The sequence below is a fragment of the Paramormyrops kingsleyae genome, chromosome 21, assembly GCF_048594095.1.
Source record: "Paramormyrops kingsleyae isolate MSU_618 chromosome 21, PKINGS_0.4, whole genome shotgun sequence".
Classification (NCBI taxonomy): domain Eukaryota; kingdom Metazoa; phylum Chordata; class Actinopteri; order Osteoglossiformes; family Mormyridae; genus Paramormyrops; species Paramormyrops kingsleyae.
Genome location: NC_132817.1, coordinates 4,387,500 through 4,509,395, shown reverse-complemented (window position 1 = coordinate 4,509,395; position 121,896 = coordinate 4,387,500). Strand labels below are relative to the sequence as shown.

The following is a 121,896-nucleotide window of genomic DNA, read 5'->3' as shown; positions in this document are numbered from 1 at the left end:
TAAGTGTTTAGGTTTGAGTCGGATCCTCACCCAGGTCTTGGTATCTAGGGCAACAGCTCTTGTTGTAATTAGTCAGATAAGACCCCACCTTCCAGGGGGAGATGACCACTGTTACATTTGGATTGCTAAATTGTTATTTGTATCCGTGTGTGTGTTTGTCAGTGTTTTTGTGTGAGTCTGTATATGTGTGTGTCAGTGTTAGTGTGTGTGTGTGTGTGTGTGCCTGTGTCTGTGTGGGGGGGGGGCATCTCTCTGGTTCTGGTACTCTAAGCTCTGATTCGGTGGCGGCTTCTTAAATGAATTAGCTGATGGGATAAACAAACAAACAAACAAACAAATAAACAATGCAAAAACAACCAAATAATAATCCTAGGATATGCCGGTCGTTTGGCCAGTGGAAGCGTATTCTGAGAATGACACCCACGCCGGTCTTCAAAGTTTACAAACGAATATATTAATATATTAACCTTTATGTAACATTTTTAAGTGACCCTTCTTTTACTTTTTCGGCGGAAGGATTGATTGGTTTTATCGAATCAGTTCCCTGAAACTCAGATGAACGGCTTTCTGTTGTGTGAGTAACACAGATGTTAACTCTCAATAACCAAACGGGGCGCCAGTGTTTCAGGCCTGAATGAAATATGAATCTATATCATCTAGCTGAGACCCAGGACCATCATGTATATAAAACCATAATCATGTGGGAATGGGAATGAATGGGGGGATAGAAGCAGAGATGGGATTAATCAAAATGTGGACAGGAATGAAAAAACACAAGGAAACATTTTAATTTATTTTAACAGATCCAAGGTTGGCGTCGCTCTGCCAATCTTGCCACTCGAATTGGTGCTGAGCCAGACCCCAAAACAACTGCTAGCAGTGGGATTCGAACCCATGCCCCCAAAGAGACTAAAACCTTAATCCAGCACCTTAGACCACTCAGCCACACTACCTCACAAAACAAAGATGCCAATTAGTCAGTTAGGGGTAGGGGGGGGGTGAGAGTAGGTGTGAGCTTCCTGAGAGCGAGATCAAAAGAAATCACTAATGTAAGGAAGGAGGTCATCAGCTGACTTTGCCATATTCTGAAACAACCAAATGCCCCCCCCCTCCCCCCATTAATATGAACGTGGGTCACTCTCTCATAGGTCCCCAACCTTTGCAGCTCAGGATCCCGGAAATAAAAATGTCAGAGACTTGCAACCCACATTTGTGACTCGGGGGTGGGGGGGGGGGGGCTCTCTATTGACAGATTAATTGCTATGACCGGTTGCTGTTACGATTAAAATGTAATGTTACTACCAAATGCAGCGGCCATGTTTACCACCAGCCAAACCAAGCATCTGCATGAGGCCCTCTGTTTGGCCACAAACAGTCACTACACTGGCTCTGTTGGCGGTTACCCCAAGGTGAGTTTTTGACGTGGGCCCCCAGAGACACGCCCATCCCTGATCACATGACTTTGCTGTTCCCGTCATATGAGGACTGTGAAAACCTACCGAAGAAGAACCTGCTCTTTAAAGAGTTAGTCATACTTCACGACAACTTGGGAAACTTTTAAAAGTCCGCCTTTTGTAAGTGCACATAATCTCGCTTTGTGAGAGACACATTTCCCAGGCTGCTCGTCCTAAATTGCACATTTATATTCTCAAAGATCAAAATCACACGCTGCCTCCTTGCAGACTTCCAAAAGGTCTGCTGCACTCACTCTCAGAGATAATCTATGTGATTTCTGCGGCCTCATAACTAGTTCTAGATTAACGTAGTGCTGTCACATATGAACTTTTCACTGCTACTATTAATGTTAAAACTCTGAGAACCACTTTGAAGTAAGTATTCCTGCGCTCAATCAATGGAGGAGCCCCCCTCCTCACCTTCCGGCGCATTCCGAGGTGCTTTAATGGGACAGGCAGAATTGTGTGTTGCCAGCCGTGTTCGGCGTAAGCCAACCGCGTTCCCTTAACGGGTGGGTGGGGGGGGGGGGCGTCGGGACTAGCTGCCATTGTGTCCCCTTAAAAGTAGAAGAGGAGGCAATCTGACCCCAGAATTAACAGTCCTGCCTGTCAGCTGTCATGCTAATAGAGAGCTTTCCGGGTCTGAGAATTGCTGCCATTGCACTCCCCCTCCCTTTCATTGGGTGCTAATGGCTCCGATATTGGAGGCTCACTCAGTGTCCCCCCCCGCCCCCAGTCTGAGTGTTATTTTCCTCAGTATTTTTTTTTTTTTTTTTTGGGGGGGGGGGGGGGGGGCACCTTAAGTTACGCATCGCAGCCCCTCCTTCCCCGGGCCAGTAGCCCCGCCCACTTCCTCAGGGTCAGTCAGCTGCAGATACACTATTGGCCAGGGGAGGGTGACGAGCGAAGTATGGGGGGTCTCAGCCCCCCTGTACGCCCTTGCGTATGATTGGCATGGCAGCTTCATGCAGACAGGGACGCCATCTTGTGTCTGGAAGGGGGGGGGGGGGTCGATGTTTAGCACAGGCGGCCTTGCACTGTTGCCATGCCGACAGGGAAGCATCGTTGCGTTCCAAAACTCCCCTGCCAAGCCATCTCAGCATCAGAGCATAATTACTACCCATCCGGCTCAGTCCCCGCGGCCCAGCAGAGACGGGATCGTCAGGACTGCGGGTCCAGCTGCAAATTTATCTCCACCAGCGTCTGCAGCCATAACAACAACATCAATGGATTATCATAAGACAGTCCTATAATCAGCCCATAGTCACATAATAGTTTAACAAGCAAGCGCAGGCAATCTCGTCTCTAAATACATCATTTACTTTGTCGACCGTCGTTTTATTTAGCCTGGCTTTTGATCTGCTGTTCCGGGATCAGATCCTTGAGTCGGCTTTTGTGTCTGCTTAAGCTTTCGGGTTAAGAATGGAGGGAGGGGCAGAGAGCGGAGTGACCAATGGGAGGTGCATTCACTGACAGGGGGGCGGGGTCACTTCTTACCATGTGACATCAGCTGTCTGGGGGGCAGAGCCCAAAGGGAAAGAATTAACCTGGTAGCCGCACATCTACAAGCAGGAATGTGGGAAGGAGACATGCTGGGGCTGGGGGGGGGGGGGCGGGGGGCAGCGGCGATTACAAGAAATGGGGAAACTGGCCATCTGGGAGTCAGATTGCGTTCTCCTCTTCTGCTTTTTAGGGGACACAAACAGCGCCCAGCTGGATGACCCACCTACAGACACGGAAGGGTCCGGAACAGTGTGCCAGAGACATACAAACTGCACTGACGATGCCATCCTGGCTGGGCTCCCTGAAGTCCCCCCACCTTTCTGGGGGCCCCTGACATCCCCTTACTGGGAAAAACAGCAGTCCACCTCAGGGCAGTGCCTAAGCAGGCTTAGATGATGAGGGGGGGGGGAGGTGGCTCCTGACAGGCATCTGCTAATGACCAGGAGCCTGTGAACCTGAGAGGGGACAGTGCCATGTGCCCAGATGAGCAGCAGGGGGCGCTAAAGGGCATTCTGCCTGAGGGTTTGGGCTCGCCGTCCGCCCTTCAGGCACCCTTGTCCACATTAACCCCCCCACCAATAACCTGCAGGCACAGCGGGGCTCCGGTTGCTAGTCAGCCGTGCCCCCCCCACCCCGAAACGCGACGGCCGGGTCAGGACGCCCTGTTATTAGTCACCTGACACCAGACACAAGGCTTTCTAATCATTACCTTTGGTGAACTACTCTGCCCTCAGGCTGCTTTCACAGAAATCAGAGCTACGTAACCTCCTCCCCCCCCCCCCCGAAAAGCATGAGCTGGCTAACGATGTCGAGATATAGACCTGCAAACCCTCACGCAAATATCTGGCAATGGGGGGGGGGGGTCTAGTGCAGGGGTGCTGTTCAGGTCCGCCTTCCATTTTGGCGACGACAGAACGCGGCACCGTCATGGCCGCCAGACAGTGGCGACTTGGCCCATGTTCATTATGCTAATGGTACTTAGTATTACGAAGGAGACCTTTCTGCCAGTGGAATTAATTAACCAGCTTTTTTTGGGGAGGGGGGGGGTTGCCATGTGAGTCACTCTGATTTGTAGATGCGTGAGTCTCCATGCTACTGATGCTTCCCCATTTGGAAACAACGGCATCATCTTATAAACAGCATCTAATGCAGGTGGGTGTGGCATCTTAAAGCCCCCTCAAAAAGGGGGGGGGGGGAACAAGAGCCCAGGGCCAATGTTACGGCCTCAGACCCATGGGACCCCCCAGCCGGACCATAAATGCCCATTGACACACTCGGGACACAGAGCAAACGCCCCTAAGGACACTAGTCTGCTTTTGTCTGTAGGGGGGGGGGCGGAGCATCTGTACACTCTATCAGATTCAAGTGCAGGTTCCTACCCTCAAGTACATGAATACATGCAAATTACACCCACAAGATACAAACATTCATGATGGGGGGGGGGGTGACCAAGAATCCAGGCTAGACTCTTCTTCTGGCAGTAAGTCAATGCTAATTAATGAGGCCTCTGGACATGCCAGCACCCCCCCCCAGGGACGGGTCGACGTGGGTCCCAGAGGCTGAAATAGGCTCCCCATGTGTGGTAAACCTGAGGCGGGGGTGGGGGGTCCGAGTACATCCTGAAAACGCCTCTAAGAAGTCAGAAGGACGGCGTCTGCACACGTTTTCACGTGGTCGCCTAAAGGGGGCGCAGCTCAGCAGTGGAAGCTTCCAGAAGGCAGGGGCCTCGCCCTCTGTGTGCCGCGTGACGCTGACAGCCCTTGACGTGAGCCCTGTTAATGACTCTAATGCCGTGGCCTGGCATTAACTCATTATTTGCATGTCCTGGGGCCCGGACGGCCTGTCTCGTTAGCGGCCCGAGGGCCCCGTGCGGCAGCCAGCTAATGAAGCCCCGTGGCCAGTCAGGATGGAGCTCGGGAGCTGACCACCCCCGGCATGCTGGTGTCACTGTACTCACAGGGCACTGGGGAGGGGGTAGCCGGGAATTAGGGGTCGCTCCCATCTTCCAGGCAGCCATCTCCTCTCCCCCCCCCCCACCCCCAGCGCAAAAAGGCTCGGGTGACACTGAAACCCCCCCCCCCCAGACCTGTCAGCTTTGCCAACCTCCACAGAACTCAGTACACCATACACTTCGCCCCCCTCAAAAGACAGGGGTCCCAGGTGCAGGTGATTATTGTCCGTAATGGTGAATTATATGCACTGTACATGACTTCCACTAACCACCAGGGGGTGCCAGGCGCCCCATCTCGTTGACGGCTGCCTGACAGAAGGCCGATTATGGATTTTCCTCTCCTGAGAAGGGACCTCTGCCACTCACCATAAAGGCAGGCAGCCATCGTCACACGCCACACGCTACACGCCACACGCTACACGCCACACGCTACACGGAGGCCACCACGTGTCTCCGGTGATCCGTGACCGGCAGGAGCAGCACCAAACAAGGCTGGAAAAAAATGTCTGTTGATTTCTTTAATCATTCTGAAGGAAAAGGCGGTTACCATCCCTCTCAATCCTCCCGCCCTGCAGATTTCACACGCTTTTAAACCCTGAAATGCATGTTTAATTAGGAGCTGGTAGAAAAGGATTAACACTATCTCAGATGCCTGACAATATTCAAATTGCCGGTTTACAGGCTTCGCAGGAGACGGCTGGCAGCCCTAATGAACGGGGACAAGCCCCGGAACCTGCACAGGATCCGGCACCTTCCACACAGAAGCTCATTCAGGTTCTTGGGTCGGGGGGGAACTTGCCGGAATTCAGGCCGATCCAGCTGGGCCTTGTCATCCGGTTGCCGCAGACGGTCTTCGAAAATAATAAATAAATTCCTGCCATTAAAGAAAGAGGGATTAATTTATCATTAAGGCTCTGCTTAATTGAAGTCAATTCCAAACAAACTCGAATTCAATTTCGGCTCATTAAACCGAGCGCGCCCACCTCGCCTTGTCTCGCCTCCCAGAGCCCTCCGCCTGAGAACGGGGGGGGGGGGGCTTACTGGAGAATTATTAAACCGGGGGAGACCACGTGGCCTCTGAATGCCAGCGGTGCTGATCGAGGTGCCTTCTTGGCACGGTCAGCAGGGAGGAACACATGGAGAAGGCTCCCGAAACGGACACTAAGCCGCAGAACACGGAAACGAAGGCAAGCTCAGTAATGCTTAACGATTAAACCCACAAACAATGGCGACGAATGCGGCCATTGGCAGGGGGGGATAGTGGGCTTGCCGGCATGCTCATTTGCATAATTGATGTTGCCCCCCCCCAGCAAATGACTGATGAGGACAACAAAAGGTGTTGCTGTACCGGGGTGCAATAACGACAGAACTTCATCAAGCACCCTCTCGCTGATTAATCGCCCCCCTTTTGCTCACAGCCAAGGAAAGAGAGAGGTGTGGGGGAGGGGGGGGGGATAGAGGGAGGAGGCAGATAACAGTACAAGGGACCCTGGAAGCCCAAATTGACCTGCAGTATTTGTTTGACTCCAACGTGACATCTGCGTGTAGATGACGCACATGGGGATGAAGCGGTGACTGATGGGTAGCAGGCGGCATGTCCGGTCACCTCTGATGAAGGTGTCGGTTTCCCCCGGAGACATGCTGCCCCCGCCGTGCCACCGCCACCCTGCTCAAGACATGCGTGATGACTCCATGATGGACACCTGACCCTGTTTCTTTTCATCCGTCGTGTGTCGATAAGCCCGTTCCTCGTTAACGGGAGTAATGTCCTCATAAGGCGTCGCGAGTCATGCTCCATGCGCAGCGAAGGAGCATCTACGTCCCGAGTCGTCCTGGTCCACACTGACCAGGAAGGACTCTTGTAAGCGATACCGTCGCCTCCCTTTAGGGTGGTGAAATGGAGCCAGAGGCAGGGCACAGAGGGTTACTGTACCCAACGACAGACGTGTCCTGGCGGTAAGGTTATCTGGGATATGGCGACCCTTCTCGACCCACTCTCTCACGTGCAGAGACACCACGCCGGGGAACTGACCACTCATCACAGCTTTGCTTTCTCACATAGAAGGAGAGCGTCTCCATCGGCTGAAGGCCAGGTCTGCTGACCTTCCAGACACAGCCGGAATTACTTTAGACATAACGCTTGACATTTCATGTTTATCTTTCAAGCAATAATGCAAACGGTAGATGCTTGTACCTAATACATACTCCAGTGAATTTCAGCAGAAGGCTCCAGTTTGTTCTGGAACTCACGGAAGATCACCATGGCCATACAGGAAAATGGATAGATGGATGGATGGATGGCCCTGGATAGAGGTTTATTAGAATATATATTCGCTATTACTTAGACGTGTGTGTGTGTGTGTGTGTGTGTGTGTGTGTGTGTATGTGGCCAGCCATGGCTGTAGATGTTGGGGTGGAGCTCCAAAGAGCCCCGCGGAGGAGAGAGTTCCAGGCAATCCTGCTTTATGAAACAGGGCCCTAGTCTGGTGTGGCGTGGATGCAAGTCTGACCGAGAGAGTCTGGAAGGCAAGGCGGGGGGTCCAAACCCAAGTAGGACCAGATCTTCCATTAGCTCCAGACCAATCAAAGACAGTCTATTAAGGAGAATACCTCAAAAGTGTTCAAAAAGAGTTAATACACATTGCCTCTCACTCCTGCTGACTATAATCCTGACTCCCTCTGACTAAATCCTCATCACAGTGCTGGGAGTGCATCTGCATTCATGCAATTTTTATTTGAAGCAAATATGCTCAACGCTTTGGTCACACTTGAGCTGTTCGGTTAGCTAAAAACTGGTCCCATTATGACAGTTTCTGCTACAACATCTGTGTTAAGCCCAATACTTATTTGTAATTTGACCCAATTCGGATTAGCGGGAACAATCGATCACTGACTAGTTTAACCCAACGAGAACCAACAAACCAACCAACAGAAGTTGGGTTAAACCAGTCGGTAGAGTTTAGTCCTGACCACATGAAGACCCCCCTCCAATAGGTGGAGAGGGCTTCCAGGTTTGGGATTACTCAGCAATTGATCTGGCAGGACCCTGTCTAGTCGGACAGAAAGTTTGTTAAACCAGAACTGCATAAATCAGCCTTTTTGGAGGCACCTTTTTGGAGTCATCAGTTGAAGATATAGTATGGTTGATTTTGAGGCTTTGGTTGGGCCTGCCTCACTCCCCCTGCCTGGGGCTGCCTCACTCCCCCGCCTGGGGCTGCCTCACTCCCCCGCCCGGGGCTGCCTCACTCCCCCTGCCTGGGGCCGCCTCACTCCCCCTGCCTGGGGCCGCCTCACTCCCCCTGCCCGGGGCTGCCTCACTCCCCCTGCCCGGGGCTGCCTCACTCCCCCGCCCGGGGCTGCCTCACTCTCCCGCCCGGGGCTGCCTCATTCCCCCTGCCTGGGGCTGCCTCATTCCCCCTGCCTGGGGCTGCCTTGGAGACCCCTATAGTCCACTTTTTGCTGCCGCCCAGCTCCTTAGGAGGAAGCACAAACATAGACCGTCGGGGGTCCCCACAGACCACAATAAGAACACTGTTTTAAAGGATGCCGTGTAATTAGGCATCCCAACATCTCCTCCAACACTCATTTGAATTTCTTCTTCTCATAACAAATATGAAAACGCAGAATGGGAAATAACTGGGAGACTATTGAGCTGATTGAATAGGCATCCGCGAGGCAGCAGTAGCGGCCAGGAACCAAGATGCCATCGTGAGGCTACTGGAGGAACCGTCTCACGTTAGCGAAAACTTGTGTCATCTTCCCGCTCATCCTCACCTGCCTCTGAACCAGACCAGGATGCTCCTCGAGGTCCTTCAAGTGCAGCACCATGCTTGAGGCTGAGGAGACATATCCACTTCCAGGGAACTGAGAACATGGATCTGAAATGGCATCCTGTCCAGGGTGCCTTCAACCTCACACCCTCTGCCGCCTGGGATAGGCAGCTGGCCACACCCCCTACCCTCAGCAGAAGGGTAGATGGTTGGATGGATTTGAAACACCATCCACTTCCACTCCTAGTACGCATCCCATCCGTCTGGCTGAATGATGCTGATACCATCCCGTCATTAAAAAGGTAATCTGGAGGACAGGTGAAGTGCTGCTTCCGTAATGAATGGAAAAGCAGGATACTGGGAACAGAGCCACACCAGCCAAGAAAAAGGCCCACATTTCAGGCCTCAGATCGCTCATTTTCTCTTATTCCCCCGTCGGCTGTCTTGTATAAAACAGCTGCTGTTTCATGCAGCCCCAATCCCTGACACCCAAAGCCTTTTAGGTGAGAAATACTTAGCTTACCTCAGGTTTCGAGATATTAAACTTAATGCTCTGATCTATTGTACAAAACGAACGCGGAACTTGGATGATTCAAAATGTTGCAGTTGCAGCTTACTGTTAAAAGCAGAATAAATGAGTGAAGCGACGTGTAAATCTGCACAATGCCAAGCAGGGTAAACAGCACTTTCGTAAGACCCGGCTCACTTTGCATGAAATATCCCCACTTAGTGGCTGTTTGCGGTAACGCAAGAACTTCCCATTAAAAGAATTTAGCTTAGCCCTTGAGTAACATACACACCTGCGTATTAGTGGGTAATCTGTAAGTCCAGGTGCCTCATATGATCAGAGTTATATCCAGATTTTGTGCCCCAAAGCAGGAAAACTCAGGAGAAAGTGATAAATAAAAGGGGCTGTTTACGCTGTTCTGTGTTATATAACACTCACATGACAGATTATAAAGCGATATGCGGGAAAGTCTTTCAAGCGTTTCTGCAACACTACTACAGAAATGAGATGTGTAGTCAACCCTCCTGGTGAGGCAGGCCGACTGGACAGCTCAACATCCTGCATCCCCCCCCCCCCCCCCCGCACTCCTAGGGTGGGGCAGGAGACCCTGTTAAACCTTCTTCTTCCTGATAAATAAGCTGACTTGTCTTGACTGAACCAGTGTTTGTCGATGCAGCTTCTTGTTCAAATCCGTTTAAACCTGGAGGATGGCGAGGGGGGGGGGGAGGGTGGGGGCTGTCAATTATGACAGTGGTTTGATGCTCGCTTTGTTCTTGGTGTTCCCGTGGCGGTAGACATGGCAGCTACCATCTGCTCCGGGTACAAGCAGAGACGGCCCTCGCTCACGCGGGCCGGGACCGTGGGTAAGATGATCCGGGTCCGGATCGGGCCAGACTGGCCGTGGCAGCTTTTGCATGTTTTCATGGGGACTGAAACCAGAGGCCTGAGTCAGCGAGGAGGCGACTGCCTTGAGCACACTGCCGGCTCGGGCCCCCCATACATATGCATGTCAGGGGGCCACGTCGCCACTCTCGGACCCCCCCCCCCCCCCTTTCCATCATGACTATGCTTCATCACCTGATACTTGTCGTGACCTTCACGGGGTGCATTTGGTTTCAGAGGATATCACATCCATGTTAACAGATATGGCCGTCTGTTAGTGTAACCTCCCGCACAAAGACAATTATGCCTGTTAGATAATCATTATTTTCCGCCGCCTGGCAGCGCCAAGCGCGAGAGTCAGGTCGGGACAAACTAACGATCGTCGTCTTCACATGAAGCGCATTTTTTCTGATTACATTTTTGCACATTTACAGCAGGAATCACCTCTACTCAGACTCCCCATCCAGAACGCTCACCCACTCCAAGCCGCCTAAATTGCACATTAATTTAGCAGACATGTCTATTCAAAGCGAGACATTTTTTTGAGAGAGCAGGGTCGGGCAGACCGGGGAGTAAGGGCCTTGCTCAAGGGGCCAACAGAGAGGCGACTGTCACTCCCAGGACCTGTACTATGGACCTTCTGGTTACAGGCACAGCAGCCTAACCAGCTGAGCCGCTCCCAGTCTCACACTGGGTACTGGGGGGCTGCAGTAAAGCCCCCACCCTGCAATGTCACTTTAATTAGTTGAATTACTTTGACAGCATGACACCTTCCATTCCCCATCCCGCCCTTTCTTGCTGTTGTGTCTTTTTTTAACGACATTTTCTGATTAACTTTTCTTTCATTTCCTCTCACCTGACTTTTCCCCATTAAATCTCCCTCAATTCACTCTTAACTCGTTTTTTTTTTTGCACGTAGCCATCTCGCCATAAACAAGTCCCATTCTTTGACATGCCACCAGTGTCCCCACAGTGTATTTTTTAATGGTAGAAGCCACAGAGGTTCACACTGCTTTTACAGAGCGGAGTGTTTCCTCAGCTGAAAGGTTACTTTAAAACCTGCAAAATCCCTGCCTATCCCTGGTGTTTAATTCTCCCTTCCTCGGTTAGAACAACACAGGCCCTTCTTAATTTCCTTTTGGCCCAAAAACAATGCATATGCCATCACAGTTGATTATTCAGATGTTTAATGAGAGACTCTGGGAATATTGATTACTATGGGGAGCGAGTTCATTAACTTGTGATGTTTTGTCTCCCCCTATTGGCTAAATTATAACAAAGCCTCCGTACCCGCCGAGAATTGAGCCTAACAACCAGAACGTGCCAGATAAATTAAATTGCAGAACTTATAAAGACTGAGCTGCAAAAGACTCTGACACGAACAAAAAACACACAGAAGATTCTCCAAGACAATGAGCCTGACACCACATTGACACCCTGGAATTCTATTCACAGTTTTCACTCTTTTTAAGTATGCAAATGAACCTTCCCCCCCCCACACCGCGCACGAACTTCGCCCGTCCCGTGAATACGTGCGGTCACCGCCATGGAAAACCTTTCAGGGAGTAGCTGCTGGCAGCAGACCACCGCTTCTGCTTCGGTCGGCCCAATTCGCCCTGGCCCGACGCCTGGGTAATCTCATTCGGACGACTAGTGCGCTTACTTCTCGCTCCAATGCAAACAGCAGACCCCAGTATCTCAAGTTGGTTCTTTCCATTTATTAGTCAGGTTTCCTGCAGGTAGCTGAGCTGTGTCAGACGTGCCGTCGCAAGCGGCCGGAGCACGATCAAGGCGCGAGCCGGGTCTCCGGAAGGCAATCAGGTGCAGGTACCGCCACCTCGCGCCTCTGTTTTCTAGCTTCTCCCATGTCTTAATAAACCAGGAGGCTGTGACGACTTTAAGACTTAGGGCTAAACGGGTACAATTCATCACCTTTCCCGCCGCGGAGACGGAATCCCGATGTTCACACGGTGGCTGGCGGTTTCGCACGCGCGCGTTTGGCGAAATACTCTCAGCGGACCAGCGCCGGCCTCGGAGGCATCCAATAAAACGGCTTTGATTTCTCCATTTCCTGAAGCCACCCGCCCCTTCCGTCTTCCTGCCAGTGGTCCGGAGGCCTGGCCGTGCTCCTCATGTAACACCTTCTCACACTCATTCCACCTGGACCGGCCAGATTCATTCATCCACCTCGACCAGCCAAACTCATCTCTGTCTGATATGTAAGCAGAGCCTGGGAATGTTTCATATGACCCTGAAGGGCCACTGTGACACAAGTAGGCTTCTGGGTAGATGGTTTCTACATCATCACAACTGGACACTCCCTACCCATGCCTGAGTCTAGCGGCTTTTCCATGTATCTACCCATCTGTCTGCAGCACACACACACACATATAAAGTCACACATTAAACAGGAACCTGGAGCTTGCAGACTGAAAGGAATGCACATGTACTCTTATGCTGAGAGCCACTGCGTTCAACCTGATTATCCAGCCCACATAAGGCCAGTCTGCTGAGAACATCGCCCCCTGGAGGGCTCAGTCTGGTAAACTGTGGCAGCTGAGCCATGGTGGGTTGCTGTACAGGATTCGCACAGAGAAGTGTGCACAACCCAGTGAGCTGTCTGCTAAACCCCACACCTGGTGTACGGAAGGGTGGAGACGTCCACCCCCCCCCCCCCAAACAGGCCCATGTCGCTAGAATTGCACAGAGTATGCGACTCTGCCAGCTGCCTGCCCGAACATCCTCCAACCTCATCAGCGCCTCAAGGAAGGTGCGCTAATTAGCGAACAAGATATATCGCCTGCAGACACTGATGCATAATAGAAGAGCACGGACCAATTATTTCCAGGCACGGGCAATGTCCAAAGATATAGGGTCATCCCTGGAGGACAAGAGCTGGATCAAGCACCGCTCTTGGTCAAGCTTCTGGCCATCGATCTGAAGGGTCATGTAGCTCATTAGCTGTCAGTCTTCCAAGTGAAAAATCAAGATGATTGCAGGTGTAAAAAAAATATATAAATTGTGTGTTTATTCACATATGTAGCTAGACAGATCGGCTCTCTTGTGTGCAGCCTATTTCAGCCAAGCTGACTTTGGCTCTTAGACAGTGGAACTTGGGAATATTAAAATAACATAATAAAATACAGATATTTCTTGCACTGTGTCGCTTTTGTTTGAGTTGCAATTTTATAAAAGCCCGAGAGAGAGGAAGGTGTTCTCTGACCTTGTACTCCACCTACCAATAAATTTATTATGCTGGAATTTACTTTTTGATTTATTAAATTCCACAACAGTTCTGTTCACTTGCTATATTTAGCAGTTGCTAGGGAGAGAAGGCGTATAATTCGCCAGTCAGGGCCAATGACTGCTATGGATGTTGCAGCAAAACTTATTACAAGTTAAACTTAAGCAAAACATCTCACTATTTCATGCCGTTGGCGATAATTACTATGCTTGCATCCACAAAGGCCTGGAAAACCCACTAATTACTTTATTTGTGCTGTTTTACTTTTATGGTTTAAACTTACAATATGTATTGTTTTAGGAGCGCGTATTCTTCGTAGTAATTAGGTTTCAGTGTTTTGTTGCTCTCTAGCGCCCTCTCGTGCGACAGGGTGGCACTGCCGTCTGAAAAACAGCTGCTTGTTTCCACCGACATCCTTTGTCTCGCCGTGGACGGGGGAGGAGCAACGGCACGGTATTTATAACGTTGGCAGTAGAGCTGAGATCTATCTCCCTATGGGGCAACATTGTCCGTGAATGCAAAACCCATAATGGTCAAACAAATAGATGAGTTCAAATCCCAAAAGGAGAGTTGGTGTTGTACCCTTAAGAGTGTAAAATCATCCTATATAACTGAGTAGAGGGTGGGCCCAAAAGCTGACTAATGTTTCCGTTAATCAAAACAATGCTTCTTATTCCAGTGATTAGCGTGCCTATGCGGCGATGTCTCTGCATTATGTGACGGTCCCCGCCTGTCATTCAGGCAGTGACGGGTGAGAGACCAAGCAACAACCGTAACGTCAGCAGGAACGGGGCCGTCCAGATCCAGCCCAGAAAAACAGGCGGACATAATTAATGCCATCACCACTACATTATTACAAACATCCTGCCTTACCACACAATGAGCCATACAAAGAAAAACGGGTTCTGCTTTAATTTGTTTGTCATTTAGTTTTGCTCGTTATCCCTTTTGGTTTTAAGATGCATAACTACAGAACCATCGCTGTAGTGCTAATGCAGTAAATGCACCGAAACAACGCCCACAGTTTTAAAATGAATAGTAAAAATGCTGTAGATTATATGCATATAAGGAAGGCACTGGTAAGTCTGATCCACACACGCTTATCAGAAGTGATACGACCTGGGCAATATTCTGCAATGCTTATGAACTTCGCCCGGTTCCAACATTCGGCCACTGGGGGGAGCAGCTGCACGCGGTTGCTCCTAAAACAGCAAAGCAGATACTGTATACATTGCATATACATATTTAAGAGAGTGTTTTTAAGTGTGAATTATCCAGGAGATTCAATGTATTCAGGAAATTAAAAGTTACCCTCAACGAAGTCATAAAGACACGGGATCAGCGGCGGGAAACTGATGGATGGAAACTATCTGACATTGACGTCAAATTCAGCTAAAGTGTATCGAGACAAATTTCAAAATAATCCACGCTGCTTGAGTAAATGGGAGATAAAATTTCATATAATTTAAAATGCGATTTCTTGGGAGCCGGAATTTCATAATTTCATGTTGTACTTTCTCAAAACAGTTATGGATAAAACCGGACATAATAATTAAAGCATCTCAGATTTAATTCGGAACAAAATACGTAAGACAGTAAAACGTCGTAGCATTGCGTGCTTGTGACCATGAGGACTGACCGAACGTCTCGTGCGTTTGATGGGGGCGTTAAGAATGACCATATGTAATAAATAAGCTACAATGAGGGCTCCACCGTCTGCGTCGTGGGCAAGTGTCACTCCAGCCGGAGCAGGTGATGCCCGTGCGGCCAGACCCCAGGTCCACCCGTTTGGTGACATTTCTCCCATCAAACAGGCACCACTTCCTTATAATGAAGCTGAACTCAGAAGATCCAGTCATTTGAACACCTTTCATGATTATTTTGGTGCTTCTGACCGGCTTACGGCAGAGGAAAAGCCCGTCTCTCAGGCGAGGGGGGACGCGGGGGAGGCGTGCTGTTTCTCCTGGGGAGTGACTTTGGCTGCCTCTACATTTTGGCGAAAGCTCGTTAGATATGAAAAGGAGGGGGGCGATTATCACCTTTGATAGTGCAACACATGGTGGGGCGCAGGAAGCGCGATTCTTACTGCAGGAAACGTCTGGCTTTTTTCTTAGAAGAAGCGGCAGCATCGCTGGTTAGATACTGCAGACATGGATGACCTGAGCGCGTCTCCCACCACGGGGCAGCGGCAGTGTCAGTGCTCACATCTCATCCAGCACCGGCTGTAATTCATCCTTAGCTCATCGACATAAAACATGCTCGATTGCACGCGAAAAAAGACTAATTCAAAAGCTCAGCAAATCACTGAAATTATTATTTATAATATTAGTAGGCTACCAGTACCACGCTTCTAACATTAAAACAGCATTATTACTGGGAATGGCTTTCACGAACTTCTTAAGTTCGCGGTCTCATTAACAAAGAATGAATAATTAATCTTTTGATCACAGTTGCTTTGTTATCGATATGAGATGCTAAGCTTTTAATTACGAATTCGTATAAAGCATCCCCGAGTCGCTTAGTATACTAAACTAACATCTAGCCATTGGATATTGTCGAGGATTAGAGGTGTGCCTGATTACTTTGTTATTGGTCTGACTCATATTTATTTTGTTCCAGATGACAGAGGACGTAAGGCGCTGCACTCCAGCGTGTGACGGGACACCGATACACACGTATGTCATCCAGCGTAATACACACACACACAGCATGTGCCGATCACATTGTCGAATCATAGAATCACTAGTTCACCTGAACCTGACGTCATGGGGGGGCATCTCCAACACACCCAGAACCACAATTCATTGTCTTTGTCAGTTGCTGACATACTTGTTTTTCCAAAAGCATCTAGCATTACTCTAATATACCCCCCATTCCCTCACAAACCTGCTTATTAAACCTGGCTAGCAAACACATATTACTTATTTCTAATCATTTTACAGCAGGAAGCATATTAAAATTAATGAACTGAAATGATTTATATACAACCCTGTTTCCATAAATGTTGAGATGCTGTGTAAGATGTGAATAAAAACAGAATGCAAAATGATTTGCAAATCACAAAAAGCCATGTTTAATTTCAAATATGACAAAGAAAACATATTGGATGCTGAAGCAGACATTTTATTGTTTTATGACAAATATATGTTCAATTTGAATTTGATGCCAGCAAAAACAGTTCAAAAAAAGTTGGAACAGGGGCAACAAAAGACTGGAGAAGCTGCGTAATGCTAAAAGAAAACACCTGGTTGAATATCTCACATCCAATTAGATTAATTGGCAACAAGTCAGTAAGATGACTGGGTATAAAAAGAGCCTCCCAGAGAGGCAGAGTCTCTGTGCAGTGAAGATGGGAGAGGTTCACCTCTCCGTGCAGTGATGATGGGGAGAGGTTCACCTCTCCGTGCAGTGAAGATGGGGAGAGGTTCACCTCTCCGTGCAGTGAAGATGGGGAGAGGTTCACCTCTCCGTGCAGTGAAGATGGGGAGAGGTTCACCTCTCCGTGCAGTGATGATGGGGAGAGGTTCACCTCTCCGTGCAGTGAAGATGGGGAGAGGTTCACCTCTCCGTGCAGTGAAGATGGGGAGAGGTTCACCTCTCCGTGCAGTGAAGATGGGGGGAGGTTCACCTCTCTGTGCAGTGAAGATGGGGAGAGGTTCACTGCTCGGTGAAAGACTGTGTGGGCAAATAATGCAACAATGTAAGAAGAATGTTCCTCAGCATATTATTGCAAAGAAATTGGGAATTTCATCATCTATGGTACGTAATATTATTAAAAGAATCCGGAGAAATCTCTGTGTGCAAGGGAAAAGTCCAAAAACCAATATTAGATAGCCGTGATCTTCAGGTCCTCAGGCAGCACTGCATTAAAAACAGACATGATTCTATAGTGGAAAACACTGCATGGGCTCAGCTCACTTCCCAAAACCACTGTCTGTGAACACGGCTCGTCACTGCATCCACAAATGCAGGATGAACCTCTACCACGCAAAGAAAAAACCATATCTAAACATGATCTAGAAAGGCTGCCGACTTCACTGGGCCTGAGCTCATTTATGATGGACTGAGGCAAAATGGAAAACTGTCCTGTGGTCTGACAAAGCAGAATTTCAGATTCTTTTTGGAAATCATGGACGCCATGTCCTCCGGGCTATAGAGCAGAGGGACCATCTAGCTTGTTATCAGTGGACAGGTCAAAAGCCAGCATCCATGATGGAATGGGGGTGCATTAGTGCCCATGGCTTGGGCAGCCTGTGCTTCTGGGATGGCACCAGTAATACTGAACGATATATACAGGAGCAACACATGCTGCCATCCAGACATCTTTTTCAGAGAAGGCCTCGTATATTTCAGCAAGACGATGTCAAACTGCATTCTGTATTACAACAGCATGGCCCTGTAGTAGAAGAGTCTGGGTGTTAGACTGGCCTGCCTGCGGTCCAGACCTGTCACCCAATGAAAACATTTGGTGCATCATGAAACAAAAAATCCGAGAGACCCCCCCTAACTGTTGAGCATTTGAAATCCTATATCAGGCAAGAATGGGACAATGTTTCACTTCTAAAACTGCAGCCACTGGTCTCCTCAGTTCTCAAACGATTAAAAGAGGAGGTGATGCAGCGCAGTGGTAAACATGCCCCTGTCCCAACTTAATGAGACATGTTGCTGGCATCAGATTCTCAGGTTTAACATACTACATGTTGTCTTTCTTCTATTTTCAATTAAATATGGGTTTATAAATATGATTTGTAACTCATGGGGTTTAACATCTAACCGCAATGTCCAATCTGGGACGTAAACTGCAATTGTTGATTATTAAGACTTGGGGTTTAATTAAACCAAGATATGACCATTCTACATATATAGGTCATAAGTAATATTGATTAGTCCCAATAGTCCTTTGATAATTATTTAACAGACCAATGTAAAGCAAATTCAAACGTAATTACCACTACATTTTGAAGAAGATATTAATGTGATTTTTCCAGTCAGGTTACAACCAATAAAATCAGATCTCACACAGCTAATCAAATGTAGTATTGATAAGGGGGCGCATGCCCTTTTGCACACTAATCTTCTTCATGTCCCAAAATCATAGAGCACCATTCAAAAGTTTGGACACGTCAAGCTGCCTAAAATGGAAAGTGATAGACTATCCTATCACATGACCTGGCGACCTGACCCAGACCCATCAGAGATGGGTTTGGAGGAGTTTGAAGGCAAAGCAGCCAATCAGTGCTCAGCATATGTGGGACCTCCTTCAGGACAGCTGGGAAAGCATCCCAGGAGGCACCGCATGGAACTGGTGCAGACCATTCACACACACACCATACACACCATTCACACACTCACACACACACCATTCACTCACACACATGCACACCTATGGGCAATGTGGGGGCAAACCGGAGTACCTGGAGGGAACCCCTCGACAGCACGCTGAGAACATGCAAACTCCACACACGTGGAACCCTGGCAGTGATGCATAATTCAATATTTGCTATTTTATAGTTTTGATGTTCTATGGTTATTGTAAAACATAGAGAACAGTACTAATAAACCTTTCCATGGGTAGATGTGTCCAAACTTTTGACTGATACTGTATATAGGTTTACAGATCTATATGGGAAAGATAGCGTGTCTCATGATTCAGATTAAACCGTGTTACTTTTTCTGGTCAAATGGCTGTTTTTGAGTGCTGCCCTGACACCAAATACAAGGAAACAGCTTTTATTCTCTATTTTGGCAAGGTCAGGTTGATGGCCGTGGCTGTAAGGAGCCTCTTACCTCTCTGGGAAAAGGTCAAGGCTCCGGTCCGCTACCTGCCAGGGATATCCCGCCAGTGTACATATATACACACCGTCCACGGGAATATCACGGGCAAAACTAGGCGAAAACAATTAAAAGGGAAAACTTTTTTTTAAAAAAAAAAGGAATAATAATTGTGTCAATGTAACGGTATACAGTTACACCCTGAGTTACAGATGTCTGAGCCAATACCAATATAAACAAAGAAATCCAACAGTTGTATTAGTTGCAAAAATCAAACATAAGGAGACATATATATAGCCTATATGTTTTGGGAACATTTTATTTTATTTATGGCTTCGTCTAAGGAATTACCAGCTGAGTTCCATTAAACAGGGGCTGCACTGGCATAATAGAGGAAAGGGCAGGGAGCCGGTGGGGCCCCGCACGGACTCCATGGTCACCTGACGAGAAGTGAATGAATCGGAGGCGGTGGGAGCGAGCGAGCGGCTGCGGCGCGGAGCGGGGAGCGGAGCACAGCGGGGCGGGCACACGCACGGGCGCCGGCGCCGCCTTTCCCACCCTCCAGCACCACACCACTCCAGCACACCAGCCTTTCTTCTAGCGTCTCCCCCTTTGTAGCCATTCCGAATGTGGCTTTTTAAAAGTTTCGGTGTTCTTTTTGTATTTAGGATCATTTTACGAAGACACTGAAAGTGTTCGCCATGGGAAGTCTGGCATTTCCAGGCTGATCCATGGACCGATCGCCGTGAAGCGGATGGTTTTTTACTTTACTTTGCACAAATAAGGGGAGCATAAATTGAACTGGAGGGACGCGTACTGGGGCAACTTTTTGTTGCTGTTGCTGGCTTTTTTTTGCGACTCACCTCCTCTCAGCCGAGTTTGATTCAAAGTTAAGAGCCAAGATGGCGGCCGATTCCGTGCAGGTAAGAAAACTTAATAACTCGGCGGATACTTCAATGGAAATGCGTCCACGTCGCTGGAAACTGTGTCCGGCCGCGCTACAAACATCGATAAATTACGGGACCGGCCATCGGTGGGGGATAAAGGTTATTTCCCCGGCTGACAGATTCCAGGAGGGATTTTCCTGCCCCCTCCCCCCAGGGAAGCAGGGATTGGGGCCTGGAAAATAATTAAACAATATTCCAACTGTTGCTCCATTGCCGACCTGCAGAGAAACGTTTACATTATATATGTTTTTAAGTTACCCCCCGGTGCACACGGGACGCGGCGGATCCCGTCTGTGTGGCTTGTCCCATTGCATCGTTTCTTTTCTTTCTTTTGAAAACAAAACGGGTTAAATATGTACCGAAAGGACACCCGGTTCGTATTTTCTATGTTCTTTCCAGTTATTTAAACAATGCGTGTGGTTCCCCGCTAATTGTCCTTTATGGTAGGCTATATGAAGGTCTTTTACACATTAAATGTTTATTTTGAGCACCGTTACGGGGCCATGTCCCCCCCCCCTCTCGGAGCTTGCAGGGCGCAGTAACGTTTATTTTTGGCAATGCGCGTTACATGGGGCTGCCCGCAGTCAGCAGTAATGATATCATTTCGCTTAAGGTCGCTTAGCTGAGATCCGAAAGCCGAGAGACGCTCACAAACCAAACTTTAAAGTGGTGTTCTCTGTCGTTTTAAGTAATGCATAATTGCCTAGTTATTTTATTCTATATTTTGTAGTGTTTGACAGGCAGCCTGCAAAGCGTGGCCCGGCCGTGTGGCCCCGTAAACAGCTGCTTGTTCCTCCTTTCTGTCCGAAGACGACGCCTCGGCATAAATAAGCCGCGCGGGTAGTGAACCGGCACCTTATCGCGCGCTCCAGCCCCTCTGCTGTTTACAGTAACAGTGACAGTGACATTCATATTATCACATTATAATCATGACCTTATGCAAATCAGCCTTCAGACCATGTGTGCTTATAGATTTCTTGATGATAACATTTTTTACATAAACCATCGCCCCCAAAATGCAAAGGGATCATATATTGCGTATTCTTATTTAAAAAAAAAAAAAAAACCCGTGAATACATTTTAGTTTCGTCTCGATCCACATATGTAGTGTAGGGATCCACATTACCTGTGATGGGGGTTCATTTCAGTGTGTCCGATTTTCCCCAGCTGTTATGGTAATGAATGCATATTTTACCTTACAAACTCTAATTATGGTGACTTACTAAGGCACGGCGTACCGTAACTTGCGGAGATCGCGTCGGATTTCCTCCGTTTTGCCGCGTGACTGAAGGCCGCGGACCGTAATGGCAGCACTGAGCCACGGTAACTGAATGGGGCTGCATTTCGTCTTTCTCCTGGGATCTGATGCAATGCCTTGCGGGAGGATAGGGGGTAAATGGAGTTCTGGGCCTGTTTTAAAAGTGTGTTTTCAAAATGCAACTTTTTTTCCCTTTTAAAAAAAAATACGGGGCATTTATATAAAAGGGGAGGTTTTCCCATGGGCCGGCGACAGGATAGCCTCAAACAGAGGCAGACATGCATCCGGTGCAAGACAATAGCGCACAATTAAGCGTCCGGCCGGCAGGCAAATCGGCTCAGGGTTTAAAAAAAAAAAAAAAAAAAGCTTTGATTCGTAAAGACATTTTTAAAAACAAATCATTAAGATATACATTTAAATTTTGCTACGTTCTTGTTACATGCAGATGTCCTCCTTTGATCTCGACATGTGCCCTGATTTTGTGAATACAAAACATAAAAACATTCTACAAAATATTTACATTTTCACCGCACAGATTTATTTCCTCCAATCATCTCGTATTGCGCAAGCGCACTGGGTCGCGAGCTGTCCCGGGACTGAAACTGCGACAGGAAAGCGATACTTCCAGGTTGCGTCCAGGAGCACTTGATCGTCTGGTTGCTGTAGACCGAGCTGGTCCGTCAGGTATACTTCATAATGACTGGCTTTATCTGGAGCCAGATCTCTGCTGTCAGGGCTCAGCCCAATTAATCACGCTGCCTGCGAGTGAGAGGCGCTTCCGCGGCTTGGGAAGTGGGTTTGTTAGCAGAGCAGTGATTGGGTCCTGCGCCCATGCATGTATACATGTATTGTATTTTTTTTTCTTTTCTAAAATGTGTCATCTCTGTGATTCAGAGACCTTTGTAGAATGTCGCCCTCTCTGCTGAGTAAAGTTGATTTTGTGACTCAGTGGATTGTTTACTTGCACTGACACATGCAAACAGGTCTGTTCTCTTTGCTTTCCTAGGAAGACACCGGCTTGTACTTTCGCTTGTAATCAGTTAATTGAGGTGCTTCAGCCTGAGGTGATTAATAAGATGATGAGTCCTCTTTGCTGGGGGTTCTGTTCCGTGGCCCCGTTCAGATTGGTGCCATAATGTATGTGCCCCCCCCAACGCTGACATCATTGTCCTCATCCCCAGTCAGTCTGGGCCGCCTGCCCCCCTCAGCTGGGGGGGGTGAAGTGAGTTTAAAAAGTTTTAATTTGCAGCGTGAAGTTGATCTAGCCAATGTAATTGGCTCACTGTGCTTTTATTGAAAGAGATCTGTGGATTATGGTGTTACTGAAGAGGTCGGTGCTGGGGGGGGGGGTGTCACATGGCCAGTTAAGAGAAATTAGGATTATAGTGTGGGCCTGTGCCAGATTTAATCTTTTTTTTTTATGTAATCCCCTCATTCCTCTGCCCCCAAGTGAATTTTTTTGATCGACGTCCTTGTATATTGTGTCCCCTGGAAGTTCAGATGTCATTCGTGTGGTAAATGCCAGCAGAGGCGGATTTGGCTGCACAGTCTCGCTTGTCTTTATTATGTGTAATGTATAAAAGCAGGGTCAGACGGTTCCTGGGGTTAAGGGCCTTGCTCATGAGTCCAGTGCTGATCTTGGGATTTGAACCAACAACCCACAGGCACTTTGGTTTCCTGATGCAAACCTGTTTTTTTGGCCCAGGCAGAGACACGAGAGTCATTTTCCTGAGAATTTCTTTTCCTGCTTCCCCGTAGGAGGGACGTTTGAATAGCTTTGCCTCTGACCGTAACGTCCAGGTCTTTCTCGCTAAATTGCACTTGGCGGTCTGCAGCTCCTGGGTAGTTAGACTTTGAACTTGCTTTAATAGACGTCTTTATTGATGCACCCTCATCGTTTGGGGGGGCTCGCTGTCTGGTCCACTCACACTGCCCAGGGGTGCCTTTCGTCTTCTGCAGGCCCTTGTTGTTTCCGCGCCACTGGGTGGTGTTACTGGGTGGAGCTGACCGGTCGCATGGTGGGAGTAAAGCTGGGCTGTGGTCCACAGGCGGTGGTTACTGGTTTGACTGAGTCATTTTCCCAGCATGCTTAGCTTGGGGGGTGTTGTCCAGAGGCAAAGCCCCTGTCAGTTAAGCAAAGATGTTTGCACTGTGATTTCCCCCCCACCCCCGCCCCCATCATTCGGGCTGGTCGGTGACCTCCTCGTTACCTGTGAGTCACTGGTTACTGGAGCCCCCTCCCCCCCGACCCACACTGCCTGCGTCTTGGTGTCCACAGGCCCGGGCCCCCCCCCACCCCGGATCCGCTCTCTGCACTCTTACTGCCCTGACCTTGACACACCAACTGCAGGTGCTCTGGCATGTTGGGTGGCCGAGCTGCGCCCTCACTGTCCCCCCCGCGCCCTCACTGTCCCCCCCGCGCCCTCACTGTCCCCCCCGCGCCCTCACTGTCCCCCCTTCGCACTCCCAGAGTTACCCCCTTCTTATGGTCCTCGGACGTGTCTGTCACTCTTGAGAACGCCACTTTGTACAGTTTGTGCGACGTTGTGTGTGTCTGTCCACTGTCACACCGCAGTTTAGCACAAACGGCTAATCTGCTACATGTTCATTTTACTTGTTGCACCATATCCTTTTAACTGGGTTATTATTTTTTAAAGTGTCTAATCATTTTGTAAATGTACAAGTTTGAGAGATCGAAACTGTTGTAGTAACAGCACAATGAACATGTCCTTGGTAAATGTCATTAATCATGTCATGAGCACTTTTAGTTGGTGCGTGTCGTTAGCACGCGTCGTTGGTGCGTGTCGTTTGTGCCGGTCGCTCGCTCCTGTCGTGTTGGAGACCTCAGCAGTCGAGGTTTCTTCTCTTTCACACCTCCCTCATTCCTAAAAAATGTTCTTCTTTTTGCTTCCCGCTACTCGCGGCAGCCTGAGGCCTGAACGATATACTCCCACACATCCTTTCCAGTTGAGTCCTTGGTTGTGTCTTACGAAGCCTAAAATAACCCAGCACCCAGTGAGACGCCTCTGACGCGGGTGCGAGCCGTTCTGTGATTAGCCGTGCGTGGGAGTCACATCTGTTTGTAGGGAGTGCCCTGGGATGAGTGACCATTACACGCACATGGTGAAACTTCTGTGGGGGGGGGTCCATTTGTGTCACGCACTTGTCGTTTCTCCCACCCCCTCTGCTCCATATAGGCCCGCTGGGTCTGAGTCGGCATTCAGCCTGGCACTGAAAGCGAAGTGGCCACGCCCCCGAGTGTAAATCCCACCAATGGCCACCGTTTGTGACCTTGTAGCCCCGCCCAGGCACACCTCAGCTGAGGGGGACAGCTTTTTCCGGATTGGGCCTTTGCGTGTGTGTTCTGAAGGGTGTGAACCCCACCCCCACCCAGCAGACTTATGAACATAGTACAGCCGTGTGGCGGTGGTCTGCCCCCTGCAGCCTTATTTTAAGACCTTACTTCTCCAGGATTAGCTCTGGCCTGCTCGCTTTTCTTGTCCACTGGTGTCTCATCCGCCACTAGCTTAAGTGGGATTTTGCCTCCAGAAAAGTGTCTGTATGTCTCTGGGGGTGGGGGGTAACCTGTAATCCCCTCTTCCTCCTGGCCGCACGGTGATCGTTCATCTGCCGCCAGCACTGTCGAAGGAACATTGCATTTGAGGGGGAGAAAGAACAGCATGCTGGGACACGTTTGCACATTGCGGGGGTTTGTGGGCGTCCTGAAGGAGGCAGAGCTTAAGGTAACGGGCAGGGCAGGGTGGCCGTTCTCAATGGCTGTCCGCTGGCTCGGCCCTGGGCTGGAGTGTGCGCGTGTGTGCGCGTGCGCGTCTCTGCGTGCGTGTGTGCGTGCGCGCGTGTGTGCGTGTGGCCTCTTTATGAATGGCCGACCGAGACCTAATGTTACGTCTCCGTCTGTTTCCAAAGCAGTAGTAGGATTTTTTATTTTATTTTTATTTTTGGCCTTGCTCCATGTCTAACTGTCCCCACATGTGCTGGGGGGTGATTTATATTTATCAGAGCCGGCTGAGTGGACCTCCCCAGTTCGCCGTGCGATAACTGCAGGAGGGGGGGGGTTTGTGTGGTGGGACCCCCCCCCAGGGGCCGCTTTGGGGAGTGTGCTTTCTTTCCGGCTCGGGGTCACCTTATTACCAATGGTGGTCAAACCCAGCAGTTTATCTAGTTGAGGTTAATCATGGTAGATCATTTTAGTCTGTCCTGACTTTTCATTGGTGTGAGTTGTGCAGATATTATCTGCCTTTGAGTTGGGGGGGCACTTTAGAGCCGCTTAATCTGGTTAGGAAGGAAACCCCTGTATTCCGCTTTGTCCTCCGGGCCGCCTGGAAGTCGAAGCTGTCGCGGTCGATGGCACCGTGATGGGCTCCCGTCCTGAGGTCATGGGCGCCATACTGTTCAATGGTGTTTGCTGAATAGTACGTCGTGACCCATATCATCTCAAAATTCATACGCATTTAAAAAAAAATAAAAATTATTCCTCATCTTGTCTGTACTTTTGAGTGTTGTCATCAGAGGGTGCAGGCCTGTTTTTCTGGCCGTGTCTGGGTCAACAGTTCAAATCCCGCATGCTTACTCAAGAAGGCACTGCTCTTAGGCTGTAATTGCGCCGTTAGCTGATTGAACCACTTTTGTCATCTCGTGTTGAAAAGGACGCCTTCGTTGAGGTCTAGCTGTCATTTTTGGCTCCTCTCCAGGCATTGTTGTGTAGAACCACTAATTAAAGGCTTGGCTAATTATGTTCAGTCTGCGTTTTATTAAATTTTTCCAGGATGGTCATATAAAGTGACCTCCGCCTGCTTTTCTGGCCCTGTCACGTTCCCTGACCTCCTCGCCTTTCCACTGTATTCCAGGGTGACACTCGGAGTCGCATGGTCTCGGATCGCCTCCCCCTGAGCCACCTCCGCGACCTCTCCGACACCACGGTGCAGCAGAAGCTGGACGAGATCAAGCGGGAGATCCGCAAGGAGCTGAAGATCAAGGAGGGTACAGAGAACCTGCGCAAGGTCACCACCGACAAGAAGAGCCTGGCCTACGTGGACAACATGCTGAAGAAGTCCAGCAAGAAGGTGGAGGAACTGCACCAGGAACTGCAGGAGCTAAATGCCCACATCGTGGTGAAGGACGCCGAGGACCTCATAGGTATGCTGCCTGGTCCTAATGGCCTTCCCGTCTCCCTGAGTTCTTTAGCTGGGCTTTCACTAGCTAGATTATGTCATTACATTTGCCTTCTCTGATTGGTTGGAAGGGGCTTTGATGACCTACTTGACGTGGCCAATCGGGAGCGATGCTGAGAGATGCAGAGCCTGTGATTGGCTGGTAACAGGGTTTACATTCTGTATAAAGGTGTACTTCACCATCTTGAGCCAGCCTGTGATTTTCCTGCCTCTGTTTCCTCTGGCCGCCTTACCATCCTTTGGCTTGTTTGTCGTCTTCTGTGGGCCGTCTGTTTTCCCTCTCAGGAACAGTCAGCAGCGACTATTAAGTCAGACCAGGGTGCGTCAGTGAGGGTCTTTGTGGGTCTTTAGTGATTCACGGACTTCAGATCGTGTGAAAGTCGCCGCTCATGGGTCACACGGCCAGCATCTCAAAGCTAGATCTGCTCGGGTCGCCTTTAAGCTTCTAAACATGAATTTGCGTATGACCGTCGGGGGTAGGTGTGGTTTGGTATGCTCCACCTTAGTGCTGTGCTGGCGGGAGGGGCTACCACTTGGGTGGGGGTGGGGGGCAGCTATTTTCAGCTTATCAGCGTGGCCTCCAGCTATGCCGCGGCTTCTGGGAAGGAAGCTCTTCCCTGATAAAAACTCCCAGGTCTCTGACCTCCATATCCGAGACGGGACTCGCCGGTGACCTGGTGAGGCAGCAGTGCATTCTGGGTACAAGAGGCTACCTTTTGCTTCCTTAAGGCCGTGTTAATTTTTAAAAAGGCCATTGGTACGTTTGACGTCTACAGCCGAGGAGACAGACGCTTGGCTGTTGAATGGGAAGCCCTTGCTGGGGTCAGTCTGGGCGTCTGAGCCGCAGTGAAGGACAGCGGCTGGTTTATTTACACGTACAAAGTCCCTGCGGTCTTTTATTTTTAATGGCTGGGCCTCAGTTCATCACGATGCTGTCGCAAGTTTCTCAGAGTCCCGTTCTCCTCGTTCTTTCGCCTCCCAAAGGGGGGGGGGGGAGAGACTCGTAAATCCGGTCCCTGCGACACCAGGTGTCACTTCAGAGGTCTGGCTGCCCACGGCAGGAGTGTGTGTGTGTGTGTGCGTCCGTCCGTCCGTCCCTCCCTCCCAGCGGGCCGTGATGATCCATCCCCAGGGCACTCGTGATGGAATCCCTGGAGGCCCGGTCCTGCCGCACCCAGCCCCGCCAACAGAACAGGAACGTCACTCTCAGGGCTGCTGAAATGCGGCGCGAGGCTTTAGCGCGCAGAACGCCCGCAGGCCGTATGCTGTCGCGTAGCCGCTTCCCGGCACGCTTACCTCCCCGATCAGGCATTCATGGCCGCCTCGGCCGGTATTCCCGACCAGCACGTGCATTTCCCCTGGTGCTTAAACACGACCTCCCCCTACGGCCCTAATGTCTGCCGGCGTGTGATGCAGTGGCCAGTTAAATGTCAAAACCTGGGGGGGTGGTTGTATTGTCTAATCTGAGGTTTTCCGAATGATGATGGACCACCGTGTCGTCACCAGACGGACCCCCCCGATAAAGGTCTGCAGCTTAAACAGATAGCCGGTGTCCCGCTCCCTCCCACAGAGCTGGGCGTCTCGCGGGCTTTTCCCGTGAGCTGAGTCACCGCGGACGGTCCTGTGCTGCAGCATCACACTGCAGGCCGGCAGGAAAAGTCTGGGGAAGCTTTTCAACTGAGTCATTTGTTGCTCTGACTGGGTGCTGGGTTTCCGCTTGCTGCCACCCCCCCACCCCACAGTAGTCAGGGCCATTTTGAAACAGGGGGCGTCTGTGTGGGCCCCACCCGCCTTTCGCCCCTCCCACACCCCAGATGCCGTACCAAGACTGACGTCATCTGCCCCCGCCAGGGTGGCACCCCCGTGGCCCCCCTCCCCCCATCACACACCATGTCTTCCCACCCGGCTGCTGGAGTCCTTGTGATTTATGGGAATCGGGCCAGACCACCGCTGCTCCAGGAGGGGCCACCAGTTCTGCTGATCGCCCGCCCCCGACTGAGCACGCTGAGTTAATGCAGCGGCTGGCTTCCAAAATAGGAGTGGGCCAGTGCCGTATAGACACTGAACGTCTGGCGTTAAGGTCTCCGCAAGGCGGAGCAGAGCAAATTCCCCACATTTCTGTTTTACGGCCGTGCCGGTTGTAACATCGACGCGTTCAGCGCGCCAAAGCCGGATCTCGTGTGAGCTCTCTGGCTGGGCTTGGATGTCAGACTTTGGGGGGGGGCTTCTCCTTGTGGTAGACCGTTCCTCTGAGATATGCCACAGTTGGGTGGTGGCAGGTGACACTGGATTGCACTGCTCTGCCATCACCCAGTTCTTCCCAGACAGTGTTTGACGTCGCATGTCTGCATAAAAAAAACTTTCCACGTGAGGCCCCTCCCTCTGAATTATGGCCGCATGCTGTAGTGTTCCTGTATATTTAGGAGACATTAAAAGTTACGGCAGCTTCACCGACACCTTGTCTGGCCGCATGCTATTTTAACGTGCCGGGTGAACCTACCCCGGCGTCTCCCTGCCCTTGGTTTCTGCGCGTCAAACATGTTACCATGGTGACGTCAATTGCAATACGATGCTGGCGGCTGACGCCCCGTCCTGTGGGTGCTATGCTCCTTTGCCGCCCTGATCTGTGTCCCTGCCACCCCCCCCCCCCCCCCCAACTCCCTCAGGGAGGGCGGGGGTCTCCTACAGACACCCAAAGCAGCAACCTCGACCCCCATGGAGCTTCTCTTGGTTGGGGGGGGGCAAATCAGCCAGGCAGCATGGAGGCATCAGGGTAAAACACCAGCCTGCTGCCCCCCGCCCCCCTCAAACACTGGGGAAGCCTCTCAGAGCCGCAGTCTGGTTTTTAAAATGGAAACACATCCTAGATCATGAATCATATTAAGCTCCTTCAGTGCAGTCTCCCTCACCAGTGTTTACTTTAGCTAATGCTAGCGACGATTCCCTGTCTCTTTGCCAGCTGCTACCAGTGCCTGATGGGCCCGTTAACCGCCCGACAGGGAAAGGAACAGGCTCAGCTAGTTTGCAGGTTTTTGTTTTCTACCTTGCGTGGTTACGTTCCCTCTCTCTCTGCACGCAGAGAGCGTGGCCAGGCCCTGCTATTTGCCTAAGAGGCGTGCTCCCGGCCCTCAGCCCAGCCTGGGAAACTCTTTCCCAATGACTGTGTCGAACCTCAGCGCTCCGACGTGAACGTCAACAGGTCAGACTTGTCTGTACAGGTTCCCCAGCAGTGGACTAATCTGTCAGGGCTGCTTATTGCACAACCCGCTGCAGATAATTAGCTCGTGATAGAGAAAGCTGAAAGCCTCGACCTGAATTTTGAGATATGGGAGTGTGTAATTTAGATCTTAAGTCGTAAAGCGAACTCCCTAAGACGGGAATACATGCGCGACCATTAAACCCAAGCTGGGGCTCTCCTGTCCTCCACTGGTTTTAGCGCTAGCGTGTTAGCTTTAGCACCAAGCTAAACCCGAGTGGCGTGTTTGCCAGCGGGGGGGAATTCGCACTAAGGTGGCGAGACGAAACCTGATGCCATCCTGGCTGACAGGCGTGAAGGACTCCACACCTTCTCGGGTTACCAGTCGGGCTAGCCGTCTCCACTGCTGGGGGTTAAGGCCACGTTGCACCCCTGCTCCATGAAAACGGGCCCCGTTTACAGACATTTCTGAGCAGTGAAGCCATTTCAGGAAAAGCACTTCTCAGGAGTTCGATGTCAGAGTTGCGTTCAAGTTTGGCTACTTAGATGGTGTTTAGTTGATATAAGCTACCTAGCGTTAGCTTTTCTCCACTGTGGCTTGAAATGAAACTTTATTTGCCTTTAGTTTGAGTGTAGGTACGTCGTAATGCGCCGGTCTGTGTGTCCCGTAATGCGCCGGTCTGTGTGTCCCATAATGCGCTCGCCTTTTGTAAGGTGAGAGTGAATGTTGAGGTGGGGCTGATTCCAGGATCTGACACTTGGGAGACCTTCGCCCATGAGAAATACAGGATGAAATGGCTGAAGTCCCTGTAAAAAGGGTCTAGAATGACCTCCGGCTTGGGGTCCTCGTCCATCCTGCGCTCATCATCAGTATCTCGTAGGTTTAAGGGCGGCAGGATGGTGGTGTGGGTGGGGTGTGACTCCGATGTTTACCACCAGCTGGGTGGTTTCGGCGGAATCTACAAGCCCTCGTCTCCCACCGAACCATAACGTGACGGCTGCGTTTCCTTGTGTGTGCTCTGCGTCTTTCTCAGAGTGCCCCCTCACGCCGGACACCCCGAAGAGCGAAACGCGCACGTGCACCAGCAACAGCCGGCTGGCCGCCCTCAAGCGGCAGAACAACATCGAGCTGAAGGTGAAGCAGGGAGCCGAGAACATGATCCAGATGTACTCCAACGGCTCGTCCAAGGTGAGCCGCCACGGCGTCCCGCGCCGTTCTGGATCCTTCTGGAAACACCACGTGCGCGTGGATGAGCGCGCACAGCGCATCATTTAAACCTGGATTAAAGGTTCGGTCTATAGAAATTGCTAGCAAATTCCATTCGGAATGGAAGCAGATGTTGGGTGAAATGCATTTTGGGACATTCGGAGATAAAAGGTCCCTCCCTCAACATACATAATGCCTTTAAAGTGAGACGGGGGCCCTGTAATAGGTGGTTATGATTGTGGGGCTTTAGAGATCTCCAGTCAATGTTCTCGTGCTAGTGGAGTATTAAGCAGGGGCCTTGCTGGAGCAGAGGATGTAGAAAAGGTCATTTGAAGGTTAAGTGCTATAGATTAGCAAAGGCACCTGTTTGCGTTACGGGAGGATATTAGTTTGTGCGCCGAGGTCCCAGTTTTATTGCCCTGTGTTTGTTCTTTGTTTATTGATTTAGCAGAGATTTTTATGCAAAGCGACAAAGCAGGTCAGACAGTCCTTGGAGCAACTGGGGCTCAAAGCCTTGCTCTGGGACCCAACTGTGCCATAACTCCGCTGACTATTATACTCACACCTTATACTTGTACAGTGTTACCCATGTGTGTATATTTCAAATTTTATAGTGTATGGTCTTGTATAGTGTCATTTATTGTTTGTGTACTGGAGTCTCTAGCAGCCGGAACCAAATTCCTTGTGTGTCCCAATGCTGAAAAAGGCCATCGCGGGCGGCTGCCTGGCCACGTGTGACTCTCCGTTAGTGCGGCGAGCGCGGAAGGCCTCGGTCTGGCCCAGTGGGTAGCTGGTGGCACGGATTAGCGCCCGCCTCGGAGTTTCACCCCTCTGGTGGAGGAGGGGCAGGCTGACGGCCCTTTATGACGGCTGTTTATCTGCAGTGGTAGAAGTTAATCTTTCACTGTGGGATGAATCCCCATGGTGACAGGAAGTGAGAGCACTTCAAATGTGGGCTAATAAAGTTCTGCATGTTTGGATCCAGCCCTTATTTTGCCAGCCCCCTTAGAGGTGGCCTTGAGGTGTGGGTCAGATCGGCCCTATTTTAGCCACTAAGCTGCTTAGTCGAACAGTCAGATAGAGGTCAAGCTCTGGATGGACTCTGGCTCTCTGTCCTTGCCAACCGTGAAGGTCAGTCACCTTCCCACGGGCCGAAAATGAGCAGTGTTAATCATTAAATGATAATGCTTTTATTTGCCATTTGCACAAGTACAAGACTGGGGCTTGAACCAGCAGTCTTCTGATCACAGGCACAGAGACTTCGCCCACTGAGCAGGGTCCCACTAATCCACTAACTGCTAATTAGCAAAGCTAACTTCACACATTTGTTCCAGTCTGTCATGAGTGTATCTGTAGCAGTCTGTTAGGGACGGTGGTGGCTGACTATGTGTACACACAATATGTTCACTTACATTTAACCCAGATTGTCTTAAATATGACTAGTTATCTGGTTAACCAGGGGCCAAAGCAGGATTTCTTGCTTATCTTCCTTCATTGGTCTGTAGCTCTGTCAATCAGAAGCTGGTAAATAGAGCTGAGACCCTCCTTCCTCGTTCTGAGTGAAGGGCGCCATGTTTGTAGTCCCCAAACGGCTTCACTGAGGGCAAAATGTCAGCGTGAGCCAACAAAACTTTTATATCTCGCAAACAGAATTTCATTGAAAAACAAAAAAGTATATTCCGGAGACTACAGGATCCAACGATCCCCAATTGGGTCAGTCTTAAGTATATCTCCAGGTTATCACTCCAGCCCTACAGAACTAAATAGCTAAACAGGTTAGAATTCCAGCTCTCTAGGTGTTTAAGGGTTTTTAGAGCCGAAAACAAACTGAAGCTAAATTCATAGGATAAAAGTTAGCAGTTATCGTTAGCTTCCGCTAATTTTTTTTTAGTGGTTTTGATTTTGTGTTATCAGATTAAACTGTAGAGTTGGCAATTACCGATGGTAACCTTTCGGTTATCAGTGCCTATCAGCGCCCATTAGCACTGACACTTTGTACCAGAAGTCATCGTAGCTTCTGTAGAACCTGAGTTTGAATAGAGTTTGTGGGCCAAGCTCATCACATTTTAATATTTACCGGCAAACAGGGGGCCTCATGCAGATGAGTTTGAGTGGCAGTAAACGCCACTTCTCGGTCCAGGTTACCGTTTAACTCGAGAATGACGTCATACACCTTAATCAGCAGGTACATCAGCACTGTGCCTCACGGGGATTTTGAAAGCTGTAGTCTTTCGTGTCACTTCCACTTTTTGTTCTTTATACATACCACCCGTTTTCAATCATCCTGTATCCCGCCTGACTGAGCAGGCTTGTGGCTACGCAGAGCAGCCTTAGCTATGCGCTAACCCTAACCCTAGCTTCAACGTGTTCCCGTATGGCTGCTTTATACTCACTTAGGATAAGATTCTTCAGTAGAGAAAAGCAGAATGCTGTGGCGGAGGGGGGGGGGGGTGTAACTCTCCAAGAGCGGCCCCGGGGGCCGGGAGAGTCCCACATCCTGTAGGAAATGACACCAGCCTCGTGTCCACCAGGAAATGACAGCCCGTGTCGCCTGACAGGCCGTCTCCGCGGGAACTGAGGGAAGAATTTCGTATGGAATTTTGTTTATTTGTCAGACGGCCCTGGTGGCTGGTATGACTTATTAGGAAATGCTGGGGTCGTCTTCCTTTGCGGTGTTTTTTTTTTTTTTTTTTTTAGTAGCCACAATTACCTGACCTTTTCCCAAGTGTGTATCTGTCGTAGCTTAGTAATCAGTTAATTATACTAATATATGGACACGGATGTTAACTCTCAGTAGAGGATACAATCCAATGAATAAAATGGAATGGAATCTTCCGCTCCATAAGACTTTGAGGGGTGGGGGGGTCACAGTGCATGGTCAGCCAGCATGTAGCACCTCTGAAGCTGGGGGTTAAGGGTCTCGCCAGGGGGTGCAACAGTGGCATCGGTCTGCCAGCCCCTGGATTCAAGCTGACGACCATCTAATCGCAGGCACAGAGTTTAAATCCGTTGAGCCACAAGCTGTCTCAACATATGAGATGTTGCTTAACTTAGCATGGATTTATCAAATGGAAATTCCCAGGTCGTATGTGATATGGCTCAGTGCTGATAGGTTAAGAGCCTGTCCTGTTAGCTGTGACCGGCTGCGAGGCCGACCACTAGGATGCCCTCTTCACGTTCCTGTTCCTCCTCCCCAGGACCGCAAGCTTCTTGCCACAGCACAGCAGATGCTGCAGGACAGCAAGATGAAGATCGAGTTCATCAGGATGCAGATTCTGAAAGCCAGCCAGACCAACGAGATGGGCTTCGAGAACAATGACGGGATTGGTAAGCAGCTGTGCCGGCTTAACCCAATAGGCATCCTGGGTGAACAGCTTGCCTAGGGGGTCACATGGGCTTTGACCGGGCCGATGGGGTCAGCACTGGACCGTTTGTCTGCGAGTTGAGATGAGAGGTCAGTGGTTCGGTGAATCTGATGGGGTGTAAGACCACGTCCACATGGGCTTCCATAAGTACAACTGGCCCACCGTCTCTTCCCCAGCCAAGCCGATCATCAGCCCGCTGGACCTGCGGCTAGAAGAGCTGCGGCATCATCTCCGCATCGAGTACGCCGTCACCGAGGGCGCCAAGAACGTCATGAAGTTGCTGGGGTCCGGCAAGGTCACAGAGAAGAAGGCTCACTCTGAGGTAGGCGGCCCCGTCGTCATTGCTTAACGGGGGAGGCCCCCGCATCCTGACACAATGTCCAGTTAACACCATGAAATTTGGGCTGGTCATTCAGCTCTTAAAGTTTCCTGTACGACATACAAAATTCTACGAGTAAAAGGCTGTTTTGTTTAGCTAAGCCGCAGAGTTTAGCATTCTGCTTACAGTGATTATTCACTCAAGCTCTGCGGGTATGTGGGTTTGAGACGCGAGTGTAGATGTTACTCTTGTTGTGTTTTCAATTATGAGGGTAAAATGATTGTGGGGCGTTGAATGTCCGGTACCTGGGCGGCCTTCGGGTGCCAAAAAATAATCCCGCATCCCATTAAACGCCGAGCGCTCTCTCCACCCTCCCCGTCACGCAGGCCCAGGCGCGGTTCAACGAGTCCAGTCAGAAGCTGGACCTGCTGAAGTTCTCGCTGGAGCAGCGGCTGAGTGAGCTGCCCAAAAACGACCCCAAGTGCAGCGTCATCATGGAGGAGCTGGCGATGGTGGCCTCTCCGGCGCTGAGCCCCCGGCAGAGCATCATTTCCACACAGAACCAGTACAGCACCGTGGCCAAACCCGCGGCACTAACAGGCAGGAGGTTTATCCGTGTGCTTTGGTGTGGTTTTATGTGGTTTAATAACATCATGGAGTTATTAACTCTTCTCCAGTGCCGCTGTGATGTTTCTGAGCTGAGATTCATTGCTGAGTAAACATCTCCGCAGCACTCTGTGGAGGCTTGGGTGCTTCTCGTAGGCATGTCTGGCCATCATGTCACGCTGTGAGGGTGTCTGGACAGTGCCAGCGTCTCCTTGGGGCCCGTTAGGAAGGGATGCCTCTGTCGCATAGTTTACACAGCGCAATCTCAGCAGCGACCGTCGCATTAATCGGCCACCGACATCTATGGGAATGAACGTGCATTTATATCGGTGGGAGGGGCGATCTGGTGGGGCTCTGCCATTGACACCCCTCCCCCCCGCCCCCCACCTTGTAGGCACACTGGACGTCAGACTGATGGGCTGCCAGGACCTCCTGGAGAGCGTCCCGGGCCGGTCCAAGGCTGCGCCGGTGCCGCTGCCAAGCTGGAGCCCCAGCGACACGCGGTCCTCCTTCATGGGTCGCAGCACCCGCAGCAAAGTGGGCGGGAGCCGCAGTTTCTCCAAGACAGACGACCTGTCCAGTTGAGTGAGCGCCTCCTGTTGGACACTTATAGGGTTTTATTTTTCCATTGCCCATAGCCTCTGCAGTATGTCCAGGTTTGACTGGACAATACAGTTGTTCACTCACTGTGTTCTGGTGATGGGATTTGCCTGTTGTAGTTCCATGGTGTCCCATTGTTGGTTTGTGTCGCATACAGACGAGATCAGCGCTGTGCTGAAGCTGGACAACACAGTGGTGGGACAGACCAGCTGGAAGCCTGTAAGCAACCAGTCCTGGGACCAGAAGTTCACTCTGGAGTTGGACCGGGTAGGACCACCCTAATGTGCCACTGTGGCTGAGTGATATGAGGGGGAGCAGTGCTTAACAGGAAGTGATGTAGTAACGGGATGTTCAGTGGTGTTTGGTAGACGGTCTGGCCTTCATTGTGTGTGATACATTGTAGCGTTGGTGTCTATGGGACTCTTGCGTATAGGAAGTTGACTTCACTGTGCTAAGACTCCACCTTTTAATGTCCCCCCATATTCGCACAAAAAAAAAAAAACTGGCTAACTTTTGATGTGATATGTCTGAAGCACAGGAGTCTTGTGTGATTGGTGATCAGCTGTGTAACGAGGCAGTTCCAGGCCTGTTTCGGGCCGACGACATCATGCCAAACCCTGATTAGTGCTAATCTCATACTGGCTAATAATGCCTTACACAAGTCCTGCTCCTAATCTGGGGTTGTGCAAGCGGCCCGGCACCTCCTGACACTCCAGCTACGGCCCACGTGCTGTGCTTTGGCTCCCAGGACGCCACTCGACCTGGAAAGCAGCTTTATCCCGATGACATAACGGCAGCTTCGTGGTCTTTATTCAGATAAAGTCTTTGATTCCTTTAGCACCCCGATGCGGGATGTAAGAGATGTTCAGGCATTCGTGAGGGGTAAACATTTACAGCTCTGAACGATGGCCCTGTTCCCACCTCTCCCTGCAGTCCAGAGAGCTGGAAATCTCTGTGTACTGGAGAGACTGGCGGTCCCTGTGTGCTGTCAAGTTCCTTCGGCTCGAGGACTTTCTGGACAACCAACGCCATGGCATGTGCCTCTACCTGGAACCCCAGGGCACGCTCTTCGCAGAAGTAGGTCCCTCTTTCCAAGCCCCTTCCCAATGGGGGGAGATATCACCTCTTAACCTCTAACGTCACCTCTGCAGGTTACGTTTTTCAACCCTGTTATTGAGAGGAGACCCAAGCTGCAGAGGCAGAAGAAGATCTTCTCAAAGCAGCAAGGTGAATACCACATAATACTCATTTTCATCAGTCATGGGATCAGGAATTCAGAAGAAGCAGAGAAGCATAACTTCACTGAGGTGTCAAAACCGGTTCTGCAGACCTTAAATTAGGTTCCCAGGCAGCCCGAGGCACTGGTGACCCAATGTCATGGTTACCAAGTTGGGTCGCTTGAGTGGAGGAAAACTATGAAAGGAGTTGTAGTGGCCTGTTGACCCAGCTGCCCCCACCCCCTGCACACAGGAAAAACTTTCCCACGTGCCCCTGAGATGAAGATCAACATCGCCACTTGGGGGCGGCTCATTAGAAGAGCCATCCCGTCCGTCAACCACTCCTTCAGCCCCCAGGTGGCCGAGCTGCCGGTGGAGCCGGCGTCCCCCGTCCAGCCGGGGTCCCCAACCAGTAGCAGGTAGTGCCAAGCTCCACTTTTCTCCAGTTAGTTCCTCCTCTGTTGCACTAAAGGTTCCTCTTCCTTTTCTCGTGTCGAGTCATGTTGTCACGCTCCGTTGTGCGTGAAGCACCGTTGTGTGCTCTCTGGGATGTTTGCAGGCTAATGCTAAGGGCGCACAAATCGTAGCGGAGGACATTATGACATTCGAGATGAAGTGATAAGATTTTGGCTGGAGGGTGATGGAAATGACGTGCGTGTGTGGGGGCGTGTTTCCACGGACGTGTGCGGATGGGGGAAAAGTGACATGCGTTCAATGCTTGCAGCAGTGACCCAACGGTGACCAAGCTTGACTTTGACAAGGAACCGCCCCCTGCCCCCAAACGGAACTCTCACCCCCCTGAGATCCACGAGCCACCCCCCGAGAGCAAGACCCCCGACAAGGATGAAGTCAAGGTAGCCGAGGCCTGTGGCAGACCTCCACAGGGGCCCTACCGTCTTATCAGTGTCAATATTAAAATGCTATATCTCATTTCCATCTGTGGTGAGATCTGACTTCGTTTTCTCCTGATAACCCCACACCCTCATTCCCACTAACAGAAGGCTCTGGAAACGTTCAACTTCCTGGATGAGAGGAATAGCATAGTAGTTGAACCAGAACACGACAGCGTGGCAGGGCAGGAGACCCAGAAGTCTGATCTGGAGCTTACAGCAGAAATTAGGTGAGGAGGACCCCCGTAGGCCGTTTCTGTGAATTGCAGGTTTTTTTGGACAATCCCGTCATCCAGTGAACGGCTGAATCTCGTGCTTGGTGTCAGATATATACAGCAGCGCATTGTGCATCTCTTGCTGATGCCCCCCCCTTCCTCAAACCCACCCCCTCATAGGGATGAAGACCAGTTCCAGTTCAACCTGAGCGACTTCAAATGCATTGCGGTTTTAGGCCGTGGTCATTTCGGAAAGGTAATTTCATATTTTGTAAACTTCTGTTCATAAGAGACCGCAAATAAATATTTAGCGATCTTTGCATTCCATGACTGCTTGGTAAGTCAGGGAAGTGGGTGGCTGCCATGTCATTGGGCTCTATAAAAACTGCCCTTTGGTTTGATAGGTTTTACTGGCTGAGTACAGGAGCACAGGGGAGATGTTTGCCATCAAGGCCTTAAAGAAAGGAGACATCGTGGCTCGAGATGAAGTGGACAGGTACGGCCCCCGGGCTGTCAGTGGGACGCTTGATTTTTACCTTCTTGCAAAGTCCCTTCAGTTGTTGATGTGTCTATCCACCCCACCGCAGTCTGATGTGCGAGAAGAGGATCTTCGAGACCGTGAACAGCGTACGTCACCCATTCCTGGTCAACCTCTTCGCCTGCTTCCAGACCAAAGACCACGTGTGCTTCGTGATGGAGTACGCGGCCGGCGGTGACCTCATGATGCATATCCACGCCGACGTCTTCTCCGAGCCACGGGCTGTGTGAGTGGCGACGCCGCCGTGATGGGAAGGGCTTTGGCGGATCTCCTGGATTGGCTTCGTCAGACAGAGTCAGAAACATCCCAGATATCTGCACCAGTATCAGATACCCATGGCTGTTTGTTTGTCTTCCCTACAGATTTTATGCAGCCTGTGTGGTGCTGGGACTGCAGTTCTTACATGAACACAAGATAGTATACAGGTAAGATCAGCTCGCTTTCCCGAATAGAAAACACCCTTAACCCACACTGCACCCATCCGACCCTCGTACCATTCATGACACTTTTTTCTGATCTTCCTTGAGCCCTTATAGAATAGCCAGAGGTACTGTGACCATGTATTCTGTTTTTCCAATTTAATTTAATTCATTTAGTAATTGAGAAAGCAGGGTCAGACAGTCCCAGCAGCAGTGGGGGGGGGGGGGTTTAAGGGTTAAGGACCTCGCTCAAGGGCCTTACAGTGAGACCACTCTGCTGACCCCGGGATTTCAACCAGCAACCTTCCAATCAGGCCTAAACACTGTCCCAATTGCCTTCCTCAGGACTAATCACTCCTGTTTCCTCCTCCTAGAGATCTGAAGCTGGATAATCTACTTTTGGACACCGAGGGATATGTGAAGATCGCCGACTTTGGTCTTTGTAAAGAAGGTATGGACTCCATCTTAACCGTACATGCCGGTGCTCGCTAACGGACGGTGCTCTCAACGCCGGCCATTTGACACCATGCTCTTCCCAAGGAATGGGATTCAGAGACCGCACCAGCACGTTCTGCGGAACGCCAGAGTTTCTGGCGCCTGAGGTGCTGACCGAGACGTCCTACACACGGGCGGTGGACTGGTGGGGACTTGGAGTGCTGATCTTCGAGATGCTGGTCGGGGAGGTGTGTGGTTCGGCCGCTCTGGCTTTGTGAAATTCCTCCCTGCCTTTAAAACTGAGTGTGATGGGAGAGAGGTCTCCGGCAGACCCAAGTTAAAGCTAATATGTAAATCCGGTCATGTGATTTCCCTGACCGTAAACTGGGGGCAGTTTGTATTGCTTATCCTCTTACCCTGTAACCACAGTCCCCTTTCCCCGGCGATGATGAGGAAGAGGTGTTCGACAGCATAGTCAACGATGAAGTCCGCTACCCGAGATTCCTCTCGACAGAAGCGATCTCCATAATGCGAAGGGTGTGTGTCAGACTGCAGTTGGACGTAGATCAGGCGATACTTCGCTCGATCTCTATCTTCAGCCTGTTTCGTGGGAATCGTCAGACGTGCTGATACTTACAATTACTGCGTAATTGGTTGCTTCCCCTCGTGTGATTCATTCTTCCTCTTTCATGTACCTCATCTGCAGCTTCTGAGGAGAAATCCGGAAAGGCGTCTTGGAGCGGGGGAGCGTGACGCCGAGGAAGTGAAAAGGCATCCTTTCTTCAGGGTACGCCAACGAAGTCCGGGGCTCCTTGTTCGCCATTAGCTGGGGAGGCAGCCGGCCGCTCTCACCTGCTCTCTTCCTGTTCTTCCTCCAGACCGTCGACTGGAACGGGCTGCTTGCCAAGAGGGTGAGACCTCCGTTTGTCCCGACCATCCAGAGCCGGGAGGACGTCAGTAACTTCGACGAAGAATTCACCTCAGAGGCTCCCATCCTCACCCCCCCCCGGGAGCCCAGATTCCTGACTGCGGAAGAGCAGGAGCTGTTCTTTGACTTCGACTACATCGCAGACTGGTGTTAGCCCCCAACCCCCCCATCCCACAACACTGTGAACCGGCACAGCTGCCTGTAGCTCCCACCAACCTCTCCTGGCGAAGATCTGCCGTTACTCTCCAGCCTTCTGTTGCACTCTGTGCCATTTTTGGGACCCACAAGTGTTTTTTTGTCTTGTCTTTGTTTTTTTTTATATATATATATATAAACACAATGAAGACTTTATTTCTAAGAGGACTGCCTTTGAAGCAGGTGGAGGTGACCTCGCAGGTCATATCGTCTGAGCACTGGGAACATTTTCGATGAATTAGTGCAAAAACGGACTTCTCGATCAATCGCAGAGTGGCGATTATTTCGCTCTGAAATGCCTTCACCCTCCCGTACCCCAGGCTTCTCAGACAGTTTGACTTTTTGCCTTGGATGCAGTCGAACTTATGGACATCCTTGCATACTTTCAGTGAGACCAGAGGTCCCTCCAAAGTAAGAGGCTATGAAATATTGACATTCTTTACATCAGACGCAAGGCCTCCTCAACTGACTCCTCCCGCCAGAACGTTAATTTCATCCTTGCCTTGTTTTTGTATTTATTGCGTCTGTTTTTAATATGCCTTATGTGTTTTCGTCGCTGATTTTAGCTTCCGATCGCTAACGGACAGGTACAGAGAAGCTACCGGAGTTGGTTGCCAAATGGTCATATTTTTCTATCCATTTTAAATCGGAATCGCAGCAAAAAAGAAAAAATCTATTTGCTGGGAGAGCTTAATTTTTAAAAGAAACGGGAATCAAAAGTCCTTTATGACCATCGTCGGAGAAACGAACTGTATAGTTTTATATTGTATTTTAGAAAACCAGCATGTTGGATCTGCTGTAAAGGGGGGAGGTGTGTTTTTACACGCAAATATGTTCGGTATTTCAGCGATGGAACGATGTCAGAAGATGAAAGCCATTCTGGACCTCTGAAACGGAATGTAAAAAAATGTATATTCATAAAAAGTGAAGTGTATATTTTAGCGTTGTGCATGCCAAAGCAGCCCTTTTTTTGGGGGGGGGGGAGGGGGGGTGCTTATTTCCAGCCGGGACAGGGCAAAGCCAGGCCTCCAACGATGCCAGAGCAGCAGAGCTGATCCGGGACCAGTCAGCTCATGTGCCACGGCTTCATTCGGAGAGCGGGAGCGAGAGCGTCGTGATCATCTGGATGATCAGGGGGCCGGATGCTACCTTTGGGTGTTTGTGAGGAAGCCCACGTACTCACTCAGCCTGTGAGGATCCTCGTACCAACATGGACTGGGCTCAGCTCTGACGCTGTACAGTAAATGTTTTTAAAGATGAATCACTACAGGGTGGGAAGGGGGGGGGGTGTATTTACACAGTTATGTTGAAAGCACTAATTTTACCTGTAGTTTTGAAAGTTTTAGCTTACTTGTGAAAATAGGTTGTAAATACCTTTTTCTATATACTGTATGCTAAACCGGCTGCTTGAGCACATGAGGAGCGATGGTTGTGAAAGGTTTGCCACCGCCTGGCCTGCAGGGCGGCGGCGATGAGCGCGGGGTGCTAAATACTTTACAGTTATTATGCATATTGTGAATGCACAAATTAAACATCTGTAGCAGAGATGGCAGTTTCTTCCTCTTTATGCATGTTGGGGGGGGGGGGGGTTGTAAATTAGCTTCAGAATCAAATGGAAACTTACAACACTAGTGTAAGTATATTAAACCCGGAGTTGCCGGGTGTGTGTGTGTAGGTTGGCACCTTGTTTGGACTTGATCATGTCACACAGGCAATAGCTGAGCTCCGCGTGACAGGATTTTATTAAAAAAAACCAAAGCACAGCCCTCAGGTGAAAATGTTCCAGTTTCTGGAAAAAGGAAATTTTACCCGTTAGACTTGTCCAACCAACTTCCCAGAGGGCGTGGCCAAGGTGTGTACTTAAGTTTGACTAATTTATACAGCAGCAGCTGAGGAGTGGGAGGGACACAGATGGGGACCCCCCCCTGCACTGGAATACCTGATGGGGGGGGCACTACAGAATGGAACGGTGATATATTTTGCATTGCCGTGGGGACCGGCAGTCTTGTTTCACCAGTACCATCTTGCTCTCCGTGAGACGCCTATACAGGAGCAGGCTTGGGGGGTCAGTGTGGGAACTAGGGGCCGCCTTCGGGCCCTTGAACGGCAACCACAGGCCCCGAGTCCTAACCCAGTGAACCACACCCCACCCCCAACACGAAGAAGCCCCCAACATTCCCTGCATATTTCATAACAATGGGGGACTTTGCGGAATTTACCGGCTAGTGGAAAGGTCAGTAGGAATGTCGCACAAGCCCCCAGAAGAGAGAGTTATGCTGTCCCCCCCCCCCCCCCCCGACACAGATGACTCACCAAGCAGGGAAATTGTGTTTATTTATTTTAATTTACTAAGTATATTGCATACAACTAACAAAATATAACTTGCTCATTTCCTACAAAAAGAAAGTGTAAATACAGTATGAAACCAGCCTAACTGCAATCACCAGTTATAGTTGCGAATCGGACATATATACAGTATGTACACCAACGAGATTTAGGAGACGAGTTTGTTAAAGCTTCGGAATGCGTTCTGTACACTTGTATACCCGGAAACTTCTTTACAAAGATTCAAATTTCACCAGCAAAACAAAGTTAAGTTTCTTAGAAATTGAATTTCATAAAAAACTCCTAAAAATACAAAAAAAAAAAAAAGGGAAAACATATCACAGCGCGGGCAACTTGTCAACAGGGGTGTCGAACTTGAAGTCGGGGGGGAAGAGGTCGGCGGCTCGGGGGTATATGAGCCTGTAGGACTGTCGGATGGTGACATCTGCCACTCCAGCGATGTCTCCGATTTCTGAGGAGGGAGAGAAACATTTTATTTTTGTCATTAACAAAAAAAAAAAAAAATCACCAATGACTTGATCCATCTGCAAAAGATCTGGGGGAGTTCAAGAATAACGTCAATGGGTCTCGAACCAATCGCCACCCCGAAGTACTCAACCTACAAATCAGTCCCATTTGTACCAAATGTAACCAGAGGCACTGCTGGTGTCATGTGGGTGGGGTTATGGTTGGTGTTTGGGTGGGGGGGGGGGGGGGCTTGCCTTTCTGGGTCTTCTTTTCAGCAGATGCCTGGGAGGCCATGTAGATGGCAGCAGCCGCCACGGAGATGGGGCTGCGGCCGGGGACCAGGTCCAGCTCCACGGCCTTGCGGGCGATGTAAGTGGCCGCCATCTGCACCTGCTTGGGCAGCCCCAGGTTGGAGCAGAAGCGCGACATGAAGTCGCCGGTCGTGATGAGGTCCACGCTCGTCTCCAGCGCCTTCAGGATGAGCTTGAAGCACCGGCCGATCTCCTTCTTGGAAATCCGAGACACGGCGCAGATCTCTGTGGGAGGACGAGCCGTCAGAAAAGGGACAGGGAGGAACGTCTTCAGCGGTCAGGAGACGCTGGAACGTACCTTTGAAGGTCCGCGGGACCCCCTCCTGTCGGCAGGCGATGTAGAGGCAGGCCGAGGCGATGGCGTCGTTGCTCCTGCCTTTCAGGCTTTTCTGCTCGTAAACTTGCTTAAACAGGTTATTTGTTCGGTCCTGGGGGGAGTTACAGAGAAGGAGCATTTCCGTCAGAAACGCCGTGTCAAAAGGAGGTTCCGGTCTGGCGGGCCACAGGCGGACACTCACGATGATGTTGCGGGGGAGGTTGATCCTGTCGGCCATGGTGCTGATCTCCTTGAAGGCGTTCAACATGGCCCGATCCGAGCTGCTCATGGTCCGGCGGTTCTGGTACTTGGAATTGCCGAACTCATCGAAGCTGGCCGCGCCCGTTCCCTGCACGGCGATAAACATCGATCGCAACTCAATCCGACGTGAATCGTGACATTAGCTGGTGATTACAGAAGGCAGGTCCAGAAACCGCTAATGTGCTCGGGGGTTACGCGCTGGTGTTTTGGACCCTGGTTCCGGTACCTTGCTGATCATGGTGGTGAGGTCCCCGCCATTGAGCAGCGGGTTCTGAGCATCGCCCACTCGGGACGGGTCTTTTGTGGCCTTCTCGTTGCTGAAGGTCCTCCACTCTGACCCGACGTCGATGACGCGGTCCCCTGCAGGGAATCGGGACCATCACAATTGCATCTCATTTATGCGAAAGCAGGGTCAAACAGTCCCAGGAGCAACTGAGGGTTAGGGGCCTTACTCAAGCTGAAACGGGGGGGCTTTTGCTCACACAGACTAGCAGAAGTACTGCCAGACAGCAGACTCCGGGAAATAAATCGGCAGCCGGACTTAGACTTCACACTTTGCTGCTTTCGAGGGTCCCGCCTGGGACGGCAGGTCCAGGCACTGGATCTGAGATGGTAATTACTGAGCCCTGAAAGGAATGTGAGTGATCGCATCACGCCGTGCCAAAGGGGGGCCTGTTGGGGGCGCGGGTGATGCAATTCCTCACGTTGTCAAGACCGAGCTTCCAAATTTAAACTATGAGTCATTTCCTTGGAAGGAGGGGAGGGGAGAGCTGTAATAAAATACACCCTGAGCAGAATCCTGACCCCTACCGGTCATACCAGAATTGCACTTATGATCTCTACTGACCCTGCAGGCACAACACAAGGGGTAATCTGCTAGAAGGCCTCTCTCAGTTCAGTGTACAGGTAACTTATAGGTACCACAGCAGACAGCTTAAGGATTATGGGTAATGTATGTAAATTAAGTGGCTGTATCGAAAAAAATTGAGTTAAGCATCTAATTTACAAATAATAAAATTAGTCCACTTCCATAACAGAAAAACTTCTTTGATTTACTTGAAAGCCAGCTCTACAACTTTCACAACAGGATTCGCTGTATACACATTTTGTATATTTGCAAACACGTTGAAAACAATATTAAAACTTTCCATTTTTAGGCCAACAAGTCGTTTAATGTCAATGTAGCACTTGCGAGATCAGGAGTTAATTCCCCAGCATGATGTGCCACCATGTGGCCATCGAGGGAATGACAGACTAGACAATTCGACCCAAAAAATTTCAGCCTGTTCATCAAATTTCTGCACACGGAAAGGAAATTGTATTGAGCACATGGCACAGATTTAAGTGGTGGCCTAATGGGATGCGCACTTGTAATCGAAAGATTCCCAGTTCGAATTCCCGACCAGCAAGGCACCACTGAGATACCCTGAGCAAGGTAGCGCCCCCAAGCACTGCTCCCTGGGTGCCCAATAAGTTGCCACCTGCTATATGTCGCAATGTGACATGTGGTTTAAATGCATAGAACACATTTTGTCGTTGGCCACTGCTTGCTGTGGTGTGTCAACGACAACTAATCACTTTCCCTTTCCTTTAAACCAGGGGTGGCCAATCTTACCCACAAAGGGCCAGTGTGTATGCAGGTTTTTGGGATAACCTGTAGGTCAGCTGTTCAAACCCAGGTGTGAGGACTCTTCAGCCAATCAGTCCTCTAATTAGTAATCCAATTCGGGAGTTTCAGCGAAAACCCGCATACACAGCGGCCCTTTGCAGATAAGATTGGCTACCCCTGCTTTAAACAATCATCATCCACTTAAATTTCACACAGTCACACGGCCAACCCACCTTATACCACACACACCACCTCCTAAACCAGATTTATTCCAGTGGCATGATCTATACACCGGATTAAAAGCAGCCCCCCCTCCCTCGGCAGTGTGTGAACGGAAGGCCAACCTGTTCCCACGTAAGAATTATAATGGTTGTCTTGGGGACATAAAACCCCCCAGCCTGAGAAGATCCAACTCTGACCGTCCCTCCCCCCCACCCCACCGTATCGGTCTGTGATTGGTCAATGACATCACTAACTGGAATGTACTGCACAGACCAACTCACCAGCAGTTGTGCCAACAGCACGCTAAACAGAAGCCCCCCCCCCACCTGTTTCTGACGCATACGTTGTTAGCACTGAAGGGGGTTGGGCAGCCAGCTGACCATTGACCTCTGTAGGGTTCTTTCTACTGCAGAAGTTTGTGTTTCCTCTCCTACATTGTTTTGCCCATTTCCCTCATTTAAGCCCTTTAGGTGAGCTACACAGAGAAACACCCTATATAATAATAAAGCTGAAGGGATAAGGGTCACTAAGCGTTTAGCTCTTCTGCAAGAATCCACTGGGACACCCAGGCAGGTGTCAGGTAATGCAAAGCAGGAACTTACAGATCACTGCCATATCGTGCGCAGATCAGCAGCTCACACGAGCCAGGACACTCCCCACGGAAAGACCTCTGCAGACCTGGCTTGTTCTTTACTGTTGCCCCCTGCTGGCAGGATGACTACCTATCATGCACCAGATGTGCAGAAGCCCTCCCCCCCCTCTGCAGCGACCAATAGGATCATACTTTTCCTTTCCTTAACACCCATTGATGTAGCGCACAGAAAAGGATGCTGCTGGCAACATGAATACTGCTGACAATATTTAGCTGATGTCCAGAAAAAAAAAAAAAAAAAAGAAACTCCACAGTCGACCTTCTCAGAACAGTAATTCAGGTCCAAACATGCCTGGTGCTGAAACTCAGTGCTACCCTGATGACGGATCCCTAACGATAAAGAACATTAGCTATCCACATTCAGACACAATCAAAATTTAGCTGACAGAAATCAGAGATGCTTTGAACCCACAACATATCTACATCTAACATCACGTGACTTACATCTCCATCACAGTTCAAAACTCACCACTCAGACAGAGAACACTAACCCCATCTAGCTAGCTCAGGGGTGGGCAATCTTATCCGCAAAGGGTCGGTGTGCATGCGGGTTTTCGCTGCAACTCCCTAATTAAATTACTAATTAGAGGGCTGATTGCCTGAAGAATCCTCACACCTGGGTTTGAACAGCTGACCTAAAGGTTATCCCAAAAACCTGCATACACACCTGCCCTTTGCGGATACGATTGCCCACCCCTGCTCTAGCTGAAGGCAGTGTTACTATGAATACCTATCATTTAATGTTCATGAGATCATTTTACAATGTTTAATGTAACAAGGCAAACTAAAATAACTAATCACCCTGACAGAGCATGACAACAGCCCCAGGATCACGGGACTCCGTGGGAACACAGATCGCTTCCCCGGAACCCAGGTTCTCTTTTAACACCAGGGAAAGATACAGGAAACAGGTGGAGGCGGAAGAGAAATAAAAAAAATAATAATAAAAAACATGCCCCTCTATCGCCACCAGCAGGCAGAGACTGGTACCTGACTCAAGAACACATTTGACTTATGAAAACAACTTTGCTACTTTAACTAAAACAGACGTGCAATATTTCCATCATTAAGGAATTAACATGTTCATTCTGGGCTTGATTAAAATCTTAAACGACACCTAATTATTTCAGCAACTAGCAATGTTGGCCTAACCCCACAAAAAAAATACAGTAATTATTTGCAAAACGGGATGAAAAGTTTTAATTACAATAAGGACTCCCCATTGGACGATTTCTTTGAAAATGGTGGACTACCATCGGAATAAAAGAAAACTAAAAATCTAGAGTCAGCGACTCGTTTGAAGTGCAGCCTCCGCTGCTGCTGAATAGGGCTCCGCGATTCCACCATTGACCCACAATACAAATAATGGATCCTCCTTTAATAAAAGGCAGCAAGGAACTGCGATCCTGCACTAACAGGAACCCCCAGCCTCGTCTTTGTTCTTGCGTTGATGGCAGCAGTCACAAATCAGGCCCTTTTTGTCATGTCGTCTTTCATTGAATATTAAACTTAACCACAGAAAGACAGAAAGGACCCCCCCGCCCCCGCCAAATCACACACGTTTACAAACCCCCTGACTACAAAGACACCTCCCCCCCCCCAGCCAAATCCAACAGCGGGCTAACGATGTTCTGCATTAGGCAGACAGCAGATCCCTGACTCGTAGACTGATACATGGACCCCCGTTGACCTGTGACCTGTGGGGGCATTTATCAGCGGCATGTCATGTTCGTACCCAGGAAAGCAGCAGGAAAACATAAGGCGTAACATTTTTAAAAATCAGACAGAGTGACGAGGTGAAATCGGTGTGTTTTAATGGGATGAGTGGAACATGGAGTGCCACAGAGTTCCACAGCAGCAGTGCAGCATCGTTCAAAGCCTTTCCAATTAATTTCTCTCAGCAGGTTAGTCTGACTAACAGACAAGTCGGACAGCCAACAGCCCGTATGTAGGGCTGGCCCTGGGGGAGCGCGTCTGCTACGAAGGCCACATACCCACGACGAGGCCACACTCGGGGCAGATCATGTCCCCCGCTCGGTAGTCCTCCACCAGCAGGGCATCGGGGTGGTTGGGGCACTGCACCTTGGGAAGGGGGTCTCCACTGTGAAAGGAGAAGGGGTTTTAGCATCAGCTGGAGAAAGCAGTCATGACTCATGTGCTAAAGGGCGAGTAAATAGAGGGAGTTTGCCCTGAACTCCCTTAGAGTCACGTTTTCTTTTCGCTGAGGGATTTCTCTCTCTGCTGTGCAACTTTAAATAGTCAAGTCTCTGTTAATAGACTAAGGGCTTTTAAATTTAATGATTGAGGATAATTTTACATTTTTCCAAGTATCGTCATGCTAAAGGTAAATCTAGGCGTGAAATGATTAAACGGCATTTAAACAACGTTACCGACACTACAGGTCTTGTAGGGAATGACAGGCAGACACGCCACACCTTAAACCTGTGAATCACAAAGCACAAAAAGCGCAGCTCACCAGCGGCCTCTTACTATATTTAGCCCGGGCATTTGTCTTTTTCAGCTGCTGGGCGTCATTGGCTTCTGTATTTTTTTTTTTTTGTTTTTGTTTTTTTCACATTATCGCAGACATTTAAAGTGGTTTAGTTTTACCGCAAACAATCAGGTTGACACAGCGGAGTGGCACTGGGTCAGTCTGTGCCGTTTGCAATAAGAGCCTAAAATCCGCCAAGGAAAAGGAAAAAGGAAACCGAAAGGGAACCCGGCCCAGTACCGGCGGCAGATGCGGGAGACCCACGGAAGCCGGGATGGGAAACAGGGGACAGACCAGCAAACAATGGCTCCGCTGTGGGCTGCCCGTGTGCCAGCCGCCCCGGAGCCCGCACCGTCCCAGCCGGCCCCGAAAAGCTATATATGCCCGCCGGTGAATACGCCGCAGTACGTCCGGGATGACAGTGCCGCTTAAAATGTCAAACAAAGCAAGTGGAGGGGGTCCACGGAGCGCCGGCCGACCGGAGCCACACGGCATCGCGCCGGGGAGCCGCGAACGGGCCGCGGCTCGATGACACCTGTGATCGAGCGAGCAGGACACAAAGTGTCCGCCTGTTTATCGCCGAAGCCCGACATCCTGGATGCAGGGACTGTTCCACCTGACAAAGAGCTCGCGGAGAGGCTACATAACAATAAGCACCCGACTACACAGATGGGTGAGTATTGGAGAAATGACGCATTATAAAAGACGGATATTCGCGAAGGGGGGGGGAACCACCTACCGGCTCGTCGACGCCATATTGCCTGCTCGCGAAGTTGCTAGCAGTAGCTGTTAAGAAGCAGCGACGTCTACATGTATATATAGCTTTGTGAGCATCACGTGCTCCATCGTCTACGGGGCATCGAAAGGCACAATCCGTACGGAAAGTCACAAAGGAAATTTCGGCTATTATTACGTACTTTTCAGCATCATTCCTTAAGGCGCCGATTTAATTTTTTTAAAGAAGTTACATCTTATAACAACATCTAGGCCTTCTAGGGTAATTTCAGAGTGACTTCACCGTTCGTCTCTTGAGTAAGGAACTTAACCTGGTAGATCCTGCTCTTTGATCCTCCCTAGTACGTCGATTTTGACAAAAGCATCTGCTAAACAAATATAGGTAAATGTAAAAAACCAGAGAAGAGACCATTAGTATGGAGGTTTTAACAGCGGTGATTAAAAAAAAGTGTAACTAGTATAGTGTAAAAACTAATATAGCATATATTCATTTTGGATGTTATATTTCCTGATTCATTCTTCGGTGTGGGGAAAACGTTATACAAATAACAAAGAAAACACGTCGCTAATTCGCAAGCAACAGAAAAGCAATTTAAATTAATTATTAATTACAGCATCTTACTTACAAACAGTCCTCAAAAAAGCAACCGTAGAGAAACATCTGGGCTGGCCTCTGTAAGGGGCATTTCCTGAAATATTCTTAATAATAACTTAAGAAAAATTATAAAGAGGTTTTTCTGAAGCCAACTAACCGCCTCAGACTCTCTCTCAGACAGAGGGCCTCTAAAGCTGAGGTTGAAAAACTAAACTGGCAAATATGGTGAACGCAATGATAACAACTAAATGTAATGTTTATTTTCACATACCTGCTGCGAATGCTACTTTAAAAATCCCACAGTAAGCCTGCTGAACTTTTCATCGGTAGTGCAGATAATGTAAGGGGGAAAGCCAATAAGAATGGAAGGGTAATATTCAAGGATATGAACTCTGAGGCAGCCTTGTGTAAGAAGGACACTGGTGAAGGCTACACGTCACACCAGGGAGCAGGACTCGCGCTTACATCTTAAAAAGCTGGACTTTAGCTTGTGTTTAAACAAAATATTATTGTGCAACACACAATAAGCACACACTTGAATTCCTTGCCTTATAATTAAAAAAAATAAAATCATTATTTTTATTTTTTGGCATGAATGTCAAAACACCTGGATCACCAAGACATGACTTAGAAATCCAGACATTAGGAGGACACAGCCCGTCCCCTAGGTGGCGCCGGTCTTGTCATGGTGCGCTAGTTCCTTAGAAGTTCCTGCCACTCCTGTCAACGATGTTGGCGTTTCAGGAGAGGGCGCCCCCAGCGGCAGCGCTGATACCTAGCGGCTCCGTAAGCTTGTGGCTCGTTGTCCTTGCCGCTTCTCAGCGATCAGCACCTAGCCTGAGAGGTAATAAACATCAGGCAGTGCTGTTTCACCTCTCGCTGGTCCCCCTGAGAACATTCAGGTATAAAATTATACAAAAATACCGACTCATTCATCGTGTTTCCATTCCTGGATAATGGTGGCAGACCCTGTTAACATTCCATTATTTTTATTAACAGAATAATAAAAATCATCCTTCGCAATGAGGTTTCTGGATATTTAGCTTACAGATCGCGGCCCCGTCATAGCTGCGTTTGACACTCCTTCCCAGTGGGACCGCTAACACCAATACGCTACCCCGACCCGCAGAAAGGTTTCCATGCAGCCGCTGTATGTTCCATGAAAAGTCTCCTTGTTTCACATGGACAGAGGGGGCATTGTCCTTGTGAGTCCGCCCTGGTAATATCTCCCCCTGTCCCTGCAATGCAGATCGCTCCAATAACAAGCCAGTCAGGTTAACAGTCCTCAGGACTTGTCAACGGGGCTCGTCATCTCTATAGGCGACATAAGCGGCGATCTTCGCAAGCTGCCGTCCAAGACAAAGTGTAATTATGCCTCAGACGCCACATGGACTCTGACCAGCTGCTTTTCGACCTGAATCACGGGCGAGCGTCAGTAACAGACCGTCATCCTTCTTCTACTGCAAAATCGCCGCCTCGCTTGGGCATCCTGGACACAAAAGGACCTTGATCCTGATCCCTTATGATTGTTGTGGAAAATCTTGAAGCCACTGGGAATGTCATCACCGTTACATAAGGCCGCTCCAGAAAGCATGCAGTCACCCCCCATGGAACTTACAGACATAAACATGCAATACGGGGGGGGGGGGGGGGTGACTGGGTTGAGTCCCGGCTTTGGTACAATATTCACATATCCATGGGGCCTCTGATCAAGGCCCTTAACGCCAAGCTTTGCTCTCAACTTGTATGCGTTTGTGTGTGTGCGCACGCGTGCGCGTGTTACCTGTGCAAATGACAATTAAAAGTGTCATTTGAAGTTACGGCCATAAAAAGAGATCCAAATAGTAAACATACTGCTGTAACATTAAACCAAAAAGTGACACTTCAGTAATAATTTAGCGCAGTGTGTGGTAATGATTTAAAGCGAGTGTAAGCGCTGTGTCATATGAGGTCAACTTCAGGTCACTGTAGCTGAGATGGAAAAAAATACTGGAGACTGTGGTCTGCTTGATTTAACAGTGTGTGCCAGTGTAGTAACACTTGGGTTAAATTAATCAGTGGCTGATGTGCATGACGGCCCCGCCTCCTGAGGTTCCGTGGGCGTGTCTCAAAGAGGCTCATACACTTTCTCCGGAAATGACAGTTTCTCTGGGTCTGATCAGTGATTAGCAATGGATATCGCTGTAAATCAGTGATCTCAGATTTCATTTAGAATGATGTGTGGTTTTTAATTGATGTGATGTGCTTATCAAACGCTCCTTATTAAATCTCTCTGCAAGCCCCCGATCCACACCACATACTTGCGAAGAGCAGAGTGGAAAGACCTCTTCTCATTTATTACAAAATGATCTGAGCAACCGGCTATCTGCCATTCGAATTGGCCGCAGGATGCCATCGTTCCAGTAGAGAGAGCCAAAAATGTCCCTAAGTAGCCCTGATGCTACAGATAGCCAAAATTCCCTAGTCCAATTAAGCCCCAGTGTCTCTGGAGCTATCATAATTAGGATCTAAGGAATTCCAGCCATCTGGACTATACGACTTTCCTAGAGCACATGCACGGTTAAAAAGTTCTGAAGTGTGAATATGTTAAGCATTTCACACAAAACATTCTTCAGTAAAATGTTTTCATATGGTGTACAATATGCTAATTATGCACAGATTTAACATAAAAGTGAACACATTCCCGATATCTGAATTTTACTTACTAAATGAAGTTGCAAATGTCAATGAATTTCAACGTTTAATTTAAATTCAGCTGCGGCTATATTTAAAGCCAGCAGCAGGGGGCGGTAGATCCACAGCGGTTGACAAAGCGCGGACCCCGGCTGTTTCTCACTTGAACGGATAGTGTCTTGTGCTAGCAGGGTATTATCGTAATAGCGTTACAAATGCTAGTGAGATCCCTGGGGGAGGTGGGGGGGGGGGCAAACCACAAGCACCAGAAGTACAGTTCATTCTCATGCTGGATTCATATTTCATGAAAGGGAAAAATGTACTTAGGCCTTGTGTTTTTGAAAGCAGCGTTTGATTTCTAGTGAGAATGGAATCATAAAAGCAAAGACCTTGAGCATGTAATTAACTAGATCGATCTGTATTCATTTCTAATGAAATTAATTAACACGACTAGAAAGGGTTTTTATTAAAGTTGAACTGTATTAATTAAAACAAATAAAAAACTGAATTTTTAATTTGAGCCGTGATTAATAATGCATCGCACCAGTAATAATATATTCTACATGTACTTCTTTCCGCTCATTGTAGTGTGTTTTTAGGTGTATTAACTATTTTCCCCAACTATTTTTAAAAATGCGAAGTTATTTAATGCATATTTTACTGCATATTTTACTGTAATAAAAATATCATTACAACGAAAATATTAAGGCACAAATCAACAAATACTTGCTGAAAACGGAAATAACCTTGTCTAAAATGAAGACTGCAAGAACTCCGTTGATAGTTGCTAGATTTTCGATTTATGTTCTAGTCATATACTGTTACACGTATCCCCTCCATTGACGTTCCCTTCCTGTGTAATTGGAGCCGAAAATGCTGCACTGGAGCGGGAGGAGGGGGTTATAATGAATCGAACGGAAGTCAACGTTGGGATTTCTGTCACAGCACATTGATGATGTATATTTAATGAGCCTACAGGAGATCCCACGCCGGTATTACTGCTGCAAGCTGAAATTCCTGGGACTGGATTTAAAGCGGGGCACAATCTTTTTCAGCGCCTTAGGTGCAAATCAGACGGTGAGCGTGAATTAATAATTCACAGCCATGCACTTAATTACAAACGATCCACCAAATAAGCAATCTTCACGAGTCACGTGCATGGTTCGGCCATCATCGTGAGCCAGGGTCCAATTTGCTGTAAGTCTTCATGATAATAAGTATGCAAGTGGAGTCAAGTAGGGGTTTAGGAGCTCAAACTGTGACAGGGAGGAGGTCAGGTCACCCAGCTGGGGAGGTCAGTGAGAGGTGTACCCAGGGCGGCTGCTCCGCCGTGACTAAAGCCATCGGCAGCGCTTCCCATTACAGGAAGAACTTTCCAAAAAACAGAAAATATGGTAATCTCCAAGTAAATGCTCTTAAAAACGTAGTATTTGATTTTTTTGGTCGTATTTCCTTGATTTAATACTGAAAAACTTTTATTTTCTTTAGCCTGTTTGTTATAAAAACAGCCAAAAGCCGACTGAAATAAAATACCTTGAAGAAGCAATTTGGTGTTTTGGCATCAGCGTTTTTCCCACCTAATTCCTGTTGATAATCATTGTATTTCCCCAGTTCCAACTGTAACCAAGTTAGACTCTTTTTGTTTTTTTAGATTTATCACGCCCCTAATTTATTTATTACCCCAACCTCCCATTAAAAATGAATCCTGGTTGATGGGTTTTCTCACAGCATCTTAGCAGCCTGTGCCTTTTGGGTGTAATTAGTGAAATTAAAGTGAATTTCTAATTTCACTCGCTCCCCGTCGCACCCAGTTCCAGTGGGCTTCCGCGCCGGGTCTGAGCGCTCGGAAAATCGCGGTCCGCCGGGACCGGCTGATTACAAACTACAATGAAATGCCGGAGGGACACTTTCTTTCAATCTTTTCATTTTTGGAATAATTAAGTGCATTTCCATATACCCTTTGGAAAAGTTTGACTAATACGCCCTTATATTCGATAAATATTGAACATGCCCCGTCTAAAACGAGCCTGTTTTTTGTGTCTATTTGTTAATGTGTTATTTAGCTGTTCACTCCCATCTTCGGGTCCTTAAGGGCCAATATCTCTCCGTTTCCCAGCTGCTCAGTAGGACGTTGCCTCAGGAAGTTCATCCCTGGAGGTAGATACTTCCTGTTGGTCTACAGTCTGGTTTGGACTGTCTCCCAACCAAAATACAGTGATCTAAAGGTATAAAAAGGTATCAGAGATGGGCCAAAGGACTCTTGCTTTCAGATGTTAGTCAATCCTGCCATTAAAAACTTAAAAGCATCATTTAATTACATTAAATAAGCACACTTGGAATGACATCATGCACATCCGAGGAATTAATTAGTCACAATCTTGTCATCTTGCGTGTTTGAAGCCATGAGCACATCTTAGTTCTTCAGTTACCGTACTTTGTCTGGACTTTGAATCACGTGGCATTAAATCTGGGGTGGGGATCCGCGCTGAATCACGGAGAAACAGTAGAAGGTCTATCACAATACAGGCCGACAGTCTGGGCCATGGCGGTGATTTAACCGCGAGGTAACTTAACCGTTCACGATTGCCTCGGAAATCACAGACACGGATCACCTTCAGTGTTTTTGATCTAGCTCCTCCGCTGCCAGAAGACGGCCGAGGTCCATCGTCCAGCTCACGCCCTCCTCACGCTCCTGCCCTCGGCGCAGTGCTGCCAGTGCATCACTGCAATAATCACCCATTACGGGGACACATTTTGCCCCCAGGCCATCAGGTTGCTAAACACCCGGTGACCTGTATCACTCCCTCCGTCACGCACCCACTGTACTGCACACTTAATATACCACCTGAACTTTATGAACGGTACTGCTGTCACTTTCCACATGCTCATCACCATATAGCACTGTCTGTTTATTACTCACACAGGGGTGCTGCTAGAGATTTTGGGCCCTCAACCCAGACCAATTAAGATTGAAAATTTCTGGGGCCCCTGTCAGTCAGGGGCCCTTGGAATCACCCTAGCGCCCCCCCCCCCCCCCCCCTTTACGGCACCCCCGTGTTTACATATTCTCATACTGTACTGTCTTGTGCTGTATCGCACTGCTGTTTGCCCTCTCATTCTTCCACGCTCTTGTCTTCCCTACCATTGCAGAATACGAATTACACTGTGCTCCTCCCGACAAGTGACAATAAAACTCGAAACTGAGGACAGATATAATTCTCTAGAGATGGAATAAGTTCATCCAGTAGAGTTCCAGAGTGAGGTTAGGGTTGTTCTTTTTTTTTTTAACTACACATCTGATTGGTTGCTCACATTTCGTCCAAATAACATGCGTGACACAGAGAGGGAGAGGTGAAAAATACTCAGAAGAGAGGAAAAACAGGTTTGACAATGAGGTATAAATATAAAATAAGGCAGAACTTGTCACCCCTGCCTTGCCTGTGAGAGGACCTTGGAGAAAGCAGGCTGGCATTGAATGCACTCTTTGGTGATTCACCTCAGAGAGCAGTCAGAGTGCAGGCAAAAACAAAACGTCTTTTCTCCAAAACTGCAATTAGCACACACTCTGATTGCTGATCTCCACGTACTCCACACCCACGCATCTGTGTCCTGGAGCGTTTTATAAACACAGCCTCACGTTTACCTTCTCCGATTCCAGAGTGACGCAACTCCGACAGAAGCCCTGGCAAACGGCGTTCGGATCGGCGATGGTGTCTTTCATTCCCTCGTACATCTGCGCAGGCCAGGTGAAAATGATACAACTGGCAGCCATCTTCCTGTGAAGTCATTCGAGGCTACGGCAGCATGGAGTTAAATGAAAATTTCTAACCTGTGATTTACCTGTGCTGATAAATGTACTTTGTTTTTATGCACAGTATTGCAATCACTCATATCATTAATCTTCTGGCAAAATCTGGACTGTATCTCCACTGCAACACTGGGAACAAGACTAATAAGCTTTGGCCAGAACTAAGTCCCAAAGTAAAACAAAAAAAAGACAATTTTGCTACCGTCAGCACGTTTGCTCAGACCTGCATTTAATCTGCTGGCGTCCCTCCTGAACTCTGTACTGTGTCGTTTAAGTGGCACGTTGATAACAGCCCAACATTTCATTAACTTCACAATGAGCAGTATGTGGTCTCTCTGGAATCTTTAATACCCACGAAATCGCTACGAAAACAGTCGCCTTGGCTGTACACAGCTGTGTCATTCTGGAACGGTTCATTGCTGTGCATGTTTCTAAAATCGCTTTGCGTTATTCTTCATCAGATCTCACATTTTCTGTTCTGGAATAAATGTTTCCTTCAAAACCATGTTCATATTATGAAGAAACAACATTAGTTACAGAAACCCCTTTACTATGTAGCACCAGAAGAAACAGATTTCCAAAATCTGAGCTGCAGGACGTCTCTCCCAGCAGAGGGGTGAAGTCCATATTGCGTCTACCTACCTCTGTTTCATGTGAGTAAATATCTGTGTGATGCTCTGTCCCTAATCACAGTGGATAATGACTGTGTTTTTGGGAACTTCCATTGAGCCTCTCATTTTTTCAGCCTCCGCCCAAAGTGACCATACTGATAAGGAGGAGTCCGCCTGTCCTGCTTTCCTCTACTGAGGAAGTAACATTACTATTATTTTGATTAACTGGTTAATTGTTGCTGTTAGTAATCTGTCCATCCTGTGTGGCTCAGCCGGTCAGGCCTCTGTGTGTGTAACCAGAGGGATGTGGGCCCACCCTTGGCAGAACCGTCATCTCCATTGGGCCCTTGACCACCCAAAATGCTGCAGGGGGTGCTGGGTAAATGTCTGATCCTGTGCTTCGACCCCAAGTTTCAATCTCAATTGTATATGTTTGTACGTCTCAAAGGAGTGTAAGACATGATACGGGAAAAGAAGCATTACAATGTGCCTGTACAAATAATGCATCAATTCATTCTCATCCTGGACAGCGGCCAAAGCTGTTAATAGTATTTCCACTAAAACATCTATCGATTAGCCACAAAACATCATTTACACATAGACCTATCGCTGGCGATCCGTACCTTTTTTTTCCTTATACGTATCGTTACGTATTTTTATGCTTTAGTCCCGGAAATCGAACGGTGATACTGTAATGTCTCTCAGTGGACTTTATTCATTCAGCATGCAAAGCCACCCTCATTCTTAATGCGTTTGTATTCTACATATTTACAAACTTTACCAACTCCTGCAAACTTTAGAAATAACGTCATTTATACCTTATATATATATATATAAGGTATAAATGACGTTATATATTTTATATATACACAAATGGAAGTTTCTGCGCAGCATTAGCTGTGAGGTGTCTTGAGAAAAATACATTGTAAATGATATGCATGTATGTATGTATGTATGTGTGTGTGTGTGTATGTGTGTGCTCAGCAGTCCGCCGCATTTCGCCTTGCATTCCCGCAGAGATCCATACACACCTCAGTCCGTATTTATAGCGCTTTACGGTCTAAATTATAGGCATCTGCTGCCCGTTACACTGAAACGGAAAGGGCGGGAGGTGGCGGCGGATATTCACATGGACGTGTCGTCTCGAATAACAACTTATTTGAGCAAAAGGAGAGGCGCCCCCCGTTGTGTTCGGGGCGGCGTTGGGGAGTTTTTGCAGACTGGAGCCCCCGCCCCGCCGCCGGGATAACGGGGAAGCGCAGCGGCCGCACTGCAACGCGAGGAAGGACATGCGGTCACGGCCGCTCGCAGCACCAGCACAGCCCGGCCAAGGACGCTACGCGCAGGGGGACGGTGAGGGCTGCTTTCTGCCTCTTTAAAACCCGCTTCGTGGAAATGTGTGTAGAAGGGAGCTGCGTTATTTAATTTAACTGGACATTTAAGGCGAATAATCGGGAATAAAGTCCCACGCAACAGATGACCATGCGTCTTCATAATAGTGCAATCAGGCAAAGGTGGAAATGGTAGTTTTAAACAAAATGCTGTATTTAATTTTCTTTTTAAGAACTACTCACAATGTAAAGTACGTGTCTTTGTGGCCTCTGAACCGCTCTCCTTTCGCGATGGTTTAAATGCCCAGATTAGCTAAATAAACATTTAGTAGCGATCTGATCAGCTGCCTTGGATGAAACGGTGCGCCGGAGTGATGCAAACTGTCTCCAGGCTGGTTTTGTTTCCAGTTTTACCACGTTTAATATCTTATGGTTTCTGGTTGTTGAATTGTTTCACGGTATTGTCCAGCATGACTCGACTTAAATGAGATGAGCTTATTCTGAGCCGTGGGAAGGTTGAGATCTCCATTGATGGATAACAATAGCGGAGTGGGAGCAGACGAGACTGAAGGATTACTGCCTAGTAAAAGTCAAGCCTGAGCCCCCGAAAAGTTTGTGAGTCGAGGAGCAGACAAGCAGCAAATGTGTGAGCTAAATTAACACATGCTCTGTGCATGCAGGCTCCCTTCATCGGTCTGAAAAAGTGCAAATAACGCTCACAGAGAGCTGACTTTGTTCCTTAGGAATGAGTAAGCTATGAATTGACCCTTATTTTGGTTATGCCCTGCAGGAAAGAGCAGATGTAAGACATGGGTGGTTAGTGAAGAGCTATTAAGAGCAAATAAGGATCGAGAGGGTTGATTTTGTGTCATACTAAGGCATGAAACTGCAGTCCAGCCTGGTACAGTTGTACTTACTATATATTTAAGGAAGTAAGAACACTTTTATTATTTAAAAAAAACTGTTGGAACAAATTTTGCCCACTGACAAGAACTCAGATCTTATTTGAAGAACAAACAAGCTATCTCAGTAAGTTTAATATTAGCATTTGTGATAATGATCACAATTCCTGATTAAGTTTTTGTTTTGATCCACTATTTAAAGGCAAAGCCCTCCCCCCACCCTACAGAACTCTAGTGAGCATTGAGCAGAACGGTGGCTTTCCTGAGCTCTTGCAAATTGTACATTTCACACGACTTTTACACGAGTCACTCCACTGATAACTATTGTTCCACAGCTGGGTGGTCACGGTTCTCGGGAATGTTCACTGCTGTCCACCAGTGCTTTTTATGTGAGATCTTTATGGGAAGAGGGTCCAGATGGTGACATACCATCTGCTGGAGATGATGTGCTTTTAAGACACGCAGTGTGCAGGATGAGAAAAATATCACCAGAATTATAAAGCATCTCCGAAAGCTCCTGTGAATTAAGTCCATGGGAAAATACCTCATCTGTGATAACTGGGATTTAGTGAATTATAAACAGTCAAACAGGCGTGTTTATCTTGAAAGGGTGTGGTTATCCAGAGCATGCACACGAACGGATGTGCTGAGATAAAATTAGCTCTCTCTTGTCTTTCGTGTTACAGTCTGAAGAAGTTTGATCTCGTATTCTGTTTTGTGTGTTTGTCAATCACTTTTAATGGCCGTCAATTTTATCTTCAGACCCAGAACAATAGGCTGCCGCCAGCTTTTGCTGCCGTGAGGTAACATCCGTGAGACGGTGAGTACCCTTTTGCAGTGTTACAGTGAGTACCCTTTTGCAGTGTTACAGTGAAAATGTTACTCCAGGATAAATAGGGGTCCAAGTATGTAGAAACAGACCAGAAAGCAAATGCAGGGTGTGACTACATAAAAATAAATACATTTTAATGAAGTTATAAATAATAAGTGAAATACAGATTGCCTGATCCATATTTCAGTGTGTCTAATTATCTAGAATGCAGTTCTGTACAACAGAAATGTTTATGTTTAAAGCTATTTATTTGGGCAGTATGTGCATGTTTGCACAGAAGAAAAACACAATTTAACATTAGAATATATGCCAATGAACAATAACACAGTAAAAAAAAGTAACAAGAATTTCTTCCGCCAGTTAGTGATACCTGGCTGGGGGGCTAGATGAACACCGCTTCAGTTTCCAAACCTCTGCTGACAGTGACAGACACAGTATCATGGTTTTGCGCCCCCTGAAGCAGAATTTCTGCATAATTAGCAGCCTGAGACTTTTGCCCAATTTGCATTAGACGTTTTTGTTTTGTTTGTGTTGTTGTGTTTTTCCTAAGAATGGGCAGAGTCTCCTTATGCAGCTTCAGTTTGTTTGACCAAAAAGGTAAACAGAGTAATCAGGCAGGCGGAGGACTGTCCGCATGACCGAACTGTCGAACGGAAAGTAGATGGAGGTCTCTGATCGGACGAATGACGTCACAGTTCAGCCTCAAAAATAAGGCAGAACGGCTGCTCAGATTGCTTTGGGATGCAGAAAACGTGGCGTTTCTGGGTGCTGAGTCACCAGCATGGCGGATATGAATAGTGATACTTTATTAAACACCGTGGGGAAATTCTCTTTTTGCTTACCTCACGCGGCTCCCCATGGGACACGCAGACACATATGCAGGTGAGGGGGGGGTCGCAGTGAGGGGTCATCCAATGTGCAGCACCCCTGGAGCTGGGGGTTACGGGTGTTGCTCCAGGACCCATGGACGTACGACGGTTCTGGTGAGGCCGGGGCTCGAACCGGCAACCCGCCCATCACAGGCACAGAGACTTAGCCTGCTGAGCTGCACACTGCCCCCAATGGGGATCTGACCTTCCCCTTTAAATCCCACACATCAAACCGTGCCACACTTCAGCGGACTCTGTTAGTGGATGGAAATGGCAGACTTATTGAATTAACTCTTATTGCTTTCTTGTTTTTTCCAGTAACTGTGACTCTCACCGCAGTCTGTTAGAATAGAGAGGGGTCATTTCTAAGAAATATGCAGTTCAAACAAGGCTAAATTTAGATGGGTGCCTAAGCTGCCTGTGATATAAAATGGCGATTTTTTTTTTTTTTTTACCTTTTTTAAAAACAATAGTGTGACCTTAATCTGGGCGGGGGTGGAAGTCGAACTGGCCACGCCTCCTGACGAGGCCCAGGCATGCCGGAGCCCCTTTGTCAGAGCTGTCCTCATTCTCCCGACAGGAGCCATGATTCCCGTTACGGAATTCCGCCAGTTTATGGAACAGCAGCCGGCGTTCCGGGTGCTCAAGCCTTGGTGGGATGTCTTCACAGACTACCTCTCCGTGGTCATGCTCATGGTCGGCGTGTTTGCGTGTACCATGCAGGTAAGGGCACCCCCACCCCCCACTGGGCTCCCCAACCCCCACCCTGTTTTACCCAGTATCTATCGCTTCCTGACACCATCTGTTGCTACATTGTGTGCCGCCCTGCTGGTCTAATGTAAATATCCCCACATAAAGGGTTTGTGGTTTTTTTAGGATTTGAACGGAATGTTTTATAGCGTCACAACATTTCAGTTCATGTTGGTATTTTTGTTTTCATATAGATGTGATTATGTACAGTATTATATATTTCCAGTATAGCTTCTGCTTTTTCTCTATTTCTGTAGCTGTGCATCTCTTAAAAAACCCTCCATTTTGCCTCATAAATAATTAGTGCCCCCTTGTCCTGCTTCCCCTGTAAGTGTTTCCACCGTCATTGTGCACCGTTTGTTTACCACATTGTACACAAAAGGAAACATCTGCTTGGGAGCTCCGGCCTAATCTCACGCCTCCCGATCCGTCGCCGCCGCTGCCTCATGTGTCTCAATGAAAAAAATACCGTAGAGATTGACTTGTGAAAACAGAGACGCCTCTTTATGCTGTGGGCTCACGGATGGCATGGTGCTGACATACGAGTTTGGCCTGTGTGCCAGAGGTTGGTAACAAGAGAAGAGGGGGGTGCATTTCGTCCTTGGCACCATGGACCTCCCCCTCCCCCCCACCCCACCCCCCGTTTTACGAGCTGGTGCCTGGAGTCCTAGCAGCACATTGGAGCAATTAAAGTCCCTCCTAGTTACTTGCTGTATATATTTAGAAAGTCAGCTGCAGCAGAAACTTGCAGGTTGTGTGTGAGACTCTCTGTGTTTGTTCACATGGCGTCTCCCGTTCTTCACCGACCAGGCAGAGCACAGAGAAATTTTGTTACATCTTAGGAAATCTGAGCGCGATTGTGATTTTTAGATAAAACTTTATTGAACCCAGGGGGAAGATTCTTGTGCAAACAGCAGCAAGGTACCTAAAGTTTCATGCAATAAAAGCATACAGTGGAAAACAATATGCAGTGCCCAGACAGTACACATGGTGCAGACAAATAAACAGAGCAAAATAATATTAAAATATACACAGTCCAAACGAACAGGATATCCTGAAAAAATGTTACCTCCCCCCAACATGAAACAGAAAATATTCACCCGAACCTCAGGCCAGCAGCATCCAAGGCAGCAGGAAGATGGTTACGCATCTAATGCACCTAGTGTCCATCTTCAAACCTCCTGAAAGCATCTCGCTAGGTTCTCAAGCTAAGCAGAGGCAACGGATGTCTGCTGATCAGTGACTCCTAGCTTCGCCTGGCCTGTGATTGTCCAGGGAAGCAGAAACGGCTGTTTTTGTGGCCCGCTTGCGAGGCTGGGCGGTAATTAGCCCGCCGTATTTTTATTATGTGCTTTCTCTGGAAGAGACGCTGGCTGTTCTGCGTTACGAGGGACCCAAGGCTTTATTAACGGATATGGCGCTTAATGAGCCAAACTACAATCTGGATTGAATTATATTCCAACACTCGTCTGAAGTCTGAAAAGAGAATGTTTCTGATTATGAGGACTGACATTTCTGTAGCTACTGTGAGTGCAGATCAGAAGAGGGATTGACTGCCCTCTCTGCTGTTCTCTATCTTCCTGATAATTGCTCCTTTCCTGCATGACTCACATGTTGAGCTGTGGAGTTTGGCGCAATCTATGCTGCCTTGTAACCCCCCCCCCCCCCTCCCGACAGAGCGCCGTGTAAACACCATCTACTAGAGGCTCTCTACTTTCAAGCACCGGTGATAAAAAAGTCATTTGTAATAATCAAAGTCCTTTGCAGGAGATACTTTGTGAGCTACTGGGCGCTCATAAGAGCTGAAGGTGAGGGAAGATTCATGGCAGCCTCACAGTCTAATAACAAACAACCAAGTGAGAAGAGATGCAAATCTATTACGGTTAATTATCATGTAACGTGCTGACAATACCTGCCTTGGCCCCATTGATTGATTAAATACCCCTACTGATGGAATCATTCCGGGAGGGGTTTGAGGACAATGGGGCAGAAGATGCCTCATCGGGGGTGAGAATGGAATGGGCCATAAGCTTATCGATTGTTCTCATTCTGAGTGGAGATTCCCCGTCTCTGCTGGTCTGGGCCGCCTCCCTCCTGCAGGAGCTGAGAGTGAAATTTCATCCGAACGTGCTGGCTGGCGCTGCGGGATCCCGGCACTCTGGTTTAGATGGTGCATGTGTCAAAAAACCGCCGTCCATATGGCTTATGATTAGGGCTGCAACTATCGATTATTTTAGTAATCGAGTATTCTACCGATTATTCCATCGATTAATCGCGTAATCGGATAAGAAATACTTTTGTCTTATTAAAGAGCAATAGTAACTATTCAAAAAAGAAAAAATAGACAGGTCTCTTAAAGTGAACAACTCATGGGTTTCCTTTTTAGGAACATTTTTAATGATGATTTTAACTCCATACAACAACTGACAAAAGTACTAAACCCTTTTAGTTCATTTATGTACATATTTGTTTTGTTTTTTTCTTTTTAAAGAAAACACTTTCTTAAATGCAAAAATAAAATAATGTCAAATAACATTACTGAAAAAAGCTATACATATATCTTAAACTAAGGCATAAATTAAGATGGCCTTTACTTTTTCTGTATTCTTGTACATTTATAGGAGGCATAAAAAAAATTCTGACAGGATTGTATCTCCTGGATGAGGTAGGAATGGTGTGTGCATGTTCATGTGTGTGTAAGTGAATGTGAGTGAGAGTGTGTGTGTTTAAGTGTATTAGAGAATGAGTGTGTGTGGTGGTTGTCAATGACGTAATCAAGTCACGTCAAATAATAATTTATTTATATGATTTATATTAAATTATTTATATGATTATTGCTGCACCTAGCAGCAGAGACCTGCACGGGTCTGATTTTGACAAACCGTACCCGCCCGTACCCGTCATACTTAAACCCGTATCCGAATCGTTATCCGACAGAAATAAAATAAAATTCCGCACCCAATCCGACCCGCTATAAATAAATACCGACACTTGACCCGCACCTGAATGAAAATCAGTCAGATAGGCAAAATTAAAGACAAAAGTTTATTGCCACAACAAACGACAAGGCATAACCAAATGTAAATGTTGCTTAATAACAGCCTAATAATAAGCAAAACGAGCGTTTTTTGAAAATGAAAGTGGGAGAGATTTCCAGCAGTGCGCGTACAGGCATAAACTGATATGGATTTTACGTTTTATCTTCAATGCAGGGATTTTTTGTGTGTCACTAAAATATAGCCCTAGGGTATTTTTTGTTGGCACATGATGTTTTGAAAACCGCAATTTAGACCCGCGCTCTCCTGCGTCCGACCCGAACTCGTATCCGACACAGTAGAATATTTTTCACCCGTTTCATCAAAATTTGCGGGTCACCCATCGGGTACCCGGACCCGTGCAGGACTCAGCCTGGCAGGACCTTTATGGGAGAGAGAATCATACTAATATAGGTGGAGTTATGACACTAGTCTAATTGTATTAGTTTCGTAGCTTTTGGTTCTGTGTCTTGTTTTCTGCTTACTTGCAATTTACAAAACCAACCTGTGTTTTTGATATAAGATAAAACCAGGGAAGTTACTTGAAATGTTTTCATATTTTTTCTATAATTGCAGATTTACACAATAAATATAATACGTTCATGACGACTTTGCAATGTGTTAACAGTTTATCATACGACTTCCTGCTGCAATGCCTTTGCTATGGACATATGTTACCCTTTCAAAAACAGTTATATTGAAATTTACAGATCAAATCATATACCGCAACATATACCGTCTACCGTCTATGGTTCAAATTATACAGCAATATGAATTTTATGCTATATCACACAGCCCTAGTGGGTGGGTCATTTTTATATTATATTATAATTATGTAATATTATTCATATTAATCTGATTCTGTAAATATTACTAAAGCCTTGAAATAGATCTAGTTGAGTACATACACCCCACGCTCCCCTTTACTCACCCCCGCATGCTGCAGGTATCACTGCGACAAAGTGTGACGGCTGCTGTCATCCTGCTGCAAGTTACCAAATTAAAATTTTGTGTCAAACTAAGCTAACAGTTTATCTGCATACAAACAGCTTCTATTTTAACTGCTGTGGAATGGGAGCAGCTGAAAACATGGCTTTTCTTCACCTTTCAGCGCGTTGAACAGCTGGTTTGATTAAGGACTCTCGCCAGCTCTTTACCAGTAAAGGTTTAGTAGCGATTACAAGCACTGCTGTTGTTTTCCTTCACTCCACCCGAGTTCACCATCTCTGTAACGGAACCGTCTCTTTGCTCTTTGCTGTTAGTGTATAGACAGGCTCCAGCTCCATGTTAATTAAACTACGACGGCATAATTTTACTGCTGTTGTATTATCAGTGTTTTTGTTGAGGAAAAATAGGGGCTGCTTGGGCTGAATCTTGTTATACTTTTTTTATTCACACATATGCCCATAAATACGTTTCTATGGCAGGTCTATTTTTATCCGCAGATGTGAGTGAAACGCTCGCGCTTACATTGTATTGGTTCCGCTCTGTAGACTGGATGCATAGACTGGGTGCTTTCTGTTGAGATAGAATAGAATAGAACAGAAGCTTTATTTGTCATCGCATAAAATACAACGAAATTTAGAGTTGCCACTCTTGGTCAGTGCTTCAAGACTAACATAGTTAAAAAATAATAAATATTCAAAACAAAACAAGACACTCCCCTGCACAAGGTATAACACTGTAGCAAACATAGCAGCATAAAACTATAAGATGCCTGGTGATAAAGTGCGAAGGTGATGAGGATAAAGTGATCAAATACAACTTCCAGAGGCACAGTTAATCATGGCAGACGATGGGGGGGGGGGGGGGGGGTGGTGGGTGGCCAATGTCTGCAGAGGGGTATTGCTTTTGTTAAGTGAACATATGGCCCAGGGAAAAAAGCTGTTGGAAAGTCTTGTAGTGCGGGCGTCTATTGACCTGAACCGCCTGCCGGAGGGATGCAGGTTGAGCAGGTGGTGGGCTGGGTGGGCAGAGTTGTTGAATCGTTGACGTTGTGCTATTGTGCTAAATCGGTTTTACAGTGGACACACTGTACGATATTTTCACTTTTCTTTTGTTTGAAATGGTCCCAAACTTGACATTTTTCCTCTTTCTCTGACTTTCCTCGCTATTTTCCCAGCCTTCCTCCATTGCGCCGTCAAATCAAACCTGCTACACGTACGGCAGCGTAAGCACACTGTGCGACAGTAATAATCCTCTGAGTGAAACGCGGTGATCACTAAGCAGTACATGGTCGTGCGGATTACACGAAGCATCGAAGCAAAGAATTTGCATCGAGGATTTTTTGTAATCGAGTTATTAGAGTTACTCGATGAATCGTTGCAGCCCTATTTATGATACTTGTGTTTTTGGTTGATTTATCATGTTTGCTTTCTGTCTCGTTCTAGATAATGCAAGACAAAATCATCTGCCTTCCACAAAGAGTACCTGCACCAAACCAGACTGGGGCCTTGTCAAATCCCAATGATGGGACAGTGGCCAACTCCACTGCCCCCCCTGCACCAGTAGTTAATGAAATGAAAGGCCTGAAGACTAACCTCGATTTTCAGCAGTACAACTTCATCAACCAGATATGCTACGAGACGGCGCTGCACTGGTACGCCAAGTACCTTCCCTACCTAGTGCTCATACATACCATGATCTTCATGGTGTGCAGCAATTTCTGGTTCAAATTCCCAGGATCCAGCTCCAAAATAGAACACTTCATTTCCATCTTAGGCAAGTGCTTTGACTCACCCTGGACCACCAGGGCTTTATCAGAAGTTTCCGGGGAGAAACCAGGGGACAAGGATAAAACGATGGTCATGCAGAAGTTCAACATTCATGAGGATGTGACTGTGGACAACACGGAGGAAGAGGAGTCCGTCAGGTCCATACCGGAGAAGGTGGTCGTCGACAAGCCAGATGCTGGAGTCCTGGACAAAAAGGAAGGCGAACAAGCTAAGGCCTTGTTTGAGAAGATCAAGAAGTTCCGTTTGCATGTGGAAGAGGGGGACTTGCTGTACATCATGTATGTTCGCCAGAATGTTCTCAAAGTGCTCAATTTTCTCCTTATTATTGGCTACAACTGTGTGATGGTGTCAAAAATGGAGTTCAGAGTGAACTGTACGGATATCCTGGAAATGACTGGTTACAAAAACTTCTTGTGCAACCTCACTAAGGCGCATTTGCTCTTCAAGCTAACTTACTTCTATCTGTGCTTGGTGGGCGTCTACGGATTCACTTGTCTTTACACGTTGTACTGGCTCTTCCATCGGTCCCTCAAGGAATACTCCTTTGAGTATGTGCGCCAGGAGACGGGGATTGACGACATTCCCGACGTACGGAACGACTTCGCCTTTATGCTCCACATGATCGATCAGTACGACCCTCTTTACTCGAAGAGGTTCGCCGTGTTTCTATCAGAAGTCAGCGAGAACAAGCTGAAGCAGCTAAATTTAAATCACGAGTGGACGACGGAAAAATTACGCCAAAGGTTGCAGACCAACAGCAACAACAGGCTGGAGCTGCAGCTCTTCATGCTGTCCGGTCTTCCAGATACTATTTTCGAAGTAAGCGAGCTCCAGTCTTTGAAGCTGGAGATCATAAACAATGTCACCATACCAGCCTCGATCTCCCAGCTGAAGGAGCTGGAAGAGCTGGTTTTGTACCAGTGCTCCCTCAGCATACACAGTGCTGCTATTTCCTTCCTGAGGGAAAACCTCAAGGTGTTGCACGTCAAGTTTGATGACAGCCGGGAGTTGCCATCGTGGGTCTATAGTCTGCGCAACCTGGAGGAGCTACACCTCATTGGCTCCCTGAGCCCCGACATCTCCAGGAGCATCACACTGGAGTCCCTGCGTGAGCTGAAGTGTCTCAAGACCCTCCACCTAAAGAGCAACTTCTCCAAGATCCCCCAGTCAGTTGTGGACGCGTCCAGCCACCTCCAGAGGCTCTACATACACAACGACGGCACCAAGCTGGTCATCTTCAACAACTTGAAGAAGATGATCCACCTGGTGGAACTTGAGCTGGTGCACTGCGACCTGGAGAGAATCCCTCATGCCATCTTCAGCCTCACTAACTTGCAAGAGCTTGACCTGAAAGAGAACAGTCTCAAGTCCATTGAGGAGATCCTCAGCTTCCAGCATTTGCGGAAGCTCACGTGCCTGAAGTTGTGGTATAACAGCATCAGCCACATCCCTGAGCACATCAAAAAGCTGGGTAGCTTGGAACGCCTTTATCTAAGCCATAATAAGATTGAAGTTCTCCCCCCGCAACTTTTCTTGTGCCATAAGCTGCGATACATCGATCTGTCTAACAATGAGATCCGATTCATTCCCCCAGAGATTGGTGTTCTTCAAAGCCTTCAGTATTTCGCAGTTTCCTGCAACAAGATCGAGAGTCTCCCAGACGAACTGTTCTTCTGCAAAAAATTGAAAGTCCTTAAATTAGGCCGGAACCTGTTGACTGTGCTTTCTCCAAAGATATCATACCTGGCTTTGCTGTCACACTTAGAACTCAAGGGCAATCATATGGAGAGCTTGCCACCTGAGCTTGGCTCCTGTCCGGCTCTGAAACGCAGTGGCCTTTTCGTGGAAGATACTTTGTTCGAAATGTTGCCTTCTGATGTCAGGGAACAACTCGGGGATGACTGATTTCACTCCAAATGTCTTAAGTGGATGATTATGAATGATGCACAGTGGCAATTTTTACAGGTGTATGATTAAATCCCAGTGTTACATGTATAATTCAGGAGTCCAAGTAAACCAGATTGTCTGCATCTTCCTTTAGTAGGTAGCCTACGTTTAGTAAAAATGTATTACTCTGCATTGCAGACGGTTGTTGGCTAGAAGCCAGGACAATTTTCATGAATTGAAGAAGAATTTGTAATATGAGTATATAAAAGCACATCCTTTAGACCGTAAGGTAGAACATGATAATAATACTGACTGCCAGTTCGACATGGAACCACATTGCCTTCATCAGAATGTGGGGACTGAAAAAGATGAAAAGACACATACTTGAACCCATTGACCATTAAGAATAGTATTTGCTGGAATTTTTTAATTATGCTTATTGGAATTGATTTTTTCCTCTTTACCTTATGTTGTACTACCATCCATTCACTGACTCTGATTCCTTTTCCAAAGGACAGTAATGTTTTTTCTTAGGAATTCATCAAACGTAACTTGTTACAAATTATTTTAATCTCTCTCTGCTGATTGGATAACGGGGGTAAAACAATTGTTTTACTATCTATTTCACACTAGCCATAGCTAGTTTACAGAATACCAGGTACCTATCCAGGTTAGTTACACATCAGTTTTAAGTTTTATTGTGCTGTCGGTCCAAATGGGTTTTTTAGTCAGGGTTTATTGGGTCGTATCTGGTTGATTCAGCTGTTTAGGTAAACATGTTATGTTTAAATCAGCAGCAAGTTGTGCGTGTTAAGTGCAGATGCAGATTCAAATTTTTAACTAGCAATGTGAACTTACCTCCTGATCAACCCAGTAGTCGCCATCATGTGGCAAAAAAGTCAGTTTATGCTCGCAACAGATTTGTTGTTTTTAGTTCCTGCATAGGAAATAGGTTTGGGTGTTTTTTATTGTCCATATGTAAGTGTTTAACGTTGATACCCTGCTGTTCCTGTAATTTACTCAGAGGGGAAACCCAGCTGATTTTAGGAGGAGGGCCGTTGTACAGATTTTTCCACTATTTGCACTGTTACTCATATTCCTAGAAACAAAACAATGAATTGTTGGTTTATGGACGGTGTGAGCATTCGACCTGCTTTCATGTAGCCATGTTTTGGCAGACAGTGTATCCACATTGACATGCAGGTTTTTACCCTCTTTGGTTGTTTGTAGATGAGTTTGATTTCTAATTTCCCCCACAAATACCCCAATATGAGCAGATACTCATGTGTAATTGGAAAATCTGGCTGGATCCACTTGCCATTGGACAGCCTGCAGAAGTAGTTATTAATCATATAAATATAGACTGATTTTTGGGAATTGCTGTACCAGAACCAATCGCACTGTGCTGGTAAACAGGAAGTTTTTATTCCAGTAGTTGCTTTTTAACCAGAGGAAGACGTTTTAAACACTTAGAGCTATTTTCGTTGCTTTACGTGATTCAAATTACCGTGACAAGACCTGCAACGTGACTTATAACGTAAAAGACCCAGGGAGCAGACCGTCCTGCTGGTGAATGGAGAGATGGGTAAAGAGATGCCCCTGGGGGGTGGGGGGTGGGGGGGTGCAGCTCCCTTTAAATCCCTAACAACCTGAAGACTGGAAGGCAAAACCTAAAGTGGGCCGTTTGTTGCCACAAATAAAGTTATCTGACCCCATAAGTGCTCTGATACACAAAGGCTGCACTCACTAATTGACTTTTTATATTTTTCTGTTTTGCTAGCAGGCTAAACCCTCATAGAAACCTTTAACCTGCCTGAAAGTTGAAGAATACTGTCAAGCCGTAGTCTTTGAATTAGACTGTGGATAGATTTCCCTGAATTAGTGCTGCGTGGAGGGTCAAGAACTTTAGTGTAGGTACTGTACTTGTGGTAAATGACATTTTAATGGTTTGTTGCTGTTTTTACGTGAATAGTTTGAACCATGATGTGTGTATTACATGTGTAGGTATTTGTTGATCACCAGGGGCCTGTATCACAAAGCAGGATTTCTTGCTTAGCCAGATAACTTGTTGGATTTAAGGTAGCCTAGGTTAAATGGCCTTTATCTTTGTTCGCTTACGTTTAGCCCAGACTACCTTAAATCCAATAACTTGGTGAAACAGGGCCCTGGAGTTGGTTAAATCTTGGTGGAGGAACTTGGCCATGGGAAGGGCGCGGGAGAAGACAATGCATTTCAGCACTCCGTGGTGGTAAACATGCGTTTCTTACAAACGTAAAAGCAGCATTAAAACGGCCAGTATTATGTACAGAATTACAGTCAGTATAGTAAAGGAATATTTTGTAAATAAAAGGATGTAAGATACTGATGTTTGTATTGTAAGCAGCTTGCTGGAAGCTTTACCAGTTGTGGATTACATATAAAGAGAGACTGGCTGACCCCAGCTGAACATTTAGTCTCGTTAAATCTTGTGTATGTCTGGCGAGAAGTTCCCCTGGAGTCCCTGTCGAGTGCTGATGTTTCTTTGCCCACTAATGTTACCAAAACAGTGACCGGAGCTGATTTCATATTCCAAAGACGAGTCACGCACTGGCATCCTACGTACCTCACTGTGCTGCTAAGAGTGGCAATTATGTCATTACCCGTTTTTTTTATTTAGTCGTCAAAGCCAAATAGCAATGCCTTCCACGTTAATTACTGGGTGAAACAATCGGTTTAATATGTTAAGCATCCGCTTAGTGTGCATGAGAGGAGGGGGTGGGACTCTCCAGTCAGCTGAGGGGCTGGGGGGGCACACAGAAGGTCGCTGCTGGTGTGAGTGTTCGCCCAGGCGATGACGGGCCCCTGCGCAGTGTTACCCTCTGCCTCTGAAGCGGTCAGGGAAGACACACACACACACACACACACACACACAATGCAACTTTTGCAACATTTACATTTCTAGGCCAAAGATGTGGTTATTTGTTTTTTTAATAAGGTTCTAAAAAGTTGATTTTTTTAAATATATATATACAGATATATACAGGTGCAGTGCTGTTTCACAGTAGTTAATCTATTTCAGGCAATATACTCTTTAAAGCCAAAATTTCCTGACATGGTCTCAGGTTTGCACTGAAAATGTTTCTGTAGAGCAGGACTCGGCCCTTGAGGACCGTGAGTTGAATAGCCCTGCTGTAGAGCTTCTCTGCTGTTTGAGGCCAAACAGTGGTGGATACGCTTTCTTGATACTTACAATACTCATCCCAGTGCTGTGGGCTCTCGTACCCTGAGTAGCATCTTACCTCACATCACATTACCATCAGTGTAGCCTGTCACACTAGGCCTCTGATTCACTGTTCTCAAATAGTCTCTATCGTCATGCCCAGCTAAGCCAAAAGCTGTCAGCTTTGACCTGAGTCAGCATAACTCCGAGTACTGATATGCGACGAAGCAGCATGCTGACTCTCCAGTTTCTGTTTCTGTCAATTGCTTCGAAACCTGCCAAATACACGTGTCCGTCACATGCTGTATCCATGGTTACCTTATATGTGGCCTCTTCATTTTGAAAGTTAAATTTTTAAATCGGGCATTTAAATCATGTTTACCTTCATTGACCTAATGGAATTACTTTTGAAGTTGTATTAATGTAATATTATGTATTCTGTTTTTTTTGTTTTTTTTTTAATCTGTTGACTGTTGCCTACAAGTTCAATAAACACTGTATAGAAGTGTACTCCATCCAACCATGTATCTATTTTCAGTACCTGCATGTCCTACGCGGGGTTGGGGGGGCCGGAACCTGTCCCCCGTAGCTTTAAATTCTTCATTTTGTTTTACAGTTACGGCTACAGTAACTGTAGTAGCTTAAAAGGGGAAATACACAGATATTTTTTATTTACTGCAGAAAAGAGGGACACTGAAAGCACTGGTGTTGGCTCTACGCATAGCGTGCTGAGAGTCACAAGCATTTGCAGCTGCAGTACATGCTTACACTCGCATTCCTGCACTGCAGTCTGGAGCAGGCATTTAATTAACATCGATTCGGCTCGGAGGGGAGAGCGAGATGGTGAGGCGTAGCCGGAAAGGGCAGAGCAGCTCGTGAACCACAAAGGAGACCAAGAAGATCAAAGAGAGCAGACTTTCCTCTTGGTTTTCGTTATGCCGTTTGAAATGTAGCGCGTGTCAGTGAGGCTGGCCAGGTACAATGATTTTAACAATTCACATGCAACAAAATCAGCATCAGGACTGAATACTCCTATTAAATATAAAACTCAGGGCTTCATATTATAGATTAAAAACGTTAACTTTTATTTCATCTTTAAAATATTTCGTTTTCTTCACAAACCAAGAACATGCAAAAATGTTATTGGAAAAAATCTTAATTACTTTGTAACTGCACGCGTGTTCATTTTGTATAAGGATAGCAAAGGTGGTAGAAGTGCTGTGTTAGGGTTAATGGTAGTGAAAACCATTAGGTTGTATTTTCAAGTACTACATATCCATCCAATCATCTTGCGCTGCCAACTGCACATGGATGTGGAATAACCAATGAAAATCAGTATGGCCAACAGAGCAGGCCTCACACCACTGCTCAGGGGGCCTGTATTTTACTGATCTTCGTTATGTTGTTTTGTTGGGAATCTGAGTCACAAGGCGATTCAGGCACGTTTCCCTTCCTGTGACTGGTGTCTGCTACCATTTGATACCTGAGATAATGTTGCGAAGATTTGTTTTGTTGATGTTTATGTTCTGCCCAGGTCAGGTTTGTCAGTGAGATGGCCCCGGTCAGGCTCTCCGGTATCCCCCCAACCCCATAAATACAATCCCATCTGTCCCAGCTGGTGTCATGTTGTTCGCCGTAAATTTTCCTTTTGTGAAAATGAATAAAAACACACAGGTTACCATAGAAAGGGCCAGGTTATTGGAATGTTGTTTTTCCTGATACATGACCTGCTGGTACCAACCTAGCAAATAAAGGAAATTTTCCACCCAGCTGCTGAGCCTTAAGCACGCTGTACATTTCACAGCTGGACGTTTTACTGCCATGACTGATGCTGCCATCCTTTCTAATGGGATCCGCTCAGCTTCTTGATGTCCAGTGTGACAGTGGAGTCCCTCTCCCAGCCGCTTGAGGGCACAGAACTGAAGCAGAGAGGCTTTCTTTCTGGGGACATTTACAAACACTGCATGAATGCACTCTATCCATCATAAATATTGATTGCACAAGACTTTCTTCCGTAATTGATTTTTTTCCCTAATGCTTTTAAAACACTTTATGAGTAGAGATAATTGGCTTGTTCTTGATTGTCTGGACCCATCAGATGAAGTTATTGTAAATTCCTGTAGCAAAACACCTTAATGGTACAATGTTGGGTAAAATTTCATTAACAGAAACCACCAGCATGTTTACTGAGGAATGCACTTACCCTTGATGTGGCTTTTTAAGAGGCTGGCTTGCCACCTACTGCCACATCAAACTTCACAGGCTTAGGTTCTATGTATTTAACAGGCACTTTTATCCAAAGCAATATCGTTTTTTGAGAAGGCAGAGTGAGACATTCCCTGGGGAGTTAAGGGGGGTGTAGGGCCACATTCATGGGCCCAAAGGTAGAATCACTCTGCTAATCATTCTTCTAATTCAACCTTCTGATTACAGACACAGCAGCCTGTGCCACACACCACCCTTGATTGACCTTGAAAGACTTTCTAGTATCTTCTGGTAGAGTGGCGGGTGTCTTCTGCTCCACTAGAGGATCTTTAACCTCTCCAGCTTATGATGGCCTTGCCCATATTCCACATTTCAGCCAGGAGACGCACAAGGCATCATCCAGAAAGATAGGTCAGTTAATTCTCTTTTCTTTTCTATTCTTTCTTTCTTTTTTTAAGCATAGTTCCATTCTTTAACAATTCTGATCACCACAGTCATTTCCTTTTCCTGACCTTGCTGTGACGATATTGATGAGAATCCGGTCTGCATGAGCAAACTGAAAGCTGGTGATTTTTGTTGCTTTTACCAAACCGTGGCTTGCTAAGAAGCCAGGGCAGTACCACCTGGGGGGTGGGGGGTGCAATTTTTACTTCTGAGGTAGCATTTTAAGTATGGACGGCACCATACGGGGTGATCTCACACCCTGCGCTGTGGTTTAATGGGTTGGCCGCTCCCCCACCCCCTTCACAATTGATATAAAGAGAGTCAGTATCCCCCCCCCCAACCACAGCAGGAAATGCCCCGAGCAGACAAGGAACAGAAGCCTTCAGAGAATGTTTCCGAGGCTGTTTCATGGCTCCCAAACAAATTTTTTCCATCTCTGTTAGAAAGGTGGCATTTAGGCTGTACTATCACACTCGAAGGCCTAGGTGGCGCCTTTGTACAGAAAGAGGAAGAGAAGCAAAGTGAATGTGTTCTGTAGGACTCGTTTCAAGTTCCAAGCATTTCAAGTTTTATTTGTCACAAACGCAACTTACACTGCACTTCTGTGCAGTGAAATGCCTGTCCACAACTTACACTGCACTTCTGTGCAGTGAAATGCCTGTCCACCTGCTTCCAGGGTGGTGCTTGAAAGGAAATGCATCAAGGAAGACAAAAAATAAAGACAAACTTGTATAAAAAATAAGAATAAATAAGGTTTAAATAACAGTAAATATAAAATACAACTGTAAAATAAGACAATAAAAATAAGGAACAAGGATATTAGCAGTGCTAAATTAAGGATGTACAATGAAATTGTAGGAGTGCATAGAGCAGTCTTTCCCCACCCGGTCCTCAGAGACCCCTGGGACAGTCCATGGTTTTCGACCCTCCCTCCATGGACTGTTGGGGGCCCCCGAGGACCCAAAGTGAGAGCCAAAGGTGGAAAGTTCAGATCCAGAAAGTACAAATCCAGACCAAGGTTTTGTTTCAGCCAACCAGTTGAGTCCTCTGTGACTGACTCTCTATGCTCAGTTGGTTGGCTGAAAGGAAACCATGGTCTGGATTTGTACTTTCTGGACCTGAACTTTTCACTTCTGATGAGACCTGAGGGTAAAAGTCTGTTCTCTGTGTCTTGCTTTTGGCCTCCCAGAGCAGTGGGGTCTTTGTTGGGTTGGGGTCTCCTCATTCTTCAAATTTTGTGTATCCTACAGTCTGTCCATGATTCAGGTTCATACCCTGCAAACAGTGACACTAACACGCTTCAACTTTTAGCAAACACTTCAGCTTGGAATGGAGCATATGGCTTTTAATAATATTTTTGGTACACGTAAACATTTTCAGAGTCAGACTCAGATTCAGTGATGATGTTCCAACATCCCAGATGTACTTCTAATTTTGTGTTATTCAACGAAAGTGATCAAAGCATTACAAAGTTTAATTAAAGAGGGTCCTGTTGGACCTTAAAAATGGCACGAAGAATGCTATGGCTGAAGAATCAATGGTATCTTAACAGTAAGTTAATAGCTTAGGACCCTTCAGACGTTTATCTTGCAGAGAAAGATGTCTGTGGTGTTCAGGCCTGAGATTGTAATAACCAGTGCATGTTTCTCTACTGCCTGATATATATAAAACAGGGCTGCCCATTGTACTGTGCTCTTAAAATAACTCCTTCCCATTAAGTTTCAGAGATGGAAATTTAGGGCCTACAAGAAGTTAATATGAAAAAAGTGATAAACCAGTGAACCAGATCAAGTGGATTGGAGCCTTGGGTCTTGCATCCTCTAAGTGCCTTTTATATTAAGCATATTTTTTGCATATTTATTTTCCATTAAGTGCTCAGGCCCAATCATAACAGCAGATCACTTCGTGTAAAATAACTCTTTTAAGTGCTGCTTTGGTCAACAGTCATTTGTAAGGGAGCTTCTTCAGCGCTAAATGCATTTATGGCGAGGGATGATTTGTTCTGATGGCATACAGGGTGATTAGTTAAGCTGCTGCAGCTGCCAGTTCCTGCACTTAGGCGGCTTGGAGAGAGAGACAATCCCACAGCCTCCCTGAACTCTTAGGTTACTGGTCCGCAGTCAACTGGTTTACCTATAACTGACTAGAATTGCATTCAGTATCTAAAGGTCATTACAAGAGTAATGATAGCTTAGTGGTTATTACACCAGGACCACTCCTCCAGGGCTGGGGGTTCGAAAGCTGGCCCCAGCTGTGTGGAGTTTGCATGTTTTGTTAGTGTGTGTGTACATGTGTGTGTCCGGGGTGTCCCTGCCCTGTAACGGACCGGCATCCCGTGGTGAAGTTTCACATGGGCTTTGGGTCAGTACTGATTGTGGGATACATTTCAAGCTATTTAAATTAATTAGTAGTTATTTTAAAGGCCCATTTTTGGTCCTGGCCAGAAGGGGCCTGTTGAGTGTAACTGGGAGATTTTGCTGCCTATATGCCTCACAACCTCAGTCTTACACTTAATTCGTCACTGTTTTTTTTTTCCTAACTTCCTCGCATTCACAAAGGTTGATCTGAGGACAGCTCCTCTCTGCAGACCTATCTGGCTTGAGCTGGTTAAAACCTGTACACAGCAGAGAGTGCAGCGCCAAGCGCTCCCCTTCGTGCCCAGATACCGCCAATATTGTGGGACGGGGGGAAGTCTGCCGATGTGCCTTTAGGGTAGATAATTGCTGACTCCAGCCCCTGTCCTTTGTACTCCCTACTGCTGGTTATTAGTGCACAATCAACACTCGAGAGCTCCAGCCTCCTTTGGCGTCTGCCCCCCACCCACTTCACAAACAACGAGGCAGTGTGTTTGCGGTTAGCGTGTGGCGACCAATTGTGGTACATTCAACTTGAGATATTTTATGCAAAATTCACTGATTAAGGGCATAGACGAGCTCATAAAAAACAAATGAAGGTGAGACTACGAAAATGTTTCAACATACAAAATCATGCAAAAACAACCTGTTTTATTATTTTTTTCTTGAATAATAAAGAATACGCAATTCACCTAAATTGTTGTCCGCGTAATGCTGCAGGCATATCGGAAATAGAGCATTTCAATACTGAGTTCACGTAATCTGCTGCGGAGACCTACACCCTACGGAGGTATGAACTTAGGAAATGACGGTCTGTGTTTTATCTGGCGGCCCCCGGACCTATAAGGCGTATAGAATAAACAGGCCCAGACAGCGCACCATGTGTGTCGTACTTCATCCATTTGGAGTATCTTCGGGCCCCAAAAGACACGCTTTTAACTAGATACAAGACAAGTTCAAACTCAAGTCTGCGGCTTGCTGCTACTTTGATAAATAGTTTACCCCCCGCGATTAAATTCCTTTGCGCTGACATCTTCATTCTTAGTAAAGATGCAGTACTTGTGGCGCTTGCTGCTTTGTTTTCCCATCCCATGCCTGTCACCTTACTTCTGCCGGTTTGATATCTGTCTCTGCGGCTGTAATGGCATCGCCTGCCTACTGCCTGCGCACATTATCACCGCCGTCCCGCTTCCCGTAAGCATGTCTGCTGATCTACAGCCGCAGAAACTCCCTTGTTTCGTCACGTCCAACGATACAACATATAAAGAGAGGGGGCAAAAGTAAGTGGTTTCCCCTTGTTCAAATAATTAATGTCCCTCACAAGCGGTGCTACCTCTATTACAGACTCTGGGACGTGACACTATAAATTATAACCACATAGAAACACACCGTATACATTATGCAAAGCCGTGAACCAATGCTGCTGAAAGGGGGGAATGGCCTCGGTTATATTAAAGTCCCCACGTCGCCTCTCCGGCTGGCCGGACTCAGGTAGCGGGTGTTTCCCCCTAAACTTCAGGACCGCCCTCCTTAACTTCCTGTCTCCAGAAATTACACAAGACCAAGCTGAGCAGCCTCTCTGACATAAAGCGATGTCGTGAGACGTTCACGGCAGGAAAAGGTTCGTATTCTGCATTCATTTCTTTTTTAAATAGCCTTTTTTCTTGAATATTATTACATGAAAGAACCAGCTGTCAAAGCCCAGAACTGGTCTAGACTGGTTATCCGACAGGGACGATTCATTCAAACACATGGTAAAATAATGAACGCATCTGCTCCAGATCATTGTGATTATTTTTAACTTTGACAAACGCTGAATGTAAAAGGCAGCCCTGCCATGGACGTTACTGGAGCACGTCTTCCTTCCCCCGAGAAGCGCCCCATATCCCCCGGTGCCCGACGGGACCGGCCGCGGTCGGCCGCATGCTTCCCTTTCGGACGCCGGCGTTAAGCAGCGCGGACGGCCGCGGCAAATGGCGTAAAACCCGATATCCTCCTGCGAATCCCGGCTCTCCTTCACATAAATGGCACAAAATGTATTGTTTTCAAGCCTCGCTCTAATTAGATCAGCCTGATCGAGCCTGAGCGCCAGAGCCTTTTATATTGGATTTGGTACCCACATAAAATAAAGGTGCAGGACGCAAGAACTGGCACAATAAATGCAGCCTGATTATTGCCGCGCCGTCATTTGATACAGTAAGTATACATGCCCATCTGCCCATGCTGTCTGCATGCTTCTCGGGATCGATCGAGAGCTGCTCACGTCAAAGTTTCATTTTGATAGGTCCACAAACATCCATTTTGTGTTTATACGTTTTATTAAATCAATTAGGCGTGGAAAGCATTTTCTTTTTCAAACGATGCCCTTTTGCCTAATGCTTTTGTCGAAGCGTGATCGTTACTGACAGCGCAGGTCTGCGGTGCTTTTGTCGGCGCTCGCATTTAATTAGCGTTTAAGATTCAATGGCCGAGCAGTGAACTCGGGCGCGACAGGTGCCCAAACCGGCGTGCATTTATCACCCAACTTCATGCAGCAGAATTTGGGTGTCACGGTAGACTGGGAATGTCTTTTAAGTAAACAATCGTTCTTTTTATTTTTTCGCAGTTTTTTCCTATTCGAACTGAATACAAAGCGTTATAACAACGATAATAGCTTGGATTATTAAAATAGTACAAGTCATAGTCTCATTGACATCTGAGCTTGCTTTTTATGTTGCTTTGTTATTTTATTATCTCGGAAAGGTAGCTCCTGTTCTTGATGCTACAGACAAAAAGTTGTTTTCAGTTCAGGGGGGAAATTGATGTTTCTGCTTATTATATTTTCACAACAGATGAAGAAAGGTTGGTCCTTTTACGCAGCTACTTAAGTTGGATGAAGTAGAAAGTACTTAATTTTCAGGAAGTGCATCATTGCCTTTCTGTAGATTCAGTGTAAAATATTGTCTTTATTGGTGTATCATTCCTTCAGTCTTTTGGTGGCATTTGTTCTGTTATGATGTGTTTCAACAATAGTCAGAGTAGTTTCCAGAAACTGTTTTGCTTGTATACTTATGTAATAAACATAGAGAACTATGTTAATTTTCATTAAGAAAACATCCTTTGATTTGCGCAGAGCATGTTATGAGTGACGTATTCTGCGTGTCTTATGCTATGGGTTCAGTCTTGTTACATCATCTCAAATTACCAGATCTGTTGTACATGTTTACGCTGCCATTATTCAGATGCGTTGTCTGAGTCACGCAGCGAGCTTTCTGGAGAGCAGGATCTCAGTCTGTAGTCACTTTTTCCGCCCTTGCTTTTTTGACAGTCTTTAGCATTAGCTTGGCAGCGGACAGTTTGCTGTAGATGAATGTAGAATATAGACAAACAGCACTGATCCTGATGGCCTGTTGGACCTCTATAATGGAATTTGGTTGTGGAATGGAGTCTGAAACTTTTTGCGACAATCCCACTACACTGCCAGAGGAAAGTCTTCAGTACCGGGAGGTCTGAAGACTTCTGGAATGTGCTCTCAGGTGTGGATCCTGTGGATTCCAGCCCTGTCACACACTAGGCCCTGGAATTTCAAGTAAGCATTTGCTTTGTCCTTGTCAGACGACCTAATAACGACAGCCATGCATTCTTGCGTTGTGCTCCTAAAGGAAAATCGGGTAATACCTCCGGATGGTGACATATTATTCTGACAAACTAGATTTTAAAAGAATTTTGCATAGTTTTCAATTGACAAACCCTTCGTGATTGACAGGAGGCTGCCTCATAGGATTGTACATGCAGCTATTATTCAGGAATTCAGTGACAGATGACTGGATGTCCTCTGGAGACCTCATTTTCGTGTTCCGCTGTGTTCCGTGTTCGTGGTCCATCCGGCACCTTTCTCTCGTGTTTGAGAACAATGCAGAAAGACATTTGAACTGCACACAATGACTTGCTATGTTTGGTAATGTGTAGTGTCCCCCTGTTAGCTAATTGTGATGCTTTCATAAGCAAATTGAGCAATGTGCTTTACCCACACGTTTTGTAGGTCTCTGTTGCAATGACTTTACTTGTTAAGCTAGCTTTCACTTAAGAGTAATGATGGTTAAAGTAATTTATAGATTTTTATGTTGATCAGTGAGATGAATATGTACCAGAACTTCAGGAGACACTTTCCACATCTTTGTTGCAAATGTTTCTAAGTTTCTAGAATTCCTCTAATATGTGCAAACATACGATACTGTAGTTTGGGACAGACTTCAGCGTTTGGCATTGTGTATATATATCTGAGGAAGTCTGTATGCCTACTAAGTGCTGTTGGTTTAGCTTGAAGATGCATGCTGAGTCAGCCACCTGAAATTTGTGGCACATGTTGAGGCCTGTCAGTCTCGCGTTCATGGGATCCCGTGAGTGTGTCCTTGCAGGCATTGGGGGGGGAGCATGCCTTTCCATAGCAATGTCTCTCTAGCATGGGTTGCGTAAGAGTACAACCTTTGTCCAAGCAAGTGTTCAAAGTTTACTGGTGGTGAACCATTCTCTCTTTTTTTTTTTTTTGGGTCCTTCATAAAGTGGTATCAAAGGCACTATGGCTCTGATTGGCTTAAAATGCCAACTGTGAGCACATGACACCAAATTTAAGCACATGACGCCAAAGAGATGTTTTACCAGCTGGGAAATATGCGAAAACTAACTGCAACCATTCATCATGAGAAACCATTATGAGCATAATTTGTTAAAAGAAAATTAAAAAATGCACGTTTTACTTATTGATTTTTAGATGTTTCATGAAATAAGTCTTCATTTCAAATGTCTCAAACTTAAGAAAATGAGAGCTAAAAAGGATAGAATAAACTTAAACAATGGGATTGATTAAACTAATGATTTGGAATGAGTAGTGGAACTAATTTACAAAGCCAACTGAAAAGTCTAATTTACTGAAAATCACTGAAAGTTTGAAAGGGAAGTTCAAGGACACAGACTTGGTCAGTCTCAGACCTCTGTTTGTTTGGTTCAGACCAAGGCTGTTTAAGTTGTAACGGGATTACAGAAAATATTTAGTTATTCCTCACAGCTTTACGTGTGAGAGGTTTGTTCTGTGCTGATTAGTGGGGTTGGGTTGGCTGGGGGGAGAGGGGTGTGTTTGTGTTGGATAAACGCTTTGAAGCATGATTTGGGGTGACATTGATAGTAGCTGGGGAGGCTTGGGAAAAGTGAAAAATTGCAACTTGAGACATAACAAAACATTACTTGGCTGTACTTCACTCTGCAGCAATCACACGTAGTACAATGGAGATTCAGTGTGATGGATAATGTCATTAGGGAGTCGGATAGTATTGGCACCAGACCCTCCTGTGGATTCACTGTAGGAAGAGTCTTTGGGCATTTTATGTAAAGTTTCTGGGGAAAATAACAGTGTGAAAATAGTGTGTTAAGCGTACTTTACGCTCTACCAGTTGTTTTCTGTTTTATATCCTCAAATTGAAATTCCTAATGTTCCTTCACTGCTTCCGAATTTTTTTATTACTGTTTAACAAGTGTCATTGATTAATTTTATGCTAGCCTAACATCGCCCACTTTTTGTATTCTTTTATTGCAGGAATGTTCACCCTCACGGAAGTAGCCTCACTGAATGACGTCCAGCCAACATACCGGATACTGAAACCATGGTGGGATGTGTTTATGGATTACATTTCCGTGGTCATGCTGATGTTGGCGATATTCGCTGGGACAATGCAGCTAACCAAAGACCAAGTGCTCTGCCTTCCCATTCACGAAGGGGACGGAATGACTGATGAGCAGAGATGCAACCACGTCACTGAAACACAGTCCCCTGCCCTCAAAGAGAGCAAAGCCCTCGGGCAACCTCAGCCGACCGGCGTCAAAACAGATCTCGATTTTCAGCAATACGTCTTCGTCAATCAGATGTGCTACCATGTAGCCTTACCGTGGTACTCAAAGTACTTCCCGTATCTTGCTCTCATCCACACCATTGTGCTTATGGTCAGCAGCAACTTTTGGTTCAAATATCCAAAGACAAGTTCAAAGATCGAGCACTTTGTGTCCATTCTGGGGAGATGCTTCGAGTCTCCTTGGACCACGAAGGCATTGTCTGAAACTGCCTGTGAGGACTCTGAAGAGAACAAGCAGAGGCGCACTGGACAGTCGTTACCGAAACACATATCCACCAGCAGTGAGGATGATAGCTCGAGCCCAACTACACCAATGCTGCCTAACACAGGTGTGAAATTCTCAGGCGAAAGACCTGTGATTGAAGTCCCAAGCATGACCATTCTGGACAAAAAAGATGGCGAACAGGCCAAAGCCCTTTTCGAGAAGGTGAGAAAGTTTCGTACTCACGTCGAGGATAGTGACTTTATCTACAAGCTCTATGTTGTTCAGACAGTCATCAAAACCCTGAAGTTCATTCTGATTTTGAGCTACACTTCCACTTTTGTCCATACTATTGATTTTTGCCATGTATGTAGGCCTCAAGTCACCCATCTGACCGGCTATATGAAATTCCAGTGCACGCACAACATGGCATTTATGCTCTATAAGCTGCTTGTCAGTTACATGGTTCTGCTTGGCATCTATGGCCTTGTGTGCTTGTATACCCTCTTCTGGCTGTTCAGGAGGCCCCTGAAGGAGTACTCCTTCGAGAAAGTCAGAGAAGAAAGCAGCTTCAGCGACATTCCTGATGTGAAAAATGACTTTGCATTCCTCTTACACATGGTAGACCAATATGACCAGTTGTATTCTAAACGGTTTGGGGTTTTCCTGTCTGAAGTCAGTGAGAACAAGCTGCGAGAAATCAGTCTAAACCACGAATGGACTCTCGAGAAGCTACGGCAGCACGTCTGTCGCAATGCCCAGGACAAAGTGGAGCTCCATCTCTTCATGATTTCAGGCCTCCCAGATGCAGTCTTTGACCTGACCGATCTAGAGGTACTAAAACTGGAGCTTATACCAGAAGTCAGGATAAAGGCAAAGATTTCCCAGATGACTAATCTCCGGGAGCTGCACTTCTGTCACTGCCCTGCTAAGGTTGAGCAGACAGCCTTCAGCTTCCTCCGAGACAACCTGAGGTGCCTTCATGTCAAGTTTACAGATGTGGCTGAAATTCCAAGTTGGGTTTATTTGCTGAGGAGTCTGAAGGAACTGTATTTGGTTGGAAACCTAAATTCTGAGAATAACAAAATGATAGCCCTAGAGTCTCTACGAGAACTGAGACATCTTAAGATCCTCCATCTTAAGAGTAACCTAACCAAGATCCCAACAAACATTACAGACTTATCACCACATCTCATGCGACTTGTCGTGCATAACGATGGGACTAAGCTAGTAGTACTTAACAGCCTGAAGAAGATGCTCAGCTTGGCTGAGCTGGAATTACAGAATTGTGACCTGGAGAGAATCCCACATGCTATTTTCAGCCTTACCAATCTGCAGGAGCTGGATCTGAAATCCAACAGCATTCGCACCATTGAAGAGATCATCAGTTTCCAGCACCTCAAGAGATTAATGTGCCTCAAATTGTGGCACAACAAGATCACTGCCATTCCAGTGTCCATTAATATGGTGAAGAGCCTGGAGTTGCTCTACCTTTCGCACAATCATTTGGAGTCTTTGCCCGCTCAGCTGTTCCAGCTCCCAAAATTAAGGCATCTAGATGTTGGCCACAACTCCATTGTGGTAATCCCAATTGAGGTTGGGTTTCTGCAGAACCTGCAGCATTTCGCCATCACTGCCAACAAAGTGGAGGTGCTTCCTAAACAGCTGTTCAAATGCGTGAAGCTGAGGACTCTCTGCCTCGGGCAGAATTCCATATCCGAGATCCCAGACAAAATAGGCCACTTGGCCCTCCTCACGCAGCTGGAGCTGAAGGGAAACTGTTTGGACAGACTCCCATCCCAGCTAGGGCAATGTCGCCTTCTCCACAGAAATGGTCTCAGTGTGGAAGACCATCTCTTTGATACCCTGCCTCTAGAAGTCAAAGAAACGATCAGTCAGGAGTCCAGTGCTTCCTTTTCGGGCTGAGTATAGCGTTGGTGTACGATGCACAGAACAGGCCGATTGCCTGTGGTCTGTATCAGTGGAGGAGAGGTAGTCGTCCTCAGTGGCTCTTCTCCGGGTAACAAGCGGGAAAAAAAACCCTTAACTACTGGAAAAGTGACAACAGGAGATCCTGTGCTTTTCATAGAGAGTCTAGTGAAAGTAGATGATTAGTAAGTGATTTCCATACGCCATTTTATTGCCACATTTATGTTCAATGTAACTAAGCCTAATTTCCCTCCCTGTTCCCCCCCCCCCCCCTTGCATCAAGAATATAGATTTTGGGCCTTTTTTATTATGCCGTTTTAATGTTGGTTGTAGCATTAATGGTAGCATGGATTATGTTGCTCTATATCTCAGCCATCTCTCTCTCTGCTATCATTTTGTGTGGCACCATTTTTTTATGGAGTATCAAGGCTTATAAAAATGTTTTGGGAGGGGGTGAATCTGGCAGTTGAAGAAGCCGGCCTTCCTCGCCATTTTATTTTCCTCTGGAGAAGTTTCCGTACGATAGGCATTTAGAAGTCTGTAGATCTCCACAGTGGAGCCGCACGGCTGTTCTGCCTGTAGGAGGTGCTGGCGCTCACCGTCAGCGTATTTATTCATTTTAAACGTTTTCCTTTTTAAACTGCCAACTAAGCACTGCTTTGTTTTATTTGTGAATATTTAAGGTGAGTTGGGGGGGGGGCTATACGGATATAGAAGCAAGATACACGTTAGGTGTCTAATTTTTAATTAGATATTGCCAGTGGGGGGGGGGGGGGGTCTTTTGCTAGCTTTTGGCTGTTTCTGTGGCCTGTTTTTTTGTGTGGTACGTCAGCTTTATGTTTCATTTTCCTCATTATACTAATAAGTTTTAAAATATTTATTTGATCAGTCTTACCACTGTATTTTGTCGCTAAGTCCAAATGACTGAAAATGCATCAAGAAGCCAAATACATTTCAAACCTTATTACATAAATGACATCACTGCCGCTGGTTCTCGCCATTGAATTTTTAATGTTGTATAAAGATATATTAATATAGTATGTGCACAAAGTATGTCAGTAAGTGAAATAAAACTAAGACTGAACTATTGCCTGCTGATTTTAAACTTTGGAAAGCATGGTCTTAAAGACCACCATTATTTAATGAGTGACTGGTCAGGGATCTACGCCTATCGATAGCTACATAAAACATTAGAAATTGCGCAGATTTCCATGTTTCTGAACAATGCCGTTTTAAACAAATCAAGGTTGTCTTGAAATGTTAAATAATTGTATGTGAAACACAACAGTAGTTTGTCTTGTACTGCAGGGTGATACATGACACTGTTGAAGTAAAGGATTAATACTTGTTTGTGCTCTTTTGACAATTATTTTGTATGCAAACCTTTTACATGCTGTAAAGAAATTCTTATTTTATATGAGAAAATGAACCAAAATAAATGAACACAAATTTAAGCCTTTTAGCTGCAATTGATCTTTTCTTAATAAAAATAAAAACATAAAAAATACTAACATTTCTAAATGGGCTTTTTGAAAATGTGACACATTTAGTAATGTCATTTTGCAAGACTGCATTATTACTAATTTAATAGGCTGGATGATATGTATGTTAGTAACTGTCAGATTCAAATGTTTTGCACAGTCAAATTTTGTAATTGTAATCCCTTTGGTTCGGAAAAAACTCATATGTTCCCGGCTGTTTAAGGTTTTCACAAGTGTTATCTAAAGACTGCTGCAGTTAGTGGCAGGAAGCTGGGATAGACAGTGTAGCGTCACGCTACATGACATTACTGCTCTGTAACTCTTTGCATTATTAATGTCTGTATATTTCCAAAATACTTTTTATCAATAAATATAATTAAATGGTTTCTTTTACGTTCACGTGGCGTTTCTGTTTTCCTCCTCATGCCAATACCTTCTAAGTTGGAGATGAACTCGAAAACAATTCACTGCTGTTGACTCGATGTCTGGTCTATGCATGATTGTATACAGCTTCCAGATCAAAGATATGTTTTCTTTTAAAGAGCGTTACATTATTATGTTGCAACACATGCGGTTGTTCAATAATATTTTATGGTGGCAAATTCCAAATTACTTAATTTTTTGAAAGATTAATTCCATATTATTAAATTGATTAGTTTGTAAAATGTTCAGCTACACCAACAGTCACTATTCCTCTATTATTTTATGGCTTCAAGATTTAAGAACTATACCGACGTTAATATATCTAAATACTGCGCACGCACCTGATCGTTACTAGGAGCTCGAAACTCGCTGTCAATCACTGCTCGGCTTAGCCAATAGGAAGCGGCCATTGATAACCTTAACCCCTCCTATCCAATCTTAACCATAGCCAATGGAACGGTCGACTCACCGTAGGCGCCGCCTACCTCGACCCTCGATGTCGGCGATGGAATGTGGAAGGAAGTACAGCGCCAGTGGAGCAGCGGCGGTCGGTGCGCCGGAATATAAAACGTGAGGCACAGAGGCTCGTTTACTACAGTTCCGACCTGAAGATCACAACACGCTGCCCGTATTAGATTTTAATACCGATAAACGTGTTGGAAAAGGAAAACCATGCCAGTGAAGACCCGATTGTAGTCTACCGATGTGGGGGACGATAGAAATGTAAGAATAAGGCTGTAGATATTTCGCAATGTATCATAGGCGATTAATGTCCTCCCCCAAAAACTGCCAATGAAATGCCAAAAGATACCTGTATTCTCGGCCATATTCTTTATATACTACAGCCACTAACTTGTGCTTTGATTTGCTCTGGTGGTTGACCTGGTTAGAGGTCTGGGGGAAAGCTGTCCCCGAATAGGACTGCGTGGCTTACCACATGGAAATCACAGTGGAAAATGGTTTAGTTGCATGTTGTGTATGATGTTACTGTTGCTCAATAGCCATTTCTGCGTTGTGTCAATGTATAATTAATTTTTAGTGTGTCAGTTAACACCCCCACCAGCTCAAATGAGCACGAATCCCTAAAACAGCGCCATCTAGTGGATACATGCATGTATTATCTAACAAGACTAGCCACAAATTGTAAAAAAGTAGATCTGGCCCTTGTCGTTATTTATACAGAAACAACGTCTCATTTTACGACAGTGTTCAGTGTGTTGGCTTTTATTCTATTAATCATACTTGTGAAACTGAAGCTTTTAGTCAAATACTCTTTCACTGAATGTCTACAGTGAGATGCAGAAAATAGAATATGAACTCTGCTGACAAAGTGATATTGTAAACAGATACATTTCCTCATTACATATTGCTTAAGATTATGGCAATTTATGGTAATGGAATTTTCAGTTTTTCCACATGGAAAACTCAGTGTGTCAGGTTATTTATTGACATTCTCAAAGTGTTGTTCAATTATTTAAATATATAAATGTATCAGTGTGAAATTGTTGAATGATTTAACATTGCCTAGAATAGGAATGTCCAACCGAAATTTTTCATATGCACAAACCTGAGCAGTGTAGCCTCTGAAATGGAAACCCTTTCCTTCTGGAAGGCCATGGAAGGACCAAGCAGACAGATGGCCATCTCTGTGCAGGACGTTATGCATTTAGTCACGTGGCAGTCCGACGGAAGCAGAGACATTTTTAGGTCCTGCTGAGTGTTGCGTGGCAGATGCCAAGGTTGTGCTTCAGACATGGGGGGGGGGATCCCGTTCCGGCTGGAATGAGCGAACATCAGGAGTGAGCAGCAACTCATAGGAAATTAATCTTATATGTGTATATTTTTAAAGTCGGATGAATATTTGCATTTATACAGTGGTTTGCTTCCTTGTGTCATAGTCCCATGCTTGTGTTTTTTTTGTGGACATAGTTAATGAGAGCAGGATTAGCCAGACTCTTGCTGCCAATAATTAATTGGCCTGTTCTCTGAGGCTCCCCGCCCACCGGACGCACTTTACCTTCCACCATGCTGCCGTACTTTGCCATTCTCTGTGTTTTTCTTAGGACTACAAATGACTTGTGGAAATAGCAGAATAAGATTTAGGGGAGCAGCTTGTATATGCATATTATGGTCTCCTAACAAATAGAGGAAGTAAACAAAAGAGATGTGATTTTACTTAGAATAATTTATGTAGTGATGAAAGTGACGGCGCTGGGGTTCCCTTAAGACCCACGCCGTTGGTCCATTTAGAAAACCCCCCCGATATCACGCGTGCAGGGATTTATTTTTTTAGGTCTTTAGAAGAAGAAACTCAAATTTATAAAAATCTGTGACTGCAATCAAAAAACTATACCCATAGAAACGATTGTATTCCTACTAAGATATGAATACAAACAAACAAACAAATTTGCTTTATTTGCCATTTGCACAAGTACTAAATATAAAAGTCACAGTTTGGTTAATTATGATTTTTTTTTTTGCTAGAACAAGTGAAAATAATTTTGAGAAGTTTGTATGCTGTAAGTTTAACGTGCTGAAAGTTCCTGTGCTTTTGAGATATAAAACACAAATACCCTGCCAGTTTTGTTAGGAATAAATCTATCTGTTATCATCCGTTCTTAGGGATGTTTCGCAAGGTTAGCTTAGCTTGCAGCCTTGCGTTTGATATGTTTAATTGGCTTCTGAAATTAAATTGTGCCTCCCGGCAAACCGGAAAAAGCTGCTTAATGAAAGGATGCTGGAGAGATTCAGCAATGGTGTGGAAATCCATGGCTGACATCCAGCTGGGGGGGGGGGTGTCTCTGCAGTCACCATGTTGGTTTGCAGGTCGTATTTGCAACTGAAACTCAGAAAATGTATAACTTGTCATTAGCGGTGTGGAATCTGCATGTCCGTATTTGTGTAGAAACAGACTATTTAAGTGTGAAGGCTGTTCCCAGGAAGCGGAATGTTTAACTTCATGCTGTCTGCTTTTATCTTAATCTTTTAACCAGTTTTCTGCTCTGTAGATGACGGTGTACAGAGGGTGTACAGATATAGTATTCAAACTTTTTTTGTGTTGCCCCCCCCCCCCCGACAGACAGACAAACAGACACACACACACACCAAATAAACATTACCTTGCAGTTCAATAAGAAGGATGTGCAGGATGTTCTCCTGCAGACAACATATCAAAGTCCAGGGTAATTTTGCACACTGCACTCCATTTGTAATATTTCCAACGGTAGCAATTTCGAAATAGGTCCAGTCCCACCTTCAACCCCCCACACAGTTAAGTTTGCTTTTTTTCCTCATTTGCACCCCCATTGCAATTCACTCCAGAGTTTGAATACCTCTGGTGTACAGCTTTGACTCTGGCTTGCTTATGCATGATTAAAATACAGTAATAATGATCAGCATCATTCCTGATAAGTTTATAGAATAGGTCACTAAGAGGTTGTTTAAAACCGTCCATGTAGCCTTTCGGACTGAAGCGGCCACTTTTGTGTGTCGCTGTCGCGGCAAACATCAGGAACTGGGACCTTTATGCTAAATAAGACGCAAAAAGCTCGTAGGTCAAACTTCACACATTCTCACATGAAACTGCAGCCCCCCCCAAGGCAATGAAGGATAACTACGTTGTTTTATTAGTTATTTGTTAGTTGTTGGGGGATCAAGCCCAGTCAAAACAGGACACAGTCTTTTATTTACATTTCACTTATACGACCCGTGATATTTTTATGATTCTTATCGCCTCCCCAGTTGTTTGTATTTGAGCGAAAAGTACCAGTCTGGAGCGGGCACTAAAAAAGGGTCCTGGAACTGCCTCCGAGGAACTACAATCAGGCCGAGTTCCCACGGTGTGAACACGACAAAAGTCCCTGGTTCCAGAAAAAGGTTCCGGCAGAGTGAAAGCGCCTCATGATCAGGCCGCGCACTCTCGGCTCTCGTCCCTCCCCTCGGCCTTGCTGGTGGCATTGTGATTGGCCCATGTGATGTTGTGAGTGGGGTCCTGGCTGGATTGCCCGTGCTACCGTCGTTAAGGAACTTCATACCTGCCTTGTCATGCGAGTCTGTGCCGCCTCACACCTTGGCAGGAATATGGATTTCAGATGCCCATGGCTTAAAATTATTTTTTAAATATGGGTGGGTTTTGCAGAAAGCTTTTCGTCTCCAGGCATTTTTAATTTTGCAGTATAGTGTGTGATCGTCCTTTGAACATAGCAGCCAATATTGAATGGCCCCACAGTCCTTTGTGATATTAAATGCTCAAATGCATGTTTTTTTTGTTGGCATAATTACGGGAGCCGTGTTAAACTGCGCTCTGCAGCGACACACCTGGGGACGGCACCTGGGGACGGCACTGGTAACGTTCACAGTGGTGTGTCTTGCTTCTGTAGATGCAGTGTGGAGTCACCTGGGGGCATCCTGCTAATGCTTCGAACCACCTGACTTTTAAAGTTCTGGTCTAGGTGTAAATTCAGGAACTGAGAATGTGCATCAGTGGCTGCATGTGCAGGGAGATGTGACTTTTCTGTGTCTGTGCCAGTGGTTTTGCCAGTGGTGCCCAGTGTACTTCCGTCGTCATGGGAAGACGCTGTTTCATAGCTGCCTATGGGATGGCTCCGGATACGGCCACCTGGGGCTGCACACTGACGCTGTTCTCAAAATCTCTGGGTCCCGCTGCACATTTACGACATCTGACAAAGGTGGTGAGAACCTTCATCCGTTTCTGTCCCCAGTGTTTTGCGGGATCACCCCCCCCCCCCCCCCTTCCCCCACAGCCAACGCCGGGTGTGTGGCTGCTGAAAACTTACAGAATGATCTAGAGAGTTGCCTAAAAGCCGTATTCTCACTCCTGTTGGCTAAAAATAATGGAGATGTGAGAGATCACTAATACGGCCCAGAGGTGAGGACGCTGACCCAAGGGCAGGTTGTCAAGGTGCAAAGCCATCTGTAGAGGGGCCCCAGGGAGAGCGGCGTGGCCCCGGAGAGGCCCCAGGGAGGGCGGCGTGGCCCTGGAGAGGCCCCAGGGAGGGCGGCGTGGCCCCGGAGAGGCCCCAGGGAGAGCGGCGTGGCCCCGGAGAGGCCCCAGGAAGGGCGGCGTGGCCCCGGAGAGGCCTCAGGGAGGGCAACATCCTCCTGACCCCTTGGTCATCCAGGGCCGGGCAATACAGCAGGATTGCTGCTGGATCGTCATTAAACAGATTGCTGGACATTTCTGATGGTCACTGTAAACAGCACCGCTTATGTTTCTGCGTTTGTGTTCGGCACAAACCCTAACTGTCCTCTTGGGGTGGTAACTAAGGCTGCTGTCCTGTCTGTAAATATGAGTTTTCTTTGGTTCAGTTATTTCTCACACCAAAGACACAGTTACAAGTCATATATATAAAATATATATTTTTTATCTTGTTTTTGCCTTTTTTATGCAAGTGAAAATAAATTTTCTATGATTCACTACTAGGTGCGCTTGCATCATTAGATGATATATGTTATGTCAGGGAGACCCCCCCATCCCCCCCCCCCCCCGTATTTTTTACAAATGTGGGTCCAGGCACAGAGGACACCTCTTGATAATAATTCAGTCATAGCTACAGCATTACTTTCTGTACAAAGCCTGAGCAGCCTGGTTACGTTGTTGATGATAGGGGGGTACCTGGGGGAGGGGCCGTCCCTTACAGGGAGCCCTGCTACTCACTGTCTCTTCCCATTCACTCAGCCACCACTCAAACCATGCATTTGTCAGAGGGTATGTTTGCCCCGCCCCCTTTGGCCACAGACAGTCACTATTATAGGGGAAGCCTGGCCAGAGAACCATTAAAAACATCCAGGCTCATGAAGAGAGGGCCCTGTGCTCTGAACCAATCACATTTGCTGTAAAGTTATTCTGAAATATTTAAACTCAAGAGGAGGCATTAAAATTGGCCCAGACACTGAAAAGTCATGGCTACATTGTCAAATCTCTTCGCAGGCATTTGGCCTCTCGAGTTGCCAGCGTTAAAATGGCAAAAAAAAACATCAGTTATTATAATGAGTTTTATTCACCACACAAACGGTGGGAAGTGGCTTAGCCTGCGACAGATCACCCGCCGCGATAACAGGAAGCCTGGGGGGCTCCGTGTGCCTCTGAGATGTGCAGTCCTGCCAAACTGCCTCCCTGCGCCTCCTTCCCCGTTTCACACACCTCCCGTGCCTTTGGGCACCTCGCAAGCTGTCGCGAGGCAAGATCCCGGGCGGGCTTAGAGGAGGCGGAAGCGGGGCCAGGTGGAACGGAGCCTGGCACGTTCTGCTGCTGCTGAAGACTGACAGGCAGATGCACATCTGAACCATAGAACGAGCTGAGGGTTTAGATCACAGCCCTTAATGTGCCATCGGTGGGCCGAGTGACTCTGGCTCCCTCTGGAGGCCAAATATGGGCATGCATCTGTTCAGCCTAAAAAAATAAAAGCAGGACAGCTTATGGCTCCATCCCTTAGCGCTTCGGAGAGAACGACTAATTAATTAATCAGCTGTGCGATTTAATGATTTCCACAGGCTGCCTGGTCTCTTATGGCCCTCCCGCCTCCCCTCTGCATCCCGGGCAAACACAGCCATTGATGTGGCATAATTGGGGGCAACTTTGCTAACAGGGCATCCCCCAGCTTCTGAGGGCCACTAGACCCTCTGTCCCCTCTGTCGCCCCGGGCTGGGACCGCTTGTCACCAATTAACAGATGTCTTGATAAAGACCAGTCTGATCCATGCACGAAATGCAGTGACAAGAGCTTCTCCCGTTTTTTATTGCCTTAATATATATATATATATATATATATATATATATATATATATATATATATATATATATATATATATTCCCTTGGTGTCACTGGCGTGACGTAACATTGGCTAACTAGACGTCATCTTTGTCCTTGTGTCCAGAGATGGAGTACCTGGATCCCAGATCCAAGTGTTTCTTCCCGTGCTCAGAGCTTATAAAATTATGTTAAACGTCCGTGTCTGCTTTTCCACTTTGGGGTGGGACCAGCCATTTACAGAACAGACTAATCATTTGGTGATAAACGGGCTTTTCACCGTAGACGGCACAAAATCCAGGTCATTTATCGGTAAGACAGATAGAGGGCGCTCAAGCTTCAATTTCCAAATAACTCTACTAAATGAAACTGATGCCAAGTCCATGTTATACCATATAATAGTTATTGAAAACTATTCTAATTTGCATTTCATTCACAAATGACTTTTGTAACAGACACTTTTAGTCAATATCTGTCCAATTAAAACCTACTAGTGTCATAATCCGAGCGGGCCTGACAAAAAGGGTGTATGCAATAATGAAACTGAACATTTTTTTAACTGCATGGTTCTGCAGTGTTTTCGTATCATAACTGGGGTAAACGCCTTTCTGAGAGGCCTTACACACCACACCAGCTCCTTCCTTCTCACTTAGTACAATTTATGAAATATTAATTATGATAGTCTATCTAAACCTAATACAGAACAAATTGCATATTAAACCATCAATACGGCTACGTTTGCATGTTTGTTTTTAATTACGAGTCTGTTTAATCAAATTTAGCTGCACAGATTTGTGAATAATATATGAAAACCGGCAAGCTACAAACGCGACCCTCTCGCACACTTCAAAGACCTTGTTTGGTAAAGCGCTGCCTTTCCTTCGCTAAAACTCATTATCAGCTCTGCGCGCTCACATTTGACGAGCTTTTAATTATTCATCCGTGCACCGCGCGCATGCCCGCCTGCCCCTCGCGAGATCTGTTTGATTTTTTTCCCTAAAAGGAAAAGCAGGGGATTCCTTTCCGTGGCCGTTATTATCTTTGATAATCACCGGCTTCCGGAATCTTCCTGTCAGCATATTTAAATGACGGTCGACCTGCTCTGGACGCCTCCTGTGTCACGTTCAGGACCCCGATAGCCTTAGTCGATCATTACGTCCCACTAGGCACCTGTAGGCTCTAAAACTGCCTGATATAGCAATGTGCTGAACTCTCCTTGGGGGGAGTCCCCGTGACTGGCTTCTAGCGGACCTCGGGGGGGTTTTAGCATGAGGGCCACCGCGATCTGCAGAAATGCGCAGCTCTGTCTTTAATCATTCTCCCTGTGTAAGTCAGGCTTTGCATTGAGAATAACGGGCGCGTTGTGTGACTGGGTGTCTAACCGCCTGTAACCGGCCCAGAGTGTCTGTGCAGGTCTTTAAACTGACGCCTGTCAGGCGGCGCTGAGCCAAACACCCCAGAGGCAGGAGTGGGAACAAACGGACCGGCTGCGAGCGCCTCCCGCCCCGGCACCGCTGCGCTCACGCTTCGGAAATCCGGCTCGATTTTCCGGAGTGAACCTGGAGCTGGATGTAATCGCAACAGACACTCCACCGAAAGAGATGCTCCCCACACATCGAAAGCCATTCAGAAAACAAGAAAAAAAAAAGACAGAAGCTTCTGGAAATGGAAATGTCTCACTCAAGCACTGCGTGTATCTTTCCTGTCTGTGATATAGGCAGCGGCGGTGTTTACCGCTGCTAAAACCCTATCATTTACATGGGGCCCCTGATCTTTGGGGAGCCCCCTACTGGCCATAAACTGCCACTACACTATGGGGGCAAGATGGCTCTAGAAACATGAGACCTGACCCTGGATACACACCCGTGATGTGAAAAGATGCCAAAATGCCAAGCGGTGCAGTGGCAAGCCTATGAATGATAAAACAGCTACAGTGATTAAGCAGGAAGCTCTAATGAGAGGGGAAAAAACAAGGACAGCACCGTGAGATAAAGTTCAGCTATAAACCCGGTTGGCTGGCTGGCCTTTCTCAGGATCCCTGAGTTCAGCCTCGTGACGCATGACATGGGAGGATTACAGCACAGGCAGGGATTTAGCTCTGAAATGGGAATATCACAGCCGTAAATCAGAGCGTTAGGCAGGACCTATAGCGTTCAGAATATAGACATGGCAGTAAACAAAGCGGGGCCGCACCTCCGCAGCGCCGCACAGCTATCTCACAATAACCGGTGATTAATTAAGAGCCGGCAGAGCTTTAATTAACAGCTAATTGCAGAAAGGTAGCATGTGTCAGGATACAGATGGCTGGCTGTGTTTTATTAGAAGGTTTTGGGACAGCGCTCCTGTGATGCCAAACCTGTGTGTTCCCGCACCCCCTGATAGTGAGAGGGAAGGGGGGCACGAGGTCTAGGACGGAACCCCATAGTGCATCACGCAAGCAGCTCCACGTTCCTGTGTCCCGCCCCCCAGCCTCACATAAGGCTCGCTCTATCCAGATATATCTATATTTTTTTACAAAAAATACCTTGTTATGCTTCTGTCTCCTCTTCCTGTAGATGCCTTCAGACGTCAGTTCATAATTTAGAATGTTAGAAAATCGATTCTGCCGTAGTAATTAACTGGAAAACTTGCTCCCACCCAGAGCGTAGCCTTCACTACGCTCCATCAACACCATAAATGTGCTCTGAATATAGCCTAACACCAAGTTAGGGTGCAGAGCTGACAATATGAAAAAGAATAAAAACATACAAAACCCATAAACCATTTTTAGCCAGGTAAGCTAATGCATTGGCAACTTTTCTAAATTTGGCTGCTGAGATGCAAACCTCATCTAGCATGATGAAACATCTGAGGCTGCCATGAACATGACTAACAACACCACAGATAACACCACTAATAACACCACAGGTAACACCATTAACAACACCACAGGTAACACGACTAACAACACCACAGGTAACACGACTAACAACACCACAGGTAACACCACTAACAACGCCACAGGTAACACGACTAACAACACCACAGGTAACACCACTAACAACACCACAGGTAACACCACTAACAACACCACAGGTAACACCACTAACAACACCACAGGTAACACCACTAACAACACCACAGGTAACACGACTAACAACACCACAGGTAACACCACTAACAACACCACAGGTAACACGACTAACAACACCACAGGTAACACCACTAACAACACCACAGGTAACACCACTAACACCACAGAAAACACCACTAACACCACAGAAAACACCACTAACACCGCAGATAAAACCACTAACACCACAGAAAACACCACTAACAACACCACAGAAAACACCACTAACACCACAGAAAACACCACTAACAACACCACAGAAAACACCACTAACACCACAGAAAACACCACTAACACCACAGAAAACACCACTAACAACACCACAGAAAACACCACTAACACCACAGAAAACACCACTAACACCACAGAAAACACCACTAACACCACAGAAAACACCACTAACAACACCACAGAAAACACCACTAACACCACCACAGAAAACACCACTAACACCACAGAAAACACCACTAACACCACAGAAAACACCACTAACAACACCACAGAAAACACCACTAACAACACCACAGAAAACACCACTAACACCGCAGATAAAACCACTAACACCACAGAAAACACCACTAACAACACCACAGAAAACACCACTAACACCACAGAAAACACCACTAACAACACCACAGAAAACACCACTAACACCACAGAAAACACCACTAACACCACAGAAAACACCACTAACAACACCACAGAAAACACCACTAACACCACCACAGAAAACACCACTAACACCACAGAAAACACCACTAACACCACAGAAAACACCACCAACAACACCACAGAAAACACCACTAACAACACCACAGATAAAACCACTAACACCACAGAAAACACCACTAACACCACAGAAAACACCACTAACACCACAGAAAACACCACTAACAACACCACAGATAAAACCACTAACACCACAGAAAACACCACTAACACCACAGAAAACACCACTAACAACACCGCAGATAAAACCACTAACAATACCACAGGTGGCTCCACTGATTGCAGCACTAACCACAGCAGTGACCTCACCACAGACCTTACAGCAGTGACCTCACCACAGACCTTACAGCAGTGACCTCACCACAGACCTTACAGCAGTGACCTCACCACAGACCTTACAGCAGTGACCTCACCACAGACCTTACAGCAGTGACCTCACCACAGACCTTACAGCATGGCCTCTTGACACTTTCCCCCTCACGCTTTCGCAGTCGGCTTTCCAAATGCTGATGGGACGGTTTTTCCCACTGAGATGTCAGGAGAGGAGCACCTGAGGATCCCCGAGGTGCATGCTGCGGTCAGGGAAATGCAACGTCCTCCCACAGTCCTGCTGGTCCTTTGGAGCGGCAGCGCGCCGCAGACTGGCATGCCCCGCTGCTTAGTTTGGGATTTCTTATTTTCCACAGTTGGATTAATGCAGGGAGGCTTCTCTTAAATTAGCCCTCTGAGGAACTAGAGCTCAAATTCTTGTATTTATGTAAGTAATAGGTTGGAGAAAATGCTAAACTGATATAATTATGCAGTCCAGTACTTTGCTTTGAGAACTGCTTGGAAAAAACCTGATGAAATATGGATGTGTTTAGGGTGTAACACTGCTTAAATATTTAGAGCCCAGTGTTAGTGTAGGACCTCAGTAAACATACTAGTCAACAGCAATAATTGCTTTGCAGCAGAAATTTCCCACTTAATTTATAGGTCTGTGGCGTCTATTCGACTTAAACTGCAGCAGCTCGGTCTCCAAAGATTCTCGGGCGGACAGTGTCCTGCGATTAGGGCCAGAGCGGCGTGTCTGAGGCAGCATGCTGGTGGGCCGTTCTCATCGCCGCTCAAAGCCCACGTCGCGCCCTAGACCAGCCTCACCACCAGCTCCTCCCCATCTGGGAGAAGATGGCGTCCCTAGGCAGCTGCCTGTGTCGCTTAGTGGTTTGTGTGGCCCTGCTTGGTGGCTCTGGAGGCACGAAAGCGAGTGTCGCTTCCTGAGGAGACACTGGCCTGAACTCTGTGGCCTTTTGTTTGGCTCTTCATTTCGCTTTTCACAAAGGTGCCCCCCTCTCCTCACGGCGCTAAAATCGAAGCTTTGCAGTCCCCCCCAGAAAACCTTACCACGTCCCAAGAATTTCACCCAGACTTTTTCTTAAAGTAAAGGAATCATTCAAGCCAACTGCGAAATTAATTATTAAACACGCTGAATACGTTTCAAAGAGTTGTTTTCACTCTTAGGTGAGGAGGATCTTGAAGTCGGGCTTCGGCCGCTTTGCTTCTCTTCCTTCCTCTCCTGGAATGGTCCTCTGCCCTCTAAGCATTGCTTTTACTGCCTTTGAAGAGCCGTTTTTTATTGACGGAGCGGCCAGGCTTGGCGGGGAAGCAGCGCTGTGGACGTTTGGTAGCTATTCGCATGTTTCCCGCTTTGGCCTATACATTTTTTATGGCTGATATACACCCCCAGCTAGCTGTGATAGCTTCAGCTACAACGCCAGAGTCAAACTGAGCGCATTCGTGTTGATGGGCCTTGTGCTGCTCCTTCCCGGCTGGGGGGGGGGCATTGCGGCCTTGGTAGGCCTAAAGATTTTTTGCAGGAGTTTCACTTGTTAACAACTTTTATGTTAATGGTTCCCATTAGAGCTGATCAATCTGCTTAGATGCTAACACCCTGGCTGCTTTGAAGCCCGGCCATCGATCTGTCGGAATATAAAGGAATTAAATGCCTAATCGACTGCCGGCGTAATCCGGAAGTGTTACCACGGTTTATCCGACGCCATCTGACAGCCCCAGCTTGCGGGAAGCTCCTCTGCTCTGCAGCTGTAAACATAAAGCAATGAGAAGGTGCTTTAGGCCAGGAAGAAGGCCAAGGTGCTAAAAATGCGAGGCGACAAACAGCAGAGGGCGCTCTATGAACATGGAGGACTAACCCATTGTTACGATACCCCCCTCCCCACGCTAAATTAACATAGCGACCCAGGAAATGAGGCTAAGCCAGCCAAGAGTCTCAATGACTCATTAAGGGTGGGGATAATCGGATAAATGGCTGTCCAATTGCAGGTGAGAGACGAATAAGCACAATTACCACACAGCACAATAAAGACGATACCAAGAAAAACATTAAAAGTGAAAAGAATTAACTCACAGAGCAAAGAATATATCTATTAGTACAATTACATCCCATCATTTTCCGTGGGAAAAGTGCATGTGACAATAATCTTCTGCAGGCCGCCGGAATGGCCAGTGATCCCCATCAATGTGATAAATGACATGATTTGTGTTTCCGTCTTGGGAAATCAGCTGCTCACATCCCATGAAAATACACAAATTTCTATCCAAGGAGTGAAGGCAAAGCAGTTCAAAGACGACTTAAAAATTAATTGTTACATACATTTTACCAACTTAACATTTACTGCTACATGCAACGAGTTAAACATTTACTCAGCTACCGGTTTTCTGAGCTGAATATTTATTGAAATCGCTGTGAGCTCCAGGCACGAGAGGCCTCTGAGCAGCGAATGCAAAGCGGAGGTGTGAGCGCGCATTCGCTTTCATCTGAAACGCATTAAAAAAAAAAAAACAAGTGGGGGGGGGGGGGGGTGCAGGTTTACACGCTGGTCACGCCCCCCCCAGGTCTGGTTGGTGTGGATTTAGGGGGGGGGCGGGGGGGCCGGCTGGGGGATAATGCAAAGACGGGGTCGCTTACAACCCAGAGAAGGACCAGGATCCCGTGCCATATGCCATCTCCGAGAGCCGCACCCCCCCGGATTCCAAATCCGGCTTTAATCTCCGGGCCCGGCCATAAAAGATTCATCCCAGACCTCCGGAGAGGATTCTTGGAAACTTAGGCGAAGTGGTCGCCCTGAAAAATTCATAGGCTCGTGGTCGCAAGCAGCTGCGAGAGCCGTAATTAACTTGATTGCTCATATTACACAATAAATCCATTTATGTAATATTCATCGAGGCTCTCCCACAGATTGCATGAAAATGACCTGACTGCCACAAATCCACCCCCCCAATTTCTGGATGTTTCTTTTGTGGACGCTCCTTTCAGACCCACCGTTGCTGATAGCAGTGTGTGTGCCCCCCCCCCCCCCCCCCCCGTTGAATCGTGGGTGTAGGGAGGCTCGGGCTCCATACCTCAGGGTCACAGTCCTCGCCTGTTCCCTGCCGCCACACACTCACCCAGGTCGCTGCTTATTAGCCTGTTAGCTGTATAAGCAGCACAAAGCTAACAGCAGAAACATCGACAGGGGAGCGGTGAGCGAGGGGGGGGGCACATAAGCGCTGTGAAAACGCGAAAACAACAGCCGGCAATGGCGTGGCTAAGCCGTGCTACGCTCAGAGTGTCATTAGTGTGACAGTAACAGTGATCACATTGGCGTCACGTGGCAATAAGATAATGCTCTTGACAGTCTCTCATGAGCTGCGTTAGCGTGATCCCTTAACTGCAATCACGCTCGGCTCGCCTCTGCCGCACCTTTAACCTCTATATGCTTGTATAAAGGCACAAAGTGAACGTTCTTTGCCACCGGCAGCATCGTGGCCGACTGCTTACAGAACCTTCCGGGCCTGGGGTCAGACCTTGAGAAAAGCTAACAGGAAGACGTATTATCTGGTTCAGGTTTAGTCCGGGCCCGTCCTAGTCCCTCACGTGGGTTCTCACAGGTTCATTCTGTGTCGACTCAGGCATCCATCTTCCTCCTCTTCCTCTCCCTCCCCTTCCTGCTCACGGGATAGGCTCATGCTGTACTTCCTGAAGGTCACAGCAGGGAAGGCAGGCCCCACCCACCACAACATGGCGCCGCCCACCGCGCCTCTAATCCAGCCGAGCGACGACCCAGATGAGTCCCGGAGGAGAGCCCAGCTGACGGCCAATAGGAAGCCCCGAATCCCGACCCTACGACACGCACTCTACGTGGAAGCGCGTGTCTCTCTAACCGAGTGCCAGAAACTGGGACGAAGCGAACCTGACAGGCAGAGCTGGTCTGTTAACCTTGTCAGATTAATGGCGTAAGCACTGGGGGCTGAGGGGGGGGGCAAGCTGCTGAGCCTAATATCCATTGGGCACATGATACTCTACTTGCTCATTGCTGGGTTTCTCGTGATGTCCTGGGGACCCAGCAGGGGGCGCTCCAGCTGAACATCTCCCATGAAAAGCTGCACCATGCAGTCTGGACCAAGTGGCCAGATGGCAGGTAAAGTGTGTCTCGGGGGTTGAAGGAAACATGTCAAATGTCAGGGGACCTGATGTTACAGGATGTTACTATGACATCACAGGGAACGGCCCACAAACAGGGGGTATAGGGAGGGGGCATGTACCGCCCAATATTTCATTTGGCTTCATTCTCCCCCCCAAAAAATAGACATTCGCATTTAAATAATGTTCCCCCAATATCAAATTCTCTCCTACACCTCTGCCTGCGAATATTGCCCTGGCTCTCCTGCCCTCCCCGGGCTTGCTGGGTGGGGCAGACTCTCTCACCCCCTGGCCTGGCCCACTGGCCAACCGAAACTTCTGGGTCCAGAACACTGGCAGGCTTAGTACCTTCTGGGACGAGACCCGGATCTGGGGCCCTTGCTGGTCCTGGGCTGTTAGCAATGAGCCCAGATCAGACGGAGCAAAACCGAACCTCAAATCCAGGACCGACTCCGCAGCCTGTTCTGCTACAAACGTTGCCACACTTGTACCACAACACGTTGTGTTTGTTTTGCATTATTTTTTTCACCATCGCACGTTGGTTTCGCACCAGGAAGGATCCAAGCCAAGGCCCCCGTCTGTCTCCCTCCCAGGCGGCCACAAACCCCCCTGGGAGAGTGGGGGGCGGGGGGGTGTGGGGGGGGTGTGCTTTCAGCAGCAGCACACACGTTTATTTCCATTGGTCGGCCTTGGCGATGGCTCCGCCTCCATGAGCTCAGCGAAACGTGTCGTGGCAACCAGATGCCGAGTTAACCCCGCTGTTAATAAAGGGCAGGAAACAAAGGCTCGTGGGGCCGGTAATGAGAGAGGAACACGGCCAAGCGCCCCCCCGATGACGTGCCGTGGGATCCCACAGCCAGCCCCCAGGGGCCAATCGCACGCCTGCCCCTGTTGGAAGACGCACCATGCGTCTCGCTCCCGTCTGGCCCCCCGCTCCGCTGGGGCCCCCCCCACCATTACAGTCTGCCTCCACATGTGCACACTGCACCGGGATTTAACACCAGTGGCCCCCAACCAAACCAGTGCAATGAAACATCAGACATCAAGCATAGATTGTTTATCATTGACTTTTATGTCATTGACTGACGCCCCACACCCAGGCTGGCACTATGGCCCAGTTCTCACAGCGTTGCGGGTTCGAATCCTGCATTTTCAGCTTGTGTTGCGTGGGCCTCCTTCATGCACTGCAGTTTCCAGTTAGGCCAGCAAGCATCACGATATTGTCACCCAGTGTGCATCGCAGCTGCGATCTCCATGCAACCAGGGAGCGGTCGGAAAATCGCTGGATGGATGGAAACACATATTAATTGAAAAATACATTTTAATAATATGAGTATGCCTGGGGGGGGCAGTCAGTTGACCTTGGACCCACAGAGGTTTTTTTTCTCCCTATTTGGGAGTTTTTAGTTCCTCTCTTCCGTTGTCATATGACTCTTTCTTTCTTTGTCTTCCTTTCTTTCATTTGTTTGCACCCTGTTTTTGTATTATTCTGTCTTAATGATGCTATTATGTATCACAACACATCCATGTAAAGCACCTTGGGGTGACTCTGTTGTGAAAGGCGCTATTTAAAAATAAATTGGAACGAATTTTTAACCAAGCTAAACACATTTCAGTTTTCTGGTAGCAATATCCATTCATGTTATCTTCAACAATATAATATTTATTCAATTGTTTATTATTATTATTATTATTATTATGTGCTTGCTAAAATAAATAACAAAAAGCATGACTTCATAAAGAAATTTTTGATTCATTCATGGATATGACCAAAGTAGTTCAGCAGCGAGTATTAAAAATTCCCCCTTTTTAAAAATGCATTAAAGCTGGTCCCCCAGGCAACGCCAGCCCCACCGGCCAATGGGAGCAGCCGAACAGGCCATTTCCACCAAGCGCGTCTCTGCCTCTCCTTTGGACAGAAGTGACACGCCAGGCTACAGACTCGGCATTTCAGCAGGAAGAGGTCCTGCTTCAGCCTGCCGCCCCACAGAGGTGCTGTCAAAACGTCAGTGTGCCTCCCAGACGCTGCCTCCCCCCGATCTGCAAATACGCCCCCGCCCCCGCCCCGACCTCCCGACGGATACGCACAAAAACGGAGCGACAGAGCCCCGAAAATGCTCAGCGGCCTGCCTTTATAGGCTGAGCTGGTGTGTGTTTGCGGTTCCCGCAGGACAAACGTTCGGCCACGTAAACAGAGGTTCAGACTCAAGATAACTCGGCCAGGTCTGTGTGTTTTCGCCGCTGATTAAAGCCATAGCTTCACGTGTACCTGACACGAGGACTGGACACCTTTGTTTTTAAGCATCGCAAAGAAATATGCGTTAAAACTCAGCAAGATGAAGGAAAAACTCACCACCACCGCCGTGAGAAAATATGAACTTTATCGGAAAATGAGGCTGATTGTAAGTATTCATACGGCGTGTTGATAGTGTGATCACCTGGGCTGTCCCACAGGTAAATCATGAACCAATCAGAAAATGGGGCTTCCCTGTAATAACTCCTCATATCCTCGTTCCTCGGTCCATCAGCCGGCCTCCTGACCGTCAGCGGGATTGTTTTTTATACGGCTCTCCATCGACAGGAAATCAAACAGAGTGGGAGGCACTGTGCTGTTTGATGTGAACAGGCTCCGACATCAAAGATTTTAATTGTCGCTAAAATGCTTTTCAGATCCCGGAATTCCCTCCTCGGGGCCTCACGTCGGTCTCCCACGCGCCAGCCGGGCAGGAGCCTCACAGGCCGCCCGCTGCGAGAATCTGGGCCGTGCCACTTGGCTTTAGCTCACGTTGAAGGTGACATGGGTCAGCGATGCTAGCTAGACCGGTGTAAATACACTAACCATTGTGGAATGAATGAAAGCTTATTCTCAACAAAGTGCACAAAGAGATGACTTTTAAGAAAAAAAATATGAACTAAATAAAACACGTCGCCTAGCTTCCGGGCCCGCTGCTTGCCAGCACAGCCACAAGGGGGCGCACTGCTAGCAGATGATGAGCACACGGGGACGTTTAGCTCCATTAACACCCATTAACGAAGAAGGCAACATTATTAGCAGCAAAAGATACCCCTAACTGGCATCCTCCCCTGTCACATGTGACAGAAAGGTCAAAGGTCAGCCGCTGCTGGGGAGCCACAGATGGGGCAGGTATGTCTCTCCCCGCACTCCGCCGTTCACCTCCTCAGAGGAGTGCCCCCCCCTCCCCCGCTTCGCTGTGGCTCCACAGCAGAAGATGATCACCTCGCTGTGATGTATGCCCCCGTGCCGCCCCGCCACCCTCCGGACTCGACCATTGTGCTCCGCAAACATCAAAGCCCCTCCAAGCAGGCTGGTGCTTTAAATCTTTAATAACAGAATCACAGCCCGACTACATCCAGGGGCTCCCACACCCCGCAGACATGTCACCGCCAACTCCCACAACAATCGCCAGGGGTTGGGGGGTGGCGAGGGGGGCTGTGATTCTGGTAGTAGCCCCCCCTCCCCCACGTGAGGCCGCTGCTCTGATCAGGGTTTGGGCAAAAAAAAAAAAATTCTGTTTCAAGCGGGTACAGGCAGGACAAGGGGGGGGGTCCCTAGTGCAGCAGTCTGCCATGGGTCATCATTAGAGAGGCGTCTGGGGGAGGCGCATGAGGGCCCCCCCCCCCCCTTTGTTAAGTTGATAAACATTAATGAGGACGTTTACACTCCCGAGTTGCCCCCCCCCCAACTCCTCAGCCTGCTCCTGTGTGTCAGATCTGGAAAGCGGCTTGTAAACAAACAAAATAATCACAGAAAAAGAAAGGCGGAGAACGAACGAGGGGAATGAGAGCGGGGGGGGTGGGGGGAGGCTCGTCTCTGATTTGAAATTCAGAGGGATTGCGAGATGAAAGCGGTGCGGCGCCTCCCAGCTGTTCAAAGGGGACGCTGCGCGAGGCAGAAATGAGACGTGGCAGAGCATGGAGTGGCGCTCATTAAGCTCCATGGCCCACGCTTGTATCGGCCTGTGCCCGCCTCGGCCCGTGCCCGCCTCAGCCGGCGCCCGCCCCAGCCAGCTCCCGCATTGGTCCGCACCCGCCTAGGTCGGCACCTGCCTCGGCCTGCACCCGCCTCGGCCCGCACCTGCCTCGGCCTGCACCCGCCTCAGCCCGCGCCTGCCTCGGCCCACACCTGCCTAGGTCTGCACCCACCTCAGCCCACACCTGCCTTGGCCCGCGCCCGCCTAGGTCCGCACCTGCCTCAGCCCGTGCCTGCCTCAGCCCACACCCGCCTAGGTCCGCACCTGCCTCAGCCTGTGCCTGCCTCAGCCCACACCCGCCTAGGTCCGCACTAGCCTTAGCCCACACCTGCCTTGGCCCGTGCCCGCCTAGGTCCGCACCTGCCTCAGCCCGTGCCTGCCTTAGCCCACACCTGCCTCGGCCCGTGCCCGCCTAGGTCCGCACCTGCCTCAGCCTGTGCCTGCCTCAGTCCGCACCTGCCTCAGCCCGGCTAATCACCATTTGCATGAACAGACAACGTAAGATACTTCCGATATGCTAATTCTGCTAAAAGGAAGCTCATTTCTGCATGAGTGACGCATCATCTCACAGTTTCTCTCTCCTACTGTGAGTGCCCGTCAAATCGGATCACGTCGGCCCGGTCAGAAATGCATCTCCTGAAGTGTCAGACAGACGGGAACACCGGATGAAGCGGGTGTGCGTTCCCCATCTTGCTCCAGCAGCCGTCTCTGCCATTTTCCCCTCATTTGGCTCTCGTTGGACTGCACACTAGCGACAGGTAGCGGGGTTAATTCCGGTAAGACGGATTTTTCAGACGGAGATGAGGACAAGATGTCTCAACTTAGCAGAGCGGCTGAGTTTTTGTTTTTTCCTACACTTGGTGACTTTGCTGACAACTTTTTGTTGTTATCCCCCCCCAGGCGAGGCTTGCATGTCGTCTCTGGGCTGCGAACGGCTCCGCACTCATGTCCCCGGCGGGACCGGCCCGCGATTCCACTCTTTGTGCGAGCGGGTCATGAAAAATTCAAGTGCCAAAGCCTCCCCAGGAACCGGTCTGGTGGCAGTGGTCTTATTTAACACGCCCCTCCCCCCCAGCTCCCATGACACCCACCACCCCAGCCTCGGCTGACAAAAAAAATATCGGACAGCTCTGCTATTATCAAAGATGACCAGTGGGTGGCGCAGTTGTTAAGGACACCTGTCTTTGCTTGCCTGGCTCAGATGGATGAAAGGGGCGCTGCTCTTGAACCTTTCAACCTATATTTCAGTATAAATACGCAAAATGTAGCATGGCCTAAAAACCATAAGCAGTTTGAGAAAGTCCTTCATTTCAAGTGACGACAGCCTCCCACCCAGTGTGATGTGGTAGATCTTCATCCAACCCGGACGCCGTGTTTGGGCTTATCCTGATTCTCATGACGGGGGTGGGTGCAGTGATTAAGGACACAGGCTTGTCACCAAGAGACTGCCTGCAGTCTTGAGGGAGCTCTCTAACCCGGATGCCTCTAGAATGATCTCCGGCTGCATTAAGGGCTGGATCAGCTTTGAATAAAAGCACCAGCTGAACAACTCAGAGTCACATTGACAGACGGTTTAACTTGGGGGTTAAAAAGGCCACTTAAGCCACAGTGTAACCCTTCGATGGGTCCTCTCCTTCACTTATCCCTCTTTTTTCCTGTGTATTTAGATGTGCGCACAGGGATGATGGCAAAGGACTGAAGGCTCACACCAGTTGTGCATTTAATTCAGCTCCTCAGCTGGGAGCGTCAGATCGATACAATCATTACGGGGCCCAACATGAAGTAAACAGGCATGTATCAGCATGTCTTACTTACAGGTACAGTAACGATTCATGACCATAAATAAACAGCAGGCATGCACTGGACGCACATGGGAAAAGCCGCTGGAAACAGCAGGGGTGCCGGGGGTATCGCTGCTGTGAAATCAGCTTTTACTTCAGCTTCTGTTCTGACACGTGTCACATTATACGTCACATGTGACACCAGAATGGCCCAAGGTCACACGTGACCAGCAATCACAGTGACGGCCTGTGATGTTATCAAGCGCCAGCAGGTCCTCCAGTGTCCTTATCGAGGTTCAGGCATAAGTTTGACCGAACCCATGTTTAGAGCTCCAGACCCCTATTTATGCCCCTTTACCCACTGCGCTCCTGACCCCTATTTACGCACCTTTACCTGCTGGACTCCAGACCCTTTTTAACACACCTTTACTTGCTGGGCTTCAGACCCCTATTTACATACCATTACCTGCTGGACTCCAGACCCTTTTTAACACACCTTTACTTGCTGGGCTCCAGACCCCTATTTACGTACCTTTACCTGCTGGGCTCCAGACCTCTATTTACGCACCTATACCCACTGGGCTCCTGACCCCTATTTACGCACCTTTACCTGCTGGACTCCAGACCCCTATTTACATACCATTACCTGATGCGCTCCAGACCCATTTTTACTCAACTTTACCTGCTTGACTCCAGACCCCTATTTACCTACCTTTACCTACTGGGCTCCAGACCCTTATTTACATACCTTTACCTGCTGGGTTCCAGACCCCTATTTACTCACCTTTACTTGCTGGGCTCCAGACCCCTATTTATGCACCTTCACCTGCCGGGATCTAGACCCATATTTACGCACCTTTACCTAGTGGGCTCCAGACCCGACATGGTCAGATTTATCTACATGCTGTATCCACATCTTCCAGAGCATGTCAAATACTCAAAAGTCACTAAATGAAATTTCCGATTCCATCACAGACATTACAATTTTTCCATGGAAAAATAATAACAGCCCTGAAAAGCCTTCTCTATGTTCATACCTAAGCTTCACAAATTACTTTTTGATTACTCAAAGCGTGTTATACCTTTGATCAGCGTGGCAATTTTTTTTAAACCGAAACGAATCTCTAGTTATTACTGCATATCCCATAAGGACACCCCATGCAGAGGCAGAGAAGTAAACTCCCACTCCTGCACACCAGGGGGCAGTATGTGACTAAAGTATAGCCAGGAAAGGTTTCCGTCATACCTTGGACAGCTCCACTGCAGGGGTAGCGCCAGCGAGAAAGTCTTCAAATTTAATTTAAAACATGCTGTAAAGTACTGACTTTAGGGAATTTCAATTGCTTAAAATGTTTGCTTTGAAAGATCAAATATACAACAAGCCTGTTCCCCCCCCCCCCCCCCCCCAATTTAACAGTGCAGACCACATTACAACATTATATATGAAGTCTAAAGTAGCAAAAAACAAATTATTGATATTTCAGCATCTTAATGGGGATATTCTGCGTGTTTCTGGCAACTACCTTTTAAGCTTTATGAATACTGAACAATCTATTAATTAAATATTTACTTGTTTCCTTCTCTGTGTTAAGTAAGCTCGGGCTCGCGCTCGGGGGGTCTTGCGGGGTGTTAAGGATAACCTTTTAGCGGGGGCCCGATACATAAAACATGACGGTGGCGCTAAAAAGCTTGAACCTGGAGAGTGATTTGCTACCCGTGGAGGGCACCGTGGGGGCGGGACTTGGGGTGTAACAGCGCGAGCTGCTCGGGGTCACCGCTGGGTAACGACACACGCACACGCATATGCACACGTATGTATGAACAATCGCGGTCCCGGTGAGGCTGTCTCCAGATCCGCCGTCAGGAAGGCGCGATCTCAACTGAAGCTCGCTGAACGAGTCAATTAAGGGGCGCAATTTATTTGTAAATGAAATAATGCGCTTCATGCACTAAGGCGTACGGAGGTGCGTACAGCAGCCAGAGCTGCTCCACCGCGGCTCGTTCATTAGCGGCAGATCGCACCTCTGGGACGGTCCGCCATCCTACTCAAACCCACATCAATAATGTATCACTGACTGCAGTAATACAACCATTACAGGCACCTCTGTAATCCCCCTTGCCATCTTTCTCTCCCATCACAACACGGAGAGGAAATAAAATCCCCGTCTCTTCACTGGGGGCCCCTCTGTCTACCAGCAACAGAAGCACATCTCACAAGCGCGGAAAAAAAACGGATTTAGCCCCCTCCCTTCTGGGTTCACTTCACCTTTAAAACAACAGACGAGTTCTCACACCCCGGAGATGAAAGTTTGATCAATTTGATGTCGCTGAAACTGATAGGACGGCCCTTTCCTTGCAATTTCCTCTCCATCGTCAGTAGAGCCACAGAGCCGTGTGTGTGTGTGTGTGTGTGGGGGGGGGGGGGGGGGAGTAAGAGATTTACCAAACATAGCCACGTCTCTCAACATGATTAACATTCAACCGGTCACAGCGGAACCCGACGTCTGTCAGGAGCGTTTCCCAGAGTTCACCTGTGATGGCTTAAACCGACCGTTAAGAGCCTGCAAGAGGCTTCTCCGGAAATAACAGCAGACTGACTTTCCTGGCTCCTGCTCTTTCCGACAACGGATCCGAGGAGGGAAAGCGAGGCAGGAGAGGTTTTGCCGTTCCCGGAGGATGGACGGAGGTGACTGTGTGTCCCCCCCCAGGTCAGCAAACGCTGCCCGTAATCGCTGGCGGTCACAGACCCTCAGGCACGCTCCGGACACACTCGATACTCACCCGAGCCGGCGAGAGATTAACGTCACCAAAAGTGCCCGGGACACAAAGTGAGAGTTTTAAATGAGCCACATGGGAGGTGGGGGGGCAGGGTGTTAGGACTGGGGGCATGTGCGCCCCCTGCTGCTGGGGCCTGATATCTGCTCTAAATCCCCCTTTAATGCAGCCCCAGACTTTGTCTCGGGAGGATGTGCTTATTACCGCTATTTCGCATTTCAAGTGTGCTCGCCATGCAGTGGGGGGGGCTATTTAGAGGCCCCACGAGGGTCACAAGGGCCACTGGGCGCTGCGGACTGAGTCCGGGCTGAAGCCTTGCAGCCGCAGTTCTGCGCAAGTACAGCTAGCATGACCATGACGTCGCAAACGCCGGTCAGCTGCCCGCCTCACCCCGAGACCCTCATTTCCGTCGTGTCACCGCGTCCTGACCTGCTGTCTCCGCATTTTATCGTTTCACATTTATTTGCATGGAATTATGGGATGTGACAGCAGCAAATCTCGCGGGGATAGCAGCGAGCAAGCAGGCCAAATGCGGCCAGGGAATCAGCACGCCACCTACAGGAAACTCCGTAAATATAACGTTATATAAACTGCGGCGGATCGTAGCAGCCTGGCTGCCGGTTACTGTGGCGGAGTAACACCTAAGCCACATGTCACACTCACAGGCAACAAACCTAAGCCTGTAATGGACACTTTCCCCATAGACCCAAAAATAAACGAATAAACACAAACGAGGCCAACGATGCCGGGAGCAGCGAGTATCATCCGCATGTCATCGGGGCGACATTAGCTACGAGCCCGTGCCGTAACCCAGGCAGCAACCGCTGTTGACTGGTTTTTTTTCTCGTCTCCTCCTTTTAGTTCATGTACGGATGGATGTTATGTCGCTGACAACACTTCTCGGAAAATGTGTTCATAGGCTTCATTATTCTACCTGCGGGGAGCGAGGGGGAGGGGGAGTCATGGGGGGGGCCTAACCAGCGATAAGCAGAGCTGCGAGACGCTAACTGCCTCAGCCCCTCCGTCAGGGATGGGCCTCCATTAATCACTAATTAATTATGAGGCGGTTAACATTAATTAAAACATTAGCATACTCTTTTTTTTTTTTTTTTTTTTCGTTTTACAAGGCGGAGCCAGCGCCGATTTCTGCAAACGACACTAAGCAGCACATTTGCTGGCTCCCCCGTGGAGCTCGCAGTCGCTTGCTGAGACTTTGTGCCGACATGGCGGAAAAACCCTCGCCGACTACAGCCCGCGCCGTGTCAAAGCGCCAGGCAGGGGGGCGCACTGCCCCCATGGGAGGCTGGAGGGCAGCATGAGACGGGGGTCACATCCCCCATGTACTGAGGCAGAAATGTAACAAAGGCTTCCAGTGTGGCTACCCTTCAAAGCTTTGGTAGTCTAGGAAGTCCACTCTTCCTGCAACCCTCACTGCTGCACCCCCCCCTCCCCCAAGCCTGCTTCTAGAAGTGTGGGTGATGATGAAGCATGCTAACCACAAAGGATAGATGACACAACTCTGAAGTATGCCAACCGCTAACAACGAGTGATACAACGCTGAGGCTTGTTAACTGCTAAGGACAGGCAATACCACACTGACGCATACTAACCACAAAGGACAGACAATACCATGATGAAGCATGCTAACCGCTAATGATGTGGTAGTGATATGCTGAAGCAGAGTAACTGCTAAGGATGTGCGATACGATGCTGAAGCATGCTAACTGCTATCGATAGGTGACACAATGCCGAAGATGCTAACTGCTATCGATGAGTGACACAAAATTGAAGCATGCTAACTGCTATCGATGGGTGACACAATGCCGAAACATGCTAACTGCTATCGATGGGTGACACAATGCCGAAACATGCTAACTGCTATCGATGGGTGACACAATGCCGAAACATGCTAACTGCTATCGATGGGTGACACAATGCCGAAACATGCTAACTGCTATCGCTGGGTGACACAATGCCGAAACATGCTAACTGCTATCGATGAGTGACACAATGCTGAAGCATGCTAAGTGCTATCTATGGGTGATACAATGCCAAAGCATGCTAACTGCTATCGATGGGTGACACAATGCTGAAGCATGCTAACTGCTATCGATGGGTGACACAATGCTGAAGCATGCTAAGTGCTATCTATGGGTGACTCAATGCTGAAGCATGCTAAGTGCTATTGATGGGTGACACAATGTCGAAGCATGCTAACTGCTATCGATGAGTGACACAATGCTGAAGCATGCTAAGTGCTATCTATGGGTGATACAATGCTGAAGCATGCTAAGTGCTATCGATGTGTGACACAATGCCGAAACATGCTAACTGCTATCGATGAGTGACACAATGCTGAAGCATGCTAAGTGCTATCTATGGGTGATACAATGCTGAAGCATGCTAAGTGCTATCGATGTGTGACACAATGCCGAAACATGCTAACTGCTATCGATGAGTGACACAATGCTGAAGCATGCTAAGTGCTATCTATGGGTGATACAATGCTGAAGCATGCTAAGTGCTATCGATGGGTGACACAATGTCGAAGCATGCTAACTGCTATCGATGTGTGACACAATGCCGAAGCATGCTAACTGCTATCGATGAGTGACACAATGCTGAAGCATGCTAAGTGCTATCTATGGGTGATACAATGCTGAAGCATGCTAAGTGCTATTGATGGGTGACACAATGTCGAAGCATGCTAACTGCTATCGATGAGTGACACAATGCTGAAGCATGCTAACTGCTATCACTGGGTGACATCCCTGTAATGTGCTTGTCCAGATTCTGTGAACTGATTTTGCACCTCAGAACGAAAACATGCTAATATTCACAGCAGTTCAAATAACGTTTGGGGGAATTCTGTCACGCGGTTTGTAATCCAGGTGAGACTTTGTGCCTCTTGTCGGGCCTCATACCCATCTTGGGTTTTGGGTAGGGAAACAAGGCGGAGGATCACAGTTTTAGCATCATACATTTTACTGTGTGATATTTTAACAGCATATCGAGTAATCTCCCCTAGCCGTCATTCCAGGATCCCCGGAGGAGGGGCTTAGAGCCAAGGTGGGCCTCACCGTGCAGCTGCCGCCACGTTCACAAGGCGTTTAGACACACTGCCGACATCACAGGCAATTTAGTCTGCGACAAAGTATTAATTAAAGCCCCTTAAATGCCAGCCCGCACCTGCATGCAAGAGTAAGTATTCAGATCCCCTTCCTTTGGTCTTTGTCTCGGAGGGAATATTAATTTGCTCCTGCGTGTCTTCACAACGCAGCAGTGGAACCCTGGTAGAAACACGCCAGCCAGAGCAAATATTGGAGCTGTGAAGATGCAGAGGGCTGGGGGCAGGCGGGGGAGAGGGGGATCCTGCCGGCTCCAGATGAAGTCGCGGTAATCAGTCCACCCGCACAGGGGTCAGTCCCTCCGAGTAATTTGTGATATTAAGCGCGGCTGTTTCCTTCTGCGGGCTCCGCCTTTTAATATAGATGCAAACATGCAAACGGATGTTTCCATATATCATGCGCTCCCCCGCTAATCTTGCCTAATTTAAGGAAAGGGCGGGAGCGGGACCCTGTCACTCAAAGCGCTGGTTACCGCCGGTTACCGCCGGTTACTGCCAGCCAGCCCCATCCCCGGCATCGTGCCGCACTGGCCAGCTAATTAAACACTTGGTTTCCTGAGACACCCCCCCCCCCAACACACACCCAGCTTGCTTCATTTCCCACAATGCACAGCAGGAAGGGAGGTGCGCTTTGTGTATGCGACCGCAAATGAGCGCGGGCGTGGAGCGAAACTTTGGAGCTGCCAGGTCTGCCAAGCCGGGCCGGAACGTCTTCAATTTTATTTAAAAATTTTTTAATGAAGCTCGATTGAGCAGTTGATCGAATGAAGCACATTAATTCTAATCGCATAGAACTGAGCGTGAGACGCACCCTTGACGGCTTCTACTGGAGTGCTGCATAATTCCACTTTGATTAAGTGACATAGACATAGAGAGGCTAACCTGTATGATACAGGGCTTTCCGGAGGCTTCTAGCCCAGAGATGGACACACGTCCCACTTGGTTTCCTAAACCACAGGACCATGTGACCACCCGTGTCTCACTTAACGAGACCCTCTCCACAATATGCCCCCTCCCAGCTCAGCCAGGCTTTGATTACACCAGATCCCCCGTCTGGACCTTTTTAAGCACTATTGCATAATCTCCCTGACAAGATAGCGGTCAACCCAACATCCGTGAAGGACATAGCCAGTCACCGTGGTCTGTTTAGAGAAAGTTATTTGTCAGACTTGCTGTCATGTTCCATCGAGTTAAAATGCCCAAATGAGGGACCCGGAGATGCCTTTCCAGGTTGGGAACCAAAGCATAACAAATACCTCAGATCCTCAGCCGTCAGACAGCAAAATTCATGCTCGTTCAGTTGGTTCTGCTCCCGTTTCTTTATGCAAACGGAACATCACTGCAAACTGCACCGACTACAGTGTTAGAAATTTGGCCTTTCTGAATTTTGGAGAGGAAATATTGATTTTTTGTTTTCTCTCCCACAGAGGTATCGACATTAGAGTGCTCAAGTACAAACATGCAGATTAACTGAACTGGGTATTTTCAAAGGTGTATCAGTGTACAGGCGAATTAAGCAACATATGAAAAATGTGTGTTTTTTTCCCACTATATGAGACTTTCTGCAAAAACAGTAAGTTACATAGGTTTATTGAATTATTAAATATCCCTCCACCCATCCATCCATCTATCTTCTGACTATTTATTCCAGACAGGGTGCCAGGGCATATTAATCATCATTGAAATATTTACTTGAAAAGGATAATAAAAGCCTTTAAATCTCCATTAACTAATAAATCACAACCAAAATAAAAAGAAGAAACTCAGCTTTAGCTGAGTAATACAATATTTAATTTGATGCCACATGAATCACACAACAGACAGGGGTGGGGTGGGGTAGGCTGCTGTGCCACTCATCATAAGGTTGCTAGTTCATATCCCTGACCCATAAAGCCAAATACTATGGGGACTGATCCTGCTTTTTCAACTGTACATCCGCTATGGGGAAGGGGGGGGGGGGGGTTTCAGTGCGTAATTTAGGGTGATACCCAAGCTGCTCCCTAGTTCTCTCCTCACGATGGGGAGGGGATTAAAAGCCAGCTGCATTGGAGCAAGTGAGCCACGATGCCTCATCCTCTTACTCACAGGAGTGAGAGCGACGTCTCCGCGTGCGGACGTCAACCGCGAGTCGCGTGTGAGCATCTGGATCGCAGGCTTCTGCCTGTTCCTCTTGTGGTAGAATGAACGAACAAACAAACTCACAAACAGGCAGAAATGAAGCCTGACGCCCAGGAGTGTCAGGCTCCGCTTTGGACGGCTTTCAGGGGGCCTCCACCAGACGCCTGTCTGCCAGTCGCAGACACACTGCCTAACTAATATTTTCTTTTGATCACAGTGAAGCATCGCGGCCTGAGCGTGCCGTATCGCCACAAAGTGGGATGTGTCGAGCCAGCAGCGTCACCGAGGAAAAACACACATTACGGGAGAGGCATGATAACGCAAGCCTCAAGAGCCGACGCTTATCAGAGAACAGACACCAGAGACAAACCTATGAAGCTTAATAGGACAAAATCCCTAAAAAGTCAAGAATATTTTGAAGAGTGTTGGGGCGGAGCAGGGAGGCAAAAAGTCAGGGGATCCATTTTGTTTACCTGGGGTCCTGATTGCGGGGCGGCCTGTCTTCTGCCCGACTTCATCCTCACATCCTTTAATCACATCCACAGCAACAAAGAGCCAACAGAAACAGAGACCCCAGGCAGGGTGATTACTGCCCGTTACTTAATTATCTCATTACTGACTCTAAATAACTTCGTAACTAATCCGTAAGCCCAAAGTCAGATAACCTACTCTGTCCTGAAGAAACTGATGTTCAGATACAAGTTGAAATGGTGCCGGCTATCATGTTAAATTAGGCTTAATACCCCCGACCACGCCAAAGCTGCACGTATTTGAGGCTCATTGAAGTTCACTGATACCCCTCTCTACTAATCTCCACATTAAAAGGCCATTTCAGAAACTGTCCCAAAGCCAGTTCTGAAAGACACTGAAATCATTAAGCGTGAGCTTTCAAAGAGCTTCCGATGGCAAAGGAGCCCATACTGTAGTCTGGGGGGGGGGGGGGGTTTCAAGGAGCGGCCTCCCGCATAAGAGAATATATTTAACTTGGAGGGAAGCAGATTCCCGACTCCGACTTTGGTCCTTGAGGGCCCACTGGGGAGCGTACGGAGGCGGCTCTTCCTCACCCCCGAATCGGGGCTCTAATTCTGCGCCACCAGCAGGCCCCCTAAGTTGATTTATTTATCAGGTTTCTTCCAATTTGAACGATGTCCCTGTGAAGATGGATCCCAGGGGCCAGGGTCTAGGACTCGCCCGGCATCTGCATTTTATAACCGGGACCCGCAGCTTTGGAGAGGCACAGGAACTCGTGCGCAGGCAGCCACGTCACGGCTGACGAACAAGAACTCTACTCCAGACCCAACACTCTTATCTAGGCCCAGGATTTTTGTTTCTGGGCCTCCCCCTGCTACCAATCTCAGGGGGCCCCAAACAAATGCACGTTTTGAGGGGGGTCGAACACCTTTCTGCCAACTATGGCTCCTCCCACATCACCGACATCCAATCGGCAGAGCAGATGACTTCCTCTCACCACACTGCCCCATCCAAAAACATCGTACCTAGGATAACATTAAAACATGAACACTGGAGGAATAAATAATGAAAAATATCTGCATTCGTGTCGGATTCAAACCCAAAGGAGCAGAATCTATAAAACATGACGTCCTACTAGACGCCAGGCAGAGACCCGGACATTTCACTCAAAACAAAGACAGCGTTTCACTTACTGCACGAACCCGGGAATTTGCAGGAAAATAACAGGTTCCTCATTCCTGCTTCTACATCATCAACGCGCAGAATGAAAACCTAGAGAGACATGGACCTTTGGCAGAACAACCAATAACATATGATTATGCTCAAAAGCTTCCCAACCCACAGCTGGAAATAAGTGTATTAATGGAAATCTTTCTAACGTTTTTTCTTAAATCTTTATAGCATATATTTGTCTCAACATGAATCATAATTTTAAGGATGACACTTATGATTTTTAATAATTTTTATATACACAGACATTAATACTATTGACCGGAAGACACCGTCTCCTTGGTTTAGCAACCGAGCTTCTGTTCCATCGACCAGGTCATTAAGCAAAATGGTCGCTAAGTGAAAATAACGGTGGCCGAGGTCAGACCGTGACGTCCTTCACGCTGCCAAGATCACTGGTTGCTGCTCTCTCGATCTTTCAGATGAAGTTCTTGTACAGCCTCACCAGCGTCACTGTCACTCCGGCATGAATTTTTGTCAGACGTACAAAATTTGGTGGCAAATGCGCGCATTGTTCAGAAATCAGTTTTGAAAATGACCATCGTTTTTGCAAAGTCACTCATGAGGTGGTCCCGAAATGAAAGTAGGGTGTATCACAAATTATTCATTGTAGCAGAAACTCATCAACATGGCTTCCAGCCATATGAGAGGAGATACAACCATAAGGGGGGGGGGGGGCAGGGAGATGTACACTGTTGCCTCACACCTCTGGGGTCAGGGTTCGAGTCTCTGTTGTTCTCTGTCGTGTTCTTCCCCTGTTGTTGTGGGGTTTCCTCCAGTTTGCCCTCATAGTCCATGAACATGCTCAGGCAAATTGCAGTTACCATATTGCCCATAGGTGTGTATGGAGTGTGCCCTGCAATGAGTTGGCACCCCATCATTGTTTGACCCCCTGTGACCCTGAATAGGACAAGCTACAGTAGCTGGAAGGACAGATAAATAGCCACAGCTGAATATAATCAGAGACATATTACAAAACCATTAAAAAATGAAGGAAAACGCAAACCGTTTAACATTCCCCTTGTCGTCAGATAAGGCAGGCGATGGATTATTTCAATCTGAATGTTTTCATTTTGAGAATCGATTTAAATATTAAAGTATAATTTGTTTTTAACCCTGTAAGTTAAATGTTAATGTTATTAGGAGCAGGAAATGAACTGCTATTGGCCAGGGCCGTCGACAAGAGGGGAGGTGGGGGAAGCTGCCCAGACACGGACCAATCGATCACCCAGCACCCAGCTCAACAGTTATTATTTATGGTGGGGGCTGGACCTGGCCTGAATATCGGGATCTGCAACATCAACCTTGGATCAGATCGAAATCAGATTGAAAATAACATCAGTGCTATGGGCTGTCGATAGAGGCTTATGATGTAAACCAAATGAAAGGTTTTCTTCCAATTATAAAAAACTTCTCACATCCTATTTATTGGTCATTTGTTTTTTAATGCATCCAAAAATAGCAGAAATTAAGTTCTCTATTAATAAAAAATGACAGATCACGACCATAAGAATTTGTTAGGCTTAGGATGAAAGCCTTCACTGAAATATGTTTCTTCATTTCAGAGTCCTGTTGTTTGGTTTTTTCACATGAAAAGAACTTAAGACCCCAGCATGAAATTGCAGCAGTATGATTGGTTATCGTTCTGAGACAGATGGTGATTGGCTCTGGTGATCCCATTCTTGTGAGGAGAAATCTGATTGGTGGAAGAAGTCTGGAGGCGGAGTGCTGTAAGTGGCTTCTACATGTCAATTTTAGTAATGCCTCAAAGTGTGTTTGTGTGCGTGTGAGCGTCGGTGTGTTTCCATGACACCACGACATGGCAACCAGAATCCATCCCAGGGAAAACAGCCCAGACACTTGTGGGACTCTGGCCCACATTCAGCTCCAAATCATGATGACGCCCGCAAGGGCAGAGCGGACACTGTAAGCCAACTCAGTCTGCAAGTTAGCTGGAGGATCACTGAGACAAACATGCGAGTGGAGACGTCTTGTAGACAGAACCAGAAAGGAGTCCAGAGCCCCCCACACAAACACGTATGGTCTGGAATGTTCTGGAACTTCCATTCAGAGCTACATGCAAACAGGAGTCCCGGCCAATAAATCCAGTTTACCTCATCTTTATAAAGCACCCTTTCTTAGACTCATTATCATTGGACAAAACAACAAGTATATGGCATTAAAAATCAGAAAACAGATGGATCAAAGTAGAGAAGGGGGCTGGGGTGAGGTCAAAGGTCATCTGGCTGGCTTATACTAAAAGACTGATATCTAAGCAGTAGATTCGTTCAAAAAAATTGTGGATGTTGCCCTGATCCAAGAGACTGGCAGGCTTTCGTTTACCGTGGACCGGCTGCGAGCTCGACAGCATGGGGGGGCGTCCTGCTGGCCGTGCCCGGATCCTTCTTCGGGGGACTCTGTCACCTCCAGGCCATTACAGAACTGCCACCACGATTTCTCCCACGTCGACTGTCTGCAGCAGCTCCTGCTCTCTTCGGGGTCACAGAGCCTCTTAAATTATTGTACATCTTTTCAAAATTTTATCTCTGCAAATTGATTCTGCAAGGTAGAGCAGTGGCTTGTGTGTCTACATGTGTTTGTGTGCGAGGATGCTGAGTAGATTTCACAGGCATTATGGTGGAAACGTGGAGGACCAGGATGAGGCTGCATCTGGTAAATCCCAACAGCCATTCCTGGAAATGCCCCCCATCATCGGTCAGGGGCGATCCAGCCATTCCAGTGGAAGCAGGGATCTCACAGAGTTCACCTCTCAACCACTTTTGTGTATCCCCCCCCCCCCCCCAGGTTGGCCACAAGCAGGCACAAGGGGTGGTGGCCCCAGAAACAACAGAGAACATTAATGTCACGTTCGAGGGGATTCGGTAAATGTGAAATTGGGGGGGGGCAGATCAGGGAGCGTGGTTGGGAACCACGGGAATCCTAGCAATGTAGCGCATGAGCAGGAAAGGGAGCCTCCTGGGACTGGAACCTCTGCTTTTTGATGCAGCGCGTGCGGCTCAGCGGGTTTGGACACTCTGCCTGTGATTTGGGGGGGGGCTGCGTGCGGCTCAGCGGGTTTGGACACTCTGTCTGTGATTTGGGGGGGGCCGCGTGCGGCTCAGCGGGTTTGGACACTCTGCCAACGATCTGGAGGTCGGCAGTTTAAATCCCCCTGAGCAAGGATT

At 47.6% G+C, this 121,896-nt stretch overlaps 4 protein-coding genes and 2 long non-coding RNA genes across 8 annotated transcripts; 4 read left to right on the top strand and 2 right to left on the bottom strand.

The window, feature by feature from the left end:
• Positions 1-11,583: 11,583 nt before the first annotated feature.
• On the top strand, positions 11,584-13,179 carry LOC140581497 (uncharacterized). The gene is made up of 3 exons (XR_011984580.1): positions 11,584-11,700; positions 11,793-11,889; positions 12,146-13,179. It is a non-coding gene; the product is annotated as an uncharacterized lncRNA (long non-coding RNA).
• Positions 13,180-16,808: 3,629 nt separating this feature from the next.
• On the bottom strand, positions 16,809-21,405 carry LOC111846484 (uncharacterized). Its single transcript, XR_002838893.2, has 3 exons — positions 21,158-21,405; positions 19,100-19,198; positions 16,809-16,987 (listed from the first exon to the last, which is right to left on the bottom strand). It is a non-coding gene; the product is annotated as an uncharacterized lncRNA (long non-coding RNA).
• Positions 19,537-42,158, top strand: pkn2a (protein kinase N2a). Its single transcript, XM_023816682.2, has 22 exons — positions 19,537-20,007; positions 26,158-26,446; positions 30,712-30,866; positions 34,082-34,211; positions 34,426-34,571; positions 34,955-35,168; positions 35,569-35,754; positions 35,932-36,041; positions 36,708-36,851; positions 36,926-37,001; positions 37,245-37,410; positions 37,716-37,845; positions 37,990-38,111; positions 38,277-38,352; positions 38,501-38,592; positions 38,684-38,860; positions 38,997-39,059; positions 39,428-39,504; positions 39,594-39,736; positions 39,918-40,025; positions 40,195-40,275; positions 40,367-42,158. Exons 1-22 carry the CDS (start codon positions 19,987-19,989, stop codon positions 40,568-40,570), a joined length of 2,910 nt encoding a protein of 969 aa, XP_023672450.1. The 5' UTR covers positions 19,537-19,986; the 3' UTR covers positions 40,571-42,158.
• A 778-nt stretch (positions 42,159-42,936) lies between these two features.
• On the bottom strand, positions 42,937-50,094 carry gtf2b (general transcription factor IIB). The gene is made up of 7 exons (XM_023816681.2): positions 50,006-50,094; positions 48,770-48,876; positions 44,519-44,652; positions 44,234-44,380; positions 44,014-44,143; positions 43,659-43,940; positions 42,937-43,408 (listed from the first exon to the last, which is right to left on the bottom strand). Exons 1-7 carry the CDS (start codon positions 50,020-50,022, stop codon positions 43,275-43,277), a joined length of 951 nt encoding a protein of 316 aa, XP_023672449.1. The 5' UTR covers positions 50,023-50,094; the 3' UTR covers positions 42,937-43,274.
• An 8,477-nt stretch (positions 50,095-58,571) lies between these two features.
• On the top strand, positions 58,572-72,475 carry LOC111846480 (volume-regulated anion channel subunit LRRC8C-like). Its single transcript, XM_023816679.2, has 4 exons — positions 58,572-59,041; positions 60,684-60,741; positions 62,203-62,345; positions 67,798-72,475. Exons 3-4 carry the CDS (start codon positions 62,208-62,210, stop codon positions 70,045-70,047), a joined length of 2,388 nt encoding a protein of 795 aa, XP_023672447.1. The 5' UTR covers positions 58,572-59,041; positions 60,684-60,741; positions 62,203-62,207; the 3' UTR covers positions 70,048-72,475.
• Positions 72,476-79,700: 7,225 nt separating this feature from the next.
• Positions 79,701-88,118, top strand: lrrc8da (leucine rich repeat containing 8 VRAC subunit Da). Of its 3 annotated transcripts, none has more exons than XM_023816676.2 (2): positions 79,701-79,852; positions 83,801-88,118. In XM_023816676.2, exon 2 carries the CDS (start codon positions 83,803-83,805, stop codon positions 86,239-86,241), a length of 2,439 nt encoding a protein of 812 aa, XP_023672444.1. In that variant the 5' UTR covers positions 79,701-79,852; positions 83,801-83,802; the 3' UTR covers positions 86,242-88,118. The 3 variants fall into 3 exon arrangements, with proteins under 3 accessions (XP_023672444.1, XP_023672446.1, XP_023672445.1); XM_023816678.2 differs by lacking the exon at positions 79,701-79,852 and adding an exon at positions 79,891-80,427; XM_023816677.2 differs by lacking the exon at positions 79,701-79,852 and adding an exon at positions 80,825-81,799.
• The last annotated feature ends 33,778 nt before the right edge of the window (positions 88,119-121,896 follow it).

Coding starts and splice junctions, on each gene's coding strand:
- pkn2a (XM_023816682.2), top strand. CDS start 19,987: ATGGCGGCCGATTCCGTGCAG. Junction 30,867..34,081: donor ACTCCAACGGCTCGTCCAAG/GTGAGCCGCCAC, acceptor CCTCCTCCCCAG/GACCGCAAGCTTCTTGCCAC. Junction 40,026..40,194: donor CGATCTCCATAATGCGAAGG/GTGTGTGTCAGA, acceptor CCTCATCTGCAG/CTTCTGAGGAGAAATCCGGA.
- lrrc8da (XM_023816676.2), top strand. CDS start 83,803: ATGTTCACCCTCACGGAAGTAGCCTCACTGAATGACGTCCAGCCAACA.
- gtf2b (XM_023816681.2), bottom strand. Junction 44,381..44,518: donor TCACCACCATGATCAGCAAG/GTACCGGAACCA, acceptor ATCGCCGTGCAG/GGAACGGGCGCGGCCAGCTT. Junction 43,941..44,013: donor GGTCCCGCGGACCTTCAAAG/GTACGTTCCAGC, acceptor GTCCTCCCACAG/AGATCTGCGCCGTGTCTCGG.
- LOC111846480 (XM_023816679.2), top strand. CDS start 62,208: ATGATTCCCGTTACGGAATTCCGCCAGTTTATGGAACAGCAGCCGGCG. Junction 62,346..67,797: donor TGTTTGCGTGTACCATGCAG/GTAAGGGCACCC, acceptor GTCTCGTTCTAG/ATAATGCAAGACAAAATCAT.